At 45.6% G+C, this 144,179-nt stretch overlaps 3 protein-coding genes across 5 annotated transcripts; 1 reads left to right on the top strand and 2 right to left on the bottom strand.

The window, feature by feature from the left end:
* Positions 1–22,239: 22,239 nt before the first annotated feature.
* Positions 22,240–23,358, bottom strand: AGTR2 (angiotensin II receptor type 2). Its single transcript, XM_058032849.1, has one exon. The coding sequence runs from the start codon at positions 23,356–23,358 to the stop codon at positions 22,240–22,242; it is 1,119 nt and encodes a 372-aa protein (XP_057888832.1).
* A 9,752-nt stretch (positions 23,359–33,110) lies between these two features.
* On the top strand, positions 33,111–34,376 carry LOC131088719 (nyctalopin-like). Its single transcript, XM_058032967.1, has one exon. It carries the CDS (start codon positions 33,111–33,113, stop codon positions 34,374–34,376), a length of 1,266 nt encoding a protein of 421 aa, XP_057888950.1.
* Positions 34,377–37,650: 3,274 nt separating this feature from the next.
* Positions 37,651–87,414, bottom strand: PLS3 (plastin 3). 3 transcript variants are annotated; one of them, XM_058032502.1, is made up of 17 exons: positions 87,374–87,414; positions 57,903–57,989; positions 51,201–51,364; positions 48,798–48,927; positions 48,235–48,367; positions 46,854–46,935; positions 46,054–46,219; positions 44,832–44,974; positions 43,598–43,624; positions 43,390–43,485; positions 42,658–42,853; positions 41,953–42,031; positions 41,676–41,790; positions 41,423–41,556; positions 40,462–40,585; positions 39,774–39,898; positions 37,651–38,956 (listed from the first exon to the last, which is right to left on the bottom strand). In XM_058032502.1, exons 2-17 carry the CDS (start codon positions 57,967–57,969, stop codon positions 38,824–38,826), a joined length of 1,914 nt encoding a protein of 637 aa, XP_057888485.1. In that variant the 5' UTR covers positions 57,970–57,989; positions 87,374–87,414; the 3' UTR covers positions 37,651–38,823. The 3 variants fall into 3 exon arrangements, with proteins under 3 accessions (XP_057888485.1, XP_057888484.1, XP_057888486.1); XM_058032501.1 differs by lacking the exon at positions 87,374–87,414 and adding an exon at positions 68,551–68,629; XM_058032503.1 differs by lacking the exons at positions 43,598–43,624; positions 87,374–87,414 and adding an exon at positions 68,551–68,629.
* Between the last annotated feature and the right edge of the window lie 56,765 nt (positions 87,415–144,179).

Genomic DNA, 144,179 nt, shown 5'->3' with positions numbered 1-144,179 from the left:
CACTCAGTGAAGAAAACTTCCTTTTTAGATAAACTTTTCCCTCTTGTTTATACATGTAAGATAGAGTTTGATAGCAATGGACTCATAGTTTGCTTAAGCTAGTAGTCAAAGGGTGTTTACAGCTTTTGTAAAAGAATGTGATTATTTTATACTTGTATTTATTCAGAATGAGAAATTATCATCAATTTCCTTCTATTAGCATTTTATTTTCTTCCATTGAATTCTATTCCTTAGATTCTGTTTTGAAAAACTCAAATAATTTAATGTTTCTGTGCCTGCTATATTTTCTCTGGATTAGACTATTTAGACCATGAAAGAAATGTCAGGCTTGTTCTAATTCTTTGTTAAACTACACCATCATCTGTCAGGTGGATGCCTAACAGATGTAACAGCCATTTTCTTTTTTTATTTGCAGTATATTCAGATCACAGGACTTCTGTATGAGCAAAGGCAGTAATCATTAACCAGGCAGAAAACTGGATTCCAAAAGGTTACATAAAATTCCTTTTATTTCCCAAATGGGACACAGTAGGTTCCCATGGAAGTTGCCAGATTAGCTTAGGATAATTATATCTATTTTCACAAAGCCTGCTAAATGAACCCTATGGAGACATGTTAATTGCTTTAAATATTGCAGTAACCTCCTACCAAGCTATGCCAAATCTTGTAGGTTGCAATGTCTTTTCCTTGTTCTTCCAAACTCTGACTCTGTCAGCAAGTCCTGAACAGAGGAAGACTTAAAAGCCTCCTGTGTTGCAAGTCCATGTTGAGCTAAAGGAATCATAGAATTATAGAATATCTCAGGTTGGAAGGACTCATAAAGATGGAGTCCAGCTCCCTGCCTTTCACAGGACTATCTAAAGCTATCCCAAATTAGCAAGCATGTTCTCCAGACACTCCCTGAACCCTGACAGGCTTGGTGCCATGGCCACATGTGGAGCCTGTTACAGTGACCAGCCACTCTTGCAGTGAAGAACCTTCTCCTAATGTCTAATCAGAACTTCTCCTGACACAGCTTCATCCCATTTCCTCATACTTTGCTGGTCACCAGAGAGAGGAGATCAGCATCCCCCATCCACTGCCCTCCATGAACAACCGGCAGACTGTGGTGAGGTCCCTCAGCCTTCTCTTCTCCAAGCTGAACAAACCAGGTGACCTCAGACACTCCTCCAAGTCTTGCCCTTTTCATCATCTTGGTTGCCCTCCTTTGAACATGCTCTATAATTTGATGTTCTTCTTACAAAAAAGCAGCAAATCTGCACATGGGACTCAGGATGGGGCTGCACCAGCAGAGAACAGAGCAGGACAATCCCCTCTCTCAAATGGCTGCTGATGCTGGGGTTGATGCACCACAGGACATGGTTGACATATTCAGCTTGCCATCAACCCAAGCCCCCAGTACAGTTCTCATGAGTTAAAATATTCAGAAAGGCCTGAGGAGCACGGATGCCTGGTTAGAATTGCCCATTTCAAGATGCCACAAGGTCTATTTTGTCATGCTCACCATTCCATGAAACAAGAGGGATCACCAACAGGCAGAAGTGGTCCTAAATGCAGAAACCCCTCTTTGCCCACAGAGTCCCAGAAACACACACATGAAGTGAAACCCTGCTAGGTGTACATGCAGGAGGCTTCAATAGCTGTCATGGAGCTGTGCAAAGAGGCAACTCCCAGATACTGTCAATTGTCTGGCTCTGTTTCTCTTTTCTGGCTGGTTTGTTTCGAAGTTGTGAGGTTTATTTTTTCAAACTCTCCTTAAAGTTACTTGGTCTGGCATTGAGGAAGGTAATTTATTTACATAGAAGGGGCTGGAGTTTAAACACAAAGATGACTCAAGATAACCCTCCCTTCTCTGTTTTACCCAAAAGGAATTTACTGAAAGCCTTTATCAAACCCTCTCCTCCCCCAGACTTGGGAGCAGGAAGAGGCATAAATGGATTAGTGCCTGTTCCACCTGCAGCAGTCACCGATTACAGGCCAAAGAGTGAAAAGTTCAAGAAAGTAGGTAACATGGTCACCTCACAAAGGTCTGGGGACCAGGTCAGTTGTGAAACACACTAACAGCATGGGGCTGGCCCAGCCTTTGAAACAAAAAGCTGAAAACAAGATTTAGTCTGACACCACAAGGAGCGGAAGCACTGGAGCTCAATCAGGAGGAATGTGTTGTGTTACAAACTGCACGGATTTACTGCAATTCCCACTTCCAGTAAAATCACAACTGGGGATCAGGGGGCTGGCTCTCTCCCCATCCTTGGCACAAGAGGCAGCTCTTGGCTCTCCAGTTTTGTCTGCTTAAGCCTCCCCTGTAGCTCTGGGTGTGCTGTGGGTTAACTCCAGCCAGCAGCCAAGCACCACATGCCACCCAGGTCACTCCCTCACCAGCAGGATGGGGGAGAGAACTGAAAGGGTAAAAGGTAGGAAATCACAGGTTGAAAAAAGACAGTTTGATAGGGAAAGCAAAAGCCACACGCACAGGCAAAGCAAAACAAGAAATTAATTCACTTTTTTCCATGGGCAGGCAGGAGTTCAGCCACATCCCTGAAAGCAAGGCCCCAATACACAGAACCATGACCTGAGAAGACAAATGCCGTCACTCCAAAGTCCGTCCGTCCGTCCTTCCTTCCTTCCTTCCTTCCTTCCTTCCTTCCTTCCTTCCTTCCTTCCTTCCTTCCTTCCTTCCTTCCTTCCTTCCTTCCTTCCTTCCGCCATTTCCGTCCGCCATTTCCGTCCGCCATTTCCTTCCGCCACTTCCTTCCGCCACTTCCTTCCTTTTTATATACTGAGCACGACATCATGGGGCATCTTTCTGCAATAAAGAACAGAGTCATAACAACAACTACAACTGCAGAAGGTCACAATTTCATCTGTTCAGAGACATAACCTCACCAGGGCAAGGATAAGGTAGAAATAAATGTGGAATGCATATGTCCCTCACAGCTCATTTTGTGTGTATTTAGCACTCCAGTACAAACTTGCTGCTAGCTCTCTGTAGCTCAGTTATATTCACTGCTTGCTGAACTTTTCTTCAAAAATGGGCAGAAAGCTCATGGTTAAATATGGGTCAAAAGAGATTACAGTGGTGAGATTTAGATTCAACTTTATGTAACTGGAAGCTCATATCAGCATTTCAAATCTGAAAGCAAGACTCAAAATTCTCATTTTGGATTCTGCTCAGAAGAATCTAGGCAGACAATCTCACAAATAAATATAATTTTGACAACATTATGAGTGTCATTAACAACTTGATTATTTTTCTACAGCTGTCTCTCTGCCAACTGCCTGAAGTTAAATGTCCAGAGTCAACAGGAACATGCTGAAAAAGCTGCAAGAAATAGCAACTTTGTTTTTTCAAACAGCATCTAATTGGTATTTTCTGAAGATTGAAGACAAAGAAATATCAAATTCCCTAACTTTCCATCAGCCTAGAAAATCCTGTGCATTTATGGAAACCACACATATACAAGGTAGGATTCTGTTGACTTAGGCAATGTGGGACTTCACCTGTTGCTTGGGTATATCTTTCTTGCAATTTCCTCCTCTTCAGATAGGAGGAAGTTCCTGTATTGCTTAATACAAGGATTTATGTCCTACAGCTTGTGCTCCCTCCAGCAGCCTCCTCTTTCCACAGAGCACAGCCTTAAAGACATGCAATGTTCTTCCATAAGTGCCAGCAGCAGAGTTCAACAATTTTCTGCTTTGTTTTGGTCTCTCCATCATTTACTGCTCTTGCCATGACCTGATCTGTCCCTAGGATTTACCACAATTAAAACGTATTTGTTTTTGTAAGTAACAACATTAGCTTAACTACTGATGCTAGAAAGAGGCTCTGTATTAAAAATAACATGCCTAAAATCCAAACATGCCAAAGGATCTTGGAAGCCACATGGTTTGGAATAAACACACCACAGGGATTTTTCATTTACAGGTGCCTGGATTTGGCTGCTTTAGCAGTGAGTGCCCAGCAGCTGCTGCCTGTGAGTGCTGAGGAGCTGGCTCCTGTTAGAGGAAATTCAGCATTAAACACCCTGTTATCTTGCCCATGAAGCAGTCATCCCTCTCCCTTTATTTGCATAGATAAAAACTTTCCATGCATGTGTTTCTGCATTGTCCCAAACACTGCCCTGTAAACCTGACCCATATCAGGGTGGCAAACAGAGCCTGTGAGTGTGTAACAAATGCTGCTCACACCACACAGAGCTTCTGGCCATGGCAGGGATCCCTGGAAGGAAAGCAGCCACCAGGCCATGACTAACAGAGAAGCAAGAATTGAATGTGAATCATCATCTTCCAAAGTATCAAAACCAAAACAACGTTAGGTGACAGATACACATGGATTGATACAGACAAGCTGCACTTCCCTTGCCAGAGCAACACAAAGTTCACTTATTATTCTTTCATAAGCCACCAACACTGGTAATTCCTGGTGGGAAGTACTCACAGGGCCCTCTCCTACAGCAGCTCCCTCCCTGAGGCATCACTGCCCCATCCTGCTCTTCCCCTGTGCTGCTCCTGCCCACCACAACACCTGGGTGCTTGTACTGCTGGAAAGGATGGGCAGGAGGGGGAGATTCACACAGGAACACAGGGGCTGTAGGGATCTGCAGGAGCAGATTCACCACAGGAACACAGGGGTGTAGGGATCTGCAGGAGCAGATTCACCACAGGAACACAGGGGTGTAGGGATCTGCAGGAACACAGGGGCTGTAGGGCTGCCTGGCAGAGTTCAGTCAGCTCCTCTCTGGGAGGGGCACCCATTCCTGTACCATCTTTCATCACCATTACCTTGGCATTCAGGTCAAGGTTAGCATGCGCTTCAGTCTTCTCTTACTAAATGTAGCTGCAGGAGTTTGCTTGGGTTTTTAAAGTTCCATTTCTGCTTGTGATATTGATTTTGTTGGTGCTGTACATGCCTGAAAGAGAGATAACATTACGTGAACTCAAATGGCAATGGCAATCCAAATATAGTTTTGTTGAAACCTTATGACATCACACAAACACACTGTAGAGAGAACATGTAAACAAAAATAAATGTCTTGTATAAGCTGCTACAGAACTCTTAATCAGGAAGCTTTCATTGCTGTCAATCTTAGTCATTACCTTCATTGTTAATTATAACCCTCCCAAATTTTATTCCATATGATTCTTAAGACTGAGGCATTCTGACTGAGACAATCTTTGAGGCCAATACCACACTACAGAAACCTCTGAGACAGAAGTGCCTGTCTGTAACAAAAAGTACATGGAGGTCAGCCCAATTAGCCAGGTAAAACTCCTTGAGCATCATGACCAACTTCATGGGTAAAGGCTCCATCTGCTCCTAGTAACTTCAATTTTAATATTTTGTCCTAATACAAAGTTACTGCTTCATATTATTTGTAAAATCTATTAAATGTTGGACAGATGAAAATTCTAAAGATTTAGTAAAACTTCAGAATGATATTTCACTTTGGCTGAAGTCACAGGAACCTAAAGCAGGAAATGGGAGTGGACATTGACTCTAGACAATGAACAATTTGTTCAAGCAAGCTTTTAGAATTTGTGAAAACTCTTACATATTGTGCAAAACACTAATGAAAAGCCTTTCATCCTGTGGTGCAATATCCACACTTCTGCCTAGGTCTTATATGCACAGAGATCTTTTATTTGCAGATTACAGTGGCCTCTGCCCACACTCCAGCTCTCAGACTGAAGTGCACTTTGCCACTGAGTACTTGCTCTTCACATAGATGGTGTCATGATTTGTATGTTGTGAAGACATTTTGTACTCATTATTAATACAGCAGTATTTCTGTACTTTGAACATCATCTGAAAGACCATCTATATAATTTTCAGAATTAATTAATGCACTAAAAATAAATCCACTGATGTTTCAAAGTTTACTGAGAACAGAATTTATGATTACTTATGTACAATGCTCCCTTTTCAACTTGAGAGTACTCCAACAACCACCTAGATTCATTAGGATGGCTGTCAGGACTTTAAAACTCTTCTGGGGACTGCACATAGAGGAAACATTATAACTTCCTCATTCTCTAAAGAGATGGAATGTTTTGGAAAGGCTGGTTTACCTGAAGAACAACAAGGAGACAAGGTCAAGCTCAGAAGTGGAGGCATCAGACAAAGTCAGAGCTCTGAAGCGCAACCCAGATCTTAAGACTGAATTTCAATCTGCCATAGGTAAAATGCCATCTCCTTCCTCAGAACTGGTCAAATAGATTAGAAATCTGGTAGGGAATTATATTTGATGATGAATTTTGTAGGAAGCCAGTTTTAAGCAGAAAGCAGCTTAAACAAAACTGAAGGTCACTGCTGACTATTTACAGTGCTGCATTGATAATAACTGGTAGGGAGAATTTGGTTTGGCTTTTGGCAAGGAAATACTTCTAAAGGTTATCACAGACTATCACAGAGAGATTGTGAAGTTTGGGGAGTGAGCAAGGGGAGGGATTCTGGGAAAGGAAGAAAGAAAAGACTGGAAATAACTGCCAGGTCAGAACCACTTATTCTCTTGTGAATTGTATTTCCCCACTGTAGTAATAACCTGACTTGATTCAGTAGAAATTGTTTCGAGGCCAGGGAAAGGCAAACAAAATCACACATCAGAAAGCGGCAAACAGAACTGACACTGCAGGATCAGGATTTCATCACCTCCAGGAAAAGACAGTCTGATCATTTCCCACGGGGAATACCAAAACAATCTCCCTTGCCCTACAGGCACATGACTGGATCCAAGGCAATTGCAGAGGAGAAACCAAACTTCTTCCCTTCCAGTAAGGTGCACAGACAGCCCTCAGAGATGCCATGCCCACAGCAGTTTTCAAGGATGAAATCAGAAACTACTCAAAAAATAATTGGCAGTTGCCAAACTAAATGCTCAGAACGTTCTATTTGTTTCATAACTTTATGTTTGTTTCTATCATATTGCTATGAAAAGCTGTGGCACTTCTCATTAGATGCCTCTAATTCTAAGTTCCTATAAAAATTATTTGCCACAAAGTCTTAGGAATAATGAAAAAAACCCACTAGTCTCATTCTTTCAATTGCTGTTAGACCTAGCTGGAAATTCACTCACAGAGCCATTCTCCAAAAGAGCAGTGACTTGGTAGTGTTGTGCAAGGGTTTTTTGCAACATTAAATTTGTATCTGTTCTCTACAGAAATATTTTGTTTTGACTTTAAAGAATTCAATGTTAATCTTTCTTTTAGTCCAATAGAATTAACAATTTTGGGTTTAACACTGCTGAAAAAGTCACGAAATGCCCTGATCTAGTAAAATAAATTATCTTTATCTTGATCATTTAGAAGTAAAATGTATCAGAAAAAATTAATTGTAGTAAATAAAAAAGGTCAGCTTTTCATAACAATTCCAAAGAAAAGAATTCTTAGAACTTCTAGTCAGAAAAATTTTCAATTTTTTTATTACATTGTAAAAGCAGGTGAGATTGATGGAATTACTGGCATCATTTCGCTTTCTCATGGCTCATAGTACATTCTTACAAATTTTAAATCAGAGACCATGTAGCTTGGCAGACACAACAGGGAACTGGAAACTGCAAACATCCATCCTGAGTGTGACACAGACTCACTGCTGCTCAACTCCCATCCTCCTGCTCCCCACAGCTCTCAGGGAGCCTGTGGGAGGCTGGGATATGCCTGGAATGCAGACACGTGGCTCAAGACGGGAATTTCATCTTTCTTTTTCCTCCTATATGGGAACTGGGAGAGCTACTAAGCTACAAATCTAATGTAAGATTATCCTTGCACAGAACTTTGTAGTGCAGAGCAACTCAAGACCTGGCACATGTTTGAGTTATCAATAGGTGTAATACAGGACTAAAGATGTTAAGGATTAAAATTTAAGGATTAAAGAGTGATTATTCAAAAAGCTGTGTACAGAGGTGTGCTCCTCAGTCCTGACAGCTGATGTACCTCAGCTGAGGCAGAGCCCAGAGCTCTTGCTGCCACATCCCCTCCAGGAGCTGAGTGCAATGAAGAAAGAGGCAGAGGTTCATCATATGACCAAAATCTGTAACTCCTTCCCCTTCCTTCTTCCCTCACCCACCAGCCAGCCTGCCTTGGGATTTGGGGGCAGATCCCAGTCAGCTGTGGGGTGCTGGCCTGTGTTTGCAGAGCATTGTCTGAAAGCAAAGCCTGACCAGCTGCTGTTCCCTGATGGCTGCTGGAGGATCCCAGCAGGGCTAAAAACACCAAGAACACAATCTAGGGGAATGACAACAAAGCTGAGCTTCAGGCAGCCTCTCAGAAGCTGATAGCAGACACAGACAGACTGGGGAGGAGTACCAATAACATAAGAAACTCCTTAATCTTTTGTTAAAGTATCATACCACAGGGTGCAATTAAGTCTTAGGACAGTGTAGGCTCTAAGGGCTGTGTGTGGGTGAGGGGTGATTTTCTCCCTCCCAAAATTCATGTGCACATTCCTCAGCTCCACTGACCTCACTGAAAGGGTGGAGAGGAGTGAGGAGGACTTCACCAAAGGATACAGGTGTACCTGCAGTAATAGAAAGTAAGGGCAAGACTGAGAATTCCTCCTTCTTCCAGGCCCCTATCCCACCATATTCACCCCCTGTCAGGCTTCCCCTATGGCCCTGAATTTCAGGAAAGTTAAAACCCCACAGCCTGCCTCCACCAGGCTGGAGCCCACCCACTCAAGCTGCATTTGGAGTCCTGTGCCAGTGTTTCAGTTTGGCACAGAGAGTTCCCAGAGGGCCAAAGCAGGGGCATCTCCTCACTGCAGAGCACAGACAACTTTCCCCCTGCGTAGGAAAGTCCTTCCCTCAAAGGCTTCTCCCCTCAAACTGACCAACTGATGAACACCCCTGGGAGCTTCTTTGACTCCTACATGGATGTAGTTAGGAAGAAATGTTCCCACTCATCTGGGGCTGGTCTGGAATCTGACCAGAATGGTGCCTGATTTCCCCACACCAGCTCTCAAGTGGTGCTGGAGACCTGCTAGCTCAGCACCAAGCCCCAGCCTGGTGCAGAGGGTCACCCTCTCCAGCAGGAACAGCCCCTGGCAGATGTTTGGTTTGTAATTCCTTGCCTTGTGGTTACTCTCTGTTCCAGCTGGACCTTTCCAAGGCTGTCCTGCTTCAGAGAAGGAACAAAACTGTTGCTCAATAGGGAGAGTTTTGTGAGTGTTATGAGATAAAGCTTCCAAGAAATTGGAAGGAAATGAGGAATGTTTTGGTTGCCAGATTAAAAACAAATACTGAGCAGCCCCTCTCCCTCCCTCTATTCAAAGGCAAATACAACATCAGCCCCTACCCCTCATGTGCTCCCAGCAAGTTCCTGTCCCATCCAAAAACCTCTGACCTACTGCCTAGTGGGAGAAAGAAGAGGAAATAACATCACTGACTTTGTTGAGTGGTGTCCCAAGGCACATAACTGAGAATTAGAGAAATACCTGTTTGGAGGATTAAGACCCACAGCAAAAAGTTTAGAGGATTACACTGCAATAATACCTGGCCAGTTCTTTAGGAAGCACTACACAGATTATCCCTGCCATAATTTTTGAGGGTAGTTTTCTGTGCAGTCTATGCAGAGACCCAGAGGAACATTCACAGTTACACCTACTCAAATAGTTGCTTTTTATGACTCACAGAAGAAGTTTAGAAGGCTATTAAAAAAAAAAAAAAAAACAAACAAAAAAAAAAAAAAACTGACCTGTAGAAAGCTATTACATCCAAAATCTTGGACAAACACCACTCTGTTTCCTACATCAGGCAGTGATCAAGAAAAAAACCAAAGCACAGAAAAACAATTAGGATGAACTAAAGAAAGATCCTCTGGGGAGGTTTCTTCTTCTCCAGTAAGTACAGAGCCTGGGACAAATTTAGAAACAGGCTTAACTACTGGATGGTTTATTTCGTGTTTTCCTTGGATTTTTCTCAGTGCAGTAAAGAAATGTATTTTCTAAAAAGTAAGAAAAATCTAACTGCAAATATTTTGTTTTATAAGGCTTTTCTCTAGATGTTAAAAGCTGGAGAAAGAGGGTTTGATGCTGGAGGCCAGAGGTGCCTTGGCATCCCACCACACCCTTTCTTCTCAAAGAAGATTTACGGGCTTTACTGGTATTACCAAGCATTCCAGCCACAAGAAAATGGATTTTCTGAAGCTGAAATGGAAGAAGGAGCTGAAGGAAAGGGAGAAGCTGAAGGAAAAGAAGAAGCCACAGGTCCCCACTTTGTAAATCAAGTGGCAAATTCCAGCAACTGAAGGAGGTGATGTTTGTAATCAAGTGGCAAAGTCCAGCAACTGAAGGAGTTGATGTGTTTTTTATTTAAAGGAGTACAAGGCAGGACTCCTGTATTATACTCTGTTACAAGTACATGTGCCATCCCAGTGCTGCTCTCATCATCTCTGTGAGGTTTGAGGGAAGGAAGAGGACAAGATTAACAAATTTGGAAGAAACTCACTGTAAACAACCAGCTGTCAGGTCTGACCATATGCAGCTTAGGGCATTGAAAGTTAAAATCACCCTGTGAAACATGGTTTTTATCAGAAGGAAAACAAAAGTAAAAGTTCTATAGAAACCAAGAAAAGCCAGGAAAAAGAAAGTAACCATGCCACAGGAGACAAAAGACAAGTAAAATCAGGCAGAAAATCTAACTTCGGGCCTGAGGAATGCAGTACTAAAGCTCTGTGATTGCTGTGAATCAAGCAGGAAGATGCATGAATAGACATGGCCAGAGATTTGCCAAACGGAAAAGGTAAGCTTAAAAAAAAGAGGAGTAGAACCAACAAGGACAAACAGGTTCAGATCTGACGCACTGACCTGGCAGCTTTTGTAGGCTGCACAAAAGCAAAAGGGAGAAAAGGGAATGCAAAGAAGATTTGGCTACTTGTGTCTTCCTTCAGGAGTTATTGCAGTGGATGATACTAATGGGCAGAATTAGATTTCTCAATATTAGCTTTGTGCTGCAAATGGCAAAAAAAAAAAAAAATCTGATAGTATGGTGTTAAACAGAATCTTACAGAAGAATGTTCCCACTTGGCTGAAACATGCCATTTTTGTCTGTGTGCGTTCCCTCTACGTGCAATTTTTATCTGTATTATTTCTTCAGTTTTGGAAAGTTAAGACATTAGTACCAGGGAATTTTGAAGCTTATCAGAAAAGCTCTAGAGCATTCCTTCAGTTCTTGTATCTTAGAAGTTTATGAACGTTTCCTCAGTTGCACAAGACAGAAAACACTGGAGGATTCTGCAGGCAGAAATTAGAGCTGCTGATAAATCTGCCACATGGTATTTATTTACTCAAGTAATTACTTTGCTTCAGATAGGAAAGAGAACAGATTTTGTAAAGGTCCCAGAGAGAGACATGGCAAATTTGTTTTTGGATCCATGACCATCTTCCTCAATGGAGGACAAAACATTGCCTCCCGCCTAATTGACCTCTCCTGATACAAAATACTGGGCCCAGAAGGACTGGCCAACCTGCAACTAATAACAACCAAAGCTGCCACCACCCTCCACTCCAGCCTCATAAAATCTTACTTAGGATCATTAGGACCACAGGAAAGAGAACACCGGTGTTCAGTGGCAGCCCAGAGGGTCCCCAGAGGAGGCATTGCTCATTGCAGTGTCAAACACTCCATTTGTAAACTCTGATTGTAGTGCATTATTCCTGCACTGTGTTTTGGAAGGGGACACAAAGATAAAGACTGCTGCTCCCTTCCAAGTTGACAAACCTCCAACAAGATTTCCTGACAGATAAAGATCAGCAGGTAAACAAACTATTTGTTTACCTGAAGTATATTGACTTCCATGTAACGAATATTTTTCTTCTCCATGATCAACCCAACTGGTTTGTAAATGATACTGGTATCAGTGGCTCATGGGTGGAGGCAGTGCTGTGTAGACATGGAGGGATCAGCAGTGGTGCCTGTGACACCTTCTGACCTAAGAGAGTGTGAGTTTGCGTGTGCAGATCTTGTCACCTGCCCTTTTGTTTGCAGCCTGTTCAAATCACGTTCTACCATGAACGTCATGGTTTCCCAGTCTGATGGAAAACACAGCTCTGTGGTTTGGCACCTCTTGCCCATGATCCCTGCAGACCAGTGGACTACTTCTACAAAGAATAATTATAAAAAACAGCCATATAGTACTCTCTCAGTCTTGCACTTCCATAGAATTTCTTTTTTTGTTTTAGGAAAAAACACAACCTGGCTGAAGTAGGACTGTGCAGGAGATAAGACCAGTCAATTATAAACATTATTAATATCCTTCTTATCTTAAAATCTTGGAATTTCAGATGCTAGGCAGACACAGTGAAACCCTTAAGCTCCCACTAGCCTATGTGAACTGTCCTCTTCAAGAACAGAACACGTATCCAAGAGCACACCCAGGATAGCCTTGATGTTATGGGCCAGATAACTGGGAGGCATTAAAACCCAGCTCCAAGGACTTCTGTCCCTTTTAACTTTTGACTAACTTTGTTTTTTATTTGCTGCAATCTAACTATTTTGCTCTGGAATTTATTACCCACATAATGCCAGACTGAGTTAGAACTTCTACTGAAATATGTAAAAGAGCTGGAATTGCTGCATGAAACTGCCACACTTTCCAAACATAATAAATAATTCACTTAGGAATAAAATCATATCCATGTTTGTAGATTTTGTCACAATGAGTCCTCTAAATATAGCTTTTTCACTGAAGTTATGCAATTTTTAAAAAGCATTACTATTTTTGCTATTATACTGCTATCCCCATCTAATCTGGTACACAACAATTTGTGCCTGCAGCAAAATGCCTCAAACACAGATCAAAGCTGATTTCATCAATATGCAATCTTACATGTAATCTTACCTTATCTTCTGACTTACCCTTTACTTCTATGTAATTTTTTTTTTTGGTGAGAAGCCTTGTAGAACAGAACCCCATTCTTATTATACTACACAACAAATTAAACTGACCTGCAGGAATTCCATGGCACTGATGCCATGTGCAGTCCCATCATGGGACTGTCCCCTCTGCTTGCAGAAATTGCTAAAGCATTGATGTGCAAAGTGAATATTTGTAGGGAAGAGGTATTTTCATGATACTGCTTGCATAAACTCATACAGGCACGAGTGCACAGAAACATTGATTTGTGGGCACCTCCATTTCTGGATGTTTCAAAGAAGATACTTAGGACCTAATCTGGAAAGTACTAAACTTACAGAAGTTTCCAGCTCTCAGTGACTAATGAGTGAAACTAAGCACCAAAATATCACAAATCTAAAATTTAATAACTTTGTTTCAGCCATCTTTTTGGACAACACTGTGGCTCACAAGAGGAAATGGAAAAGGGATTTTTCTCCTCTCAAGGAAATAGCTTCATGTTGTGTAATGCCTCATGTCAGATACAAATGGGGATTTACCTTCTTACCTTGAACTCTGTACAGTAGATTCATCTTTGAAAGCAAAGAGTGACCCTGGAGCTCTGATTGAACACCAGAGCATGCAATACCAGTATTTAACAGAGATTGCTGACACATGCCTTGGGGGATTATTCATGCTATCTACCTTAGTTATTCAAGTATGATAAGCACAGTCTCCTAGGAGAACATTTCCTCCTGCAGACGATGCATGAAAAGCCAGGTATGTCCAGAAGACAACAAAGAGACTTCAGGTCAAAACTTCATCACTTTAGACCCTACTCCAAACATATCCCCATGCTCTCATAAATGTCAATACAGAAAGAAGAGCAACACCAGCAAATAATTCAGATTTATAACAAACTGTGGGGGTACCTTTTTCAACACTGAATAAATATAAAGCAATCAGAGATCCTGCAGTGCCAGTGGGATCCCTGCAGACCCCAGGGGTTTTCTGTGGTGCCCCAGCAGCTGGTCTGGCACCAGCAGTTAAGGTTCATGAATGTCTCTTTCACTGCCCTGCACACCTTGCTCAGCTGGGACAGAGTTCTGTGCTCACAAATGGGTCAGGTTAATTACCAGTTGGACTGTTTCCTGAAGGCTACAAAGGAGCTGACTCACTTTTTATGACCAGCAGTGGATCCACCTGTAAAACAGACACTCTGAATTTTTAAAGTATGGTTGAGATCTGATTCTTAATGTCTAACAATCTTGGTTTTTTTAAAAAAAACCCCTCCACAAAAAGTATTATTATTGCATTGAAGTTGTTTTCATACCTTCCAAGCAGATAGTCTTCTACAGCAGTCTGTAATTCAGCACTAGGTGGCCTCTTTCTTCTTTCAGAGAAGGTCTGATATATCATTACATCACCTAATGACTTAACCAAAAGTAAAAAACATTAGGCAAATCTAAAGAACTTTGTTCAGAAGGATTTTAAAACAAATATTCCAAAGCTGATAATTGTTTCCTAACTGGAATGCATTCAATATAGCTCAGAATATAGAACTGATTCTCTGTAACTTGGCTTGCAGCCTAAACCTTGAGCAATGCTTTATCCACACAGCTTCCTAGGAGGTACACATAGTATTTTATTCCTGAAAATAAACCCCCAAAACAAAACGTGCCCTCATCCAACTCATAGATGCAAGAGCATACAGAGGGGAAGAGGATGTGAAGATAAAATAATTACACTTTTCTACTCAGCTTAGGTTTTGCCAGGTGAGATCCAAAATACAGGCACATTTTCATCCTCCCTGCTCTGAACAAAGCTCTTGCACTCCAGCAGTGCGTGCTCTTTCTGCCAAGGGGTCTGCAAAAGCAGAAAACTCTGATAAATCACAGGGCATTTAAGAGACTCATGGGATGTGATTGAGGTTTCTAATGCAGAGACCAACATAATTGTTTAATTGGAGCATTTAGCTTTCTTGAAGAGGCTAACAAGGAAATGAGCATTGCCTAGAGCAAGAGAGCACTCTGGCAAAATGGCCTCAGGAAAGGGGTTCTTATTTGCCTTTCAGAATTTCCCAACCACAAAAAGCACAATCCCTTCATTGCAAAATCACTGTGCTTCTGCAGGATAAGCTTTGTGCTAAACAAATGCTTGTAGCAGTATGGGTGCTTAGGTGAGATCATATGAGGAAATAAAATCTGTTTTGCCATGGTGTGGCTGAGCAGTGACTTCCTCCATCAGTTGAAATGGGATAATTTGTTTACAGAGCAGGTAAACACTTCTTGCTAGGCAAAGAATGAAGACTCAAGCTGTAGCGCCAGTAAATGTGAGCCAGCAACAGGGTGATTTATGCCAGGCTGCTTCTCTGGGGAATTCTGTGGGCATCCCCATGAAAAGGAAGGTAGTGACTTCTTTTGGTCACCACATGAAGGGGAGCATGAGGCTATCTATCCCTGCTGTGCTGCTCTGCCTCTGACTCAACTCCTCTGCTCCTTTGGAGTATTTTGCTGCTTAAACAAGTAACAGGAAGGGTTTAAGACCCCAGTGAAGTTGAAGAGATTTTTCTCTACCTATTGTCATTAAATTTTTGGTCTGAGACAGAACGGAAGCAAGGCCAAAGGAAATGCTCTGTGACAGCTTTAGGTGCCAGCTGCCAGCATTGCCCTACTTTATTATGGGTTCAGCTGGTCTGAACACAACACAACAAAGATTATAGGACAGGCACAGGTGGCATCATGAACATATCAAAGACTTATGACAGGATCCACAGTAGGAGGCAGCTCTGGGATCAACCTCTCAATTCTTTGTCTGTCTCCAACCACGTCCAACTCGGCTCATGGTGTCACCAGTGTCGCAACAAGTCCTCAGCGCTGTCACCTGCCCTGCCCCCCAAGGAGAACCTGTGAACATTCCTCAGTAATTATTCAGAGGCTTTCAACAGACCCTCCTGCTGAATCCACCCTGTTCATTCCACCTGAATCTCTGACATTTTTTAAAAGGTGGAATTTTTTTTTGATGGCATGCCTTACAAGAGTCTTGCTTAACCCAACTGCTGTCTTTGCAATCAACAAGTACATCATTTCCCACCCAACTTGGGTATGGATAAAATCTGCTCCTGCCTTCAGCATGAAGATTGCTCTGGGTACTACTGCAGCTGAATTAGCTACAGGGTAGCCCAACATTAACAACTTTTGTTTTCATTACCTGTTTGTGTTCCTCATTCATCCTAAACTTACCTGCAAAGTATCAAACATCAGAATAAAAATAGCTAGAAAAGCAGCTTGTTGTGTCATAGTTCAGATTCATGTGTGACTCAGAACTGAAGGAATAAACATTCCTAACTCCTATTGGTAATTTCTTTTCCGGGTGTTCCAGTGGGTGAAAGAAAAGTCTCTCTGCATTCCTGAAGGGGAGGAAGATCAACATAAAATCAGATGAAAGACTGTCAGATCCCAGGCTGAGTGCCAGTGAAGTCCACAGGGCTTTGCCCAGTTAATACAACATATTTAGTGTCATACTATAAAATCTTTTTTCTTAGACTTGTCCTTGAAAACAACTCCCTTGGGTTGTATAATTTCCATAGTAAAAGCTCATATATACTGAGCTATAGCAGTCTATTAGCACAGATTTAAAAGAAAAATTAATCTTTTCACTATTAAACATGTCAATTACATTATGAAGTCTGTCTTGGTCTAGAAGTACATTCTTAAGCAGACTTTTGTCAAACATTTTTACTGCACACCGAATGCACTTGGAGGACTTGTCTAGCAAAGAGGCACAATCACTTTGAAGAACAAATTCTGCACACTGTACTTATCTAACAGCCTTTCAGAATCTCCCAACCACCCAAATGCTGTGCAGCATTACTAACAGCAGACAGCTAATACAGTAAACAAGGCCACTCAGCACTTTATGATAAAAAGGCATTCATAAGCACAACAGTAAAGATATGTACAGAGAGAAAAATTGCAGAGTCCTTCCCTTGGAAGAACCTGGCTGTGGTTAGTGGAGGTGTTTGCAGGGTGAGATGGAGCGCATGAGTACCATAAGATCTATTTCACTATGTGTAAAACTCCTCAAAGCATTCACCAGAGCAAGTCAAAAACCACAAAGTAATGCTGCTTAGCATCTACTGAGAAAACTCACCATGCTCCCCTGCAAGTGAAGGCCTTAAATAGTTGTATGTCACATAAACACCACCTCTTGGAGTGCTCCATTTTCTCCAGAGACTGGGTGCTTGCTACATGTTTTCCACCCTGCCATGACACATCTGCCTGCCTAGCACACGCTGTATTCATCATGTTCACTTTCCTGCCATTGCGAAAGAGCTGATGTTTGGACGCTGTCCTGGCTGCTCCTGCAGATGTGTTTTTGCTGTGCTCTGGGTATGGCACTGCATCCTGGCCAGTGGGGCATCCCAGAGTGCCTGGGGCTGGATGGCTGAGGGCACAAAGGACAAGTTTAAGGCACAGACAAGTTCTTCAGAGTTCAGTGCCGTGCCTGCAGCACAGCAAACAGCTCTACGTGCATGTGATTCCTCCACGATGAATGAACTGCAATATGTGTGGGCAGAGATTCAGAGCAGAGGCATCACCAGGGAATGCAGAACACACAGTAAAACCCAAGTTTAAACAGTAATAATTAAATGCTGGTTCTGTCTCCTCATGGATACATTATATGAACGTGACATCTTTTTATTCCATTGCACACAAGCTCTCCCACACACCTTTCAAGAGTAATTGTATCTCATATATCCATTACATCTCTGTCTAAACTCTTTTAAGGATTTTACCATTTCCCTTCCAGTTAGAAAGGTTTCTTATGGCTGTTTCAAGGAAAGTGTGATTTTTAGACACAGCCTTGTCTCTGTTCCATTTTAGCTGTCATGTAGAATTGACAGCTGTGTTGGATAAGTCCCATTTGCACTATTGCAGTTGCTGATTTTCTTATTTAAATTTACAAAAGTAGAAGCCAAAAATCACACTGGATCTTGGCTTCCCATAACTGCTTGTCTTACAGGGATGAAGCAGAGCTTTGTGATTTTATGTTTGCTTACTCCAAAGAGCTACTGGTTGTCAGAAGGGGATAGGGGGCAAGTTCAGATGTCCCTCATGAAATTAATGTCATGACGCTCATCCACTTCCCTCTGCTTTGCCCCTGTGAAGTGCTTTGAGGATTAACTGAGTTCTATCCAGAGCTTACAGTGTCAAATCCAGGCTCTGCCTCAGCTGAAGAGGAAGTGGAAAGTAAATATTTGAAAGAGGCAATGAGAGAGGTTGGCTTGCTCCCTATCCTGGGACACTCTACTCCAGGACCTGACTGTTTTCAATAAACAAATCTCAATTTTTACCCATTCTTACTATTATTTTTTCCTTCCCATTTTGGTTCTAATGAAAGCTGGCAAACAGGAGGGAGCCTCCTCTCTCACAGGTGCCTCACTGGATGCTCTGCCACAGCCACAGTAATGGGATGACCACTGCACCCAAACCAGAGGAAATGGAATGTTGAAGACAGCAGCCTGGGCTCCTTCTGTAGACAGATATCTTACAAGACAAAGCCATGGGAGACTCAAACTCTTCCTGACAGAGCCCATGGGCCACAGGAGCAGGGCCACAATGGGCCACAGGAACAAGCCCCTCTCTGTTGCACCCACTGGATCCTGCAGCAGGCAGATGTGAGCAAAGCACACCCCAGGACCTTGTGGAATGGAGCAGCCCTTCCCAATAACAGCAGTCATTTTCTTCCATGAGAAGGAGATTTCAGATGGGATCAGCCAGGCTGCCAGCTTGGAGCAAAGGCTTCCAGACCACCTCAATCCCCATGCTTCAGGTTTCCTGCATTCCTGCCAGGACCGCTCAGAATATCCAAAAGGCCTCATTTTCACAGGGAAACATGAGCAGTTCCCTTGCTCCCTGGCACCTCCTCACCCTTTAGCCAGCACAAGGGGAGGTGAGAAGGGAAGCCAAGTTGTGGCAGTCAGCTACAGAGTGGCAAGATGATATTCCTGCTCAGGATCTGGCAGGAACTGCCAGAACTCTTGTGCTAAGTGGGTGCCAGCACAAGATTCAGGCCATGTTGAGTCGTCAGGGAGAACATGCTGTACCAAATGTTTCTTATTGTATATCTTACATAAACAAAACATTTAGCTCACCACCCAGCACTAGCTCCTAATAGAAAAGCCAGTGGCTTTCTCTGCTGAGTACACTGAAGTTGCGTAGTCAAGTCAGCTCAGGGACACGCTCAAAGTGGTCTGAACAATCAACTAGAGCTAAAAAAGGAAGGCACAAAGAGGTTTTGCTGAGCAAATACATCAGAGACAGACTGACCCATGTAGGAAACCATCCCTTCATCTCTCTTTGGGGAAAGACCATCTAACAGGTCCAGAAGTGCCCCAGGACTTTTCCCTCTCCAAACCCATCAGAATTTCCATATGGTCCATCACAAAACACTCCTTCCACAGCAGGCTCTCCTCTCCACTGACACTGCTGCACCACAGCAGAGCCAAAACCCAGTGGTTGCTCACAAATTCATCTTTCTGCCCTTGCAGAGCGCACAACCCAGGGTGACCACACACTCTCCCAAAGTCCCTGCCAAAAGTGTGAGTGACTCTGGTGTCCCAAAGTCCAGGTGGGTGCTGTGGGATGGCCAGGCTGACCTGAGCAGGCCCCATGCTTGCACACCCCAGGAAGGAGCTGCAGGACTCCTGTTTTGGAGATGGGCTTGCATTTTTTAGGAGACCCTAAGGCACCACCCAAAGGACCTTGCAAATATTGGGGTCTGACTGACAGAAGTTGCAGCCCTGCACAACCATCAGAAAAATTTTCAAACAGGATCAACATTTTCTCTTGAAAGGAAAAAAGAAGCTTCTCAATTGCAAGGAAAAACCTGCTTAAATTTCCATCCTCATTCTTTTGCTGAAAATCACAAAAAAATAAACACAATATGCGGAAACTCTGAAACCCCTCCCACACACACATTTTATTTTAAAAGCCCCTCAAAAATCTCATAAGAACTTGAGTAGGGTGGAAGAAATTCTTAGAGCTCAACATTAATCAGTTTGCTCTAAAAATAAAGCAAAACCCTTGATACAGAACCTCCCCTGTTTCCCCCCTCTTGAGACAGAATTTTTGGGATGTTTGTTTAACCGCACTGCTCAAATTCATGACCTATTAGAGGTACAAGGCAGATCTAGCAAACAAAAATGTCACACTGAGGGTCACTAAGTTTGTCACTCTTGCAGAATATGACCTTCAGGGTAGACTTCTTTTGAAACTGCATTTTGAAAGAATGAATTTTCCTTCCCTCTCAGTTCACCTCACATTTAATACTCTTTTTTTGCCCCCCTGTTTGTAGGAAAGTGACACTGGGTGCAGCTGTCTCAGCCTCTGTAAGTGGTTATCAATCCCTGCACTCCAGCAGCCAACCATGAGTTTGTCCCACAACAGTGGGAGATGCTGCATTGCTGTTCTCCCCTTGGGAAAGCTTTATTCTCATTTTCTCCAGCCTCTCACAGCTGTAAATGCAACTGGATTTCAGATTGCTGTAGTATTTCCCTATCAGCATAAGTCTGCACACCAGGGAAAAGGCACAATCCTTGTTAAACACTGTTGGTTTTTAGCAGGTCCCACCTGACATGCAGAGAATGTGCAGCCTATCCTCTCAGGAGAACAGGAGCTCAGGTGGTGCAGGTCAACTTTTGATTTGAGACTCCAAAGGCATCAATTAATGTCCCACTTGTGCTCTTTACTGACCTGTATTGCAGCAAAGGTAAAAAATCTTCCACAACCTCTCATTATCCCTCTGAACTCGCTACCTTGAGCACCTGGTGATTTTCTAAGTGTGCTGGTTTGTTTTGCTGTAGCACAACTGCTTTGCTGTCCTCATTGCTAAGCAATTAACAGTTTGTCCTTCCAGAAATACCCAACGCCCCAGACACTATTAGCTCCTCGGAACATTTTCAACAAAAACATTCCAGGGGAGCTGCATGGGTAGGTCTGCCACTTTCAGGGATAAGCATCTCTCCAGCCACATACCCCACTAGAGAACACCAGAGGAGGACAGGGAGAGGGGGTTACTTATGGTCAGGCCCTGTTCTGCCAAGTTCTGCACAAACTTTTAATCTCACATCACTCTGAGACTCACACATTTCTTGTAAAATCCAGTGAAGAAACTTACCCCTACCTACCAGAGGAGTGAACCTGCACAGGTCCCCATGTTTCCATCCAGTTGGGACTTCCAGGGAGGTTGGCTTGACCCCTGATCAAAACTGTGAATTCAAGCTTCAAGAGTAACTCTGATATCAGAGACAATTCCCTGAAACTAATGATCCTTGGTCACTCACCCTGGGGAAAACCTGCAGGCAATGGTAAAAGGTGCAATAACAGACCCCTCTTTTGGACTAAGCCTATCAAAGGGTCCAAGAAGACCAGTACCTCTCCAGCAAACTAAAATTTCAAATAAACATCAAAACAGAATCAGTATTTCCCAAATACTTTTTTTCTCATTCATTCTTTTAGTTAAATAGAGTAAACTCACACCATGGTTTTGCTTCTGAGAGTCACTCAGGATTTCTGTAGGCAGTACTCCAAATTGACATTAGTAATTGACATTTAAAATGCAAAAGGGCCACACATGCAACAAGCACTTGCTACAAAGGCTGCTGGACAGTGTATGGGGCTCAGCATGCTCACATAACGTGGGACACTGCATGTTCACTTCCTGCAGCATTTTTGTCACAAGTGACCACGTTAAATCAAAGAAAGGACCATCTGACCTATGGACATGTTACCTGCTATGAGAAAGGTATAAAAATGTGCACTTTTTGGTTTTACTTTCCCACAAGAATACCCTCCTACCTTCAGCAGTCTGCAGAGCCACATCTCCACAGATTCTCAGGATTCCAGGCTGAAGCAAGCTGGAAGTGTATTTGATGCATTTTACATACATCTCTAGCCATTTATTTAAAAAAAATTAAAATATACAAAATAAATGTCAAAATATTTTCTTACAGGTAGGTACAGAAATATCTGCACTGCTTTATTTACACATTCTCTAGTGAGAATCTCTTTTAGAAAATCAGTTTAGGGTATAATACTCAGCACCTGTGCAGTTGTAGCTATGGTGTAATGGTCCTTCAGTATATTTAGGCTTCTGGTGTTACACATAATATTTGCCTGATCCCAGCCATACAAAAAGCTGATATTTATAGTGCCATCAATATAGTTATTTGTCAGAACCTTCCCTCAGTGTGAAACTTGTGAAAAGGAAGGAGGAATAAATCCCCGTGTATGACAAAACCAGGTTCTCCTTCAAACAGCTGGTGAATGAATGGGCACGAAACAAAGGGAAGAGGAGAAAGGAATGTCACAACTGCAGGGACATCCAGCTGCACTGACATCACCCCAGAGCCTAGAGGAAGGACTCGGGTTCCCCTTCTTTGCCCACGGGGGTTTCAGGCTCTCTGAAGCAGCTGCCCCTCCTGGCAGAGGAGCTCTCGCGGTGGCTGCTGAGCTGGTGCACCCTCCTCTTGAACAGGCGGTGCAGCTTCTCCTGGAACTGGTTGCCAATGAAGCAGTAGAGCAGGGGGTTGGTGCAGCTGTTGGCAAAGGCCATGCAGATGCCGAAGGGCAGCGCCGTGTCGATGAGCCCCACCACCGCACAGCTGGCAATGACCTCCATGTGAGCCAGCGCGTTCAGAAACGTCAGAACGTGGAATGGCAGCCAGGAGATCAGGAAGGCAATGACAACAGCAGCCACCAGCTTCAGGACCTTGTCCCTCTTCTGCCTGCTCTTCCCAAACTGCTGTGCTTTAAGCAAGTGCCTCCTGATCGAGATGTAGCACGTGGTGATCACTGCCAAGGGGATGAAGAAGCCCAGGGTGTTTTTCAGGAAGGCTGTTGCCACAGACCATTGAGCATAGTTCTCATAAGGAAAAGCCATAATGCAAGCATTGACCTCCAAACTTTCAACATAGTAAGTGTCTCGGAAATAAAAAGTTGGGAGGGAGGACAAGCAGGCGAGGCCCCACACCACCAATGCCACAAAATAAGCTTGCTGTGGAGTTCTCCTCTGGGAGTGAATAGGGTGGACAATGGCGTGGTACCGGTCCACGCTCATGCACGTAATGAAAAAAATACTTGCAAACATATTCAGACACAGGACAGAGCTGGAGATCTTGCACATGAGAGACCCGAAGAGCCAGTTGTATCCCTGAGCATAGTAGGTGGCCCAGAAGGGAAGGGTGGCCAGGCACAGCAGGTCTGCCATGGCCAGGTTGAAAATGTAGATATTAGCAACTGTCTTGGGGCCAGTGTGACGACAGAGCACCACAACCACCACGCTGTTACCAACCAAGCCAAGAACAAAAACTGCAGAGAAGAGGGCTGGAATCAGTGAAAACTGATAATTTGAAGAGGTAAGGGGGCAAGGAGGGGATGAGTGTGACACAGCTGATGAGTTTGTCAGTGCTGTAGACAGGACTTGGAGACTTTCCCTGGTGGTGACAACCAGGGAGTAATTGCTCTGCATGTTGGTGCTGGTGGAAGGGGAATTTTTTCAGGAAATTCATGGGCTGGCAGCACTTTCCTATCCCATTGCTCACCTGCAGATCAGAAACCATGTGTTAGACATGCACTCTGCACCTCTCTTAGCTCTGAAATCACACAGTCGCAATAAAATAAAAACCATTTGAAGCTATATCAGTAATCTGAGTGCTGAAATACCAGGCAGCCCTGCTGAACTCCTTACCTCCATCCCACTGACAGAACACAATTAGCCCTAGGGACGTCACAGCACTTTTTAATTAGCCTGGCAGAGAAGGGAGCACCTGGGGTTTATCTGTGATTACAGATGGTGCTTTCTGTGGCCAGCAGAGCCGAAAGATTATGGACTCAGGAGCTGGAGACACTTTGGGAGCTTCTGTGACCCAAAGGCCATGCTGAAGCTCCCCATGATCCTTTTCCCAGTTTCTCATGCTATTTCCAGCACTCTGAGCAGTTAAAATGTGAAAGCAGATGTGAAAGCAGCCATTAAAAAGGACTATTAGGAAAGCAAGCTGTGATTTTTATCATCCCCCCCCCCGCCCCCCGAGTTCACAGGGCTGGTCACAAAGACACTGAAGGGTCTTTGCAAAATGTCATTCACTGTCAGTGTCCTTCTGACACATATCTGCATGTCCTTACCTCATGACAGCTTTAATCAGAACAGTAAAAGAGATCATTTCAAGGTAGACACAAGCAATAAATTCAGTCCTTGCAGGCACTGAATCTAACAGTACTATGTGCCATTCATTTAGAAATATCAGAACTGGATTTCAGCAGGGGAAAATGTAGCTATAAAACAGCTAAAATAAGAGAGTTAATTGACAGGTCTGCCTTTGTTGCATTTCAACAGTGTCTGCACCCTGAGCAGGACATATTGCAAACTTGAAGACTTTCTAAGCCGATGAAGAAGATATCATACCCAAGTATTTTATTTTCCATAATTAAAAACTAATTTCCTCTTTCTAGTAAGTTTTTGTGGAACCAGACAGGCATTTAAGAATTCTCAAGGAACCCTAAAAGTAACAGAACTTTTCACCAAGACAACAGATTTGGGTAATGATCTGTCATTTAACAGAAGGCAACTGATCATTTCAAACGTATTTTTCTGTATCAACAGTTTAACGTACAGTCGTTTATCATTTGCTCAATGCAAAATACTCAATATACTACTTTGGATATGCTGACAAAAACTTAATTTGATATATATTGTCTCAACAATGAAAATTCAGCAGGGGAATTTCTGCAGAGTACTGGTATTTAAGGTCAAAAATAGTCAACCATAAGCCCATGTTCTGTATTCAAAGGGGTCCTAAACCCAATGAAAGCTTTTTTGTTTGGGAACACAGATATTCAGAGAGGGTCTTGAGTCCCATTTCACCCTTATGTCCCGAGCTCTTCACTTTAACATATAGAATCTAAAATCTCAGAATTAATCACAAAGCATTACATTCCTCCCTGACTCCTAGCAGAGGGACCACACCATAATTATCTGTACTGCATTACAGAGAACAAGGTTTCATTGACAAACCCACTCATCCCCTCTGGCCATGCACAAGTGGTGCCTGAGGATTTGCTCTGAGCTGCTCCTTCCTCCTCTCACTGCAGGCACGAGACATTCCAGCACAAATGGAATCAAATCAATGGAAATTATGTTCTAGCAGCAGATAGAAAACCTACCTCTCAAGCCTCCAGAATTCCGTGCTCCTTTTTTCCCCTTTCCTTCTGGTGAATATTGCCACCAGCAATCTGCTCTCTCATATCTTCCCTTTTCCACTGGGAGACTTTAAACTACATAACTCCAGAACTGAAATATGAATGCCTGCCAGCTTCTTTTCCTTTTGGAAGCAAAACAGTTTGAGAACCCCCCTTTCCAAGGCCACGTGAGCACATGCAGTAAATCAGGAGAGAGCAACAAGACAGCCAGAAAAAAAGGAGAAAAAAAAAGGAAATGAAGCAAGCAAGAAAAAGGAAATTCACACAAATATCCCTGTGGTTTCCTACTGCAGCTCTTGTGCCAGGAGGATACACCCACACTTTCAGCCCCTTTCTGCCCTCCTCATGCACACACAAGATGTGGGAGCCTCCATGGAAGGATTTGTGCATCTCTGAGGGCAGAGGGATTCCCGTGCAGTCCGTGGACTCCTAGCACTGGCTAACACATTTGGGGATGAAATAGGCTGTTAGTCCTGGCAGAATTGACTATAATGGGAACACAGAGAGACAGAAAGTGCGGGAACATCACTGCAGTCACACCAGCACTGCCTGGGTAAGGGGGCTGATCCCATCTCCCAGTTAGAATGGGAAAGCCACTGCCCTATTCCTGGCAAAGACATGCACGCTGCTGGGGCTGAGGAGGGCAGCAGGACATGGCTGAGAGCAGGCTTGGTTCTGAGGCTGCACTGGGGTAGGACATGACCAAAAGGAGCTCATGCCAACTCCACACACACAGAGTTTGTACATCTGCTCCTTCCTTGCATCTCATGCTGTGCCTGGCCCCAGCCTCCTCTCCATGGAAGGAGCTCCAAGGGGGCTCCTTGAGGATAAGAAAAGGGCAAGGGAAGCACCCAGAGGCTTAAACACTTTGCCCTGATGCCTGAGTGTGATCGCTGCTACAGCTGCCCATCTGCTGGGGGCACGTGTGCTGTGCTCCCCAGCAAGGCTCATGTCCCATACAGAAAGAACCACTGGAGGCCCTGGCAGTGACACTTCCCTTTGCTCCTGGCTCTCAATCACTGGCCAGCACTGAAACCAAGCTCATCCCATCCTCTGAACACCAGCACAGCCTTGGGAAGAGGTGCATCCACTTGTGGGGGCTTGGGGGAACCCCAGTGCTGCCCTTGCTCCAGGACACCAGGGACAGCAGCCATCACCAGCTCTGCTGTCACCAGAGTGACCCAGAGGAGAGATGGAAAACAGCCTTTTAACAGCATCTTCAGGGGAACTAAGGGCTGAGCAGGCTGTGGAGAACAGTCTGACCAGTTTCACCACAGCCCAGCTGTGTCTTTGACCAGAAAAAGCCTCAGAGAGTGTTGAAAAAGCTTATCAGCAAACTCATATACTCATATACACTCAATCCCTGGAGGTGAGTGCTACATTCAAGGCAGAGAGAAGTGTCCTTGGCAGCTTTTGTCTTTATCTGCCTCATAATTCAAAGTCCAGTTCTTAGCATTTTCTGTGCTAAAAGGAGACTAGGTTATTTAAAGAAAGGGAATCCCACACAGCATTTCTATTTACCACAGTGCAACGATTTACTGCTTCAAGGACATGATGACAAAGCAGTCCATGGTCAGGGGTGTCAGGCTGCAAGCACACAGAAGAAAGTCATGAGTCCTGCTGCAGAGGAGCAGAGATGCACCTTCTGCCACCAATTTCCCCTGCACAGACCGTGCCTGGGGTCTGCAGGACTGCTGGCCCACTGGTGAGTGATCTGAGATGTCAGCACTCATTCTAAGCCATATTTATTAATTTTTTTTGTAACAAGATGTGCCAGGACACTCTCAGCCAGGAGTCTTTGCTGCTAGTTGCACACAAACCAGTGGTAAAAGGTTTTGCTCCATTCCTCAGCAAACACCCAGTGAAGGAAAAATGCACAAGAATGTTTATTTTTCAAAAATAACAAGCACTAGTTGTTTAGACTTAAAGTTTTCCTTTCCACACAACTTTTGATCCTTACAGATCCCGACTGTGTTTATTCTGTTTTGCCTACAGAATGGAGACTTTAACAGACAAGAAATGGCCCTGATGCACGCAGTGTAATGGGGGTCACAGCTCAGGCTGCCCTTTGACAAATCCTGCTCCTGTTCTTTCCCCTGCCAATGCCCAGTGCATCTGATTCCTTATCTGATCCCAACTCCTCACTGCAAAGCTTCCTCTCACTAATGTACAAATCCCTCTCTCTCTCTTTCCCCCACCATTTCTTCCTCTCACTATTTCTGAGCATCTTGTACTGCTGTAAAACAGATGCCCAAGTTGTCCATGCACAAAAGAACCTCATCCATGTAGTGCTGCAGCTGAGCCAATGCCCCTGAGCTTGTGGGATGTGTTTTCCACAGCCAGGCTGGTAAATCCAGCACATGGATCTGCTGCAGCAGAGCCCAGCACACAGCTCAGCACAGGGCAGAGCTTTTTCACTGCTCATCTGGCTGCAAAGTTACAAAGGCTGAGAGTTTTCAACACAAGACCTGTTTGATTTTAAATTAGTAGAAGCTTGAGGTGTCTGGGAATTGAATTTAGGGAAGGATTATAAGTACATCTTTTACACCAACTAAAATAATTCACAGTTCAAGAGGAGCAATAAATTTGCTGCAGGCCCACATAGAGCCCTTAGGTTTGTCTTTCCATCCTCAAGCCAATGCACCTAAAGAGGTCAAAAGTCACCAGAAGTGTTTAAAAAAACACCCAACCCCAAAAAACCCCAAACCATCACCACACACAACTCAAATAGCACCTTCTGATCAGCCGTACAAATAAAAAGAAAAGGATCCATGAACTCCAAGTCCTAGGTTTTGGATTTTGCAGGGAAGTGCTGCCTCTGTCAGGGATGGAATATTCCAATAAGCAGCCTGACAGTGCCAGCAGGCTGTCACAGCCACCTCTGGAGGCTAAACCTTGCCAGCCTGCCAAAGGCTCCAAGTAATGTGAGATCCAGATGCAAACTGTATCCATGAGCTTGATTTCTTCCTTTTGGAGAAAGCAAGAGGGAAAAAAATCTTTTATAAATGTGCTCCCCAGGATGCATAACCCAACACAGATCACTGTGGCTGTGTTTGGTGTTGATTTACAGCAGGATCCCCTGACTCCCTGGTGCCAGGGCTGGGAGCAGGAGTTGGGGATCCAGCACCAGCTGCCAGGACAATGATGATTTTCATCATGCCAGACCCTGGGATTAGCTCAGTTGGATGGAGCATGGTGCTAATAATGCCAAGACTGCAGGTTTGATCCCTGCATGGGCTGGAAGAGCTGGATTGATGATCCTTCTGGGTCCCTTCCAGCCCAGAATATTCTGGAGTGTGCTGTGCCAAACATTCCAGCATTCCATAAACTTTTCTAAGCATTCCTCCTTCCTGCATTTGTTTATTTAAGAGTTTCTTTGGGGATTCATTGCTCAGTCCTGCAAGTAAGATTGGAGAATCTACATCACCCTTCTTCCCCAGCCCCAGAGCACTTCTTCAGAGAAGCTGATTGCTTGCATCCTTTCTGGGGACTCAGGGAAGGGAGCAGTTGTGAGCACTGACCTTGAAGGCTGAAGGTTGAGACAGTGAGTCCCAATCCCATCCATGGTTGTTGCTGGGTCAGTTCTGGGTCCTTGCACAGCATGATCAGGTCTGGCAGTGGCTGTCTGCAAACCCGGTGTTTTGGCCAAGAGGGAGAGCTGCCAGCATCTCAAAGGCAAGACCTTGGTCAGTGTTCCACTCTCCCTGCTGGATCCATGATTTCATGTGGAAGAACTAAGCTTTTTAAAGTGCTGCTTTTCCACTTCCCAGCAGCACAGCAGTGGCCACAAGGGCCACCCAGACAGGGCCCATCAGATACTCTGAGAGAACAGACCTTCTGTGCTGGAAGAGGTCAGTTTTGGAGCAGTTCAGTGAGAGTGACAGAGGCATTGGGGAGGGAAGAGGGATGCCCTTCTTACCTTCAGCATGCAGAAAACTTATCCAAAGCATTTATTTTATGAGAGATGTTTGTGTCCAGTCAACAGCATTGCCAAGATTGAGGTTATCCTCCATGACATTGTTTGTTCAAATTATTGGCTGTAAGCATTTTACAAGCTACTAAAAGAAGCAAAGAAAACAAGCAGATAAGTGATTTTGAAAACAAGCTGCTATTAAAGGCAGGAAGTGCACACACCCTGGCACCACTGCCTGTTCTTGGGGCAAGCCCTGCTCTTGCTGAAGGCAGCAGGACTTGGTCAAAACTCCATCCCTGAGAGCTGCACAGCTCCCAGTCATGACCCCAACACAAATAAACCACCAGATTTTGGGCTTGCCAAAAACAGGCACAGAGCCTTCATGGCCACAGCAGCATCAGTGGCAGAGCAGCATTTCAGCAGCTGAGACCACAACAGGAACCCACAGTCAGCTTTCATTTATCAGCACAGGGAATTTTCTCATTTCTCTCAAACCAGGTGCTGTGATGAGCAGCAGAAGTCAAGACACTGCCAAAGCTTGTGGGAGAGAGTTCCCTCCTGTCTAACTTCTGCTTTATTTGAGCTAATATAGTTGTATATAGCCTGGCATTCAAAGGATGTGAGAGAATGTTTCACATTTCTCTTTAGGGTCTCAAGGTGGTATTTAGGAAGATTTAGGACTCAGTGGAAAATTTTGTAGAGTTACAGAGCACCCAAAGGGTCTCTTTCCAGAGATCTTTTAAAAATAAAAATCTTCCTCTCTTTGCTATTTTGAACTATAACTACTACAAACAGCCTTCCCACTTTTTAAGTGCTTTTACTAGAAATTACTCTTATGTTCCAAGAATACTGAGATACACACGAAAGAGAGTTCACCAGCTAGATAAAGCTTTGGGGGTGCCAGATTATTCCTGACATTTGCATATTCCACATTATTTAATCAATCTTTTAACCAACAAAGCTACTAAGTGATTCTACTAATTCCATCTTTTCCCAACAAAAAAGTTTAAAGAATGCAAACCTTGCTCTTTTAACTTATTAGACCAGCAAGACCATCCCAAAGCAGAAGTTTTGACTACTGCCTCGATCTTCTAAAGAGAATTCATCTCCTCAAAATCTACAGTATTAGGCAAAGCTCTTGACATCAGCTACAAACAATTTCTGAAGGGGATGAGCTGGGCTATAAATCCCAGATGTCAGATAAATCAGTGACTGAAAAAAGGACAAAAACACAACCATGGCCATGTGGTGGGTGGAATAGAATTTAACAGAAGACCTGCAGTGGTTCAGCTTTTCCATTAAAGCCGGGTGGATGAGGCACCTCAGCCAAAACACATGATGCACTCCAGAAACCCTCCAGGCAGATGGGGAGAGACAATCAGAGTCCCTGCACGTGGAGCACAAAGAGCTGAGCCTGGAAAAGAGAACTCTGGAGCAGGATGCTAATATTTGAACACACCATAAAGGGAAAGTTTGCTAAAAAGGTAGGAGGAGAAAATACTCATGTGTCAGTTCTTCTCAAGGAGCACATCCTTACCTTGTCTCTGCAGCACTTGGTAAGGCAGTGACTGCAGTAGAGATGCTCAGGAAGCTGGGGCAGTGCTGGGCACAGGAGCCCTGGGCACTGCAGCACACACAGGACATTCCTGTGGCCACTCTCCTGGACCAGCACTCAGCCCTCAGCAAAGGTTTGGCTCTCCACAGTGCTGGGTGTTGGCATATCACTGCACTGCTTCCACCCCAAGGGCAGCTGCAGCCTGGGCTGCCATTGGTAAGTTTGGACAAAATCCTCTCAAGGCAGCTGCCACCCCACCTCCATGCTTTGTTGAATCCTTACAGGGAGAAACTGGAATTGCCAAAGCTGGGACAAAGTATAACAATCTGGTCACTTTGATATTAATGGGTTTCCTTGGCCCTAAAGGTTCTAAAGCAAGGAAACATTCTGCAGCTGCATGGTCCTGTTCCATCACAGTGTTTGAGCCCAGTTGAGCAACATCTGGCAGCAATGAGCTCCAAGAGCTGCATGCTTTTGGTCTGAAAATTTCCAATATGAAATCAAGGAGAGCTACACTACAGAGAGCACTGAGAGCTAGAACATGGTAACACTGCTGGAATTACAACCAGAAATAAACCCTGTGTAGAATAAAAGGGACACCAAAGCAAGAGATCATCTCTTTCAGCCTGAGCTACAAACTTCAGCCGAAGGCAAGAGCGTTCCCCAGCACACAGTGCAGCTCACCTGTCCTGCACAGAGATCAGCAGAAACCTGTCTCCTTTACGGGGTTGCACTGACAAATCATGGAGGGGTGGAGATTCCCAGCTGTGCTGCATCAAGAGACAAGAGAAGCCATGGAGACCAAGCAGCAGGACACCAAACCAAGGTGATGTCCTTGGAGGAGCAGCCCCAGCTGAGCCAGGAATAGAGAAAACAAAGATTCACCCAGCAAAACCTTTGGCCTGACCCCAGACACAATCAGCTGGATGAGGGGAGCAGTGCACATTTCCACCTTCCTCTGGGGCTCCCAGGACCAGCCCCAGGCATGGGGCCAGCACTGCTGCTCGTGGTAGAAACCAGATTTTGGCCCCCAGTAACACTGCACCAAAGCCTGTCTAACTAAATAAATGATGTTGTTTACAGATGGAGGATGGTCTCCATTACACAACATGATCATCCTGGCCAAGCTTCCAGGGAGAAGCTGTTCTTCAGGGGATTGCTGCTTGAAAAAATGAAGAAGAAAACAGAAGTAGCTGAAGTCAATATAGTGATTTAACAGCACAGGAAATATAATCTGCTTCTGCTGAGAAAACAACAGAGCTGCAAACTTGTCCATGTCACACTTACTGTTGGACATACGTATATTTGGGGGTTTGGCCACTGTCTGGACAGAGCTGGCAGAACAGGGGACAGAAAGAAAACCCAACCTGTAAAAAATGAAAAAAAGAAAAAAGCTGAGCCAGACCAAGGAATTAAGAGCAAGGAAATGCACTGGAAGGCAGGGAGCTGACAAAAGGTGCTTCAAGCACATCAGAACACATGAGAACTCCAGCAGAGAGAAGTGGAAAAGAATTTTAGAGTGACAAAAACAAGAGAAGCAATTGTGTCACTAATGACCCATCAGCTGCAAGCCCTGTGTCTAGTCCTCCTGCAGAATGATCAGTCTGGAAATTGCTGATCCCTGGCTGCTGAGTTCATCAATCAGGCCCCCAAATGCACTTTCCCTTTGCACCATGGATATAGGATAAAAAACAGGCAGGGCAAGGACACAGATATTTAAGGACCCAAGTCCTGCTCCAGTTTCTCAGTGGCATCTTCAGACCTGCTGGAGACAAGCAGTGCCCTAGGAAGGACAGTGTGCCCTTGGGGTGCTCCCTGTTTCAACCACAGGGTTCATTTTTCACCCCTCATAGATGGCTCAGGGCTTATCCCAAGAAGAGGCACTGCCAGGACACCGCACTTCCCTGTGCTTTCCCGGAGAAAAATGTCAGAGAAATGTCTCTCATGTCAGAGAACGTGAGGCTTGCAGAGCTCCTGGCAGTCTCCCATTTTACTGCAGGGGAGTCACAGCCATCACCAAGGGAAATCCCTGAGCCTGGGGCATCTGTCAGTGTGTGCAGCCTCTGTCAGGCTGAGAGCCCTCACCTCACACCTGGATGGCAGAGCCACCTTCCACGGCCTTTGCTGAAGCTCCAGCTGCAGAAAATCACAAAAATTTTTCCCAGAATAGTTTTTGTGAGGCAACTGCCAAGCAGACTCTGAGAATGGTGATAAGCCATGAGCAGGAGCCTGTCCCAGACAGCTGCCAGGGGCAGTATGTTACCTGTTGCTGTTTGCAGAGGGCAGGAGGTGAGAAAAGCCACTGTCAGAGCATGACCCTGGGCTGAGAAGTCTCCCTGCCTCTCAGGGTAGCACTTGATCAGCTCTGACGTGCCTAAACACTTAATCCCCACGGGGCTGCAGCAGGAGGAACCAGCTGATTTATTTTCACTGTGCACAGTCCAACCAACCCTGCCCTGCCTGTGGTTCACCTACCCAAAAGGTACATGCTCTTTTTCTTGCCTTCTCCTCTACAATCCATCAGGTATTAGATGCTGTGGCTGATGTGTGGCTGGTCATGTTCTTTCTCGTTATATTTATATTTACTTGTGCAGCAAAGGCTGGGCTGAGTCTGAATGTCTCCAATTCATGCCCAAGCATGTGCAAATGTACATCTGAAGAGACCATCCTCTGCAACAGAGCTGGACTGAAAACCCTACCTGGAGAAATAGCACCATCCACCATCTCTCTAAACCTCTCCAACAATTATTTGCGGATTCTCAACACCAACACCTTCAGAAACCTGACTTTCCTTCACAGCCTCTGGCTAGATGGGAACAATCTGACTTTCCTGACCCCAGGAACTTTCCATGCTCTCAGCAGGCTGCAAGAGCTGCACCTCAGCAGGAACTCACGCCTCACCTACCTGCATGCAAACACTTTCAGAGGACTATTAAACCTCATCAGCCTGGATTTGTCCCACTGCAACATCTTCGAAATCCACCCACTTCTATTTTCACACTTGCCTTCTTTAGAAAGGCTTGATTTAGCCTCCAATAACATGAGGTATGTCCCACAAGCCTTCAGGAACCTCTCCAGCCTCACGAGGCTGTCCCTGGAGGGCAATCACATAGAGGCCATCGGCAGAGATTCCCTGAAGGACCTGGAAACCCTGAACGATCTCAATCTCAGGAAGAATCGGATATGGATCATCCAAAACGGAGCTTTCTCAAAGCTTCTCAGACTGGGCATGTTAAATTTAGGCCACAACTTCATCACTGATTTGCCTAATCAGCTTTTTGAAGGATTGATCCAGCTCAAGACCATGCACCTTGAAGCCAACAGAATCACTGCTGTGGACTGCACCTTCAGGCAGCTGCTCAACCTGAGAAACTTGTACTTGAACAACAACCAGATCTCCTCCATCTCAGACTCTGCTTTTTTGCACCTAAACAAGCTGCACTTCCTTCACCTGAGCAGGAACAACCTCAGCTCGCTGCCTGTGGGCCTGTTCTCCTCCCTGCCCAGGCTGAGGTACGTGTTCCTGTCCCACAACCCCTGGAGCTGCGACTGCAGCACACTCTGGCTGCGGCGCTGGACGGCCGCGCTCATCCAGGGCCTGGACTGCACCTTCCCGGGCCCTGCCAACGCCACAGCAGCCCAGCAGCCTCTCCCTGGCCTCCTGGGGGACTGCCCCGTGCCCCTGGAGATGGCCACCGAGGACAGGTGCAGGGTGGCTGGCACCAGCGTGGCCCCCAGGCCTCCCGCCCTGCCAGGCCAGCTCATCCTGCTGGCACTTGCCTGCCACACATGGGGATGGGGCACCCTGCTGGCCGCCTTTTAATGGTGTTCCAGTGTAGCAGGCTCTGGGCCTGCTAGGGCTCCGTGGAGGGAAGAGGCCTAAAGATAGGATATGCCAAGTCCTGGTGAAAAAGCAAGAAGCCCCTCTCTTCTGCCTTTCAGACCCCAGTTGTAACCCCAAAGGTCACTTTCCCTTAACCCCTGCTCTTGGACAATTTTGGATCCCCCTATACCCTATATAAAGGGCTGTTTTAGCCCATTCTGGTTAGAAGAGCCATCGCTGGAACCCTTCACAGACCCCAGTAAAGCCATTGCTGTGGAACTCCAGCTGCCTTCTCCTCTCGCGTCTGCCTTTCGGTCAGCCTGCAACAGCGCCTTAGCAAGCAAAGAGCTGAAATCATATGAGAGCCGATAATCACTAAAAAGAGCTGATATCTCTTAAGCTTGCTAAGGTTGCCTGTGGCTAAGAGTGGCCTGGGCACTCGGACAGTCTGCCCCCAAAGGACTGAGCTATCCAGCCCATGCTGCCTGCTTGGGGGCAAACCTGCCCAGCACGAGGCCGGGACATTTCAGTTACAAAGTGGAGGCTGATCATTTGTTTTCTTGAAATTTGATTATGAACAATGGTTTTGATGGCATTTGGATTTTATATGCAAATAAAGAAATTTCAATATATAGGAATGTATTATTTCCTTTATGGGTAATAGTCTAATCTGAAATGCTAACATCAAAATTCAATGCAAATGGTCAAATTGGGAAGTTCAGGACTGGGGCTTGTGGCTGGTGATGTGGGGCCGGGAAGCATGTTCTCCTCTGCCCTCCCCACTTCCCAACTGACCACAGCCAGGTGTGACCTGCCTGGGAGGGGCTGCCTTCCTGTTCCCAGCCCATACTGGGAATATTGTGAGTGAGTACTGCTGAAATAGGAATAAATTGCACATGCTCCAGAACATCTGGAGTCCTGAGAAAAGGCCCAGTCCATCAGCATCACTGTGAGCACATGGTGCCTTCCCACAGCAGGCACATGGGGATCTCTGCTGCTGGAATGCGTGGGAGGTGTGGGCAAAAGCACCATCATGTAAAACATTTTATCACCCAGGTGTTCCTCACAGCACTGAACCTCAGCTAATGTGGCTCTGCATTTACCCGTGCAAGGAGGTGATTTGTCTCAGGGATGGTCTGTACAAGCTGTGTCTATCTCCCTGCATGCTGTTAAGGAGCTCTGTCCCAGCACAATTCCAGTGCCACATCCCAGGTTTGACTCCCTTCAGCTGCTGGGAGACACAGATCAGCCTTCTCTGTCCTCCCAAATGGAATTTTCCATTTGTGCAGGTACCCTTATCCAATGTTTACTAGGTGCTCACAGAAGGTAGCAAAGGAATGTGTGCCAGACACACCACACTTGTCCCTGTCCTTAGAGGAATTACCCCAAGCTGATAAGAGAGGAATAAACCCTTGTTTAGGGCTGAAAACACACAAACCTGCACAATCTGACATGGGAAACCTGCCATGGAGTGCAGAGCAGGACCAACCTTTGTTGTTACACCAGGGAAGGGACAAAGTGAGGCTTCACACAACCACACATGCTGCACCTCGTTGTATTTGTGGTTACGTTTGTGCAAAGCATTTAACGGCCAATAGAATAAATTTTTGCTTACATTGTCTGTGCTGTTTCATCATCTTCACATCCCTCAGCTTCACATACTTTGAGAAGTGGTGGAAAAATACTCCAGCTGGTTTCTTGCTTTTGAATTACTCTCTGTCAAGCTGCAATCAATAAAGGCAGAAGCAAAAAAGCAAGCAAAGTCCACCTCAGCAATTTCTTATGTCCCTAAAAGATTCAATTTTTCCATTGAATAATACAAATTGGTGAAAAATTTATATGGACAAGAACCTTGCCTTCTCTGAACACTTTGAGAAAACATTCCTTCCACTTTTACACCACCACCTCATTAAAGAGTAACAGGAACACAACTAAATTGCTTCCTCTGTGCTATGATAAAAAGTCATAGCAATATTTAACAAGTTATACACAGTGTGCTCAGGGAGAACATGTGGCCACATTTTTAATCCAAAAAAAAAGAAACTTGCAAGGAATACAAGAAGGCCAGAAAACACAGACCCTGAGGAGTCAGTCTGGGCTGGTAAAGATATTTGAAGGAGGATGTTAAGATGCAGGATAAGAACAACATGCACCCACAAGGGCAGCAACAAGTCCAACTGTTTAAAAAAAATAAATCAGTATGAACAAAGTTGACAATGTTAAAAAAAGCCTTGCAAACAAAAAAGCATGTAATTGAAAAAGCAAAACAAAGTATAAATACTAACAAATAATTTAATATTAAAAGAAGAGTTGCAGGAAGAAGGAAATGTCCTGAAGTTTACAGCTCCTTGATGAGATTTGAAAATTTAAGGTGCATTTGACAAAACAAACTACTTGAAAATCTGCTTGTTAAGAGTGGAGGGAAAGCACTGGGTTTGTCCTGATTGCACTGCACTGGACCTTCAGTGTGAGAGATCCACTTTGCTTGGACCCCAAACTTTTCTTTCTTAAATACATCCAGCCCAAGGAGATGCTTTCCCGTTCTGTAATTGTCAAATTACCCATTTCTCCCTCTTCAACCTGGTACCAGAGGCAAAAGAGGCAACAAAGCACAGATGCACATGGCCACTTCCAAAGTCCAAGAATTTTGACCTTAATCACACCACACCCCCAGCCAGTGCCATAAATCACCAGAACAGTTTCAGTGGGATGGCTGTGACTCTACTTACGGTATATCGCTCCATCTTGAGTGAAAACATGCAATTTCCTGTGGGAAGCTTTGTTAACATACTTCTCTTGTGAAAAAATTGTACCAGTGGAAAGTTTCCAGCCAGCTCTGCACGAGGCTCCATGCAGGGAATCACTGGGGTGGTTTTGTGACACCCCACAGCCAGAGCAGGGAGCACTCCCAGCTGGTGCCACCCCTGCAGCTGGCAGGGCTCCTGCCCATCTCCTCCTTTTCACCTGCCCTTTTTCCATCTCCTTCAAACAGGAAAATTAATTCCCTTTCACTAAATTAGTGATACAAATAGTCACACAAATGTTAACCTCTGAAACCCCCAAGGCACAACATCACAGAATCTGCTGCTTCAAACAAACTTTGCTTTTCAGGGACCTTTCCCAGCAGCACCAACCCCTCACCACGCTCTGAAGGACCAGTACCTGGCATCAGATTTACATCAGGCCAATAAAGATGAAGACTGTGTGTGGCACCAGTTGGAACTGAAGACAGGCTGCCATGCTGGGTCAATGCAAATAAGGAGAGAAGCATGTATTTAAATGTTTTTATTTCAACTGATGCTTTGCCACCATATTACATCACTTTGAATAGCTTGGAATAGCAATATGATCTCAAAATATAGCAAACAGCTTGCCAAAGCAAGAGATTATGAAATCCTATGGATACAGCATCTTCCTTCTTTGGCGACAATGCTTCCTTCCATTTATCTCTAAAAATAATTTTATATTCCAGCACAGTTGCTGTTCACTTTATTGAACCCTGCTGTTTATACCATTTGCCTCTTCCCTGCACCTCTCCACAATGTAGTATGGTTTTGTATCTAACAGCATTTTAAATAAAAAAGTTATAGTTTTCATGCAGATTTTTGTAAAAAATTATTTTCTAGGTGCACAGAACTGAACCAAGATGCATACAAAAATGCATTCACTTCCATTCTCAGGTGTAACCGTGCTATCAGCAACATGATCATATGTTACTGCAAGAGGTCCAAGGATGGTGGTATTATCATATGCAGTATAACCTTAAAAAACAAACAAACAAACAAAAAAATACCCCTTTTTATAAGCAGCAAGAGAAAAAACTGCCATGCTTTATTTGTAAAGTAATCAAAATAGTTAGATGTACAAAAAAGCACCATGTACAAAGAATACCAGAGGAAGTACATCTTCCTAATTACACATTTCTCATTTAGCATTGCGAGCTGGCCTGCAGGTCCCAACTTGTACTGTAGATTTATTTGCAAAATTAAGGATGTGGTCAAAACTAAAATATGCTTGGACTGTATGACAGAAATTAAAGTGGACTGCAGATAGAAATTAGATTTGTTTCCATTACAACTTATACCAACCACCTTATAGCCCTCAAGGGTATAAAACCACACATCAAGTATTTGAGAAATAATGGAGTGAAAACAGCTCCAGAGCAATATTGCAAGATGCAGGTCTGCTATGAATGCATTTCTGTGAGCTCTTGATAAGTTAAACTTTCCTTTGGGAAAAGAGCACATCTGTTGGTTATAACTCCTCCCCCTGAGAATTTTAATAAATTTGTCTTGCAAAGCAAAACAAAGTCCTTTGAACTTCAACAGTTCCAAGGCCAACAGCATTTCAACGTGGTCACAGCCCATCTGCTACTCATGCACCCAGGGTGGCAGGTTGGGTTTTTGTTGCATTTTGGTTTTTTTTTTCTTTACATGGATCATCCCTTTTATACTCGCTTCATTCCTCTGCCCATCAAGCAGGCGAACACGGTCATGACCATCTTTGGCTTCACTTCCACAAGATCCTCTGGAAGAGCATAAACTCTGGCACCAATTCTTCTTGCCATGGACACAGCATACCTATTCACCATGGAAAGATAAGGTGGTCAGCACTGAGACTGCTACCAGTAAATGGCAAGTCAAATCCTGCCCTATCCAACACAATTTCACCTATTCTTTATTAAGATTCAAGATGTGGGACAGTTTATTCACACCACATCCTTCTGTTTTACAAGTTTTTCTCATTTTTTGCTGTTTTCCTTTTCCACAGTAAAGTGTTTTTTTAATGTGCAAATTGACCTTTGAATGTCAAGTCCACTTTACTGACAGTTAAAGAATTTTAATTAATATTTGTTAGGGCTAATGGCATATATAATGAAGGATTAATCATGTAACACTTCCTTTTCTGTTTGCTCCTTATGAATAATAAAGTGAGACTATTATCTGCCAGAAATTTTGCTGTCATTCTGCCACTGCAGAACAGTCACAGAACACACATTTCAAAGACATGCTTTAATATGCATACTTTAAACTTGACAAAGTGTGATGATTCAACAAGACATAAGACATACAAGGGCTCAATTTTAAAACTCTGAGCCACCAGCTGAACACTTCAAATGCCTGAACAAACAGGTGAGAAATGGAGAGTCACTGGTAAGAACTGCTGGAGCTGCTCTGCATTTCTCTCAGTGAGCCAGAGCTCAGCCAACTGCTCCCTCCAGTGTCACGGGCAAGGACAGCAACTCCATTTCACAAAGTGCTGCCTGTGTAAAAAGTACTGTGCTAAAAGAGACTGAAAACCGCAGCAATGAACTGGTCAAAACATCTGCAGCTTGAGGCCAGCACATGGAATGTGCACCTTTTCAATGCCAAACAGCTTTTGAGAGAGCAAACTCACTTAGCGTTATTTTGCTTGTCATCTTCCGATAGCTGACCAGTCTTTACGAGGTCGTAGTTGATACAACCAGGCTGGATGGCATCAATTAAATCCACAACTGCCAAGCTTGTGCTGATGGTCTTGTCCTAGAGAATACAGGGACAGAGAAGTAAAGATGAGTGTCTGTAATTCTCACCTTAATTCAGTCGCTCTGCAACCAGAGAAGTTTTAAACGAGCCCTTTCAAAGCAGCAGTGTTAGTGACTATTCCCAGGTGGACCAGAGGGAAAAACCAAACTGCTGCCTCAGCTTTGGTGATAATACAGTACTATTACTCCAATTTACTGCAAGTGCTCTGGCAATCCAAAGAAGTAATCATTGTGCAGGCAGGAGCTCTGCCCTGCTGAGCACAGCCCAAGGCACAATGTTCACCTCCAAACACACACCAGCTCCAGCCCCTTTGCTTGCCAGCATCTCACCTCCCATCTCTGCCACAGATCCTGCTCACCCTCCCTCCTCAGGCACTACTCCCCACTATGAGCAGTCCTAAACATTCTCCTGTCTTAGAGCTTGAAGCTACTCAGTTCCCAGCACAGTCTGAATCCTGTCCTGTTTCAACTCCTTTCTAAGATGCCCCTCCTGTTCCTCCAGCCAAGGAAAAAAAATTTTGGGCACTCATCTCCTTTTGTAGGCAAGAAGGGAACCTGTACCTTGAAGTTCTGGATGGAGGTGGACTTGCCAGCTTCTTTCAGGGTCTGGTTTACCCAGCTGACTATAATGTCATCATTGGCTTTCTGACCATCACCCAGGTCCTCGAGGACATTCAGTGTGTACCTGAGAACCAGCAGAGAGAACAGATTAGGCACAGAGCCAGGACAAAGCCATGCAGCCAGGATGCAACATGAGCCATGGCAGCTTAGAAAGCCTTTACACAGTCTCAGCTCTGGGTTTGGGTTTTTTTTTTTTAACTCCTTTAGCAAAAAGAAAGAACCACGTGTCTTATCTGAAGTGTGATTGCTGTTAAAGCATTAGTCCTTCTAGCATTTCATGTCCTTTAATAGGAGCTCACAAAATTGCCTGGTCTCAGGACACTTGTTAAACTGTTTTATCATTGAGCATTTGCTCCATTACCTAAAAGGTGTGGATTACCTCAGGAGCTGGCATTAAGACCTCTAATGTCAAATAAGGAGCTACCATGCACCTTTTTTCCAGACACATATTTGCATAATCTTACAATTCTTAAGAACTAGCTAACGGGAAGATCAATTTTGTCTCTTATTAAGTTTCTTCTTTCTCAAATTCCAATGCAGAAGAGGTCTATAAAGCAGCCTCAGAATGTTTCCCTCTCAATTTCCATTTAAAAATCAGAACATAAAAGTTGTGTAATGTTACTGCTCAGGGTTTCTGCCTGTGGACCAGACATGAGCAGGTGAGAGAGGTGATCCTTGTCACAGGATGATCACAGCTCCACCAACAAGCAGTCCAGAGGTGTCTGCTCCAGTCTCATGTCGAGCTCTATCACAGTTTTGTCCAGGTGTGTCTCAGACATCCCCCAAAGGATAGAGGTTTTACAATCATTCTGAGTGACCTGTACTGCAACGCTCTCATGGAAGAAACTTCCCAAATTCTGTACTCCATTCTCAAGTTTCGCATGTTTGAGAGGGGTCCTACCTTCTCATCAACTGCCAGACCAAGGCCAGTGTCAGCGTTGGGTTTCCATCATTCAGATCTTGGCCTCCAATGCCAACCAGGGAGAATTTAGCTGGATGCTTTCCCAAGTCTACAGCGTAGTTACAGTTTTCCAGCTACACAGGACAAGAGTTTAAACAGCAAAATCACTCACAAACAGCTACACTTGATTGGAAGCCTCGAACAGGAAGTTTTAGTGTCACTGGCTTCTTTAAATTCCTTTTGTCATGTTTACCTTTTTCATATTTGCTCCAAGTTTAGGGTATGGAGGCTTGTTAACCTTATTCCAGTCAACAGGAACTTTGATCTTCTCATATAATTGTAGTATTACCAGTGCATCTTGGAGATCACTAAAGTGGAAAACACAGATTAAGTCTAATGCATCAAGATTTGAGTGCACTCTGACTTTGCCACATCATGAATAATTACTATTCTTTACAAGTGTTTGCAATTTCAACAACAACAATAAAAAGAAAAAAAAAGCTGTGTCTCCCAAAGAGCCTGAAGCTTACCCATAGAGGTGATTTACATGGGGGTTCACACCCAGGGAGTTCATCCAGTTGCGGAAGGTCCGCTCCTCACGTGTCTCTCCTACATGATGGAAAACAGGGTCAGTGCAAATTCTGCAAGTTCAAAGCTGAGCAGGGTTTTCCACCCTGCAAGGCAGGGAGCTTTGAGCAGCAGAGCTCACCAGGAGGTTTTAAGCAGAAAAAGAGTAATTTTTTTATAATTTTTTTCAAAGAAAGAGGGTGACTCTGCTATCTAGTCTTGGATGTAATTTTGATTTCCTCAGGCCTCACAAGAGCCTTTTGCACTTTCTGAAAGAAAAAGGAGCAGAAAGGTCTTTCACATGGGTGTTAGCTAACTGCTGTCACAGCCCAGTCCCAGTTGTGCCAACAATTAGCATTCCCATGGACATCTCACTGCATTTCTGAGATTTTCTTGCCCATCACAGGAAATGGCAAAACCAAATTCCCCAGCATGGTGAGTGATGGGTTGCTGGCAGAGTGCCTACAGGGTCAGAGCAGCTGAATAGGCTGCCAGGTACCCTTCTCATGTGCCCCAAATGAGTAAACACCTGCTGCAGCACTGAAGCCTCAAATCATAGGTGTTAATTCAACAGAGATATCTCTGCAGATATCACAGCCTCCAATGACACAACTGTTTACTTTAGACAGTCCCCCCCTGCTAATTTTGTGACTGATAAGGGCCATCACCTTCCAAGAGGGTCCAGTCGATGTCCTGGTTTTCAGGCTTGGTAAGTGCTGGGTACTTGTTGAACAGGTTGGCCACGAAGGCCAGGTTCAGTTTGGGGTTGCCACTGACCACGTCAGCCGGCGTGACGAACTGGCGGCAGCCCAGCCGATCCGCCTGCTGCAGCATGAACTCTGCCCTACGCAGGTCATCCTTCTCCTGCAGGGATGCAAGGGACAGCAGCTGTCATGGAACACACTGGGCTACACCACACAGGAGATGGGAAGCTCCTGACCACTGTCTGGAGCAATGTCACAAGCCCATGTTTGGCAGCAGTCACTAACCGGGCGAAGGGATGAGGCACACACACCAACCCCTGATGCTGTGCCATTGTCATGCCTTGTCTTGCTATCTTTCTTAATATTTTCTTAGCATTCTTTTCTTTCCAAGCTCACATGCCATCAAATTTTATTGCTTTTGGAACTTAGTGGTTCAATAGAAGTCAATATATATATTGACTTCCAAATGGAGCAAGCCCACAGAGGATCTCTCAATTACCTCTGTTAATTGGAGGGTAGTGACCAGGCTGGCAGCAAGCACTCATTGAACACACACCTGAGGTGTGCACATGGTCACTGACACTGTACACGCTCTAGAAATTAAGATGCCAGGTTACCCAGATGTCATGGGGCAATGACAGGGTACAGGGAGCTCAGGATCCTACAGGATGAGGACACAACAGCCTGAATACTTACATTGAAACCAGACATGTTAATATCAATCTGAGGCTCTCCTTCTTTCTGCCCTTTGGGGGCAATTTGATTGAGGAGGTGGAAATAGGCTCTGGAATCCTGAAATGAACAAAAAAGAAAATTCAGCTCTCCTGCACAGCAGTGAATACACCATAACAATTCATTTCAAGCTCATTTTTAACAAGTCACCATGCATAATTGGCTTATGTACCTTTACTGAATTGCCAAAATCTGTAAGCTTAAAAGAGAGCACAATGGTAGAAATCCAGGCAGCAGGAAAAGAAACAAAGGGAAAAGGTTAGAAATATTTAAGAAGACAATTATGTGGTTTGACTGTTTGAAAGCTGCCTTTGCTACAAGCTCTGGTGTCACGGCCACCTCTGTAGTGGCTGGAGGAGGCAATGACCCCATGTTGTTCACACTCATGGCCCCCAGATGCTCCAAGGCAGCCCTAACCTCTAGCCATTCCTACTGCTATAGCAATTATGAAAATGCATCAGTGAAGACAAATTCCAAGCAAAAAGCTGATTATGTTTGAATGTTTTCTTCTGTGCCTGCACATTAGCTAGAACAGCTTAGAGGAGAGAGGCCAGGGATGGTCACAAAGCAGGAGGAGCCAAGAGCTGCGGTGATTATTTATCAACTACATGTCCTTTCAGTCCTCAGCACTAAGGAACACCTCAACATATCATGGCAGCCTAGGGGATGCACCAGAGAAGCCAACAGCCACCAGCAAACTGTAAGTAATTTTGAAATTGGAATAAGAGTGACCATGCACACAACAGGTCAGATCTATGATCCTCACACATCTCAATTATCAATTTCTTTTTCTATCTCAATCTTCTTTCTCCTACTTGAAACCGCTGGCCATGTGAATAAAAAGCTGCTGAGACCAGTGTCCAGATGCCCCACACTGACCCAGAGTCACCATCCTCCATTTCTCACCAGTGCCCCCACTCACATGGGAAAAGCAGCTTTAGGAGTCCCCACGCCCATTCCCACTAAACCCAGCGTGAAAAATAAGAGCTCTTTTTTCCCTTCCTCTCTCCAGCCCATGACATTTTAGATTAAATGCCATCACCTGCCAAAAGTGTGTGGAACTCTCACTCTCCAGTGAAGCGTTTCCCCCATTATCTTCATCAAAATATGGATTAAGGACATTTGAAAACATATAAGCAATACCAGTTTTATAGCTGAATAAAGCACACAACAGCAGCACTGGAGGAAACAGACAGTGCCACACTGGGCTCACCCTCCTGGCAAGAGAGAACAGCACTGCAGGACCCCAAATACAACATCCAAACCCCCCCTGGTAAGAGCACACTGTGTGTTAGGGTCAAGAAAGGTCCTGCCAAGGATGAAAGGCCTCATTTGCACATGCAAACACATCCCTGTCCAGCTCCCAGCCTTTTCTGAGGCACTGCAAACCAGGAGAGCTTTGGTACCTTGATATCTGTGCTGAAGTTAGTGATTTTCTGCCAGCCTGCGTTTTCCAGGTGGTAGTTGGCCCATCTTAGGAGCAGCTCTTCTGGGGATAGCTTCATAAGGTCCTCCAGATTTTCACCATCACGAAGTAAGGCAGCCAGTGCTACAAGAAAAAGGATTGTGAGGGAAGACTCAAACCTGCAGAACAAAATTCAAGCTGCAGCAAGATTTCAGGGGGGTACAATACCAACTACTGATTATGTCAAAATATTCTGGGTATTAGCAGAGTTTTCCTGAGTTGGTTGTTACACAGAGAGGAGTATAAATGATCTAGAAATATATGTGTAAAAAAGTATTTTCCCTTTTCTTGTGTAACAAAATTCTCTGGACTTTATGTGCAGTCTTTTAAGCTGATGACAGGAAGCTAAATGCAAATGCACTTCCATGTCAATGAAAAATGCTTCCAAGCAGTTTCATAAGCACCATTAAAAAAACCCAAAGGAGCCAAGATAAGCACCCTTTCAGCTGGCCAGGGCTTCCTCTGCCATGAATTTTCAATCTAAACCAAACAATGTCAACACTTCATGATGGGGAAGCTTAAATAAAAGACACTGAATCCCTTCCATCCATCTGGATGCTCTGATAGCACATGCAGGAATATCAGAGCTCTTCAGATGATTTGAAAAAGTTTAAATTTTGGAGGCTGTCATGCAGGACCAAGTGAACACAGGGAGAGATGTGCAGCATCAGTCTCTCACCACCAAGGACAAAGTGAGGGCTCAAGCTGCTCCACTGACAGTAGCAAGGAGGATTTTAGAATCAAATAACTACCACAGAGCTGAAGCCCCCCTTTTTAATTTTTCTTTTTTTGAGAAAGCTATGCAGTTGTCTATAATCCTAAAAGGATCCAAGCAGCTTTTGCCACATCCCAAAACCACAGGAGCCTGCAGCTGGAGCAGCCTAGGGCATCACCCAGCAGTGTGTGCCCAGGCTCAAGCCAAGCTGCATCCTGACTTACAGGCTGGTGTTCAGCCAGCTCTGCAAGGCTGATACACATCACCAGGCTGGCAGAGCCCACCTGCACAACCCTGCTGCACAGCTCCCAACAGGCTGGAGAACAACACCACGATGATCCTCCTTCCAGCACAGGGGAGGGAGAGAAGAGGCAGAGGCAGGGCTGGGGCTGGCAGCACAAGCCAGGCTGTGTCCATGCTGTAGGGGAATCACTCAGGGTTTCATTACCTTCATTTCTGCTGAGCTCAATGTCAGCAAACAAGCCGATCTTGATGACCTGCCAGAGCAGCCCCAGGACCAGGTGGGGCTTCCCTTCCCTCAAGTCCTCCGCGCCAATGTTGACAACATGGCAGCCGATGGCCGACGCAGAATTCAAGGCCAGGTTCAGGTTCTCCTGCAAACAGCAGAGCCCAGTCACACACAGCCCAGGGAGATGCTGCCTTCCCTTTCATCCAGCACCAGCACAGGGCAGGTTCCCCCCTTGTCCTTGCTCAGCTCAGAGGAAACACTCCCAGCTGAAGTTTTAAGGGAGCTGTGTGGCAGCAGGCTGAATCAATGAGAACTGAACTGGGCACCAGGGTTTAATTTCAGCCTCTGGTATTTAGTTTCAGCCTCTGAGTTAGTTGCATCTAGTGGCATCGACAAGAATAAGGCTAGAGAAGTGCTAATTTGCACACACAGAGGGATCCTCACAGAAACAACCTGCCCTAGTATGAAATGATTCGTGGTTAACACCAACATCACACTGTTTAAAAAAGACAGTGCTGTACCTCATCACCACAGCAATATCACATGTGCACAGCATTTCAGCCACTTTACTCATTCTGTCATTAATTCAGCATTTTTTAACCATGCCCACAGAACTGTCAATTATGCATGGTACAAAACTGCATTTAATAATTAAACAGAAGCTATAAAATTTGCTCCTTTCCAACATTTCCCAATAATGCCTTGAGCCACCATGCAACAATCATTAATTCTATATTAATATGAATTTCAGAAAATAAAATACAGAAATGCTTTTATACCTGAATTATGAATGGTGTGAGTTTCTTCTTATTAATTGCTCTTTCATCAATTGTGTCAGGAACAGAAAGATTGATCATTTTGCTGTTAGGAGAAAAAACAGTGATATTTGAAAAACACTTAGTATTTAATCTGAACAAAACTCAATGCACTGTGACAATACCACAGCACATTTCCTTTAGCCTGCTTGTTTTTGTGTCATTTTTTTAACATAAAAATCAAGACTGCATAAATCAGAAGTTAATATTTACATCATCAAGAGTGTATTTGTAACTAATAGCTAAGCCTGAAACTTTAAACATGTTCCCAGCCACTACTGATCTCAGCTGCTGGAGCAAAAAGAGCACATGAATTATTCACAGTGTAGTTCCTGAACTAGTGAAGACTCATTGCTCTGCTGACATCCACTGCACATTCTAGTAAGACAACAAACTTCCTCCTATTGTAAAGGTTTACTACTGCTGGCAAGAAAACCTGCCCCAAAAAAGAACAAACACTTGGAGAGCTCAGTGGGGAGCATGTGAGCACAATGAATTTTTAATCAACACCAAAAATGGCAAATTTAAACTTTGTAGTATGAACTACTTCCTACTCAGTTCAGTCTTTGCCTAAAACCATGAATTGCTTGAAACTTGGGAAATAAATAAACTAAAAATATGCATCATGAGCTAAAGTTAAAAAATAAAAGCAGTATAAAGAGAAGAGGTAACTCACTTAAACTTACTTTGTGTATTGATACAGAGATCCTGAAATTCCAGGCTGATCCAGTTCTCCACTACATTAATTCACTTACAATAAAACAAATGAACCTAACCCATAAAACCAACAAAAATCTCATACACAGAAGGTTGCTGGTATTTAGCAGCCCTGGATGCCTTCTGTTCTCAGCATGTAACAGAATAAGTCACCAAACCTACTTAGTGCAGTTATTAAAAAGAACAAGAAGACTCCCAGAAAATCCATTTTTGGGTTAATGCATAATAAGGTCACTAACATTCCCATGGAGAACACTGTCTGCCTAAACATCCAAGAGAATGGGTCATTTATCACATGTGCCTCTCCTCAAGCTATTCAGCACCCAGCTGAGTTTGCACCAGGACAACTCCTGCTCCCACAGAGCACCTTCTGCCCCCTCAGCAAACTCAGTCTCAAGCCCAAACAAAAGCACTGGATGAAAATATCAGCTGGCACCAAAGCTGAGGCATCACACAATGGCAACAAAAGCCTGAGAGACTGAGCCTCTTTTATTATGTGCAAAACGTTATGCACACACACCAGTCACAAAACCAGCCTAGAACAGGATGAAAATTGCCCAAAGTGCATTTTCAGAAAGTTATTTTGCTGATTTTTAACTTCTTTAATTCAAGAGCCATCATTACTTACCATAGCACAATGCCATCTCCCACAGCTTTGAACAGGTCATCTGTATTTGGGTTCATTGGGATAACGTGCCGACAGTCAGGATCATTTTCCAGGGCTTTGTTTATCCAGTTTACAAAGGCATATTTCTCCTCCTCTAAGAAAACCAATCATAAATTTAATACAGGTTTTCTCATAACAAAGATTTTCCCAAAAGAAGCCGAGTACAATAGCCCAGGGAAATAACAGCCCGACTATCATTACCATACATTTGTTTGGTCACATGAAGTACAAAGAAAGAAGATGTACACAACTATCAGAATATTTCTGTTATTTACTTGATACTTAACAACTTTATCATACTCAAGTGTGACACAAGGACTTAATCAGCAAGCAAATAAGAACACATTTAACTTCTACACTATTAAATTTGCAGCACATAAATTCTGTCCTGCTTTCACCCTGATGCGAGATCACTCTGCTCTCAGAGAACTAGAGCACAGCACATGGCATGGTGTGGTAGAAATGGGCTGGTTTTGGCACAGGACCTCCAAAAACCCAAGAGAAGAGTGAGAGGCAGATGGTACCTGAGTAGGAGTGCTGGGTGCCCTCGCTGGAGAGCTCTGAGGTGCCCCCAATGGCACAGATTCCTTCCTTCCTGTTAATGGCTCTCCGGAACGTTTTAGCGATATCGCTGCTTTTCACCTCTTGGAAAATCTACAATTGAAAGTGCTCTGTTAGGCAAGAAAAATCCATCTTCATAAACGAAAAAGGACCACAGAAGGAGCTATTTCTTCTCAGCTTTAAAGCAAACTTCACAGTAAAATCAGCAAACGTGAAGGGCCCAGCAAGGGTGTAGTGGTATTAAATCTGACACGGACAGTGGGCAGAGTCATCCCACTTTCTCAAACACACACTGCAAGTGCCTATTGAAACAGAAGCATTAGGCATGAAGTACCTTGCACAGATTTACCTTTACAAGTAGATTTCAAGAGACCACAAGAAAAAACCATGAAACCTTTGCAGTCTGAGCACAGGTAACACATGCAGCAGGTCCTGCAGGGCCAAACTTGAGAAAGCTGTGGTGCAATTTTAACCCTTCTGTGTAAGCCAGATGCTCATGTGACTGTGGCTTTAGTTCACACAAAAGACTTCATCCACAACCCAACAACAACAACTTTCTTTAAGCATATAACAGTCAAATCTGCAATAAAGTGTAACGAGTGATCCAAGTAAAGATTCCCCCTTCCTCAACAGCAGGCTTCACCTGACTGGTGAAACACCCTCTTGTTGGAGAGCAGAAGAGATGCTTTAGCACAGAAGACTGCACATGCCATTTGCACAGGTTGGATGCTACTGTTAGTGGCCCCAAGGCCCTATAGAACTGAGCAGCTATTAGTAAAAAAACACATTTAGTGGCTGCAAGTCCACTGTAACTCTCTCAAAGCTAAACTAAACTAGTTTAAACCAAGCTGAAAATACAAATGAAATGTGTAGAGGTTCTCTAAACACTACCCAGAAAAGGACAATGAAACTACAGGGTCAGGCTGCTGGTTGTCACACCTCACCTTCCCCATCCCTTAAACACAGGGAGGTGGCAAATCAAAATGATGATACAGTGCAGCTAAATCATCCCCTGATAGCATGCAGAGGTTGATCAGGTAAAGCTGACTGAAGATATGAGAGTCCAAAAGTTGGGGATTTCTGGTTGATTGGCTTTAACCACAAGGATTTTATTTTAGATCAATTTATTTTAAAATTTACCGGGTTAGCTACTCTATTATTGAGAATAGGTGCTCTAATGCTGAGGTACCACTAAATCACTTGGTCTCAATGTAAAGACAGTTCATGCCATTCTTTGTACCATAAACTCCAGCAAAAATGCTCAGAGCAAGAGTTCAGTTTGTAAAAATCATCCAGCTAAGCATTGCTAATGTACACCTCAGCTGCCCTAAGACATTTTGTCGTTCCTCAATCATTGGTACCTTTCAAATGTGACAGAAGAGATTTATTTCTTCCTTCCTAGTGCAAAGTTAAGAGTTATAGACCAGCTCAAACCAACAGCTGAAACATGCACCCAGCATGCAAGTGTTTACAAACTGCAAACTCCAACTTACTAATCGGCTCCGAACTCAAAAAGTTCAGAGGGTCTGAAAACAATTAAGGAACAGAAAGTGAAGATAAATTAAGAACTATCAAGAAAACTAATTGACATGAAAACAGCTTCCTCAATGTACTGCACATACTTTTTAATTACTCCTTCAGCATTCAGTCATCAGAGCATCAAAAGGATGAAAAACAAACACTGAAGAAGTCTTGCATTTTTGTCAAAATTAATAAATGTTTAAATTCTGGCCTATTTCTACTAAAAAACACTGATCTTCCAGCTTGCACCCATCACCTTATTCCTGTTATTCGTTTTCCAGGCAAGAGATTTGAATTTTCCTAGATTAGCACCTAACACAAATCCAAGTGTGTCTCGAGATGCCCTTTGAACTCCTTAGCAAATACTTGCAGTCCCATTAAACCGAGAAAGGAAGTTATACTGATACACAGGGAAAACAAGCATTCATCTGTGTGCCTGGAAAAACTGAACAGCTTCCAGTAAATACTGTAAGCTTGGATCATTGCAAGTCTTTCTTTCCAGTTGTCACATCATGTGGAAACAGTATTTTGGCCTCCAATGAAGCTATCACACACTAAAACCATATGGATTCTTTTTGGTTGTTTGGTTTTTGTTCAAAAATCAACCAATATTTCTCCTCTGTCCAAATCTAAAGGCTGTCAATAACAGCACAAAAGTCTGATCATATACAGATACTTGTACAAAGAGCTGATTTTTACATGGCTAGAATGATAAGTTTGTCAAAAGAAAATTAGGATTAGGTTAAAGTGGCTGAGAAGTCAGGTTCAATCTCTTCTATGGTCTTCCTTAGCTTTGTCCAAAAGGCTCCCCACCAGGCTGCTGGCAATTCAGAAATATCACTTACATAGACAAACTCTTCAAAACTAATCTTCCCATCTTTGTTCTTGTCACCATCAATCATGAGCTTCTGGATGATCTCTCTCACTTTGTAGCCAGGGAGAGGCAGGCTGGCCTCCTTGAACAGCTCGTGCAGCTCGTAGTCACAGATGAAGCCATTGCTGTTGAGGTCTGAGGAAGAGACGAGGCAGCAGAAGGTTTTAGAAATGTCCCTGTACCTGACAGAACTGACCCCCAACAGAGGGGCAAAAATGTGACCCCCCATGTCCGAGAGCTTCATGGAGAGCAACCTGCACACTGGGGACCTGCTGATGGGCACACAGCAGGATGGCCACACCAAAAATATCAAGGAGTTTAAAGGACACCCGTAGGGACCAAAGGCACACAGTAAATACACACAGCACATCCTCAGAGAGTGCCCCAGCACAAGTCCTGGGAGCCCTCCAGCTCTGGCAACAGCAGCTTTGAAGCAGGACTGCCCACGATGACTCTGGGCACATGTGACCAGTCTGGTGTTAAAGTTTCACAACAGAACATCTGTATTTTCATAAACAATCCCCAGAATGTCTCTTTTTGTGTCTAAATACCACAGTCCTTGCATGTTAAAAATAGATGGTCTAGATGGTCATGAAACACAGCACTTCTTATATTCTGAACTAAAAACACCAAGCCAGCTCTGCAGTTGCATTTTTACCATGTTGTCAATGATATTCTCCATTTAACACTGACAGCAAATTGCAGATATTTTACTGCTGCCCAAGAATGCTCTGCCAGGACATTGGCTTTCACAGTCTATCACCAAGCCACAGCAGCACCATGTGTTTAGTGAGATAGTGTCACCTTTCGGAGGAAGAAAACAAGAATCTGGTGTGACACTGGAGCTTTGCACATCACAGATCCCAACCTCTCTGGGGACATCACCACATCGACTGACCACAAATCCAGCATCTCCAGACCTTGTTCAGGCAAGTGAGGTTTTGTGGACAGGCAGGGGTTGGTGCCTCCTTCCCCAGGATGAGCAGAGTGCTGCTCACAGCAGAGCTGGCACCCACATTTCAGCAGAGCTGGGTCCCCAAGCAGACAGAGCGTTTGAAGTGGTTGCACAGCCCAGATTCACACCTCAAGACACCAGCATGACCCTGCAGCCCCATCTTTGGGGAGGCAGGGATTCAGGGCACGTTGTGCTGTTACTGGCTCAGTAACAAAATACTAAAATCCCTTTGCTGCAGGCAAGTGCTACAGACAGCCCAGGGAAGTTAATTTAGTGCCTGAAGCGCTGCACCAGCCCCAGAATTTGGTTGTCTTCAAGAGAGAATCTCACCACAGCCACCGGGGTCAGTATTTATGCTTGAAGGTAGATACTTTCAAGAATAAAGAAAACAATCAGGACAGCTCTAAGGTCCAGGGTTATTTTTTAACCAAATGGTGGAGGTCAATTTACTTTTAATGAGGATTCTGTGGGTTTTAGGTTTTGCTTCACAGCAGTGTTTCAGCAAGCAGTACATTTGCACCACCACTCCAACCATTGCACCTCACCATTGCAGTCCTCATCTTCTAGATCCATATGGGAATATGGAATTTTAAAATTGTTTTTATCAGTCAGAAAGAAAGTGAAACTGCTCAGTGGCAAATACTGAAGTAACCAGAGCAAACCTGTACTCCTTCCTACACCCCAGTCTCTGTGTCTCAGACTAAAGAAGAGCATCAATTCCATGGAATAATAATGCACTAAACTACTTCATGAGAAGTCAGTGTTTACAATAGTGCTGAGGAAATAAAGTGGTTTGGGGCAATGATTAATGATAACAATAGGCTGCTCTCTGGCCCTCAATTTCAGAATTTTATTCTGAAATAATACAAGCTTACAAAGGCAAGATTTATTAACAGTCCAGCCTGAGATGTCATGAGCAAACTATTTCCCCTCTAGATAAATCACAGCTTCTTCTATTACAGTATTTTTATTACTGAATCTAACTTTGCAATATGCATCTTTTCCCCTCCTTACAGCCAGTGAGGAAAATAAGTCAAGAAGTGATTTCCTAATCTCCAAGGCCTATGAACCTAAAACAAAACTTTACTTTCACCCTCAGCCTGCAGCCAACCCCCTTGCTTTTGCCTGTGCCTGACTGAACCAACCAAAATTACTCAGCATGCTCCCAAATTAAGCAGGTAAATCCAAAAACATCTGTTTATCACTTCTTCCAGTCAATCCACCACCTAAGTTTTACAGCTACCCAAATGTTAAGAGTAAATGTAAACAGCAAGGAAAGGACAGAGAAAATTAAGACTTCAAAATATAAAATGAATCCTTGATGGGATATAATTTTGATTCAGATTTGGTAAAGGTTTTACTCTTCATCTGTCTGGGTTAAGCATTCAGAAGTGTTTCTGATTCAGGCTTGCATGTGCTATGTCTGAGCCTATTCAGATGCAGAAGGGATAAAACCTTACATGGTACTTAATGAGGCAGAAGCTTCTTAGGTGAGACAGCATAAAACTGAGCTCCAAAGTCTGCAACTTCAATAAGGGACACATGGATAAAAGGATGCTGAAACCTATTAAGATCTTGGTTTTACATATGAAACCCTGCAGGGCAGGCATGAGGCATTTACACCAAGCTGGGTCAACATCTGCCCAGTTTGGTTTCATTCACTCCTGCAATCAGCATCTTCCCAGTTCTCCAGGTGTGCTTAGTTCAAAGATTTACCTTTGTGCACTAAAAAGAAAAATAAACAGGAGCTCTGCCACACAAAGAGCCACTGAAATGCACAAGGGACCTCACATAGGTCAGCAGCATGGCACAAAGAAAGATTTTGCCCATCAGCAAAGGCTGCACTGGGCTCAACCAAACAGCACAAAATCAAGTGTGAAGGACACACCTTAACTCACTCATAACCTTTGATCCTCAGGACTCAGGACCTAAGCTCTTGCAACCCTTAACAATATCCCAAACACCCACTTGTACAAGCTACTCTTCCATAGTATTCTGGGAAAAAAATTAAACACTGATTTACTTCACAGAGTAAAAGGGCACCCATGTGCCAGACACTTGGGATGGGGATTACAAGTAAATCAGGTCTGTTAGTTTAACTGTAAGACCACACACCAAGGTTCTGGTTTTGCACTGAAGATGCTCTCATTTCAAGTTTTACTTCTTGGCCACAGAAGGGCAGATTTGAGTGTTAAAACTGCTGGTTTTACCATAAAGTGGTGCTGGCCTGTGCTTCTGGCTTGGTAGCAGAGTCAAGTAGTGATTGACTATGAGATGGAAAATGGACCTGTTCTTAACATGTCAACCAGCCTGACATGACAAATAGACCTGAGACCCCTATTCCATAGGGCAGCTGCTTCCCTTCCTACTGTCTCTGTTCCCCTTCTGGCATCAAATGTAGAAAGAAGCAGCATTTAAAAAAAAAATTAAACACCAAAAAACTCTACCTCTGCAGTACCAGCCAGATCCAAAACCATTTCCAACATCACTGCAGGCCCACAATGTGGTGCCTTGCTGGATGTCCTGCAACAGGCCCTGACTTCAGACAGAACTCTCTAACAAAATCTGAGCTGGTGTTGAGCAGCTGAAGAGGCTGTCAAAGTAGAAGCCATCCCAAATGAAATGGTTCGGCGGCCTGCCCAGCATTACTAATGGAAGAAAGCAAAATTGTTTTAACAGACAAGCTGCAGCCTGGATTCATTATAGTCTGCCTGATGGAAAGGAAACTACAGCACATCTGAAGTTTCCTATTTCTATTGAAAGATGCATGCATGCCAGGGTGCTAAAGCTGGGAAAGGTCATGGCAGCAGGCACGGCACCTCTGCCGTGTGCAGGTGGCGCAGCAAAGCCGCCACGAATCCCAAAAGCTGCTTCAAGCTCCAGCTCAGCTTCCTCCTGAGGACAAGCACTTAAAATAGCTTAAATAACAGGATGCTAGAGGGGGAAAGTAACCCACACGTTTCCTTTTAAGGACATATGCTCAGCAGGAGCACAGGATCACAGATCCCTACTTGCCCTAAGCATTGTTTTACCACCTTGGAGTGCTGCACAAAGTGTTCAGCCCAGTTATGATTTTTGAGTACTTCATGTTTCCAGAAAAGATGCTTATCTCTGCTTATCTTAGAAGGAGAGAGAATGAAGACAAATAAACAGAGCAAGTTTGTGGATTTTTTTCTGCCACGCCTCCCCTCTGAAGTGCCCCTGTTTGGCCAAGTACCCACACAGGCACCTGTTGCACAGAACAAATTCAGAGATCCAATGAGATCTGGAGCAACCTGTTCTTCTCCCACTAACCTGTGGGTCACTCCAAGCCCAGACAGTTCCAATGCCCCACTAATTACTGTTTTCAAACATTACAAAGCTTTTTCCCCCACTGCTCTTTACCCCTTGGAGCAGTTCCAAGACAAATAACTGCCTATAGGATGGTGGGAGCTGCTTGTCTGTGCTATAGCTGGCTTTGGTGATAACCTTCAGCAGTGGTTTCTCACCTGTGGACTGTTTTAATAAGCAATAGGATGTCTATGGGACTCATGCCTTTGGCTGGCTGTCAGAGAACAGCACATCAGTTGCATGGGAGAGAGAAAATACCTTCAAGTGGCATGGAAGGTAAGTGGTGACAGAGCACATAGTAACTAACACACTTCACTGCCTTCCAGCATCCCCAGATGTCTCAATCCAGTCAGCTGCAGACAGAAAAGCTGGTCAAACACACACTTTTAGAGCCCCATCAACCTACCCATGCAGAGCAGGAGCTTGCCCCATGCTGGAGTTAAAGCAGGTCTCCAGGAAGCCCAACCAGCTGTGCATTGGAGCAAGACACACCTTGCTGAGCACCCTGTGAAATTTTTCCTCCTCCCCACATCTCCTTCATGACATCCTAGAAGCCAACCAGCTGAGTTTTGCTATAACCATGGTTCTCAGCTGTGTTCCAAATCCTCCAGATTGCTGGGAGATGAAAAATGGGGTTCATTTTACACAGCAGCCTTAGTCCAGCTTCTGATCACATTCACTGGAGATGCTATTAGCAGTTCACAGTGAAAGGCAGTCACCAGGCAGTGACCAGCCCAATATCCCAGGGCAAACATGGCTCCTTCAGGCAAGAATAAAGGGAATGAGAGCATTAGAGACACTCTTGACAGGTGTGTCCCACATGCTTGCGGGCTCTATCATGCCTAAAGCACACAAAACAAGGCAGCTGAAAAGAACTAGCAGATCCTATCTCATTTGTGGGTATGTCCAGGATAATTAGCACATTCCTCATAAATATTAAAGTTCTGACACTGTCTTTATAATTTAAAACCAAACAGGGACCCACATCCTGAGCAGGGTGAGCTGGTTTCCTACAACAAACCAAGATCTGACTTGTGTTGCTCCATGTTTCCAACCTAATCTTGATCATTTCCTCCACACCAATGACAAAAAGCCACCACATTCCAGAGAGGTTAATAATTTTAAATGTATCCAAGGACAGAACAGGCTGCCTACATCTCAGCCTTAATGAGACTGCACTAAGAGGCACATTAGACAGAGACAAACACCATGCTTCCTCCCAAGGAACATCTCCCTCTGCTGCAAAAGTCTTGAGAAGGGCAAGAGAGGAGAGGGAACTCCTTAAAATGCAACTTCCTTCAGGTTCCAACAGGGGTTACTGCTCCATGAGAATCAGTTGCCTCTGAAATTCACATTTCTCTTTGCAGATGGGAAATTCTGAACAAGTGAGAGTTTTCACAGCCACCCTGCCCCAGGAAGGTGGTACCACCCAATACAGATAAGAGGCAACTATGATTTTATATATATAACCAGTGCTCAAGTGATGCCCATGTCCAGCTAAGAAAAACAAAATGCTGGCTCTCAGTGCTTGTGCAACTTGATCCTGGCCAGTGCCAGTCCCGGGTGTGGCTCCCCAGCTGAACACACTGACCTCAGTCCCCCAGGGCTGTGCTCCAGCGCCCATCCCACCCCTCCCTGCTGGTGCTCTGACCCTTCAGTAAGCCATTGCAAGAAACTAAACCAACAGAAAAACATGTTTTCCATTATGTCAGTTCTCTGCCCATTTCAGCTTCCTGAAGCAGCTTGCCAGAGATTCTGTGATGCCAGGGCAGGGGGAAAGCTGGGAGGCAGGAGGAGCAGCCCCTGGAGGAAGCTCAGCAGGCTGAGGGAGATCAGCAGAGATGGAGCCAGCAGAGGGCAATGGAGGTGTGCTCAGCACAGGGCATTGATCATCACAAGCTGCTCCACTGAGGCCAGGTAAACAAATTCAGTTTTGACTACAAACCCCCAAATGCACTCTGTGCAAGCCAAAAATGCAGCACCTACACTGACCATGCACACAGCTCAGCCAATCTGCCAAACCAACACCACCAGAACCGAGCACCCTGCAAGCCCTGAAGTGCAGCCAAGGCCAAAGCAATGCAAAACCTGTCTGGATATTTCTTCTGCCATCAGGAAGCAACAAAGCCCACCCTGGAGCAAGAGTGCAGGGCTGTCTGCCAGTGCTCCCTGATAGCCAGACTGCCTTGTTCCTGCCTTTGTGCTCCTTGGCCAAAGGGACAAGCCAGAAGCAGCAAAGCTGCCAAGGGACTCCTTGGCACAGAGACAATCATGAGACCAGCAGAATGCCCACATCCTGCTGGCACTGCTGCTCATCACAGGGGTGGGATAAATCCAATTCAAATGTGCAGCAGACAGGAGCAAGGTGCCCTCCTCTGTGTGACTTACCAACTTTAGCAAAGGCCTCCTTGAGTTCCTCCAGCTCATCTTTGGAGATTTGCATGGTGTTGGCCATCTCATGAATTTAGGGAGTATCTAAAGAGAGAAAAAGAACACTGTATGAAACCAGGCTGCATTCAACAACACAGTTTCCAACAGCAGCATAGCAACAATCAGTACCAGTGTCACCACACTTCCTGGGACCATGTTTATCTTTCCACTAAGAAAACAGATGTGTCAAACTCGAGATGGGAAATACACTCTTTAACAAGTCAAAAAGCCCATTAGCCTTGTCAATATTTAGCTCTGTATGTTATTTTATGATTATGGTGTTCTGAACATATTAAGGTACCTGCTGTCAGTGTATTCTGTAGGTCAGAACTCACATCTCCAGAGATTTTCCACAACTTTGAACAAAATCAGAATCCAGTGTCAAAATATTAATGGAGAGCACACAGCTACCAAACCCAAATAAAAGATTCTGAACAGTATATGGAGAGGGTATTTTGGCACAAAGTAGTGTACCTGGTACTGTTTGCAAAAAGGAAATAGTTTGTTCTTCTGCAAGAAAACTGTTTGAATCAACACCTACTTGCTTCCCCAGAGTCAGACTCCCAAAAAGCTGCAAGGAACAGGCTGTTTGCATGGCCCCTGTTTCCCTGAATGGCAGAAGCACCATGAGCAAGCACAGAAGAGCTTGAGAAACAGCAAGACCTCGAGTTCACAGAAACTCTGCTTCGACCAGATCTGCTTGGTGTCTAACAGAGGATGGAGCACAGAGTTCCTCCACCCATCTGCCATCATGCTCCTTTCCAAGCACTGATGAAGTGCCTGGACAGGAGGTATCACCACAGGGATGGGAGCAAGTCAGACACCTACACACATCCCATCCCAGACGCTCGTCACAGGGCATCGGGTGCCCTGGTGGCACTCTGACCATGAGAGAGCATGATTGATGCAACAAGGAACAGAAACACTGGTAAGCACATTCTAACACCTCTGCCAGCTCTAGCTCAGGGTCTGTAATGGGGATTTAGGCAGGCTTGGTGCGACTTCAAATGAGATTTGCATCCCGAGATTTTCCAGCTCCTACATTGTTCACCACAATCCTGAAGCTGAGAAATAAAATGTTCCTCCTCTGCCTATGGGAACAGACACAGCTGCCTCCTGCTTTGTAAGTAAAGGGTGGATTGAGGTTTACAGACTGTCAGAAGCAGGATCCTGAACAGGCTGGCTCTGGCTCAAGGCTCAAGCAACAAGAGGCTCAGTTTAACAAATGCCTGTGCTCTGATTAGCAACTTTCTTTTGTCTGAGACTCCCAGCTGCCTTCACAAGCACTCACACAAGCTTGCCTGTAGCTGTAAATATTCATTTTCTGTAACACTTCACTCAGTCTGGAAAGAATGAAGCTGTTGGAGATGAGAGCAATGGGCAGGTGTGGCAGCCTGGGAAAGCAGCTCAGACAGGTGCTCGCAACAGAGAAACTCAACAAGAGTTGCATCACTGCAGAGACACGAAGGAAAGCACTTCAGACCCCACCTCCCAGTAGTAGCAGCACAACAAGATGTTGAACAGTCAGCAAGACAACAAATTTCATTGGGCTCAAGTAGAAAAAAATGGGACAGAGGGAGGAATCGCAGCAAAGGTACATCAGACTGACAGAGATAAAAAATAAATCTTTATAAAAGTATTTTTTTTACTGTTTCACAGTAAAAAGGCTAATTCACCAAGGCAATGGTACCATGCAGGTCCCTGCAAGATGCAGGAATGCTGTGTGCAGCACTGATTTTCTTGCTTGATCTCCAGTGTGGGATCTGTCTCCATTCCTGGAGCAGCCCCTTCCCTGTAGCACTCCCATGGGTGCCTCAGCCAAGCCTCAGTGCCACCAAAACCTGGCTATTTCCAGGGGATAAAGGAGTTGCTTAGCAAGAAAATCAGCTCTGAGCAAGCTTGTTGCATGATACAAGAGATGGATTTCACAACTGGCAGAAACACTTGGAGAATGCTACCAAGAACAGGGCCAGATTTGGCTATGCAGGCAGGTGGCACGAGCTGCCAGGCAGGAGAGGCTGAGCTACAGATGAAAATTGAGCCAAAGCTCCTCCACAAGTTCTTCCTTCTTCCTAATTCTCATTTGCACCAATTCATTTTCAAACCATGAGGATTTCCCTTAAAAAGAGATTTCCCAAAGCATCATTACCTAACCACTTAATTGGAATTTAATTTGCTGCTGACTATCTCTAACATCTTTAACACCAAAAGAAGCAGCAAACACCACCATAAACCGAGAGCTTTAAAAAATGCTGCTCTGTTTGACTTTATCAGGTAAATATTATGCTCTGGATATGCCCTAGGGTTGTTTGTATGGGTCTTGACTTAAAAAAAAAAATCTTCCTTCCAATCCCTAGACTGTTCAGCTCAGTCCATAAAACAGATTTCACTCTCAGTTTTTGTAATATCACTTCTTCCTTCTATTTCTCTGCTTGAAAGGGAGGGAGAATTCAAAATAGCAGAGAAAAAGCAGACACCTGACCTTGTCAGGGCTATCTGTGGAGGGAAAGGTGTTATAACAAAACAGACCATGGAAAGGTTAATGGGCCACAAAGTTACAGTTCCCAAAGCAATTGTACAGAGCTTTTCTGCAATGCAGAGGTGTTACACCATCACTGGGACACTGGGCTGGGGGCAGGGGAGCTTTTCTCTTTCTTGTTGTGTGGGGGGTTTTATGTTTGTTTGTTTTTAATAGCTGAGTCTAGGGCATTCAGAATCGTGTTTTTCATTCAGTTGCATTTTTAAACAAGAGGCTTTGTCTTGTGGGACATAAAAGGCCCTTTTATCACCCTGGCACAGGGATCACACATCAGCTGCCTCCCTGGAAGCCCTGTGGGGACTCTCCACGCTGCTCACGCCTGGCCAGGTCACACTCACACTGCAACAAAGCCTCCACCAGGGTAGGACAGGCAGAGACACTGAAACACCCATCTCAGAACAAGAGAAAAGTTTTACTCTGGTGGCTGACAGCCCATGGGGTCAATGCACAGATAAACAAAGTGTTCAAGGAAGCAATCCCTGCTCCAGATCCCTCATCCTGCCTTCATCCCTCACCCCACAGAGGAAAAGCAAGGGCAGCTCTGTCACACACAGATGCACAAAGGCACCTGCCCAGCAGAGCATGGCTGGCAGACACTGCAGCCTCTTTCTGTCCTCTCAAGACTACCTGGGACACAGATCAGAGCTGCCTAAGTACAAGGTTGTGGAATATCAACTCCTTCCCTGAGACTGGCTGTATAAAGTTCCTGTGCAAATAAATTTTACAGGTTCTAAGCACACTGCAGTCACCGAACTGGGGTTAGTTTATTTGCAGAACTGCAATAGGGGCAGGTCAGGGAAAGCTGTCCCAGCGTGTGTTTTGACAGCTGTGAGCCACCTGGGGACAGCCACTGCAGGGCTGTCACTGGAGGGATGCCTCTGCTGAGGCACTCAGCACTTGCAGCACTAGTGCCAGAAGGTAACCAGGATATTCGGGTGGATTAACTGCTCAGACAGCAACTTAAAAGCACTCACAAGCACAGAGAAAAATGTTCTCAAGACTCTTCCCCAAGAGGGGAAGCCCTGGAAGCTGCATCCTGGAAGCTCCATTACACAGAGCACTGGTAGAAAACTGATGAAGGGGGGATATTCAGACATTTGTACATCTTGAAAGTTGGCAGATTAATTCAAATTTGAAAGCACATGACAACCAAATATTTCCTGAGAGCCACTTGAACACTTCCAACAGAAACAGAGCTGGAATTTGCTGCTGATCCAAATGGAAGAATTTACTTTCTTAGCAGCTCTGTGTTACTCTGAAAACTGAGTGCTTCATCTCTTCCAGGCCTGCCTTCCTTTAATATCTCTACAATGACTGATTAACAATATCAACTTGTTTACTCAAACAGGCCAGTGCAGAGACACAATCAGGAGTCAACAAAAAGGTATTAGTATGTGCTATTTCCACCCAATCTAAAAAAAAAAAAAAAAATCCAACACAACGAGTGAGCTAGACCTGGTCTGGAGCAGTGACTCAGTTTCTGAGGAACCTGTGGTTTTGCTCCCTTTTCATGACAAAAGCTCCTGACATCAGAAGACAAGTCAGTTAGCAGTAGCTAATTAAGAATACTCCAACCCCACACACCTGTGACCACTAAGCCAGCACACATCTTTTGGAATAAGCAGTGGGACAGCCAGGCACTCGGTCCCCTCACAACCACAGCAAGTGCCAGAGCCCTGGGGCTGCCTGGCCAGTCTGGAGGAAATTCAGTGATTCAGCTGCCACAGGATCCAGCCCCCAGGCCTCCTGTGGCTCACCTAATCCTCCTCTTCCTCCCTGTTCTGCAGGCAGGGCTGCTCCCTGCCAAGAAAGAGCAGCACAGCAGAGTGGGGTGGCCGTGTGCTCTCCCCTCTTCACCCTCCCCAGCCCCTCTGAAAGCAGCCAGCAGCACTGTACCCATCCCAAAGGGCTCTGCAACTCCAGAGCTGCCAGGACAGTCCAGAGCAGCCCCTCAGGGCAGTGAGGGAAGAGTCACCGGCAAGGGATCCAGGCCTGAGTTTTCTTTGCCTCCCTTCCCAGGTGAGTGGAAGCTGCAGAGGATGCTGAGATTGTCAGAGCAATCTCCTGACGCTGCAGGAACCCTCCTGCACAGGCACAGGCCTGGGCCCATGCTGCTTTTGGAAATGTTTGCAGGGAGGAGAAGGCACAGACACATCCACTATCATCTCCACCATCATCTCTGATGGCTGCTTTTAGTGGTCCAGTCCAAGCAAAGCCTTTGGGGTTTTACAGACAACAGTCCCAAACTGACATTGACAGGAGGACATGATGGTGTACAGACTTGCTCTGATGAGTCGTCTGAGGTAAACAGTTTCCAATGCTTGGGAGGGAGACAGGAAGGCCGAGGGATTGATGGCCTGTAAATGAAAACCTATCATAAAATCCATCCTCTCCAGCTCATCATCAGTTTGTGTGCTCGTCAAATGCTCACCACAGTGTTTTGCTCATCAAATTCCTACAAGACAGCACCCACACCCTGGATGTGGTTGTTAGCAAACACCAAGCTGATGGAAGCACATAAACTTTTAATTGGCAATTACCTTCCAGACAGCCACTGGTCAGAGGCACTGGCTGAAACCAGACCTTCCCCTTCACCCTTTGGTGAGAGATGTCATCCTGGTAGGAGCAGTGATCAGGAGATGCTGCCCATCCAGAGAGGCTCCACCATGGTGGTGCCTAACCCCTTACCATCAGCATGATGATGCAGATTCTGAAATCAGTTTGGTGCTGCTCTGTGCACAATTGTGGTTCTTGTGCTCACAAACACTGAGGTGTTCCTATGCACTCAGGGAGCTGATTTCCCTGCCTCAGGAAGAAAGGGGCACACAATGCTTTGAGCAGGCATTGCTTTGTGGTGCCACATTTGGCTGAGTGGCTGCATCTCTCATCTGTGGATCTCCCCTTCAGTGAAATTTTCCCAGCCCCAAACACATCAGGCTCAACAGCAGTGAATCTACAGCTCTGCTGTCAGGTCTGCAGTGCTTAAACTGTTGAACACCACTGTACCCTAAACCCTGCAATGCCATTACCCAAATCTAGCTTTATTTTTTTAGTTCAGCTTTTCTTGGCCATGCAAAGCACCAAAAAACTCACCTCAACAGCCAAGACCAACTACATAAATTCAGCTTTAATTATGAATTACTTTAAGCTTGCCTGGCCATTTGAATGGACCACCTTACACCACTCAGCTCTCCAGCTCCCTTTACACACAGAACACCTCCTGGCTGGCTGTGTAGCCCACTAGCTGCATCACAGGGAAAGGACACAGGGCTGCAGATAGAGATTCCCACTGCACAGGCACCCTCCAGGTCACTCCATCCCAATTCCACATTGAGATTACCTCCAGCTGCTGTTTCTGAAGCACCTCTAAAGCAGAAGAAGTCCCACCAGCAGGTTTTGCTTTATATCCTTTCAGACTCCTGAAACTGTCATGCTGGGAGAGGCAAGCTCCTTGCTATGCTTATGATCACCTGGGAGTGGACTGTGAAACTTTGCTCCAGTTGTTGCACAACCCACCACTGCTGCAGGGGAAAAATCTGCCAAATCCATCAGGAGCAGACACACATGTTGGAATTAGTCACTGCTCTCGGCTTGCCAGAGCTTCTCTCCAGATCTGGAGGCATGTCTCAATGGGGTAGCCACCTCTGGACAAGTATGTTCCTCCAGCAAGTCCAGGTTACAAGCTCAGTTTCTCCCAGCTAGACCTGCAGAGAGTGATGCCAGGTATTTTTCTGAGCAGCACTTGGGCAGATGCCAGCAGAGATCTGGGCTGCAGAGAGGCAGGGCCACTCCAACAGTATGGAAACAAATGCAGCAAATCACTTTTCCTATCCACAGACTTTATCCACCACCCCAACATCCACTGGCAGCCTGGACAACCTGATCCTTCCCCTTTTGCATGCTGGTCCAAGTGTTTTCTCTCCCTTCATGACAGAACCAGATTCACGAGCTTCAATCATCTTAAATCCTTAGTAAAAGCAATTGCTGAGCCATCAGCCAATTTACATGCCTTTGACAGCCCTGCACAGCCAAGGAAGCTCTCTGGGGTGTGGTCAGGCCTGGATAATGATCAGCATGATCGGAACTGAACTGCAGCCAGCACCCAGAGAAAACCCAAAATCAGCATCAAACTTGCTCACAGCATCAAACAGGAATCAGCCCCTTGATAAAAGCCCAGGAGAGCCATGTCCTGCACAGCAGCATCCAAATTACTGAAAGCTGGGGATATGAACAGAAATTCACAGGGATTCAAGTACAGCAATCCCCCTGTCTCACAGATATGAGAAAACAGACAGAGAGCAAACAGCTGAGGATGCTTGGTCACATGGCACCAAATTGCCCAGAGGCTGGAAGGAAGCACAAGTCAGAAGAACACAAATGCTTCCACTCCAATTGCCCATGGAAAGGAAAAAATAAAGCTTCCCCAGCCCTCAATGAAATTTCCCCCAGCACATCCCTGTCCCCTGAGCCAGAGCTGCCTCTGATGCACACCAAGGGTAAGATGCAGTCCTGGAGCAGCGTGGATGGATGCTTGGTCACTCTCATCTACCAGAAGGAGGCTGAACAGGAACACAAAACTGCTTTGGGACTCAAATGGAAGGGAGCAGCACTAAAAGCTTTCTGCAGACCTTACACTCTTTGAAGGCTCCTGTCATGGAAGACCAGGGCCAAGTGGATTGGATGGATGGATGGATGGATGGATGGATGGATGGATGGATGGATGGATGGATGGATGGATGGTCACAGAGGATTGACCAAGTGCACTCACACCCCCATCATGCTGCAGGCTCACAGCTCCAGCCCACAGACCTTGCTCAAAATGTATTACACATCTCTACAGAGCATTCATAATCTACAGGGCACAGTAGAAAACAGATAAAATACTGCTCAAGGCACTGATGAATCAATCCTTAAAAGCCTCTTCAACAAATACTCCTACTAAGTGTTGCATTTTGACACACCTCCAGTTTTAGTAGAGCAGCTGCTCCAGGGTTAGAGAACATTTGAAATCATAACCCACTAGGTTGGTTTAACTAACTTTTGAAATAGTTTGTTCATGTCAGAGGAAACAGAAGAGCAATACTCTCATTACCTAGCTAGCACAACATGGAACAGGTGATCCTTTCAAGAGGTCTCAGGAAAGGAAGAGCTGAACACTCATCTACCTGGAACTTGCAAAAGCAAACAGAGATTATTTAAACTTAAGTGCAAGAAGGTAAAAGAGAAGGGGGCTGAGGTCAGGTGTCGCTAATGGACTGAAACGCAGAAGGCTTCATTTAAATTCCTGGCTCAAACACAGAAAAGTCATGCAAGCCTCTCAGGAAATTCTTATGTTGATAGTAATTCTTATTCTTGTGTAGTTCCCAAAAAAAAGAGCAGCATTAACACTTCCTTCTGCTTATTCTGTACCTTAACCATAAATGCCTTAAAGAAAGGACCCATCTCTTACCCTCCATTGCAAAAACTCAGCATCCCTCATTTTATGAGGGGACTCTCAGAGCAACAGTGTAAAAGACAGCGAGTTCCCTGCCAGCATAAACAAGGAGGAATGAGGTTCACAAGGCTGAATCTGTGTAAATTTTCTTCCCCAGAAGCGCTTGGCACCTGCTTGCTGAGGCCTGCAGGTTTACCCTCAACGTGCTTTAAGCATATGTCCCTCAACTTCCCAATTTTCAGCCCCAAAGGAGCCCAGTTCCTTACAAGAGCTGAGCCTGCAGCCTGGTTCAGGAGCTGGGCAAAGCCCTGCAAATCCCAGAACACTCTCCATCCCCCCAGCAGCTCCAGCCCTGCTCCCAGGCAGCACCTTTGGCAGGTAAAGGAACTGATATCCAGGGTGCCACGATAAAGCAGCAAGGAGCATTACTCAGTCTGTTACACTTCCTCTCCACCCAGGTGGGGGAATCAACCAGATCCCTAAATTAAATCACAGTACAGTCACTGCTTATTCAACAGCAAAAACAAGCTCCTGCAAGCCAAACACCCAGCATGACGGTGCTGATGCCTGGCAAGCTGGACAAAAGGAGTTTCAGCTGTTCATTTTGGGAAGGTGGGTTCTGTGCAACCTTTTGGAAGGTACAGCTGTGGGCAAGCAGTTTGCAAACCGTTCTATCAGCTGAAGGTAAATAGAGCTGTCCAGAAAGAGACAGCCAAGGCTGAAATTCTGGCTGCCCAGATGATAAACATGCAGAGAAATGTGTCAATTAATGTTTTCTTAAATAAGAAACAAAACACTAGAAACTACAAACCGTACCCTTAGTGTTGTAATTATGTTTCAAAAGTGTCTTAAACCCTAGGAATTTCAGTAACAGATCTCTCACTAGAAAAAGCTACTGAAAAAAGAAAAACCATTTTCCATCCTTCCCCTGTTGTCTGTGATCTTGTTTAGAAAGCACTTGGGAAAAAGGGAAAGAAGTCAGATTAATTTGTTTCAGAGCAAGAAAGCAACATCAGACTGCAATAAATCAGTGTCACTACATAGCTGTCCTAGTGGCTTATGAAGTAGGAAAAATCTCTGTAAATTCACCACTCATTTACTGCAGAATAGATGGTGTAGATCCTATCCACTCTTCACAAAATCAGAAACATTAATCTCAAAAATTAATGCAAAATGGCCAAAAGTGAAGGAAAGGTGCTGGCTTTGCCTCCCAGGAGGTTGCAATGACAGTGAAATCACATTTAGTCTAACTGCAGGGTGTTCCCCACACTTCTCTATAATTTAACTTAATATGGGGAGGAGTGATAGAGAGCCAAAGACAGCAGCCACCAGTTCAGGATCAGGCAAGCTCTGGTTCGTGACTCTTGGACTTTGGAGAAGCATTAAAAACCTCCACAAAATGCACTCTCATTAGCAGGTTTCAAGGTTAGGTAAATGCATCCAGCATCAAGGCTGGGAAAATGCATCAGGCACTCCTGGAGATGAGCACTAACTTCTCCTTAGGTCCCTTCAAGCTGCTTTGCTTCCTCCTCCTCCTTCTTCACCCTCCGTTTCCCAGCTCAGCCAGTGCCCAATACCCCTAGGACAGATGTTGTGGTTAGAGAGATGTATGCCCTGTAAACAGCATGCAACCTCACCACTAGTTTGAATTTCTCGAGGGTGTGAGAGTCCTCCAGCTGTGGAAATCATTCTTTAGAGACAGATGCTTTGCAGAATAAATGCAGAGTGAAATATCTCTTCTTAGCCTTTTGGCTAAGAGATAATACAGTATCAGTTTAATAAAACATAACTTAGCAAAACCTCAGAGCAATACATTCAGTACAAACAAAATTAGGATGTGAAAAAGCTATACCAGAAGTGTTTTACAGGTTTGCAGACAAATGAAGTTTCCAGAACAAAAAAATTCAGCATTTCAGTACTGGTATACAAGTGTTTTAAGCTAGTAGTGACTACTAAAATGTTTAGAGAGGGTCTGCCTTGGCTTCCAGCATCAGGTATAGCCAGAAACCACAGCAAGCCAGATAAACTCCTCTGTTAGGAGATGAAATCCTGCCAGCCTGTAATGCCTCATGCCATTCCAGCTGCAATGGCAGGGCAGCATTCAGAGCCCAACCTCTCCAGGTGAGAGACCCCAAAAAGTTCAGCAGCCACACAGCCAGCAGCCTACAGCCACTTCCCAAAAGCACTCAGAGCTCCTCACACTTTCTGCAAGGCACAGGTTTAAATATTTAACACTTTAACATGCAAGTTTGAGCAGCTCTGCTTTGTAAAAGCCCGCAGCAGACAGAGATGGAACAAACCCAGAGCTGGGAGGACACACCCTGAGCCCTAAACACGAATCCCTCGCTGATGCCCAGCCGGGGCAGCCCTCCCTGCTGCTGCTTGCACGCGTTTATCAGGCGCGCCGATAAATTCCAAACTCAGACACACCAAAACCTGAAACTCGCTCTGCCCTCAGCTGTTTTCCTCCATCCACTACAGCAGGAGGAATCACAAGACTTTGAGCAGGGAAAAGCACAGCAGCAGGACAAGTTATCGCAGGACGATCTCCGGCGCGGCCCGCACCCGCACGGCCAGCCCGGCCCAGCCCGGCACGGCACGGCACACCGGGCCGCCCTCCCGGCTCTCCTTACCCGGCTCTCTCCTCCCGGGGCGCCGAATCGCAGCCTCGGCCGGCCCGCAGCGTCTCCCCCGCCCCCGGCCCGGAGCAGGGCAGCCAGCATTCCTCCCTCCCTTCCCTTCCGCCCGCTCCCCGCCCAGCGAGGGGAGGTTCGCTCCCAGGGATGCGGCCACGCCGCGACAGCGCCCCGAGCATCCCCCGAGAGCGGGGATTCTCCCAAAAAACAGCTCCTGGTCCTTTATGGCTCGGCACTTGGGATAGGAAGCAGTAAGATACACAGCTTTTAGGTAAGCAAACTATTTTTTTTAATTAATAAAGAACAAAACACAAACTCCCCCCCAAAAAAACTGAACAAAAAAATCCCTCTACTGCCTTTACTCTTTAGAACAAATGGATTTTGATTTGCTCGTTCTCAGCGTGTCCAGTCAAACAGCAACACAGAGCTTGTATTTGGCTTTATGTAAGTAAGCAAACTATTTTTTTTAATTATTAAGAAACAAAACACAAACTCCGCCCCAAAAAGAACTGAACAAAAAATCCATCTTCCACTCTTTACTCTTTAGAACAAATGGATTTTGATTTGCTCGTTCTCAGCGTGTCCAAACAGCAACACAGAGCTGGTATTTGGCTTTATGTACTTATTTTATGGATGCCTTTGAAACAACCAGCAGCTCACAGAATACTCAGGATCCAGACCTATCTGGCCTTAATCTGCACTGAAGGAGGATGCTGCCTGCTAGCTCACCTCATAGTTCCTCAAAAACAAAAACTAACAAAAAAATTAAAAATTGTCTGAATAGATTAGATTAAATGAAATACAGAGTTCAGAGCTGGCCCATACTGTAATATATTGCATTACCTCAGCAATTAATCCTTGTCTGCTCTAGATGAAACAGGAACAGACATCTGCTGCGAGCCAGGAAGACACAAGCAACAGAAACATCATGTACTGTGTGCTGCTGATGCAATGAACAGGAGCAGAATCAATCACCAGAAAGGTTAAGTTGGCTTTCCAAACTATAATCATATATTTCAGAGATTTCTGCTCCTGTTAAGTCCATAATGTTTGAGCATTTCCATAGCTTAAAGGAAAATATGTCATTTACTAATAAACACAATATTTGAATTAGTAAAAAATCTGAAGAACTCCTGACTGTTCTAAAAATTATGGTCACTGGGTGGTTTTTTTGTTGTTTCTCTTTAAAAATTACATCAGCCAGGAAAGTGAGTCACTGCCTGGTACCATTTCTTGGGTACCACCTGAAAATTTAGCTTCCAGCTGTAAAGTTTCAAAGGAGGTATAAAACACACCCCAAAAAACAAAACAAAACAAAAAACCTAACCCCAAACCCACAGCCTGCCAGCTTCCTCAGGATGGTAAACATCACGGAAACAAAAATAGAGGGTTTTATGCCCAGAACTGCAGCTGTAACTTAAAAAGAAAGAAGTTGGTTGGAAAAACACTTCTGCAGTCCACGAAGACCAGGCTGAGTGCACATCAGGCAGGGTTTAGGGAAGAGTAATTTCAGCTCTGCTGATTTGCACCAGCAGCCAGCTTCAGCATCACAGCACATCTGGGTGCAGAGAGCCCAGCTGGCTGCTCTGACCAAAACCAGGGACTGCATCCAGCCTCTGAAGTCTAGGGGCAATCATGCAACAAAAGTGAAAAAACTCATCTCGTGAAGTTTAGCATCTCCACTTTCCATCCTACACTGCACAGCACAAATCCATCCTGCAGGGGTTAGTGAGGCTTTGGGGCTTGACAGCTCTGGGGGAGAGCACACCAGAGCCCAGCTCCCAAGCCAGGCTGTGACTTTCTGTCAGTGGCAGAGCCATTGCACAAGCAATGTCTGCTCAGTGTCTGTCACCTGTGTTGCTGGAACAGCAGGGCAGCACCTGCAGGTGTGCAGGTGGCAGACTGGCACTGCAGAGGAAAATGCCTAAAAGCCACCAGCCCGTGGTTCTTTACACCTCTGCTTACCCACTTTTCTTTTTTCAGGTAAGGGGAAAGCATCCTACAGGCTATCAGGTATAATCATTCCCTCTGACTGAGAGGGAGAGGACATCCCTGCCCCATCACCAGCCAGCACAGGTCCCCAGTGGCTCCACCACAAGGAGTTCAATTCACGCACAGCGCACGTGAAATCCCCATCTCCCACATTTGCAAAGGACCAGAGATAGCCAGTTTTTCCTGAGCTTTAAGAGCCCTCTGCTCTGTGAATACTCCAAATCCAGTCCTGGCGGTCCAACCTGCAATTAAAGTCAAACCTAAAATAGCAGCTCGGTGGTGCCAGCACCACTCATCCCCACGTCATGTCCCGAGACTCAGCACACCCGGGTGTGGCGTGGCAGGCAGCGAACGCTCAGTTCCCCGGGCACTCCACTCCCAGCAGACTTCCTCACACGCCTGGTCTCACACCACTCCCCACACTCTTCCAAAATAGGAATTTTTTTTTGGTAGAGCCAGTATAGCAGTGTATTTTCCTCTTCTTCCTGCTTTAAAAAAGAGCCTTTTAGGGAAGAAGAAGGTGCTTGAGGTGCTCAGGTGACACATCCACTCCCCTGCATGGAACATTGTGATGTAGGTTTATGCACAGAGAGAACTTCCAGCACTGGCAGGATTCCCCCAGCACATCATTGCACAAGGGGATACATCTCCTCCAGAGCTCCAGCTGCCAAGTTTCACTGGGAGGCCACTAATACGTATTTGCCCTCCAGAAGGTACTCAGTGATGGCTGTGGGAGTGGCAGCTGCTGCCTGCCAGGTGACAGGGGAGCAGAAAGGGTAAATTCAGGAGTCATCTTTCACCACAAACCCTCGAGAACAGACCCTGTGGTGAAGTTCTGGGGAAGGGAGGGAGCTCAGACCCTTTGGTGAAGTTCTGGGGGAGGAAGGGAGCTCATCCAGTGTGCTGCCTTTTGGCTACAGTGGGCTGTGCAGCCCCACTGCTCTCCCCAGTGGGTCCAGAAGAGGACAACCATCTGCTTGTGGACTCCAAGTTCTCCTGCCACTCCAGAAGTGCTGTTTTTCTCACTAACACGAAGACACACCATGCTGATGTTGGAAGCTGTTCAACATAACTGGTGATGACATCCATGGTGACGAACAAGTTCCTGGGCATGCCACATCTGTCCCAGTGATTTTTGGGATGGGTTTAACTGCTGGCACTTCTAGCTTCTGCCTAAAATATCTATTTAACAGGACACAGCCAGCTTCACTGTCAACTTGGGAGTATAAGACATGCTGAACCACTTCAGCATCCCCATGCTAGAAACCTCCATGGGCAGAGGGCCACAGCAGCCTCAGGAGATCCCAGAGCCAACAGAGCATCAGGAAACCTTGGCAAGCCTTCAAGGAGCTGCAAAGGTGGCTCAGTCTCCTGCCTCTGCCTGGGCTGGTGCTGCAAATCAAGGATTTTCAGGAACATCCCCTCTCCTTACAAAAACTAATTAAAAATTAAAGAGAGAGAGAGAGAGAGAGAAGGGGGAGAAGTTCAAAAGAGTACCTAACTGAAAGAGAAAACCAGTTAACTTAAATAGCCTGCTTCACCAGAGAAAACACACCATGCTCTGTGAGCCATGGCTTTAGACAGCAAAGCTGAGGGGCCACCCACCAGCCTGTTTTGGACTGACATCAGTGACCATTTACCATGCGCAACATGTTCCCCTCCTCCAATTCTGTCCACAATCTCTTTTAAATGTAAGGATTTTAATGAAATTATGGACAGATAGAAAGACTCTCACCTGTGCTTTTTGACACAAATTGAGGATTTATGCACTTTTTGCTTTCTCCCTCAGTGCCAACCAATGGCAATGTATATCCCATCAATGTAAACGGCTATGGAAAGAAAGATGTGACAACTGAGGAGCAAGCATTTGACCCTAATTCCTCAGTTTATCAGTAAGAAAAAACAGGTCCATATTTCCTAGCTTTCCCCCTTAAAAGCTTCCTGAGCTGCTCTGTCAGCGAGCCTGTCATCTGGAAGAAAGCAAGACATTAGTCAGGCTCATGCTTATTTAATAAAAACCTTGCATATGCAGGAGGGACTGAAAGTTGGTCTTTATTTTAAAAATCGCCTGCAAACTTGAGTAAAATTTTGCAGTGCAAAACAGGTCTGAGGACTTGCCCCATTTACCCTGTGCTCCACCAGTGCTCAGCTTAGCAATTAACCAGCTAATTATTCACAGCTTAGATCAGGGAGCCAAGCAGCCACCACAGAAGTCCACAAGGATGCCCAGATCACCACGCAAAGGACATTTCATGTCCTGCTATTTCATAAGGAAATCGGGAGCTTCAACTGATGTCAGCTCCAGGAAATGAGCCCCAGGCAGATGATGCCGGAAGCAGGAGGCTTTATATTTAGTACTGAGTCACCCACTTTATTAAATACAAAATACAAAAAAGGTGGGTGTGGAGAGGGGAGAAGTGGAAAAAAAGTGAACAAGTTATTCTCTGGAGATCACGGGCCATGGGGAGTCTGGCAGTGAATGAGTTTTTTGTAAAGGGAGAAAGAAATTAAGAGATTACCTGGAAACCCCTTCTGCACACCCACTGGAAAAGCAGTTGACAGATGAGCTGCATTCCCAGGGCAGAAGCCAGCACTGAAACCACTGCAGGAGTCTGCAGTGCCTTTGGGATCTCTCCAGCCAGTCCTGCAGGCCTGAGCAGAGCATCACCAGTTCTGAGGCACTTTCCCATCCTGTCTGCTACATCTATGAGCCAAATGACAAGCCACCAGAAGGAACTTGGAGCAGAGAATATTTTTAGGCCAGTTTTGCATCTCCACCTAACCAATCACAAAGGGCACCTTGCAACAATCACAAAGAAAGCACTTTGGGTGATTACAGCAGCATCAGATGAATGGCTAATGGCTGTTACTGAGGCATGAGAAGAGAAACTGCCCTGGCACACTAAAACTGCACCCAGGCAGGGCTGACATCAACCAAAGGCCATCCTGTCCCTTTCCTTCTCCTCAGCATTTCAGTCTGCCCACCCTGGCTGGCTGTGGACACCAGCACAAGGAAGATGAGGCAGTGGGCAGAGGGCCCTCTGTTAGCACAGCATCCCAGTTAGAGCCAGCTCAGGCACACACAGACCAGGCCACTGGAGAAAGAGTGGCACTGCCTCTGGTTGGAGGGTCTTGGAGACACAAATTTACTTTTTCATCTTTCATCTCAGCTGCCAGCTCTGCCCATCACCCAAGTCTGTCCTTGACATGACTTAGGCAATCCTCTGCTCTCCAGGAGAACGTGCTCTAGATAACTATCCACCCTCAGTCACTACTCAAGGAAATAGAATTTTACACTAGAGCTGCACTACTGCAGAACACAAGTGACTGTTTACAGAATATTTCTGAAGAGGAAAACCATTCGGATCCATTTTTAGCAACATTCAATTTAGACACATCTACAATTGAGATGTATACAGCATTCATGTGGACTGCATCCTCATGGAATGTATTAATATGGGAAAGCTGCCATTTAATAGGAATGTAGTTCTTTGAACTAAGGTCTTTTAACACACACTAAAGAAAGCTTTAAGAAGCACCAAAAAACCAATCCTAATGCAAATGGTGGCACAATGCAAATTACAGGAGTACAGATTTGTTTAGAAGAGGTTCATATTTTCATACAAGTCTGTCACAGGCCTTTTAACTTTCTATCAACAATAAATACTCTGCAGCCTGAGCAGGAGCAACATCTTTGCAAAGTTTCCAGCTACTTGAGCCAGATTTTGCCCCTGAGAAGATTAACTTTCTAAATACTAAAACATAAATGCTACTACCAAAGCCAAGCACTACACCTCATTTCATCTTAAAAAAAGTCAACTGGAAACAAGCTCTCTCTAAAGCCAAACACCAACAGGGACTTGCCTATAGGAGCACCCTATTAGATTACTAATAAAATAGGTGTAATCTTCAAAATAAAACCACAACAGTTAAAAAGATGTGGTTTGAAACATAGATCCATGGGCTGTAGCAAGGCTGGCAATTATGCAGAACCAGAGGTCGGAAGTGCTTAATACCTTCCACCTTTATGCAAGAAGAGATTTCACCTCTGCAGTCACAGCCAGCTCTGGCCACCAAATGGACATTTGGCCAACTGCTAGCCACTGCACAGACCAGTTTGCTGCACCACTCCTGGCCAGTGGGAGGCTGTGGGAGATTGCCACTGGGTGGCTCCTCAGTCCCACACAACCCATCAATATCTGCAGGTGAGCTCCCACTGTCAGAGAGGTTCCAGGCACTGCCCAGCCTGGGCAGCAGCACACACGCCCAGCCCAGGCAGGCAGGATCTCCAGGGAGGGATTGTATCTCATCAGGACATCACCCTGCCAGGAGCACTGGCTCATCATATCGTACAAATTCATCTGTGCTGAACTAGTCCAAACTCTCATCTCAAGGGGCATTGAAGCTTTTTCTGGTATTTAGCTCATGCACTTGTTGGCTTCCCTCCAGCTGCTCTTTTCATCTCAGACCCCCACAGAAAGTCTCCTGTAGGATGGACCCACTGAACAGGGTAACTCCAGGGGCTCCCACAACTACTGCACTCTTTTCAAATATGTAGAAAGGTGGGGTAGAGCTGGATTACCGCTCACACACGCACTGTAAATTGTCACCCATAGCTTCAGGCCCCTAGAGCACAATCTTCACCACACAGCTCATTACACTGTTAATTAGGAAGCCATCTCCCATTTTCCAGATCATAAAAAACAGCTACTAGTAGCAGACTGATCTCTGTGCTGTGAAGCCAGTCTTTGCTTTGACAGCAGATTTCTTCTATTCTCTAGTCTGTTGTTGCTGTTGACTTTAATGCTTAGTATGAAACATTTAATGCTTAGTATTAAAATATTTTAGTATTAGTATTAAAGAAACTCTCATCCTAAAAGTTAACAAAACAAAAGCAAAAACCAGACATCTACAGATCCTAAATAAAGCCAAACAAGGCATGGTATTTGGTAGAAGGCATGAAGCAAATTTGGAGCTTAGGCAGAAGAAGCAGATGTATGGCTGGGAGCAATGACACCACAAGGTTCAACGTGGATCACACCAGAGAGGTCCAAATGCTGAGCAAGATCAGCTGTGAGTGTTACACGTGAAAGGGCAATGCACCAAAGAAAGTGCAATGCCTTGCTTTGTGCCAGGGTGATATCAAACCCAGGCACAGAGCTTTAATTGCTGAAGTGAATCATTGACTGGTCCTGGTTGTAAAGGCTCTTGCATAACAGAGTTTCAAGGACTGTGCAGGGCAGAATCTTACTCCATTTAATGCCTTTCAAAACTCTTTTTATACAGACCTTCAGAACACAGGGAGCAAAGGGATCAACTAAAACCACCCTGTATAACCCTGAAAAAGTTATACTACTTAGAGAAAGGGAAGGAAGGAATAAAAGTTGTTGCCATTAGTGATGGATCTAACTAATGTAGGCTGGACACTGCCATTACCATCCATCCAGCACAGCTACAGCAACTTCTGGGAGCTTCTCAGCCGGGCAGAAGCAATGTCAATTTTTCAAGTTTTCAGCAAGAAGTCTGACTATGCTGCCTTTGCTTGAGCATTTGGTTTACATAATGCAGTGGCAAGAGCCCAGCTGGAAATCAGATCAACGAGAACATTGCAAAGGGGTGGGCAAAAGAAGGGCAGGAGCAGGATTGCACAGGAACCTCCCATCCATGTCCCCAAGGAAAGCTCAGTCCCAGCCTCAGCCAAAAACAGTGCAGAAAGGAACAGGCTAAAGTTTAGGTCAGACATTAAGGCTGCTTATTCAAAGTATTTTCAGTCTTCAGAAGGCCTGGTTTCCCCTCCCTCTGTATGAAAAGGTGAATTTTGCCTAAGTGAGGATTCAGAAACTTGCTTGTTATTACCAGGAGCACTGAGAAACATGAATGTTTTTGTAAATGTATTTCCATTTGTTCTCTACTGACCTTCAGAATGTTGCTATCTCAGAAACAGTTCTTAAAAGCAAGGGCCAACTTTCTCCCTGAATGCCTGCCCAACACCAATCACAACAGGGTAACTTTATACACACCCACAACACCCTATGTATTCCCTAAAATAAAACTCCTCACAATCCATTCCTGGAGGCAAAACATTTTGTGCAAAATTCAGGAAAAAACAGCTTAATTGCAATATTGTTTTAGAACTCACTTCCTTTATTTCTGTAACCAGCTGGAGACAAGCACCTTGTTGTGTGCTGGGTCAAGGCAATGTTTAACTACAGGATTTATAGCACAATATAGATGTGTATATATCACCACAGCACTGCAGCTGCTCAACAGTTATAACAGAAGGCAAACACTGGTTCAGCCCAAGGAAAACAGGGATGGGCTGCAATATCAGCCTGCTCACTAAGGCTCCAAGGCAGGAGAGCATCCAAGCCAGTCCCTGGGACAAGACTCAGCATCCTGGAATCTCAAACCACAGCCCTGTTCCAAACCCAAACAAAACTCCACAAACCCCTCCGGGCTGATTAGCAAGAAGGAGCACAAGGTTGCAATGGCAGCACAAACAAGGAGCCAGGATAGATGATCTTTCAGACCCAGCTGAAGCACTGCTTCACAAAATACGAATGCCAATTACAGGGATGGGTAGCTTGAATTCAAGTTTCCACTTGGTTGGTGCTGCACTGGACAGACTGAGAGCTTTGGTGCTTGCCCAGCAGTTTCACCTGCACCAAGATCTTCCATGAAAACAGAGACTGTGAAACCCACAGGACCTCCTCCAGCTCCTGACCTTCCCAGCAGGGCAGAGTCAAAGGCAACAAGTTCAGTCCTAGTGCTTGTGAAAGTAGAGCAAGACATTTTCTACCTTGTAGTGCAGAAGGGAGGGGAAGAGGCAGATCAGCACCTCCCCTTCCCTGTTATTTTGAGCAGAATCCATGGAGCAGAGGTCCTGGTGCCTGGGCTTCTGCTGCCAGGGCTGGGACAGCACCACATGCACCAGCAGCATCACTGAGGCACAGATCCATACAAGCATCAAAAAACCCCAAATCTGATAAAAAAAGAGAACTTTGAGGGAATGAGCACATAGAAAAAAGGATTTCAGCTATAGTTTTCAGATAACACAATAGGCAAGGAAGAACATTGAAATGGCACACAGGTGACTGTGAAAATTCATTTCAGGAACAACCCACTGCACATCACCTTCCATCTAACCCAGACAGGATACAAGCTTCTTTTATCCAAGGTCTTCAATCTGAATTTCAAACATCTTGTGTGTTCAGCTCTGGAGAGCCCCTAATTTAATCACTAATATACTGGAAAAAATAATCCACACAGATATAATGCAGAATCACATGCCTTCCTATTTGCTTTCAAGTATAGAAATGCTTTTCATATGTCAACTATCAGGAGAAAAAAGATAAAACAAAGGGGATTTTTCTATAGCTTCCTTTCCCACCACCTCAAAGAGACAACAAGTTCAGGAGCAATCCAAGAGGATGTCCCCAGACTTCTGCAATCAATTATTTCTGTTTTCCCCCTATCAAGACAGTCTCCCCATCATTTGGGCACAAGAGAAGCAGCTCTAGCACACAAAACTCCAGCAGAAGCACAAAACTAACAGGACATAGGCCAGAGGCAGGATTACCCACAGCATCTGAGCCACAGCCCCATTCTGCAGCTGGTATGGCAAACTCTGATAGAAGCCAGCAGCATTTCTGATGTTACTCAGCCTGTCTCATCTACCAGATAATCAGATCTTCTTTATGCTTTTCCCCAAGTTGGAGTTTTGCAGGTTTTTCCTTGTCTTGACCTGACCCTGCAGTGGGCAGCAACTCACTTTGCCTTGTGTAAGTTCCTGTATTTATACAATTTTTTTAAAAAGCCTGGCCAGCATATTTTCAGGAAAAAATTTGGTTTCCTCTAGCAAGAAAAAAAAGAAAAAAAATCTGCAGTAAAGACCTAACTGTAGGAGTCAGTTTTTTCACTTTTAAAATTTGAGATACAAATAAATAGCCCCTTGACTCTCAAAGTAAAAGGCATGTAACTGAGCTAGACAAAGGCTGAAAGCTCATCCCTAGGCTTTGGGAGAAATAAAATCCTTCTAGTGTCCTTCCATAGACAGTTTCACGACTGTTTACAAAGATTTTGAGACAATACAATATTTCACATTTTTAAGTTTTTTTTACAGTCTACTCTAGAGTGGAATTACCAGAAACAGAACAGGCCAAGGCAGAGTCTACAAAAACTGAAGAGAAGGCAGCATTTTCTCTGATTACAGAGAGACCTTTGATCACCAAGGTCACGTAAAGCCGGCACACAGAGCACGCCAGTGTTAACAGCCATGGAACAGGCACTGGGCAGAGCCTCCCTGCCCTCCTCCCATCCCTCCCCTGCTCATTTATTCCCAGCCCTGCCCTAAACAGCCATAAAGCTGGGTCTGAGCTGCGGGAATTGCCAGGCAGCACTGCCTGCTTCCAGATCCCGGCTCAGCTGCATCCTGCCTTTCCCCACCGAGCAGCCCTGGGCCTGCCAGCAGCATTGCCTGGCACCCTGCAAAAGCACTCACTGCCCACCAGGCATGGCCAAGGACAGTGGGAAACACGTGGAACAACACAAGGAGTCAACACTCGAGGTTCATGAGGCAGAGGACAGATGCCCAGGGCAAGGAGACGCTCAGATCATCCCTCTGGTGTGCCATGGCCAAGCACCCAGACCTGCCTAAGCTTGGGTTTGAGGCCTGGCTTTGCCAAGAGGCAGTGGGGAATGAGATCACCACACCAGATACTGCTCAGCCTCTTGCCCTCAATGCTTTTTCTTTTTTATACAAAGAGGGAGGCGTGTGCAGCTCAGGTCTGGGCAGACAGGACTGAGCTGGAGGCTGTGCGCAGTGTCCTGGCCACTGGACATCCCTGCAGCACCTGAGCTGAGACATTCCTGAAGGGGCAGACTAATGCATAGGCTGTGGGCAAGAGTTTTCAATTGTTTCAGGTCCTTCAAGAGGCACAGCTAAACTCTGATCAACACGTATGATAACTACATGGCTGGCAGTGAGACATCTGGCTCTACACCTTTCCAACACTGGTCACCTTAGCATTTCTGCATTAATTAGCAGCAAACAGATTTTCTGAGGTATTTTATAGCTGAAGGGCTTCCTGTGGCTGCCAATACCCCAGAAACCAAGACATAAATGTGTTGTGCACAGACTGATGAAAAGGAAGACTATTTTTAATCCAAGCCTACGTAGGGTGGGGCTCAGTCTCCAACCAGGCCAAAAAGCCACTATAATCCACAAGACCAGTGCCTGGCAATCTTTGCTTGCAGGCTGATGTCTGTTCTATTTTGGGGATGGGAGGAATTTAGAATAAAAAGATATATAAATTAAAAACAAAGGAGGCTATGAAAAGTGAATAGAGGGAAGGGCTAGACTTATCCTGTGTATTTTGGTCTAAAGAACAAGGCTCTAAAAGAACACAAATCAGAATTACTCTATTTTCCATTTCCCACAGCAGTTTATAATTTATAACAAGGGCTGAGGAGAGTACAGCCCCAGTATATTTTTTACAGGAGGAAAAGCCAATCCATGGCTCCTTGCACAGCACTGAGACCCTTGGGAAGACAAGGCAGGAAAACAATCACCAGCCACAGACATCTCACAGGATCCCATCCAGGGTTTCCCATCTCAGACACCAGGACAACAGCTGCTGGGACACCTCACTGTTCTGTGCAGTTGGGACTGCAAAAAAGGCAAAGCAGAGGATTGGAATCTGGCAAGTTTTGCTTATTTAGGGCTTCTGGCCACCAGGCAACCAACCCACTTAAAGCAGAGATTTTTTGTACTCTCAGCACCTAAACTTCAGACATAACATCCCACTAGGTTTTATTTGCTACAGACCCTGTCTTAGTTTGGCATTCAAGCCAATTCAACACAGCCATGTACTTTGCCACATCAGCCCCACACTCCTTGCAGTGCACAGGTCATTTGTCTAAAAGCAGATACAGACAGCCTCTCTCACTGTCTTCAGGTGCCCCTTTAGCACCCAGCCATAAACTGTGAAACTCTTGCACAGGCATCAGCATCTCTTCACCTGGCCAGGCCTGGATCATTAACCCAAGCACAGAAGTCTGCAATTAATTCTCTTGGCAGAATTATTGGCAGAATTCCCCCTGCAGGAAGGGCAGGACAAAGAGATGAACACAGGGATAAGTGGAGGACCAACAATGATGAACCTCAAGCACTGCTTCCATCACTTTGGTCACAGACTTCTTTAGGAAAAAAGCCAACATCTAAGCAACATTGTGAAGTTTAACCCCCAACATTATAAGCATAGCGGCAAAACTGGATGTTGAACACCTCAACACATGATTATGGACAACTTCCCTTCATCCTTCCTTGTTCTACACATAAGGAACCTCATCAACTCCCTCCTCTCTCACGGACAGCACTAAGGTCAGTATGTGATGAGGAAACAGTGAATGAGACAGTTAAGTCTATTGTCAACTTTAAAAAGAAAAAACAAAAAAGCTTACTTAAAACACCAGTAATTAGGCCTCCTGCAGGGACACTACACTTTATCTTCTCTTGAAGATCACAGTAATATTCTCTCTTCCCAGCTATTCAGTGGGGACTCCCAGCAGCATCTGTGAGCTGTCACTCTTTTTACAGGAACAAAAAACCTACTGAAGCGGCAGGAAAAACAGCTGTAAGCATTTCAGAGAAGGAAATGAGACAAGGAGACTGGTTAGAAGCATATGGCCCATATGGATTGACATGGGCAATCTGCAGCAGCCCTAACCAGAGCTCACCATTTCAGACAGTGATCCTGCTCCCCACATCCTCAGACACATGTCAAATCAATCATTATTTTATTTCCTCCATACTAACTCCCAAATGTTACTGGTGCACAGGCCACCACAGCACATGGGGACAGCCTGGATGCTGCAGGAGGAATCAGTTTGCCCCCAGGGATGTGCACATTGCCCAGCAGCACAGGGGACACAAGGATGGGACCTAAGGCAAGCAGCCCACTGGCCAAGGATGCTGTGGTCACCCTCATGGCCCAGCTGCTGAAAGGTAGAGACAAACTAACAGGAATCAGCTGGCAAAACAAACAAAAGGGAAGGAATGACTGTGGGTAGCTCCATCTCTGCTGATAGCAGCTCTCCTGAGGGCATGGAAGCCCCCTTTTCATCATGATTCCACTCACAAACCCAGTGCAAAACTAGCTTTAAGTAGCCAAGGCATGAACCCACACACCCAGACAGGAAACCCTGGCTGTTAGAGGAGCACACATGATATAATTCTTCAAGCAGGCCAGACAGGACCTGATTATTGTCCTTGGCATTTCTAATCTATTACCAAAAAAAGCCAACAGATCTTAGATTCCCAGCAGGCCAGTGGATGCCACAGTAGCTGAGTGGACTGGCTGGCCACCACGCCTCAGCACCCTGCCCAAGGAAGTCCACACCCCTGATGGGAACAGAACTGCAGAGCAGCCAAGCAAACAGTCCTGGAGACAGGGCAGCTGCTGGCCAGCACTGATGTCAGTGTGGTCAGCACTGATGTCACATGTGCCCACCCCAAGGAAAAGCTCTGTCATCTCCAAATCAAAGTGTGGCACTAGCAGAGTACAGATGTGCACATCTTCTCCTCCCACCCCATTCTCCAGGCCTATCAGGTGGAGACTTCTGTGTTCAGCTCCACCAATTAACCACATCTGCTTGTTTAGCTGGTACAGTTGTTCTTTACATGGCTGGCAAGGTCTCACAGGAACACACCAAACACCTGAAATCCCAAACACAGCTCCTGCTGCCCCAGTTGGGCTCTACAGCCACAAACACATAAGTCCCATCTTTTGGCTACAAACAAATCATCTCTTCAATCAACAGTTAAAAGGGTGAGCCTCCATCACCCTCCCTGGGCAGGATGTCCCCATGTCACAGCACAGCCACCCCAGGGGTGCCATCTGCCCGTGGAGATGGGCTGGACTGGGGCTGCAGCACAGGGAGATGAGGAAGGAGGATTTCTGACCCCCTGTCCCCATGCTGATGGCACAGCCTGGCAATGCCACCCAGGTAAAGCAGAGGAAATCTACACCTTCAGCCCTGCACTTGGGAAGTACTTGCACAAACCAGAAGACTTTTCCCAGAGCATTCTGCAGGGCTCCAAGAGGATCTCACAACACGTGGAAAGGTGCTATCCAAGCCTCCCCTTCAGAGACACTTGACCTAGAAGCAGGAAGGATATCCAGGGCAGGAAACACTGGCAAGGACAGGACAGGCTTGACCCATCACCTACAACTTCAGCACTGAAGAGCACAAAGTAGGCAGCTGCTAAGACTGAAGCTGAAATAATGCTGCTGTGTCCAAACTCCACCAACCCATCCTTACTCCCTGCACACTGGAGATGCCCATTTTTAATTCAATAAATCTCAGAGAGACAGCACACCCACAGGCACACCCCAACCCCTGTGCACAAAGCAGGGGACACAACAGTGGCTATTCCTGAGCAGCAATCACACAGTTAAAAGTGATTACAGCAGCCCAGTCCCTGTCAGCTGAGCTGCTGCTGCTCTGGGGACCTCCAGGCTGCTCCCTGAGCATCATCTCTCCCAGCCACAGCACCCAGGGCCCAGATGTTGGACCATCACACAACTGCCTTCAGCTTTCACACTTCCCACCTACTCACCACCAGCAGCAAGAGCAGCAGGCACCTCTGGGGTAGAAAAGAGTGCAAATGGTGCAAGCAGGGACAGCTGATTCTGCACAGAAGTCCGAGCAGCTCTCTGGGATGGTCACAGGGTAATCAGTCCGTTCATGCCCTCCCCTGCCAGCAGTGGAGGGCAGAGCTCTGCCAAGACATCACCCACCACAAACACAACCACTGCTGCTTGTGCAATAATGCAATTCCCAAGTGCCAACAGGAATGTACGTGCAACAATGTCAACAGATGCCTATCAAGGGGCTTGGGGGCCAGGGATAGGTGATGTTGTGACATTTGTTACAGTAACCCAACAAATTAATTCAAGGTTTAATTCAACCTTGCATCACCCTCATTACAAGAGCTGGTCTCAGTTTTGCAACATGCTTGGAAAAAAAAAAAAAGGCATTCAGGAATGTTTTGCTTTGTGTATGCATTAAGGCTATTTAGTAAACTTTTAAAATTTAATATCCACCTTTCACCCATCTGCTGGTAGGGGTTTCTGGATTCATGTTTGGCTTTTTTGATATAATTAGCTATTTTAATTACGTCATGAGCTCAATGTCCAAAAAGATACACAGATCACTAAATGCACAGTAGTATTTAGTCCAAAAAGTGCTGACCATCCAAATACCAGCAATTGCTTGATAAATATTAACATAAAATGTTGCGGCTATTCCCAATTTGACAAGTTAAAAATTAATATCTTATTGCAGCAGGCAGGTTGATAGCTTGTCAGTCACATGTTTAAACAGCTGGCCTGAAGAGATGAGAATCTGCTTTTTTCATGCTGAACTACTGCTCTAATATAGGTGGAAGCAGAGCAATATTCAAAGCCTGAACAAAACACCAACTTTAAACCATGTTTCTTTTGCTGCTTAGCGCTACTTGGCGGTACACAGATAAAAACCAAGTAGCAGCAGGATAAATTCCACCTGTCCAAGCCTCCGCAAACTGCACAGCAACACTGTAGCAGCTGGCAGCTCCCTCCTTCCTTTCACTCTCTGTGATCAGAAGCACCTCCATGTCCCTGCACAGGGTTAAAGTGCCTCCCCCAACGAGGCAGGTCAAGAGCTGCCCTTGCGAGCGCCATCAGGAGAGCCAGGACTGTGCTTAGATGGATCTGTACAAATCCTGTGCTGGAATAATGCAGGCAGGCTTGATGCTGCTTTTCCATCACCTCCCTGCCACAGGCAATTCAAGAAAATCAGGCCTGTATCTAAAAAGGGACAAATGTCCTCAGAGAATTCCAATCCACAGCTCTCAGTTTTATGAAGCACAGAGATGCAAAACATTGTAGCTTAAAAAAACAAACAAACCCCAACCACAAACAAGAAATATCCCATACTGATATAAAGCAGAACTTGGTCTTTGGCTCTGCTGAAAACACAGCCCCTTTGTGTTTCACCACCTATTATTTAAAGCTGTGTAAAATAAGATTACCAAGAACATTATCTGTGTGTTGGGACGCGTCACCAAATAAATTAGCACTACTTAAAATATCACCACCAAGACAACCTCAGGTGTGAAATGAGCTGCTGATCACATCATCTACTTAGATAAGGAAGCACATTACAGTATCTATGATGGGCACACCCTCCCTAAACACACTGCCAATCACGTAAAAGAAAAGTATTTATCTTCTCCCAATGCACTATGTTATATGTTATCAATAATGGAACTGCCGTACTGGAGCTCCAAGAGGAGCACTTGCAGTTTTAGCACACAAAAAGTGCACATAAAGTGGCTCACAAGGCACACAGACCACTCAGATCACCAGCAGCTGCTTAAGCACAGCTACTGATTTAACTGTCCCCAGCATCCCTTCCAGTCAATCACTGAGCAGTGCTCTCCTTTGCTTCCCTAGAGCCAGAAATGTTGTGTTTCCTTTTCTCCAAAGCCACCTAAGTCACTGCACTAGAAAGCCAAGTAAACACAGGAAAGAGTTACTGGAGTTACTAGAAGATCCCGCATGAGTGGATTCAGCACAAGCTCATTTAACCAGACTGCAATTCCTTCACTCACCATCTTAATCTCACAACAATTGAAACCCGGAGCAGAGGAGTCAGCAAGGGAGCCCCAGGGGAAGGGCTTCCTCTGCGTTTATCCAAATACCTAATGAAGGCACCAGTCCCCAGAGCCCTGTCCACTGTAAAGCTCATCTAGCCAAAAGTGGTAAATAGGTTTCTGGAGTTTGGGGCGTTCTTAACCTGGGGAGATATTTACGTATTTTACAGGAGGGGAAACTTCATCAGATTAACTTTGATAAGAGAACAAAGACCCTGATGAAACACAATTCTTTACATCTAGCACTGAATAACTGAGTTTAATAATCACATTATGATCTCTTAGCTCAGACAAAGAATGAGTAATTCATCTTTCACAAGCAGAAAATTCCTTCAAAGGAGCTTGGTTACAACCAAGCAACATCCTCAAATTGTTAAACTGTTGGCAAGATTAACAGGCTATGATAACAACGTTTGGAAAAGGTTTTCATTTAACAAATTATTTTATTAATTTTATTTTAATTAATATTAATTAAAATTAATATTATTTTATTAATTTCTTTTTTTAAGAGTTATTTAGAAGCAAACAAACAGATCTGGAATTTTAAGTCTCCGTGTGTGCACACTCTCCACATAAGGCCATGAAACACCCCCAGGGCAGAATCAGCTGCAGAATATTGCACCCAGGGGACTGGCCTTGTGTCCACTAATCCCCCTGAATCACTGCTCTCCACTCACAAACTACCAGCAGCTCCTCTTTGCACAAGATTTCTTTTCAAAACAGATCGAATTTCTATACATCATTATGCACAGCACTAGCACATGCTGATCTCGGTAACTATTCCCTCTTTATATCCAGGTTCCAGCTGTTGTCTTTAAAGTTACTCTGAGCGAGTCTCCCAGCATTAAAGAGTTTTGCTTCTCAGGTTACCAGGCTCCCTGGAGAAGTCACAAGTGCTACTGGCTGAACAATGGCTCCAAGCTGTCATGCAAAAGCAATTTACTTGAGATATCTATTATCTTTTATAGTCGCTTCTACAGATTGACCAAAAACAGGAAGCCCAGCTCTCACATTCCACTGGAATTGTGTAACAGCAACAACAACCTCAAAGGCTGATTCAATGGCATTTGCTCAGATCTCTACCAGCAGCTCTCCTAAGAAATCAGCGAGTCCAAGGGATGCCCTGCTTGAAGGCACGGATGCTCTTACAGAGCAGGCACATGCAGCCTGTCCCAAGGCAGCATTAACTGGAGCTCGGTTCCCATGCACGTTTCACCACTGTTTCTACTCAGAAACTTACAACTGGAGCACAGTCACGCCTGCAGAGCTGTTACCTCTGTGAGCACTGGGACTTGATGTTACCCATTACACTATTTCCAGACAGCATCAGGGTGCCCCAGCAAAGGAAAGTTTGAAGCTTTAAGTCCTGAAAAATTCTCTGCTCTTCCTTTTCCCTTCCCAGGCTCCCAACAAGAAGCCATTGTTAGGGGGAGTAGGGTGACACTTCCTCTCCCAGTACAAATTAGAGATGTATAAAAATAAACCCACACAGCTGTCCCACGACTTCTCATCTAATTGAAGCGGGGTGAAATAAAGTGAAGTCGTTCCCATTTCCTCACGCTCTCTGCTTTGGGAATACTACCCTGCGCAAAAGATAAAAGTGCAATACAAACCGAACCCCTTTTCAGTGCCGCTCTGCGGGAACCCACAGCGGGAAGCGGCACCTCCCCTTCCCTCGGCCGGGTTCTGCTCCCACCAACTCGCACAAAGCCCGAGTCTGCCGCACCGGGGCTCCATCCCAGCGCATCCCCCGGGCCGGCCCGCCCCGGCTCAGCCCGGGGCTGAACTTTTCCATGGGGATGAATCAGACAAGTGCTGCCTTTTCATCGCCGCGGGGAGCTGGGAGCGGCGGCAGCAGCGCGCCTGGCGGACACGTCCCCGCGTCCCGCGGCTCCGAGCGCTCCGGGCTCCGCGCCCGCCCCACGGCCCCGGCAGCCCCGGGACACGCCTGCTCGGCAGCCAGAGCAGGGCCGGGCCCCGCGGAGCGGCCGGGGCCGGTCGGTGTTCCCCGCTCCCCGCCGCCGCGGGCGGGATGCTGCTCCGCGCGGGCTGGCTCCCGTCCAGCGGCGGGGCGAGCGCCGCAAGTTTGCCCGAGTTGGAGGCGCGCTGGAGCAGCCCCGGAGCACTCACCGTCCGCGCCGTGCCGTGCCGTGCCGTGCCGTGCCGTGCCGCTCCGAGCCGTCCCGCCGCCGCGGCCCCGCCCGCTGCCCGCGCTCGGCGCGCCCCGGCCCCGCCGCCCCGGCCCCATTGGGCCGCCCGGCCGCACATCACGGGCCCCGCGCTGCCAGTGGGCGGCTGCGGAGTCACTCAGGCTCCGCCGAGGGCACGCCCCGTGCTCGTCCTGCCGCCGTAGGGCGGCTCTGCCGCGTCTGCCCCCCGCCGTTCCCTGCCTTCATCCCCCTTGCGTGCATCCATCCTCACCCCCTGCCTGTGTCCCCAGCCCCGCGCACGCCTCACCTCCTTTCATTCTTCTCCTGTGCGCAACTCTCCCCCGAGCAGTCCTTTCTTCCCTACAGGCATCCCCTCCTCCCGCGCTGTCCCTCCTCCCTGTGTCCTGTCTCCCATGCACACGCAGCCCCGGCTGCCTCAGCCCTGCCACGCAGACAGAGCAGCTCTGCGCTTCTCCTGCAAATTCCCCTTGTCCCCCCAGGGATAACCCTGCGGGCTGATGCTGAGGATGTCCAGGGAAGGCTGGCGCTGGTGGGCACATCGGGCACGGAGCTTGGCACAGAGCAGAGCCAGGGCTCGGTGGAGTGCAGGTGCCCGTCCCTTGCACCCTGCTATTCTGCGCTCCTGGACCAGACAGCGTTGCCATGGCCTTTCCCCACGCAGCTTCCAGCTGTCCGATTTGGGATAGCTGACCTCATAACTGTCCTAATTTCTACATTTGCTACACAGATATTCACACTGAACATTGCTAGAAGGGTTCAGGAAATCAAGGGCCTTGGGGACGCTTTTGCGTAAAAGTGGCGGAGAACAGAAGTTAATCCAAATAGGCCTTGAAAAGAGAAAGAAAAAGCAAACACCTGCTGTGGGAAGAGGGACGGGAGCAGGGAGAAGGAGATGGGGCCAGACCTGCACTTCGGACCTGGGCCAAAAAAAGGGGAAATTGTTTCTCCAAACTGAAAACTTCACACTTTTGGCTGACACTGGCACATCCAGCATGACCAGGAGAAAACAGGAGTTAGGATATTAATGTCTTCTTCTGGTTTTAGGAGAAAAGCAAATATCCATTCAGGCACAAAAAGCCCTTTCCAGGCCAGAAGGATGAGGCATTCCAGTGCCTGGATGTGAGAACAGCACAAAGTAATAAATTCTATAACAACCAGGGACACTAATGGAAGATGTCAGTTTTTGTATAATGTAAAAGCACATCTCATATTTTGCAGTTTAACTATTTCCACCAGTGTCAGAAAAATTAAGCTTGCCGAAAGATGACAGTTACCTAACAGACTATTAATAGATAAGGCACACACCAGCATTAGATCATTCTTTCTCTTCTCTTTCAAACTTAAATAAATGTAGGACATATTTAACTGGAGCTGCCCAGTGAAACTGATTGCAGTGAGTACTTAGTTCTCTGTGTTGGCAATGTTACAGGTGAACATTTCTGGATCTGTATTGCATAGTCCTATGTTATGAATTTTTATATGAATTATTTACAGAAAGGCTGTCAGTCTGATCATTATAACATAAGGCAAAACACATTTTGTTGTCAAAACTGCCAGGAAAATTCATTTTGCAGTGTTTTTTCCAAAGCTGCAGAGTGACACGGTCTCATAAAGTTGTCCCACATGATGGAAGCTACATGGCTCACAGTGGGAGTTTCCTCATCACATTAGCAGGAGCAGCTTCCTGAGAAAAATCAGACTCTCTTCCCATCATTCTTTTATTCTTTTTATACAGTTGGATTTCTCATTGGATATCAGAAACTCTTACATATTCATCAGTTTGTTAGGCTTGGTCTTGGAGATAGGAGTGGTAATTTTAGACTGATTTAAAAGATTAGTTCAATTTTACGCTCTGTGGTGGTAGTCCTGTTTAGATTAGACCAGTGCTTCACACTGCATTACAAACACAACAGAGCTGGGAATATTTCTGATTCTGATTCTGGATTTTAGCAAAAAAAAGTTATACATTGGTTTTCTTCTTGTCCCCTTCTGCCAGTATGCCAACATAAAACAAGGGGAGACATGAAATCATCTTTGTGAATCTTGACTATTCAGAAAATGCAGATTACACATTTCCATGCCCTGCTTTTGTCCAAACCAGTAGTGTGAAACAAGCAACTCTTTGTTCTCTAAATGAGTGAGTAAAGTATTAAACATATTGAACATTTACCAGTTGCCTCTCTTAGGATTTCCCCATGTCTCTTTGCACAAAGAAAGTTGAGCTATAGTAGACACATCCATCCATTCAGCTACCACTGCTTAGTACCTTGATAAAGTCATCAAGCTTAGTTTAATATTTTTATTATGTACTCAATGTAAATACCATAATCTGAGTGAGATGTCAAAATGTGGAGTTTCATTTACACATAATTAGTGAACATCTTCTTTGCCAAAGCACACAACTGCACGTTCTTGGGTGATTATTTCTGGTTAAAAACACCCTAACACAGATATTGGTTTCCCTTTCTCAGGGCTTTGTGAAAGAGTGGACAGACTTTTTCAAGATCACCTGACAGCAGGCAGTTGGATTCTTATTTCACTGTATCCACAGGTGATGTAACTGGTGAAAGGTGAAATTTTGGCAAAGGTCACAGGGGAAAACCAGTCCCCTTAGGAAATGTCCCATGGAGATTTTAAACAGAGACTGAAGCACAGGGTGGATCTGGAATATTTGTGTTGGCCAATTCCTGAAATTGTATTTGGGACATTTTTAAAAATTTAAAAGTTAGAAATTTAAAATAGAAATTAAATATTTAGACAATGACAAAGAGCACTGTTTGCACAGAGGGACTTTCCACACAGTGCCATGAGAACAGAGAACTTGGGGCCAGACAGGAGGCAGATATTTACATCCTGACTTACAACAGGACTAGTGTTATTTGATATGACTTTTAAATGAAGTTATAGTGAAATATTCTTGTAGAAAATATGTAGACAGAGGATTCTGACTTCACCAACTACTAGCACATGGGAACTTAAGAGGAAGGAAATAGGCCATACTTTTTGAGGACTTGTTTAAACTGTTTAAACAGTTCAACAGTTTAACATTAATTCTCTTCTTCAGCAGAGTACAGTGAATTTAACAGGTGTTAGAAAATGTCCTGGCTACAGAGCCACAATGGAAGGAGACTTCCTGTTTGATTTTTTTAATTTGTAAGGAAATAGATTTCTATAAATGCAATTTATTGCCATAATAATCAGCAGGCAGATGGAGGGTTAGCCCTGAGTCCAGTGTGACTTTGTTGCTGATTCCAGTGGAAGCTGGATGGGCCCTTAAGAGACTTTGCCACTGCCAGGTTAATGTTAGTGTGACTCCGTGCTTGGGGAACTGAAATGAATTTTTACTATCTCTGTTGAAATGTAAGCTTCTTATCTGGCAGCTTAGCAATGCTTCTCCTGTACTGCTTTTCCATTGTATGAAAGTTAATTCATTGCTCTTGCCTGGTTATTGAACAATGCTGATACCCATGGCTGAGATAGCTGTCCTGAGATAAAGATCATCACAGGCTGTGAGTGAGGGTGGTGGCAATCAGGAGGGGGAAAGGAAGCCTGGCAGGGCAACTAAAAACTTGTGTTGTGATGCACAGAATGCCAGGGAGAGAGAGAAACAGAGAGAAACTGCACAACACATTGTAGGAGTTCATGTGGGTTCAGAGGAGGCCTTTAAGGAGTTGGTGTGAAATTCTTCCATTAGAATTAGGGCATCTGTTCTCAACTAGACTTTTGTTTTGTTTTCTACAAATACTTACCCACAACATTAACAGAATATAAGAACTAGGATATTAATGTCAAAAACACTTGTCATCAAGCAAAGAGAACAACTGAGTGGTACTGTGAGTAGATTAATAATCTGGAACTATTTTTTTCCATTGCAAGAAAGCAGATGGGAATCTGCATAATATTTTGAACTACAGAAAATTGAATTTAACTCCCACTAGAAACATTTACTCAAATAATTCTGGGCACTTCTTTCCTTATAAACAACTTTTGTGAGATAAGTATCAGTAAGTTTATCCCTTAAGTTTGTCCAGCACAGGGGACCCATATTCAAAATCTGCAGAAGTCTCTGAGAGTCCTCACATGAGTGCAGATTACCCACCAAAGGTAACAGCCTGCCAGGCTGTGGGCAGGCTGCCTTGCTCTCACTGTCCTGGCTGCCAGACAACGTATCACCTCATGGATTCTGGATTGTGTTTGAAACCACCAGTGCCTCGTATTTAATCTGCTCTTGCTTTGGCAAAGGAGCTCTCCAGGCTCTTGTGTTGTCTCTATCCAGCAGTGCATGTTTTATTTGTTTAAAATTGTATTCTTTCTTGTCAAGGAGGGTTTTTCAGGGATTGCCCATGAAGCATTACAAGAGCTCCTCAGTTCCAACTCATCAGTGGCAAGCCAGTTACACATGTGATGCCTTTGTACAGCCCTCAATTACAGGGTTTTTTTGTGGGCTGAGCTTATAGAGGACTCACTGACCTTCAAAGCACATGGGAGAATGTGTGACTTAAGATTTTATTTGCAGTTCATATCAACAGGGTGAACACCCCTCCTTCACCACTGTGGACCAAAAACCAAGAAAACATGACAATGAAAAAGTGGTGTTGTCTCTTCTCTTTACTTGATTTATCAACCCATCAAGATCAGATCCCTAGGAGTTACTGAATCCACATTTCTTTCCTTGTAGCTAGGGTACAAGCAGCTGCTTACAAAGAAAATCATGTTTCCAGAGAACATGAGATGCAGGAGGTCAGATGCAGGTAGTTTAGGGCAGAAGAACCAAGCGGAGTTAGCTGCAAATTTCAGAAAATACAGTCTCTGCCATGTAGCTGGCAATTGGTCATTTTTTATCTCGGGTGACAATCTACTGTGCAGTAACCTGGTTATTACCTAGGCCTGATGTTCTGCATTCAGCTTCTTTTTATTAAATCCTGGCAATGTGCTCAGAGCTGGACAATTTTACCCTGGAATGAAGTTTTCAAGAGGGGCTTGAAAGGGGGAAAAGCCTGGTGGTTTGGCAAGATAGGCCAACACTGGGGGTCAAACCTTCATGCAGTATTTTTTTGGTTTTGCACTGGCGCAAGACTGGAGGCAGGAAGCACAACACTGCTTATGCAGGCAATTCTGCATGGTGTAAAGAGCTTGGGAGGGATGAACAGGGACATGGACAGGGCCTCCAAGGAGGAGTCTTGAGAGCACAGTGCTGACCTTCGTGCTGGTCAGACTTGCAGCAACGGTCTTGCTTTCATTTTTCTCTCCACTCTGCCTTCCTTTGGCTTAACTCAGGTTAAAATGAGGTACACAGATATTGCATGGCAGCTGATGGATTATATTCACCTGCAGGCTGAGAGCTGGAGGCTGTTCTTGATAAGTGAGGAAGGGTTCTTGCTGCTCAAGGACACTTTTTCTTATGTTCCTAATACTTACTGATTTGTCCATATATTTACCAGGAGAGTTGTCAAACACTCAAACAGGCTGCCCAGGGAAATGGTTGAGTCACTATCCCTGAAGAGATTTAAAAGTCTTGTAGATGTAGCACTGAGGGACATGGTTTAGTTGTGGGCTTGGCAGTGCTGGGTTAACACTGATGATTTTAAAAGTCTTTTACAACCTAAATTATTCTGTGATTTTTAATTTGGGCTTTTTAGTCCTTCTAGTCTGTAACATATGTGAATGAATATTTTGTTCTCATTTTCTCTGGACTTTCTCCTTGATTTTTCTTACTGTTTTGCCACTTTAACTTTTGCCTCCTCCTTCCTTTTCCTCATGCTAGCACTGAGTTCCTTCAGCTCCTACAAAACTCAGTCATCCCACAGCTTCCGAAATCTATGGTGAGCGGAAGGGAAGCAGGGCTGTCTACATTCCTGCAAGCCCAGGGCCTGGGAGATGGTGTGGATGTGTGCCAGTGCTAATAAATAGGGAGCTATTAGTGACTGTGCAAGGCAGGAAAATTGCAGAACAAGATAAGACTCACAGAATTCTCTTACGCTGGTTTTGGATAAGGATATTTACCCAGGGGAAAAAATAATATAAAGTTTTCCTTAAAAGCAATGCTCTACGTCCAGCTGTATGTGTGTTTGTGCAGGAGCAGGACCCTGTGTGCAGGTGTGGCTGTGACACACTCACTCCTCTCACCCCAGAAGTTCCTCTGCAGTCTCACAGCCCAGGCTGTGGCTGTTCCCAGCTCTGAGGCCAGGCTGCACCACACCTGCCAAACCAAACACCCCATGGAGCTCCACTCGGGCCCAGTGCAGTGGCTGGGACAAACTCAGTGGAGCAGCTTCTTTAACAGGTCCAGCAGCTGCAAGGCTTTGTTGGCTCCTCCTGTGCTCTGCAGAGCAGAGATCAGGCCAGGTGCCCTGATCTGAGCAGATCCAAGGAAGCTGCTCTGCCCTGAGCTGCATCTCGAGGTCCTGCTGACCAAAACCAGAAGGCTCTGGATGGTACCAGCTTCCTCAGGATATGTGGGTGCATGGACTGGTGCTCACATTTATATATCCGTGCTCTGCATTCCCTAAACTTTATTGCCAAAGACACAGCAGGAAAGAGAGAACTGCTGGAAAGCAATGTGACTTCTGTGCTAATTGTGTGTGGGATGGGGCAGAAAGCAAAGGAACTCCTTGTGATAGAAAAGAAGAACATAAGGAATTGCAGAGACAGGGCAAACAAAAGTCAGCCTGGGGTGGGTCAGGTTCCTGTCTACTGCTCTAGGATATGGCTAGTTACCCTCCCCAGGGCACTTCCAGCCTTATCTCTTGCTATTGCCACTCCTGTTTGTTGCAGGAAAACAAATTTCAGTGCTAGTCACACTGGGATTTCTTTCCTTTCCCATCCATCTGTGCAGGATCCCAGGCAGCAGAGAGGGTGCAGCCACAGAGCATGGAGCAGCTGCAGGCTGGGTGTCCAATGGAGTTAACCTCATTTCCAGCCCCTAAGTGGTGCTCAGCTCCATCCCCCTGGCACAGGAGCACGGATCATTCCTGCAGGCAGCAGCATGGGGAGTGTTACATCCAGCTGGCAGCAATGCTTTCACCTTCCTGACCCCACCACTGTACTCCCTGTGCTTAGCTCTTGCTGTTCTAGTTTTTGCTGATCTAGACGTGTTAAAATTAATTTTTCTCTTGGTGCCTGACTCTAGGCAAGGTTATTAGACAGCTGGGTCACTGCAGTCTGTGACTGTCAGCTGCTGAAATCATTTGCTTTGGGCTGTGGGCTGGTAACCCACTAAATACCCACCTTTGGTGACTAACCAGCATCAAAACTCCTGCAAGCTTCATTTTAAAAACAAGGAGTGTTTTAATCAAAGAGAACAAGAAAATGCAATTCCATGTTGTAAAATGATTGGCCTCCATGTGTCAAGAGCCCAGCTCAATTTCCCTCTGCTCTGCATTCTGGAATCGTTGCCACGTTTATTTCCAGTAGTGCAGAAAGCCTTTTCCATATGCCTCCACTTCAGCCAGTAGTCTGTAGCTTGTGTTTAGTGTCTCCTAGGCAGGAGGAGATGAGGACAAACCAACAGCTCTACTGTGGTGACAACAACTGTGGAAAACACAAAACCTTTCTCCAAAAGCAGTCCCCACCTCTGAAAGCAAGCCCAGCCCTGCAGGGAGTGCTTCAGCCCCTCTGAGGAGTGTGCAGCTTGGGACAGTCTGTAAAAGGAGCTCACAGAAACCTTCTGTGTCCCAAAAAATCCTCTTTGGCCAGAGCAGCATTGTACCTCATCCTGGCTGAGGGGAGAGGGCTCAGCAATGAAGAAGATGCATAAAGTTAAAAATTCACTTGGATGTAATTTTTTCTGAAGTCACAACAAAATGTGTTTTGCATGGATATTTGCTTTCACAGCATTGAAGGACATTTGTGCCAAATGAGATGGGTGAGAACACACTTCTTTTTCTGCATTCACATAATTTGCATCACAGGACTTTTACGTGGACACTGTCCTGGCATTTCACATTCCAGCCCAACAACAGTCCCCAGGTTTTGACCAACGTGCTCTATAAAAAAAAGTAATTTACTGGAAAAGGACAGTAAACAGCTTATAAAAAGAGTTTCTCAGCATCAGCTGCAGACAGGAATTCCTCCCAGGAGCCTCTCCTGCTCACTTTGTTAGAGCTGATAGGGACGTGCTGGATCAAAGGGAATTCAGAGCTGCGAGGTGGCTTAAAAACAGAAGAAAATAATACTCTGGTGGGGAAAAAAAGGCTCTCTAGTGGGCTGGGAACAGGCAGAATTAGAAAACAGGCTGTGTTGTCCTCAGGCAAGGGCATTCCATGTCCTCCTGCTTCTGCAGCAGGTACTGACAGTCTTTTCAAGAACAGTGAGAGGCTCTCAACGCCCGTGTGTGGAGGGTACCTGAAATGAGCAGGCCCTGGCCACACTGACCTGTACAGGAAGGACAGACTGGTTCTTAGAAGGGCGCTGTGCCCTGCTCTCAGCCACACCAAGCCAAGGATATTCCCCAGACCCTCTGCCCCAGGCATTTTATCCCCTCAGTGTTTAAGGGGAGCACTTTGGCTCCCTGCCCCAGCAGCCACTCCAGCAGAAGAGCCCAAAGCTCTGTTTCTTTAGGAATGCAGCTTTTTGACATGTGGTCCAAGCCTTCTCCAAGGGTCACATTGCAGGAGAGGTGGCCATGAGCAGCCCAGCTCCACCCTCAGCACCTCCTGTGCTGCACATGGAGACAAACCAGGGTTGGGAGCTGCCAGCACCAGGTGCCCAGAGAGAGCAGGGCACTCCTCTGATGGACGCAGCAATATGTGCCTGTCCCACAGAGATCCCATTTCATTTTTGGCTTGGCAATGGGAAGAGTTTTGATTTCTTCCTGCTTTTTGTTGTTGTTGTTTTAGCATTATCTGTCTTCACTTTTCATATTTTTGATGTTCCACCCAGACCAACATCAACTGCTGTGACAGCTATGAGTAAAAAGCTTTCTTCTAGAAGTAGGGCAAGCAACATTTGGCTTTAGTTTTGATTTTATCCCAAACATTTTTACAATTGACTTAGTTTTTGTGTTCACACATGTATCTCATAAGAAACTTGAGAATGAAGCACTGCCAAATGCATTAACACACAAAAGCATTTTCCAGCCACTAAATATCCCCTCCTGATCTGTGAAAAGAGTTTTTTCCAATCATTATATGCTGATGGTCCATCAAATTGGTACTGGAAGAAAATCTGAGGTAGCTTTTTCTGTCACATAGCTGCTAAGTGGCTGATATTTGCTTTATCTTTTGAAACACACCATTTTTGGTGGTGATGACATCAGCACTGTCTGATGGCTTTGTCAGGCCACAAAGGCAGCTCAAAAAACCTGACCTTGTTTACAAGTGATTGTAAAGATCTGTGTTCCCTGTGGATTTAATTCTGTATTAATGCAACTACTTATGGATTGTCTTGAAAGAAAAAGAGGTGGAAATCGCACATTATGAGAGGTCCTGATGGATTACAGCTCATCAAAACCTGCTCCATGATGGGTCCCTTCCATGGGGTCAGTCCTTCAGGAAGAGGCTGCTCCAGGTGAATGACAGAAAGTGTGGAGTCAGGTCAAGCTCAGCAAATCACCCCAAATCCTGGGGAATACAAATTCCAACCACAGAGCCAAGTGCAATATCTCAAAACACAATCTTTTTTTTTTTTTTTTAATGTGAGGTTAAACACTTAAAGGAGGCCACAGGTGTTGAAAACCTTCAAGTTCATGCAAGATGAGTTCTTTATTTTCACTCCAGCTACAACCTATCCTTCTCCTGTTTTAGTTTTTCTTGTTATTTTTTGGTGGGGGTTTTTTTGGGTGTTTGGGGGTTTTTTGTTTGGTTTTTTGGTTTTTTGGGGTTTTTTTTGTTTGTTTTGGTTTTTGTTTTTTTGTGGTTTTTGCCAGCCAAGCTGTGATTTTCACATTTTGTAACTGGGAAAAAAAATCTAACTTCCCCACTGGGGACCAGCCTCACAGTCCTGGGAACTGGAAGATGTGCTGTGTAGCACACACTAAATAAAACCTTTGCCCTGCAGTTCAAACAAGCCTGTAATGGTTTTACATCCCCAGCTGTGAGGAAGGTTTTTCCACATCCATGCAGCTTTCTGGTGCATTCACAGTTCCTCAGGTTTAAATGCCAGCTTGAGACCCCGGCATCTTCTTCTCGTCATGATAGTAATCACCAAGTGAGCAAAACAGAATTATTAATTCTTCCCTTATCAAGTCCCACCCTAGCTAAAGCCACCCAGCTTCTTAGTCCTTACAACCTCTGGGTTGGGTATCCTTCTTGGCACAGCCCAACATTTTTTGTTAAGACTTGCAATATTTTCCACGATTTTTAAAAATTTGAACTCTTCTTGAAGAGTGCCACCTCCTTGAATCCACCACTGTGTGTCTGCCTGCCTTTCATTCTTTATTCAGAGTATTTAGATGATTTGGGATAATGATGATCCTGTCCCCTGGTCCCTGGCCATCCAGCAGGGTGGGTGCTGATCCACAATGAGGATGCTCAGAACCTGAATATGGAGGCAGTGGTGGCATCACAGGAGGGTGATGGGCTGTGAAGGGCCATGGCAACACAAATCCATGTTTTCTGCAGACACCCAAGCCCCTGGGTGACAGGTTTGCTGTGATCTGGGTGCCTTTAATGGCAGCTTTTCCTTCTGGCCATGGATTTGCCAGGGGCTGACAGTGCCTCTGTCCCAAAGTGCCCTTTGAGATTTGCCCTTGGCATCACCTGCAGCTCTGGTTTGTTGTGTGGCCACTGCCCCCAGCCCAGGGCAGACCACTCAGTTCCCAGCTGAGCCCTCCTCCACAGTGGGAACTGCTGTGAAACGCTGGAGAGGAGAACTTTGATCTTTATCAGCATGAAAATCAAGATTTCTTGGAGACCGCCCTTCCCCAGCTGCTGTGGCCAAGCAGAGCTGCAGCCATGGCTGGCAGTTGTGGGCATGCCAAGGGAATGCTGACACCTGGTAGGGGATTAGGGTGGCACAACTGCTGGGACAGCAGCTGGCTGGGCTGGCCCTGGGTAAAGCAGCTGCCTGTGCTGTGGCCAGCCAGGGTGGCTTGCAGGATCACCTGTTGTATGGGGGGCTGCTCCTCTCAGCCCTCTTGCACACCCACATGTATGCAAAACTGATTTTTCATTTATTATTAGAAGCAGAATTTATTCATGCAGGAGTGTGGTACTTCCTCACTTGCTGTATGAAAATCATGATTCAGTCCATAACACCGCTTGTCTTCTGTCCCCTTTTCCTCACACAGTGTGGAAGAAAACAGGCAGTGGGAGAAGTCCCACGTGGTCAGACCACAGCCTGTTATAGCAGGATGGTTGAGACCAGAGCCTGCAGCTCTCTGTAAGGGACCACAAACACAAACACAGATCAACCCAGCTGTCAACAGACCCTCCCCAGGATCTCCTTTACTGCTTCTCTGGCCTTGACCATGAATTAGTTGATCTGAGCTGCTCCCTGCTTCCTCCAGCAGCCTGCTGTGGGTCCACAGGCTGCTAGGCAAACATCTCTGTTTACTTTTTATTGCCTGTGCTATCTCTGTCCTGGCAGCACAGTTATCTGCTGAATGTGCCATACACCAGCTCTCCTGTAAAACTGCCCGTGTTTATGCCCACGTGTTTTTGTCAATGAGGACTCTTCCAGGACATTGCAGGAGGATCAGGGATGGCAGGAGGATCAGGGATGTCAGTACTCCATGATGAGAGATTGAGAAGAAGAATTACACAAGCCACTGATGGAGATGTTAAAATTTCCACACATCATTGTTTCTAATTAATGGCCAATCACAGTCCAGCTGTCCGGACTGTCTCAGTCAGTCACAAGCCTTTGTTATCATTCCTTTTCTATTCTTAGCCAACCTTCTGATAAAATCCTTTCTTCTATTCTTTTAGTATAGTTTTAATATAATATATATAAAAAAAATAAATCAAGCCTTCTGAAACATGGAGTCAACATTCTCATCTCTTCCCTCATCCTCAGACCCCTGTGAACACCATCACAGCTGCCCACCCAGTCAGGCTGACAGAATAGATTCTCTGACCTTGCAAATTGGTAGGTGATATAAAACTCATGATAAGTGAGGACTGTGACCCCATCTGCCGTGCGGGTACTTACAAGAAAGGTATAAAGGGTAATGCAGGTCCATGGCCTTGGCTCTGCCCAAGGTGCAAGAAGACCTGCTAAGGTCAAGTTGGCTCTTTTACAAAGAAAAAAAAAATCCATGAAGGGAAACTATGAGGAGTGTGCTCCTTTTCTCCTAACAGAAACCTCAGTGCTGGCACTCAGGGAGACCAAGGGTTTCCACAGCTCCATCAGCCTGCTCTGCCACAGCCCAGCTTGCCCACAAGGCCCAGCGTGGCTGGCTCCACCATCTCAGTGCTGAGCATGCCTTTTCTCAGCGGGCAGGGGAGAAAATGTGCTGGAAAGCAGAGATAAAGGTTGTAAATTCAAAGAGCTCAAGGCAAACGAGAACGCCGGGGGAAAAACAAGAATCTCACTCAAGGTGCACCTACTGTACCCTCAAGCAGGCACAGGGGAGGGAGCATTTGTCAGCTCAGAGGTCAAAACAGACCAGAAAGAGAACATGTCTGGGTTAGCAAGACAGGGAGGAGAAAAATATTTAATCTTGAGCAATCAGAAGCATTTCGTTGAACCTGAACATTCCTGTGTTTCCTAACTCTATATTTAACTCCCCTTATACTTAAGGTTACTTGTAATGGAAAAAATGCATTTTAAAATCTTTCATTGGAAATTCAAATAGTTACAGAGGTCCTCAGGTGAAACAAAGGGGAAAACAGAAGATGTTGAATCAAACATGTTTTTCAGCTCTAGTTGTATTCAAAATCTTGAGTGCTTTTTGTTCTCCCCAAATGCCTTTGTGCACTCATTTTGTGAAGGGGAGATGGGAGAACTTCCCATGGGCAGCAGCTCCGAGACTATCCAGGAGAAAAAAAAAATCACTAAAGATTTTAAAAGGAAGGAGGCAGCTCAAGCCTGTGCCTGTGCCTGAGTGTGCACACAGTGAAACTGGTTCCTGACTGCCCTGAACTAATGGCATATTTATTATGAACATATAATCACCCACCTGCAAATAGCAGTGGGTGCCAGAGTTCATTAACCCTTGCATCTGGCAAGGGCTCATACCCAATAACCCTCTCTGGCTCAGCTTTTGGGCTATCCAGGGATAGCAGGGATGAGAAAGCAGAGCCTCTGCCATGGAGCAAGATAGGCTCAGCAGCGCAGGGGCTCTTGGTACCAGGAGGAGCCAAGGATCTGCCAAGCAAGGGAGCCTGGGGGTTTTGGTTTCTGTGTTTTTTAGGGTAGAATGGTGCCAGACACACCTGGGGGCAAATCTCCCTGTGGGTGTTTAGGTGGGACTTGCCCTTTAGCACTTGCAAAGTGAGGGGCAGCTCAGCCTGAGGGAGCTGGTGAGGGACAAAGGGTGTGACATGGGGCACCTTTCCTTCCCTTCTCCCTGCCAAGACACCCCCCAGCCTGCAGACTTTGTAGAAATGTTTTTCAGATCCCTTGTTGGGAGCACTTGGAACTCATTGTATAGGACTTTGCCCTCTGTTCTGAAAAAAGACATAATTTTTTCAACAACTAAAGCATGAAGCAAACCGAATTAAGAGGGACCTTTGGTAATTAAGAGTTTTGGAGAGCAGTTTTAGGTTCATGAGTTGATTACGTGGAGTATGGATGAGAAGGACAAGCATGAGTGTGTACAGGGCTCCAGCACAGCAGATCCTGGTACAAACAGGATTTTTCTCCTTCCCTTCCCAAGGACATCACCCCTGAGAGCCATTCATCCTAAGGATGGTGGTGCCTGGTGGGGAGCACTCAGGAAAGTCCCACCCTGCACTGGCAGCATTCAGAGATAGCATCTACCCCCACAGCAAACCTTCAGGTATGTCAGAAAAGCAGTGTCAGCACTAGGAAAAATGTGTCCCTCAACTAGCCTCAGTTTGGACTTTACCTTGGACTGTATCTCCTGCAGGGCAAAGGAAATCAAACCTTAAAAACAACTTTGTAATGGCTTTTTATATCAGAGGCATTTTGATCCTGATAAGATTTTAAGTTACCGTGTGCTAAATGCCTGAAGTTCCTTGAACCATTATCCTTCAGTTTCAACAACACCATCCCATGGGAGGGCAAACTCCTGCACACCAGAGGTGACAGAGAGGAGAAATCACCTCTGTCCATCCTCTCTGTCAGACACAGCAATCCTGGAGCACAACCCACAGGCCAGCTCCCATGCACTGGGGGACTCCCACAGCCCTGTGCTGCTGCAGGACAGCTGGCCCCAACACCCAGAACATGCTCAAACCTGTGTCACAGCCCAGGCACGGCCACCCAGCCTCCCCCAGGGCAGCCTGAGAGGCTTTTCCTGCCGTGTCCCTCCCTCACTCTGCAGAAGGCACCCTGTGATCACCATGGCTTCTCATTTAACCAAAGCATCTGATCCCCAAACAATATGCATCTGCAGATAAATAACATCTGTGCTGTTTAAGGTGGATCTTCCTGGTAATGCAGGTTGGGTTTTGGACTAGAAATAGAGGAGAGCATCACCCCTCATAGCACCAGAACAGATGAGCTCTTTGCTGTGTCACAGCCCTGATGCTGCCAGACAGTAAGTGTAGATATCACATTCAAGGGAATTGTAGCCTGATGCTATTGTGTTCTTTGGACATGGGCCACAGTACCAAGAACCTGCACAGAGCCTACTCAGAGCATCACCAGCAGCCAGCATCAGTCTTATAGCCCAACAGGGACCACCCTGGGCTGGGGGTGAGAGCTGCTGAGTGCTGCCTTCTCCTCTCTAACCCTGCAAAGGTCTCGCACAGCACCACAGAGAAAGCTGGAGGTCCAGCAGCGCTGCTTGGCCCAATACTCTGCAGAAAGGCCACACAAGCTTCATGCTGCCAATGCTGAAGGTCTCACAGCAGTAAAGTCTTTCTTTTCTTTACTTTGTACTTACTGTTTCCATTTAAATAATAACCTTCCCATTACTCAGCACAGCCAGAAAAATCAAACTCCTGTACCCAAGAAGCAAAGGCCTGATTCATCTGTAGGATTTTGGACATCAATCACAGTAAATCAGTGACATTCTTTAAAAATGAGCTGCAGAACAAGGACTAAGCAGCAGCCTGTTTCAGCTGTGTCTGTGATTCCTTTGTTATGATTCACCTTATACAAATATCCAAACAAACAAGTTTGCTGCCAGGAATATTCTGGTGAGAGGCAAAATGTTGAAAGCAGTCAGTGAACTCTTGCTCCGAATGGAGAAATCTCTTCCCGACAATTTGATCACTGAAGGTGCCCTGGCTTGCCAGGACTCTCTGTGCCCGAGGCAGGTACCCACACCACGTGCTTGGCACACTCACACCAGGAATTTGCACAGTGTTTTCTTGGCACATCTCAAGGAAATGCATATTTTTCCACTGTGCTGTCTTTTTGAATCCTTAAATAGAAAAGTATCATTAAATGCTGTTCCAATATTCTCTTCAGTTTTGCTGATCGTGGTATCTGGATGCAGATGAATCTTCTAACCAGGACTTTGCCTCTATAACAAGGGTTTCTTCTTTATCAGAGACTTCCACAGTCTCTTCTATTTTTTGATGGATCCTATCTTTCTAAAAACAAATAGCTGATTTCCCACCTACAGTATCCAATGTATCAGCAGCTCTGTTGGTTTCAGTAGATCAATGAATATCTAATATTGCTCTTGCTTATGTGAACAAAACCCTTCAGTGTGTGCCCCAGTGCCAGTGTGGTTCCAGTGTGTCCTCTTGACCCAGAGTGAAGCCACCACAGTGGTGTCTGCAAGAATTTAGTGCTGTTGCCTGGGCTAGCAGCTTGCAAAATATTTGAAATGCTGAAATATATCCCGAAGACAAAGACGACAACTGCTTCGGACAGGCTGACAAATGAGCCTGTTACCCTCTGTCCCTCAGCAGATCTTGTGCCATTTATTAACTCCTGTCAGAAATGGCTCAGGGCTGATCCCCTGGGTTTAATGTTCCCATTTCTAGGGGTAATGCATATGGGGCACGCAGGAGGCCAGGGCCTGGAGCACACACAGTCTGGCTCTGCAGACGCTGCAGCCATCTACAGCCACTGCCCAGGGAAGGGGGTCCATGGAGGGGGAAAAAGAGCAGAAAGTGAACCCTCCCCCAGATTCACAGCCATAGATCGTCTCCTTTTTCTCCCACTTAAAGAATTCACTGAGCCTTTCTGAGCTTGGGCTGTTTGTCTGTTTGCATTAACACAGGGTTAAGTTGTTACTAAGCAGGTATTCCAGGAAAAGAAAAGAAAATACCTACAATGTATTTTTAAATGTATTTAACTGTCTAAATTTTTTAACTGTCATCCTTTTGCTAGATGTAACCTCAAAACCAAAACTATTCTTTCTCATTTTCTTCAGACAGTGCACACTCCCGGGATACAGAAATAGCCCAGCATCCCTTTTCAATAGTTTATGAGCTGTCAATCCATGCTCTTTGTGTCCTGTGTTTAGAAACCATCTAGAGCAGCAGGATGTATGTACCAGGCCCAAGAAGTCTGTTTTATTTCGTACACGTCACTATTTAGAGCAGCTGTGCTGGTGAGATTTCCTCACATTACTGCTATTGTGAGAAGAGCAAAAGACAATGAAATGCTCTATTTCAGAAGGCTGCTAAATGGCAATGTTTGAAGTCTTGATTGCAGAGCAAAGTGTCTCTAATTCAGAATTATGGAACTTTCCCTGGAGCCTCGTGGATGCTTCAGGAAGTCATTCAAAGGAGCAGTTTTTGAGAAGGGAGGAGGTTCACAGGAGGATCTCAAACACATCTTGAGTTTTTATGAAGAGAGACCAGTGTGTTATAAGAATTGTCTGCTGACTATTTCTGTACTACTTCATGAGATATGAGCCACAAGGACACCAGGGAAGGGTTTGCAGGAGCCCACACACGGTCCCACCCAGCAGGGAAACCTTTCCTGCTGACAAATGGCACAGGCAGATAACTCACAGAAATAACGACCAGGGAAGAAGCTGGGGAAGGGGCAGGGGCAGATAAATGTGCAGAGGCACTAGACACCACCATCCTTTCTCCAACAGAAGAGAAATTTTCATTTATATGTCAGCATTGCTGACTGCAAAAGAGAAAAATGTACAATGAAAACATTAGAATAGCCATCATATACTAATGCAGAAATAATTATTCATTGGTTATGGATCTGCTGTTGAGCCAAGAAGCTCCATGCACCCCTGGCTGTGGAGTTCAGCTGTCCTAAAGGAACTGTGCAGTTCAGCTTCTGCTCTGGCTGCAGCTCCCCAGCCATGAGTCACACTCACTTGCTGCTGTGAAGGGCAAAGGAATTTGTCTCTTTCATAGCTCTTGGAACTAAAAAGTCATCTTCCACAGCGACTTGAAATATTCCAGGAAAGTTATTCTTTCGTACATAATATTTTTTTAATTTTTAAAAATGTGATGAAAATGGTAATTATTTTTCAAAATCAGAAGCGAAATTGCAAATGATGTTGAAAATGTCTGTCTATTTTCTCTAAATCCTCAGATTCGCTCAAACACAACCATTCTCATTTTGCCAGACATCAAAATATTTCCCTAATCCTGCATTTCTTGTGAATTTTTTCTGTTTAAACCACAAAATTTTTTTTTTCTTATTCTCTGCCAGACAAATGAGGGATAAGCTGAGAGGCAGACTGTGCTCCTGTGTCCTGCCTGTGCCAGGCAGCAGGCTGTAGATGACCTGCTAAATTGGGAGCAGAGGGATGCAGGTATATGTGGAAGGGAATCAGGACAGCCCTGGGAATGCTGTCACTATATGAGCTGTGTGTCACTTTGTGAGCCCAAAAGCAGCTCTGGCTGCTGCATTCAGGCACCTAACTGCAAAGGGAACAGGGCATTTCCATGCAGGTATCTCCAGACATCTCCCAGGCTGTTCCCTGGTGCGTGGCTGTGGTGATGTTGTGTAGCCTGGAGCAGAAAGCAGCTGCCTGGAGGAAGGATGCTCCCTGGGGCATTGCCTTTCACATCCAGTGCTGCTGCAAATAATAACCTCCAGGCAGGCAGGAACTTTCCAAGTCAGGCAGAGTTTGCCTGGAAATGCCCTGATAGGAAACATTTGACAACAACTCCCAGACCCAGGGTGCAGGCTCAGGGTCCAACTGTGGAGCCTTGCTTAGGGATGGAGTCATCACAGCCCTCCTGGGACTTCCTCTGGAAAGCCTTTCATACCCCAGAAGCAAATAGGATCCTCATTTTCAGGCCTCTGTGAGGCACAACGTGAGCTTTCCTTCCTCACCAAATATATATATTTAGGAGACCAAAGCCTGTCCAGTCTGGGGTGGAACACAAGCCAAGCTGCCCATGAGGCAATGCCCTGTGTCTTTCATGATGTGTTGTGATTACAGGTTACTAAACTGAGCTCAACTGACTAAACTAGGCTTGACCAACAGTTCCCCAGATGCCTTTGCTTCCCCCATCCCTGCCCAGCCTTTCCCTCCACACTGCCAGAGGTGTTCAAGGTGGAGAGCAGGAGGCAGGCGGCCCCAGCTCTCACAGCTGACCCACCCTGCTGGGTGCCATCTCATGTCTTTCCTCCCCACCTCTTTCTCCACTTGTAAAATTTGCAAATCTTGCAAAATCTGCAAATCAGTGCTCCCTCAGCAGAGCTGTTTCCTCTCTGGTGCCTTTATGGGCAGGGGTAGATGGGTGCATGTGAGACACAGCAATAGAGGCTGAAGTTATGGAAAGGCAGAGCTCAAACCCAGGAGGGGCAAAGGAAAATTTCTTTTGTTGTTTTTGGATTAGCTCACCCAGAGTTTCTCTTTGTTTTTCTGCCAGGGCTGCTCTTAAACGTCTGACTGTACACTTTTCAATGCTTATTGAAAGATCATTGCTTCCCACAGCTCAACATTTTTTCCATGCAGCTCATAAGCCCTCCGGTGCCATGCACTCCCCCAAAGGGCTCTGTCCCTCCGCAGCCCGGGCCAGGGCAGCTCCTGGGGATGAGGCAATGGGGGCATCTCTGCAAAATGCATCCTGTTCAGATTTGATCAGCTACAAAGCTGTGAAGGCTCAGACGGAAAAAAAATCAGGTGCTAATGGCCCTGAACTCGGTGATAACTTTATCAGGACTGGTTGTGAGGGAGCTGCTTCCAGCTGGGAAATTGCCGTGGGGTCAGTTGAAGGAAATAGCGGAGCAGAGGTGGTGTCTTGGAACACGGTGTCCTTGCAGGCAGAGCTGGCCCAGCGTGGCTGTGTCAGGCTTACCCTGTCACAGCCTGCCCCTGCCCGAGGGATATCAGCCCCTCAGCCCTCCCTGCCCACAGGAGCACTGCCCTGGGTGTGGGGGAGCTGCACTGGGTCGCTGGTTCCTGGGGCAAAGCAAGGAACACAGCAGCCTCACCCTCAGGCTTAGCTTGGGGAACAGGCTCAGGCCAGCAGCTTCTGAAATATCAGTTTAGGGCAATTTTTCGCACTTAGAAGTGTTTCCTTCCTTGGGCTCTCCCAAAAGCGAGGAGAGATAACTTGCAGGCATGGAGGCAATATGTGGCTGTCCTGGCACAGCTTTCTCCCATAGCCCTAAATGCTGAATGATCTCTTCTTTGCTGTCACCCTCAGAGGTCCTTTAATTTTAATGGCTACAGAGACAACAGAGGCCAAGCCGGGAGCATGCTGGGCACGTAAATCCTGACTGGGAACAAGTGCACACCGTAATAAGGTTTGAAATCTTACTCTGGCAGATCACCCTGACCCCCATCTGTCTGCAAGGAGCAGCAGCAGTGCAGAAAAGCAGCTGGGGAAATGGGGTGCCAGGGGTGGAGGGAGCTGGGCAGCCCAGTCCTGTGGGCTGGGTACCATGTCCTGTACAGCAAGGTGACCCCAAATGGGGCTGATGGAAGCATCAGGAGCCAGGAGCTGCTCCCCTGTCCTGGGGGCAGCTGAACTGACAGCCTTGCGTAGCACACAGGGTCGACGTCCCTTTCCTTGCCCCTGACTGCAATTCCATTTCAAAAGTGGTTTTTTATCTCTGATTCTCACAGGAGCAACCTGTATTCAGTCATCGAGTGAGCTGGCCTCCTTTAGTTGCTTTTAAGTGCTTTCAATCTGTGTGCCTTGCTAGGAAAACCAGTGTCTCCCGTAAGAAAGAAACACATCCGGTAAATTCAGAAGCATTTTAGGTGTCCCAGCAGTGCACTAAGACGTTTAAGATGCATTTGAGGAAAGCTGCCCTTTGCTGAACTGTTTCATCACGCTCTGTTTAATGCAATTGCTGTCTCCTTGCCTTGAATAATGTATGTAATGGCCAGGGTTAGTTGTGGTCTCTGGTGTGTGAATAACAAACAGCAGTCATGGTCAGACTGGCTCTGGTGAGGAGGCACACTGCTTCCACTCTCATCTCCTCCACAGAGGAAGTCAGCAAACACTGGCAGCTCTCATAAAATAAAGAATTAATGCACCCTGATGTGCACACAGTGAATATTGCAAACATATTACATCCTCAGTAGTCAATATTAGCACCCAGCTGAGGTCACACCAGGAGCTGCAGCCCTGGGGAGTGGGGCACTGAGAACTCAGCAAAGGATTGCTCCCCTGGGGAAGGCTCCTACCATTGCAGGCATCAGGATGAGAACTGCAGGAGATGAAGTCTTTTCCTAAGCAATATTTAGTTCTGGTGGCCCCAGGAGCAAGGATCATCTAGGAAAAATGATCCCTATGGTTAGGTGAACCACGGATTGTGTAGATAACAGTGAACTGTGGTGCTGGGCTACAGAAGGAGGCTGGAGCATGAGGGACAGTGTTAAAGCAAGGACACAGGGCTGCAGTACAGCAGCTAAGAGAAGAAAAAGGTATTAATAAATATTTTTTTTCCCACTACATTGACAAAGCAAGCACTGAAAACAGTCTGTGAAAACTGGAGGAATTTAAAATGTTTTAATAACAACCTCTCATCTTATCAAGGGGATTTCCCCAGTGTGTCTCAAACACTTTACCAATGAGTTTAATACCTCTTATGCTCAAAAAACAGATAAGAACACTGAGGCTCAGCTGGGCAAAACCATCCAGCTATCAGCCACAGAGAGCTCCTGTCCCACACCAAGTTCTGCCCTCACACTCCCCCGTGCAGAGCTGTGTGTGGCAAAATCCTCCTTCTCAACACACATGACCCAAAGTGTGATGGAAATGGCAACATTCCTCAGGTCCATGTTCCTGATGCTCCCACAGCCTGGCTGCCGCCACCCCATGCACCATGAGCTGTGACACCAGGAAGGTGACAGTGCAGCACATTGAATGCACAGAGATTATTCTTCCCAGCTTTTGAGATTGAGATGCATCATGCACCCAGAAATGTCTCTTATGATTTATGATTTATCTGAAACATCCCCTGAGTCATGTGATCATCCTAAATTCTACAGCTCAAGTGAAAGGGGAAGAGGGAAAAGAAAAGCCTGGAATTTTTTCTGTAAAACTGTTGGCTCTTCACTCTGTCTTCTTCACAGGCCAGGCATGCTGTCCTGCAGATGCTCAGCCAGTTTTGCTAATATTTCATTTCCAAATGGAAGCAACATTTCCAAATGGAAGCACCATCTTGACCTGCACAAAAACCTGCAGCATCCCTGATGGCCAGTTCAGCTGGTGGGCAGCGTGCTGCATCCAGCTGATCATGTCACACAGAGCAGCAAGAAACCTGTTGTGATAATTCCATCCCCTTAATCACCAGCTGCTCCTGAATTTCTCTGTGGCAGGTTTGAAAATTAGCTACTGTTTGCACAGCCCTGCTGCTTGGCAGCTGCAGAGAGGACAGGGCTCACCAGTTGCTACTGGGCTCAGCTGTCATGGTCACTGGTCACCCTCAGCCCCCTGAGGGGAGAAATGCTGCTCAGCCCCACTGGAGCCTCTGGGCAGCATCTCAGTGGAAATGTACAAACAGAAATGATGTGTTTGTGCACACTCCAGAAGCCCAAGGAAGGAACCCTGTGACACAGTGCCCTCTCTTTTATTTCTGGATTTCCTGCTGGAGTGCAAAGCTCTCAGGCTTTCCAAGGGTCTAAACTTCCTTGAGTACTAATGCAGGGGAGAGAGGGAAGGCAGCAAAGTGCCCTATTTCTTGCTTTCATTTTCATCCTGCCTTGACAACACATTGCTGCCCCTAGCACATCTCCTCTCCCCTTCTCTTTTATTAGCAAATGCATTTTGACTGCTTGAATGATTCATGCAAATAATTTACCAGGCCACATAAAGGAAGCTTTTCTCTTCCTGTGTTATCCTCAAATGAACAGGTGCATTTTAGGGATGTATTTGCTGTCTGTAGCTGCTCAGTGAAGAGGCTGTGAGTGCTTGGGATGGAGAGCTGTTTGTGAGCTGCTGTGGGGCTGGGCTGAGCTGCCTCTGGGTGAGAGAAGGGAGCAGACAGGCATGGAGCAGTCTGACCCCATTTACACGGGAAGCTGTGGAGTAACCATGGTCCCTTCTGTCTCACAAGTGCCCTGATTTGTCAGAGCAGCAGCCACTGTGAATATTATCACAGGCAAAGCCCTGCACCCACCCAGGTTTGCACAAATGGGACAAGAAAAGGTGACACATAGTTGAACATATCGTCTCAAGTGAACATTTTGCAGCACTAGGTCAGGTCAATTGCTCATCCACCATCAATTTATGCTGTAGGAGAGATTTCTGTCAAATGAAAATCCCAGATTCATTGTACAATATACACAGTCATTCTGTGAAGGCAGAGCTAAGACCTTGCATGAGTTTGAACAGTCCTTTCCTTACCAAATAATCTAGATTTTCTCAAAGAGTCACATTTTTCTAGCAGTTTACCCATCTAGTGGGGCATTTTTTATTTTTAACATGAGTTTCAGTGCTGGTTGGGCAAAATTTAACCATGTCATTGGGTCTGGAGCTTGGTATTATAGAAGTACAAGCAATTCTGTATTTGTCCATTTTAAAAGAAAAGAACTTTGTTTGAAGCAGTGAAGCAGCACCAGTTTACACCAGGGAAACATTTCCAGTATATATCACAACATCATCCAGCTTCTTTTATCTTTCTTTTATGGACCCATCATAAGTCTTGGTTGCTGGAATATGGTCTACTGTAAAGAGCATTTCCCATCAAAGAGGTTATTGTGCTCCAGGAGATAAAGAAAATGCAGCCTGGTGGCTGCCAGATCCACCTGTATCACTGGAAACAACCAGAAACCATCAAGGGTGCCTCTGTGACCTATGTCATGCTGTTGAATAAAAAAAAAAGAATGTATTAAAAGAGGTGCTATTTGCAATACAAACATTCTGTTTTGGTTTAGCTTACTGTCATGAACGTGTTCCAGTTCTTCCTATTCTTACCAGATTTTTGAAATCACACAGTTTTTAACCTTGCAGAAGTCTTTGTACACTTTTCACTTATAAAAAAATTTGACGCAGAGAGAGAAGGAGGTACAAGGTTCCATTGCCTACACTTCAGACTTTGCAACCTTCCTAATTCTGCTCTGGGGCTGTAAATTCAGCCAGACATTAATTTATTTTTTTTCCCCCACAAATCCAGCTTGTATTCAAAAATTAATTAAATTTCTGCAGGTGGGGGGCAAAAAAATCATTGTTGTGCAGCAAGGTGAGTGTGAGCTTTGAATGTACATTCACTCATAGCTCTGTCCATCACTGCACGCTCACAGTTTCCTGCCCACACACAGACTTTCTCTGAAGAAAAATCTCCTCATTTACTCCGTGAACAGGTCTGACAAGGGTTGAAATTAGACTGCTGAATTCCTGAAGTTTCATCTCTGTTACCTCAACAGTGCAAAGGAAGAAATGCTGTCATACTGGAATTCATCCTGAAATCAAAATGAAGTATACTCAAAAATGGAGATTACTGTGAAAATGCCATAGGAAAGAAATGTAATAATACCACTGCAAGTAATTTTCATGGTTTTTTTATTAAAAGTATAATGAAATGAGATTTTAAAGTAATGGAAGATCAGTATTAACTAATCCTGCATATGCCAGTGCAGTCATCTTCTCACCAATAAGATAGAAAGCTTTAAAATAGCTTGTCAAGTAGCTAAGTTTTGGCAGTTTTTTAATTGTCTAAGTGAAGCCCCTTTTCTGAAAACTTATCAAATTCTTGTCTAGTTTCACTCTCCCTCAAAAGTATGGGCTGCTGGAAACACCCAGAGCTGTCTGTAGTTTACCCTCTACATCTGCCTGTGCTAGGCAGCAATGCAAAAAAAACAGTACAAGGAGAGAAACAAACTACTCCATCAGCATTTCTAACTCCTGAAATTTGGGAATGTAATAACAGAGGGCATGGACTCATCAGCCCTGTGCAGCTTGGGGCAATTTCCCTCTGTTCTGGCCACCAGGTGTGCTGAGACTGGAGCAGCTGAGCTCTCCCCATCCCTGAGCATCCATCACATGCATGGCTGAGAACAGATTATTAGTAAAGCAGGAAAATGACAGAGGAGCTGACAAATTATGCTCAAGGCAGGTGATTTGTTAGACCTGGTTAATTTTCATTGTTGCAAATTTTTTTTCTTGGATAATGGGACCAAAAATAAAAAATAAAAATAAAAAATAAGAAAAAAAACAACCAAAACCCAGTCACATTGTTGGCTGCTGGTGAGTTGCTCTGGTTTGAGGGCACTGGTACTTCCCAGCCACCCTTGCAAGATGTGGTGGCCACTGTCTAGACTAATGCAAACTCAGACCTTGTGCTGGCACAGCTTGAAACCTCACTGTGAGCCTCAGGTCCTGCTTTAAAACGCTCTTCCCCTTTTTCAGTGGAAATTCCTTAGAATACATAATGGTTCCCTGCTAGGCAGCTTTTCTCACAGAAATAATTCATGGTACCTTGAACCTGAGATCCATGCAGGACTGGTACTTCTGCATATGAAGCAGAAGTTGGCTCTACTGGCCAAGGGAGTGGAAGAGGGGGAAAGAGGCAAACAAAACTCAGCACCTTCCATTCTGATGTAGATATATCCCAGGATGCTCAATGCTTAGAAGAAGCTCAAGAGAGAGCACAAAAATTGCTTGCAATCCAGAAACATGCCTTCAGCATGAGAGCATGGAGCTGAGCAGTCTGTCCAGAAAGGAGGGTGGCTCCATCACAGCCTGCCTACATGAGGATGCATTTTTAACAAAAAGCACTTTTAAAATTGACCTAAAAGGGTAACATTGAAATTAAGGTGCAAATAGCTAGTAATGAAGCTGAGTAATTATTAAGATAGAAAGAAGGTAAATTTTCCCATCACATTAATAGCAACAGAGGGGCTGTTCACCTTGTACAAAATATATTGCAGTACAACCAGCAGTGACAGGCTGAATGCAGGAGATGCTCAATGAGAATGTAAAGCCCAAAAGTCTGTCTTCCAACAGATGTCATCCCATATCTTTTATTTTTGCTTGGAATGTAGCCACATGTAGAATTCCCAGATGTGAGTGATGCCATCTATTTGGTTTTAAATAGCAGCAAGTCTTGAATCATTTATTACTATTAACAGTAATGAGACTTTTGTTCATATGCCTCAAAGAGCAATGAAGATCTCCTGTGCTTGTCTGGTTTCTGCAGCACTGATGACAGATTTTTCTCTACAGGACTTCTTAGGAGCCAGGTCATCACAGGGAGGTTGGTAGTGATAGGCTATTAGAGAAAGAGTTTTTATTCCAGCAATCTTTCCAAGATGGTTGTCAGCTGCATTTTTCTTTATCCTCAGAATTCCTAGGGCCTGGAACCTGTGTGGTAGTGACACAGCAATTCTGTGATGAAATTATACAAGCAGGAGAAAGAAGTTCATGTTCTCTTGCAAAATGATGCAGCACCTCTGTCAATGCTGCCCTGTGCTCTTGCCATGCAGCCCAGAGCTGCTTCTCCACCCCACATTATCTGAAAAATCTCTCTATTAAAACATATTAGTTTGTGGTGACATTATTTGCAGGATCCGCTCTGTCTTGGCAAAGATGGAGCACAAGTCAGGAATTGGTGACTATCTCAGATTTTGCTAATGTGATTCTCCTTTATTGAACCCAGCTTCTTTGAACTGGGTTTTCTGAAGCAGCACGTGGGATGGGTGATGGTGCCCCAAGGAATACAGGACAGCACTCTGCTGTCTGGCTGGCCTCTGTGAGGCATTTGTGGCACCAGGAGAAGGCAGCCAGGGTACAGATCCCCCTTTATCCCAGCACCCAGAGGAGCCTGGGCAGCACCAGGGCTGGGATGAGGCACAGGGAGCTCTGGGTGGGATCCCTTGTGGGATTCCTCATCCCCACTGTGGATATCCACAGCAGCACTGCCAGGTCAGCGCCAGGCAGGCTCAGCCCTGCTCCCCCGGGCTCCTCGAGCTGAAGGTGCTCTGGATATGGCTCCAGGTGTATTCAGCTGTGTGTCACAGCCATGGCCATCCCTGAGAGCCACCACCCTGAGCTGCAGGCTCAGCAGCACCTCCTGGCTCTGCTCTTCCTCCACAGCACAGCTTTTCCTCTCAGAGCTGCCACTGCTGATGTGGCAGTCCAGGCTCCAAACTCCAAGTGCCAGTCCAAAGGCACTGGCTTCTCTGCCAGCCAGCTCATTCCCACTCACTGATCCCTGAGACACCTTCCCAGAGCACTGAGGGACCGCTCCTGAAAAAATCCAGAAGGATTTTAACATTTTCAGTCTTGGTATGTGCAATGGCCAGGGCACAAAGAGGATATTAGTATTATGCATTACAGAGACTTAAAATAACCAAATTATAGAAGTTAACCCTGAACCAGTAGGACACAGTGTCTCCACCATGAAAAAGACAGTTTAGATATAAAATTTTTGGTTAGTTTTAAAATAGGAAAAAAAGATCTTAGCTTGCAGTTTGTAGCCACATGAAAAGGTTTTTTTCTGCTCTTTTTAAAAAGAAAAAAGAGTCTAAGATGCAAATAACATTTCCTGATATGGAAAGCAGAAAACACTCCTAACATATTTTCCAAGGTCAGCTCAGAAAAGGAAGCTGTTTCCAGCCTGTAGCTACAAAAATTAGCAAGCCAAAAGTTAGAATTCTCTTCTATAGTTAGTCTGTTCATAAAAAAAGACTGAGCACCTTGGTCCTCTCCTCACTCCAGAAACATCCTGCCTTACATCATTGGGACATTCTGGGTGTTGGGTACTCCCAGAACTCGAGTAAATATCCAAATACAGACTCAGGAGCCTACATTTGAATCTGCTTGAAATGCAGGTCAATTTTAAAAGGGCTTGTTGTTAAAAATGGATCCTCACTCATGTAAAAAAACCCAAAGTCTCTCATTTCAAGCAGAGAGACAGCAGAATAGTAATCTATACTTTCCATGTCTTCACCAAGTCTAAAGCTACTCTCTTTCTTTGTTTACTGTGCAAACTGCTTCCCCAGAAATTGAAATTATCTCCCCAGTCCAAATCTCATTTTATTTAGAGCACTGGGCAAGGATTCTGCCCTGGGAGGTGGAGAGCTCTCAGCAGGGCTCACTGCCCTCCCCAAGGCTCCTGAGCAAACAGAACCCAAAGTGCTGATGGTGCCAGTGTAGCCAAGGAAGGGCTCAGTACCAAGTTGTGAATGCTCAAATCAGCAGCCAAGCAAAGCACCACCATGAGCTTTCACTTGCGTTTGCTGAGGGCTGCACACAGTTCCTTGCTGTAACTCCACAGATCTGCAGAATCTCAAGGAGTCACAGATGTGTCCAAGTATTTTCATCTGGATGGATAAAGGGCATGTGCCCATAAACATTTCAGTTCCCCTAACAGGAGCCCACCTCAGTCAGGATGGGTCAAACCCTCTGGTTATTTCCCCTTGGTGCTGAGGGCAGCTCTAGGGACAGGCTCCGAACAAGATCAGCCGCTGTTCCATCATCCTTGTCAGCAGAGATGCACCCAGCAGCTGCTGTGGAGAAGAAGGGACAGGGATCTGTCTGTGGCTGGCCCAGGCAAAAACAACAATCTTTTCCCTGGCAAAAGCTCTGAGAGTCTCTGTGGATCTTCCACTCAGAGCAAGGAGGAGACATGAAGAGGCAACACAACATATCAGGCAAGGATGCATTAAAAATACAAAAAAAAAAAAATACAAAAGTGTGACTTCTTTGTGTCTTTTTGTTCTGCAATCATCCTGAAATAGCATCTGTGATTCAGAAGCAGCCACTGCCACCTCCCTCCCACCTGCTGACAGCAGCCACCAGACCCCCCTGCCCAGGGGCTGCTGTTCTTCTGCCCTGGCTCCAAGTTTAAACAGTCCTGGGCTGTACTTGCTGTAATGAGTATGATCAAGACGAAGCACATGGGACATAAATAATCCAAATGCAAGTTGTACTCACAGCCAAATCCAGTTACAGCTCTAATTTGCACATTTCCTCTTTGAAAGCAGTTCTTTCATCTTCTGTATAGAGCTGAACCTCTCCCAGGTGCCATTTGCAAGCCAGGAGAGGTGCTTTGCATCAGAGCCCAGGCAGCACAGAGACCTGCAGGGCATTCCTGACCCACCCACCGTGTGAGGGGCAGGGCAGAGCCCTCCAGCCAGCTCTCCTCATCTGCCTCCCCAGCTCTGCAGGGAGCTCTGGGTCCAGATGGGAGAGCTCCAGAGCACCAGAGCAGCCCTTGGCTGAGCTGCCCACTCTGTCCCTCACTGCAGGCAGTGGCACAAAGCAGGAGGAGCCACAAAGAGCTGCCTGGCACTGGAGCTGTACCTGTGGCCCTCAGTTCCAGAACCTGCTCCTGGTTTGCATCCCCAGACACTTCATTATAAAGCAGAACAGGCTAGTGTTGACTCTCTTTTTCTTGTTCCTCCCTCAATTCTCTGCTCCCTTCCAGGCTGTTGATGTTATGGGTTATTCTCCTGTATTTATTCATCCCAGCAGGCACGGGCACCCAGCCCAGCTGCTGGGGCTGGGACAGCCCAGGCTCTTGCTCCTCAGATTTTGCCTTTGCTTGCAGATCTTTGGCTACACCTGCCAGACAACAAAGTGTCACAGAGGCTGTTAAGAGACCTGGTAGGTGAGGGGTGTAGTCAATGACAGAGGGAGAACACAACACACAGCCAGTTTTATGAAAATAGTTATTGTTTACCATTCCAGCATTTCCTGCACTTTTGGGATGTTATGGCTCAGAGGTTTCATTAACAACTCTTTGATGAGACTATTCTCTGAGAAATCTCATGTGTATAAGAACAAAAAATCATGAGGAATATCTTGGCCTTGGAAACATCTAAACCTAGTTCCAGAGCAGAGCTGTGTTTGTACAATCTTAAGCAGATAAACAGCTCTGGGAGCAGCTGAGCTCTGTCCTTGCAGCTGCTGCCCATGCACACATCCCTGGAAATGCCCCAGGCCAGGCTGGACAGGACTTGGAGCAACCTGGGACAGTGGAAGTTGTCCCCACCCATGGAAGGGGCACTGCAACCAGAGGAGCTTTAAGGCCTCTTCCAACATAAACCATTATATTAATCTATCTTTCCTGATGGCAGAATTGGAAAATACTGTTACACACAGAAAAAACTTTTTTTTACCAGCTAGGGAAAAGCTTGTATTTTCCTGTGCAGATAAGTGGAAGAATTTCATATTCACAAGTGGAAAAAAAGCAAAACAAAAATCTAGAAGTGACAGTTTTGTTCCAGAATAGTAAGCCTGGCTTGGCCAGAAAGTTCAGCAACAAAATTTGAAGCTCAAACTCCTATACTAAGATTACGTTTAACAAGTCTATTGTTTAGAATAATTATTTTGGCTTCTTTTTGAAAACAAATGCCAGCCAAGTCTGGGTAAAAAGATTTTGTAAGAAAAGTAACAGGATAATTCAGTTAAAAAAGCATGGGTTTTTTTGTTTGTTCAATAGAAGCAAATAATGTTTTGGATCAATATTTGGACTTTGTCCAATTATTCACTGTTTAGCCAAGAAAGTGACAAATCCACTAAGAATTATTATTTATTTGGAAATTGGTAGTATATATGATAAACCAGCTTCAACTGTCCCTGACCCAGCATAACATACAGCCTCTGTGATTTCTTATTTATTACCCTGAATTCCTTAAACTCATTCAGTTCCAGCAATTTGCTTCCAAGGCCTGACCATGTGTACCTTTCTGCACCAGGTGAGTGGGGCTGGATGGCAGATGCAGGTCTTGGAGGAGCAGGGGGTCAGGAAGCTTGGGCACTAATGGTGGTAGGGTCTGTTGCTATGAGACACTTTGATTTCCCTGAGGAAAATATTCTGAGCAACTCAGTTCCCATCATTAAAGTCCCTCAAAATATTATTTCAGATAATTCTCGAGGATGCTGGCATAAATCTCTGATTAGAAGTAATTGCCACAGGAAATTTACCCTTTCCTGTTTGGCTTCTGCAGCACATGGCAGCTAAAATTTATTCTGTAGTTTGCTGCAGCAGAAAAATGATAAGTGGATCTGAGCACATAGAGACACACAGGGCACAGCCAAAATCTTCAAGGCGCTGACATAGATGGAGCTGCTCGTGTAGAGTTTAAGCAGTGGTCTTTGTTTGGTGTTGCCCAGAAGCCCCTGTCTGATCCCAAGTGATTGGATGCCTGGGTTTAATGGGAAGCCATCCTTAATAAGCTTGACCCACGATTTCAGCAGGAACACAGTGTCTGCAGCACTGCACTGAGCCTGCTGTATTCTGTGTTGATCACAAGGCAGAGCAGAAAGCCCAAATTGCTCTGGCCCTGCAACCTCAAACACCACGATCCACGTGTTGGGAACACAAAGCTTTGCATGGTGCCACTCACACAGAGATAACAGCAGAGTCAGAAAGGTTACAGCTTCTCTCCCACAGGAATTGGCTTTTCAGCCTTCTCAGTCTTCCTGTTTAGAGGAAGACTTGCTGGCTTTAAGCAGAGTTTCCACACTAATGATGCAGTTAATGCTGTGCATCTCCACTCAGGCAGAGTTTCCTTGCTGTTCATGCCACCTTAGGCTCTTCCAAGGCTCTCTCTGCCTCATCACCTTCCTGTGGCCAGGGACCAGCCCTGCCTGGCACTTCCCATGCCATAAGCTGTAGCTCCATGGATCCCAAATGCCTTTGGCAAGCCACAGAAATTATTTGTACACAGGGACCTGCAGCTTGGGCATTATTTTCTGTCCTGGATGCTACAGGGGCAGTAAAACACCTCAGGGCAGACCTGGCTGCTGCCCAAGTGCCTCCCATGGATTAGATGAAACAAATAAACCCAAGCAACTGCTGTAATGAGGTATGTGAAGGCAAACAGGGCTGCCAAGCAATTAGTGTCCAAACAATGCCTAATTAGTCCCTTGGGTGCCTCCTGTTACAGAGCAGAGCAGAGGATGTCTGGCTGGGTGTTACAGTGTGGGATGCTGATCCGTCTGGGGCTGGGGCTGGTGCAGGGCAGCAGGGGCAGGGCTGCTGGGGGGCATTGCCAGGACACACCTGGGGAGAGACCTGTTCTCGCTCTCACAGCCCTGGACACAGCTCTGTCAGGGAGGTTTGTGCTGCAGGGGACTGTGATGGTGTTCACAGGGGTCTGAGGATGAGGGAAGAGGCGAGGATCTGACTCCATGTTTCAGAAGGCTTGGTTTATTATTTTATGATATATATTATATTAAAACTATACTAAAAGAATAGAAGAAAGGATTTAATCTATTCTTTTTTGCTATTCTTAGCTAGCCTTCTTCATCTAGAAGGCTAGCTAAAAACAGCAAAAAAGGAAGAACGAATAACAAAGGTTTGTGGCTCGGATACAGAGTCCCAGCCAGCTGACTGTGATTGGCCATTAATTAGAAACAACCACATGAGACAATCCCAGATCCACCTGTTGCATTCCACAGCAGCAGATAATCAATGTTTACATTTTGTTCCTGAGGCCTCTCAGCTTCTCAGGAGGAAAAATCCTAAGGAAAGGATTGCTCATAAAAGATGTCAGTGACAGGGGAGGGCAGGAGAAGAGCTCTCAGTCTGCAATCAGTGCAATACTGAGAGCTGCAGGTTTTATTCGAATTAGCTGTGGTAGCTCAGATGTAGATATAAAGTAGACCAGATCAGATACAGATATAAAGGCAGTTTTGTGTATCTGTTAGAGATACAGTGTAGAACTTAAAACTTTGATACACAGTAAATTATACAATGTGAATAATGTACAACGTGTTGGTTTGGGGAGGTAGCCACGAGAAATGAAGCTTCTAATTGACAACACAAGGAATTTCTTAGCTAAAATCAGGCATTCAAAGCTGACCAAATGTTACCGCGAAATTCTAGAGCCAGAAATAGACAGAATTTGAATGGGGACCGAAATCCTGCTCAGTAACTGTTTGTAAATCCCAGCAAACCACACTTCTGTGTCAAAAAGAAAACACAGGCATGCACTGGTTGGCTTTGGAAGAGAAAAAACAAATTTGCTTTCCCAAATCTGCTGACATGTTAATCAGGATATCATGAATGAATGCATTGCATTTGCCAATAGAGCTCACAGTGGCAGCTGAAGGTAGAAAATTATTTCAAAAGGAATTACAAATTATTTGGCTGCACACAGGGGGGTTTATCTGCCCTGCCTGGACAGTGAATTGCACTCCTGAGCAAGACGAGACTGAGCAGCAAAGCTGACTGCTGAATGTGGCTCTGGGTGGCTCTGGGGACAAACAGGTCACCCAAGCACCCAGTGATCCCCTCCTGCTGTCTCCATGCCCTGGACCTCTGCAGAAGCTACGAGGTCTCTGCCCTTAATGGGTATTTCTGTTTTAAAAGCCTGAACAAATATTTTCAACCCATTTGCTTTAATTCTTCTGTGGAGTTTTCACTCTGCACTGCAGAGAACATGCAACACAAAGGCCAGGAGCTAATGATGAAAAATACCCTTTGCTTTCAGCTTTTTGTGTTTGCTGGAAAATAACAGATTTTCTTGGCAAATATCAAGAGGATATTTGTGACTGAGCTTGCTCTAATGAACACGAGCTGTGCTGTGCCTCCAAGGCCTGTTGCACTTTCAGATGATTTCACCACTTTACAATCCAGCTCTTGTGATAACATTTAGCACACACTTGTTGAGCCATTCAGTGCTAAGGCAGCACAAAGCCCAGCAAAGGGCAGCACTGGGCACAATCAGTTTCGAGGTGGAGCCCATGTTGCAGAAAAAGCTCAAGTGAACAACACAAAGGCTGAGGTGTTGTAACTTTTTAGGGCAGGGAGTAGAATTCATTGACAATGCTAATGTGCTTGAAGTAAATTGAGCAAAATAACACATGGAACTGTCTTTTAGTGCTCTTGCATTGTGTGGGTTTTACTTCGTCAGTTGTTTTAAAAAGCAACCAGCAATTTCTGGGAATGCTGAGTTTAAAAAAAATGGAGGGGGAGGGGAAAGGGGACAGAAAAAACTTATCAAGCATTTCTGTAGCTTAGTAAAGATGATTAATCTGACTCAGCAAGACTGAACCAAAGAGCTTTCATTGACCAGTTGATATTCAGAAACATCTTTGTTTACATATGGTTTAAAACGACACGAAAATTAGATCTATTCCTGAAACCCTGACACATGCAAAGTTCTTGTTGTCTGTACATCTGGGCTTATGGTCAGATCTATTTTAATGTCTTTAAAAAAAAACAACACTGGTGCTAATAGGCAACCAGAGAGTCATCACAGCTTTTGCAGGGCTTAAAGGAATGCAGAGCAAGAACCAGTCTGAAATTAAAGTCTCTAAAATATGTTCTGCAGGTGCCCTTTTGCCTGCTCATCTGTGTAATGGCACAGTCCCTGGCAGATCTGCTGCTGGCAGGATGAAGGACAGATCCCCCCAGGTGTCACTTCACCTGCCACGAGAGACAGGAGCTGTGTGCTCCTCATCCATCAGCAAGGGGTGCAAGTGACCCTGGGGAGCAGCAGGCACAGGGACAGGCGGCTGTGCTGCTGTAAATGTGATGTGTCACTCACTTTCTACCTTAAGTTGTGCCCCCAATCCTCCCCCTGCTCAGGGCAGCCCCTCACTGCTGCAGTGTGGCCATGCAGCAGCTCAGCCCAGGTGCAGGTTTGGGGCTGGAGGGTGGAAAAGGCAAAGCTCACATGGCTGGGGGCAGAAACAGCAGCCATGCTTGGGCTTCTCAAGATGGTCACCCAAGCTTGGGCAGGATGGAATTTGTGGCTGCTGCAAAATGATGCAGCACCTCTGAGCAGGGCCTCTCTCAGCCCATCTGACCCTGACAAACAGGTCATATTAACTCTATAATTTGTTGACTATTCTTCGAAAACCTTTTAAAGATTTTCTTTCACTGTGTCTGGAGTTGCAGCTTACAGTTCCCAGGAGCTGTTGGGAAGGAGAGGACAGATGGATGCAGACAACAGCAGCTCTTGCAAGAGAGACCTGTTATAATGGCACCTGCAGAGACTGATAGGATGTGGAAAGGAACCATAAATTGTGGAATGAGTCTGAGTCTTGATTTAATGTATACAAAAAAATCTGAAAAAAGACTAAATATCCTCTATCTTGCCAGAACACTTCTTTGCAATAAATAACCCCCATAGAAATGTTTATTTCCTTAATTCCCAGCAGCGTCCCTTTTCCCTTCAAAAGTGCTGTAGGGTTCATCTGCATTATAGGTCCATGACCAGGCACACAAGCAGGATGGATCAAAGTGCTTCTAAATGCAATGTTAGATCCATTGTAAAATCCAGAGCATCTCCAGGAGCAGCCCAGGTGTAGCTGTACCTGGGCCTGTTGGTTTCTGGATTGCTGTAGAAACACAACCCAAAATGCTCCTTTTTCCCCCACTGGGGTTGCCTAGCAGGGCTTGCAGGCACAAACTGCAGCCAGCAGGGTCATCCAAGCACCTGGGCAGGGCTGGGGATCCATCCCCTGCCTGGAGAGACCCTGGGGACAAGGCTGTCTCTGGTGCTTGCTAACACTCAGATGCACCCTCCAGCATCTCATGGCCATGGAGGGGTGCCAAGTGCCTCTGTCTCACCAGCTTCCCTTCTGCTGCCAGGGTTTCCTGGCCTGGGAGGAGGTGATCAGGGAGCACAGATACAAAACACAGGCAAGCTTTGTGCCTTGAGCAAAAGAAAAAAAAAAAAAAAAACCCTCTGCAGCTCCAACAGGGTTTTGTCTCTTTTTCCCTTCCTCTTGCAGTCTCTCCACCTTCCCCAGCCCTTTTCAGCTGTTTGGTGCCAATATCCAAGCAGGGCACATTCCCTATGATCCTTCCCCTTTTCATCACTATCAGCAAAATAAACAAATGTGTGTTTTTTCCTGTGGTGTAGAGCTGGTGAACTCTTAAAAGCCTGTTTTCTTCTCTAAGAACTGAGATCCCTGAGGAATCTGCCTCCCTTGCTCTTTCTTGTGTTGAGGTGGAATTAGTCACATTTTTTGCAAATGACAGCAGTTTCTCAGAAAAAAACAGAGCAAGTTCTGGACAATTTATAGGCTTATGCAAAAAAAGAGTAAATCAGTCTCTAGCTGTTTGGACTGTGCTCTCTTTTCATTGCACACAAGCAACTTCCATCACCAGTAATATGCCAATAAAGATATTTGGCCTCAATCTTTCCTACAGGGAGAAAACCCTCAGCAATGCCATGTGTCCTACAGCCAAGGCTGGCCTCATGTCAGACCATATTTTCTTCCCTAGCCTCAGTCCATGCAGGCTAAGAAACCCACAGGATCCCACATATCCATAGACCAGACCTCTGAAGATGTTTCAGCTCAGCCCTGCCTCAGGTGAGGTTTTTCACAAGTTATCTTTCATATCACAGAAGTGTTGTAACTACACAACTGTAGGGATGGAAGCTGAGCCTCAGCTGTGAGAGCTGTTTAGTCTGTTGTTAATATACAGCAGGCAGCCCACAGACACTGAAAATGCAGCTCAGATCCCTGTCCTTGCCCAGGCATTTTCTGCATACCAAAATTAACTGTGGTCAACAAAGAAACCTCGGATTGGTCGACACTGAAATCCTTTAAGCAAATGCACAGATGAATCATTGTGCCAGGTCTGGGGAAGGGAGAAATCTGTGTTTAGGATGCATGCTCTCTGCAGGCCCAGAGGACTTGTGAAATCCATGAGCTCCTGCAGATTCCCCCTTGGCAAGGCTGACTTAGGGAGGTGCAGAAGAGGCTGGTGTTAAATATTGCTGCTTTGGCTGGTGGCACTGTGTGCTTGTGCTCCCAGCAGAGCACTCTCCTTGTGGCTCAGCCTATCCCTGCTCCAGAGGGAAGGAACTGCAGTGCCTGAGATGCTGTTTGGGTCTCAGGTTTCTGTTTAATACATGCCTGTGGTTTGTGGCTGTCTGAATGCCTCCAAGGACCCCTAAAAACCAAAAACTCCTGCTGCTGCCAGCAGGCTCCACGGACACTTTGCACCTTTGAGCTGGGCCATGAGCTCCTGCCCTGCCTGACTCTGCTTTGCAGCCAGCCTGACAGACACCAGCACCCGGGAACAGAATTCCAGCCCCTGGGAGGGATTCCCTGGTCCCTGCTCTGGTTCCAGGCTGGAGTTCACCGATGGGTCTGCTCCAAACCATACCTGTTATTCTTGAGGCCCCTCCTGCCACCCTGATCCTCCAAGGACACCATTTGGGATCCTGCCCTGTGCTATTCTGGCAATGGAAGTGCCCCAAAATTCTGGGAAGTAATGCACTTCTTTCACTGGTTATATGACACTAAAATCATCCAGAATTGACAAACAGAGAAATTTGGAGGGAGCACCGGCATTATTTCCCATCTGTGAAGCTCATTAAAGGTGGCTTTCAGCATCAAACCAGACATCCCATGAAAAGCAAAGAAAACACCAAATGTCATCTTAGCTGGGGAAGCAGACCCTTGGGCACATCCCTTGCAGCCAGCCCTCCTAGGAGTCCTCTCTCCCACCAATAGTGGCCTCCTGCAGAAAATGTTCCCTGGAAACTTGTTGCATGAAACCAATAGAACTGTGCCTTTCCATTTCCTACTCCAGGCAGCTATTCTGGGTTATAAAGCAACTGGAATGTTAGGAATTGTTAGGAGAGGAACAGAAAACAAAGCAGAGCCTCCCTATAAATCTGTCCCAATTATCGTGTCTGCTGCAGCCCTGCTGTCTCAGGCAGAGCTGCAGAGGTGATGAGAGGGCTGGATCAGCTTCCAGGCAGTGGACAAAGAGATAACAGAGGCTCTTCCAGAACAGAGGTGAGCAAAGGACAGCACAGCACGCGTCTGTAAATTGCCAGGGGCTTAAAGGAAATAACATAACACTGCGTTTTGGAGGCACAGAGAGTCAGAAGCAGCCTTGGTCCGCAGCTGGTGGGTGACAGGGGTTCCCCCGGGAGGCTGATGGCTCTGTCATCAGCGATTTGTGTTGGCTGAGGGCTGAGCAGAGCCTCTCTAGCAGGGACAGACTGACACGGGCACCATTTCTAGTCAGGGCTGCTTTTGCATCAGTCCCTCCATTGCCCTGGTGGAGAGCCAGAACAGGGAGCTGAGCTCAGCTCTCCCTGCAGAGATGATCTCCCCAGGGTGCAGGAGAACCGGGCTGCAGAGCTTGGTGATCTACCAGAGACTGCTCTGGCAAGCAGGCAGGAGACAGGGGCAGGCCCGGCATGCTGGCTGAAGGGAGCAAGACAGGGAAAAAGCAACTTAAGGGGACAGACGTAGGAATAAAAAACAAAGTGCCATTAAACACAGTGAGACCATAAAAAGAAACAATTTGCCAAATGCAGTGTTTGTCAAGAGAGGAACATTTGCACAACCGCACTTCTGCAGCGAAGGGACGTGGTTTGCAAGGAAAACAACTGCTGTCCCACAGAGCCTGTGAGCTGCATTGCATTTCTGTGCATTTCCCAGGCAGCATTTCCAGGTGCAAGGAGTGAAGCACCCCAAGGTGCTGCTTGGGAGCTGCTTCATGCAGGAATGCCCTGTGCCCTCTTCAGTATAGGCAGTGAGTTAGGATATGTCAAACTAAAAATGAATTAGTGAACAAATAAATAAATTAAAATGATGGTCCAGTCCTTGCTTGCCAAGTGCTAGAATGTGGACACTTAGAGTTGTTCCAGGTTGCTGCGGGGTTGGCTTACAGATGTTTGAGTCATTTGCGTGTCTGTATCAAAAGGCTTCTCCCATTTCACAGTCAATTCACAGCAATGTGAGCTCAGATTGACAGGTTTCCTGATGGGAGTGTTCCTGTCTTTGTAAAGAATCACGCTGGTGGAAGGCTTTTCTTTTCTATATTATTTCAAAGCAAATAATGTGTTTGTCAATCTTACACAGAATAAGAATGCTAGTGAGACATTGGGAAGATAAATCATTTAGTATTATGAAAAAAATAATTTCCTTTTCTGGAAAAAATTAATGTGATTCTTGTGTCACTATGTATATAAATATTCTTATATTTAGTTAACCTTGTAATCAACTTACAATACTGTAATCATAAGTCAAGTTTTGAAGAATGCTAAAATAGAGGTTTATTTTTGTAGGACATAACTGTTTTAATGAAGGTTTGGAAAACAACAATAAATTTGGAAACAATTCAGGAATACTGTTCCTGGTTGTAAGAGAGGAGCAGCTGCCACATTTGGTGGAGTGAGCCCAGGTATCAGCTCAAGAGGTGGAGGGATAAGGAAGGCACAGATGTTCCCAAATGTCATATAGAATTCTGCTGAATTTTATGATCTTTGATCACCTCAAAGAACCATCTACATAAAAATTGTACAAACACCATCCTTTGTATGCCTTTGCACAGGATTTGTATGCACAGGTGAGTACTGGCACACATACATATGGAATAGCATTTTCCCAGTTGCTTTTATAAGCTTCAGATTTGGCATAGTTTTACTGAATTGGCTCCTGTGGGGTTTTACAAAAAAATATCTTTATGAAATGTGTTAATAAAAGATTTTAAACTATTTCCTTAAAAACAAATTCCATGTCATCTCACCTTACTATTACCATTTAGAGGAGGCATGTTAAAACTCACCACTATTTGTCCTTCACCCAGAGCATTTCCCAAGGTTCAGTGAAGTAAAAAAAAAGACTTTTGGTGACTTGTCAGAGGGCTGTGGCTTAGAGACACACTTTTCAGTAGCAAGTGGATACCTCACACCAGAGACACTGATTCCCAGTATTGTGACAGCCATGTGGCAGATTGTTCTTGCTCTTCAGTGTAAAATGCCTTTTCTTTTTCATTCATGGCTTTCCCTTTTTCAAGTTCAAATGCTTAGGTCGTGTCTCTGCTCAGTAACACATTAAAAATAAAAGTTTGAAATATTTTCCTTTGAAAATAACTTCTTGAGTTATGTTTAAGTGGGGAGAGATGGGAAGGGATGTATGTGTTCACTATTAAAGTAATTCTTAGGGCTTTGCTCCAAGTGTTGCTAATATTAGACTGGCTTGGTGTAGAAGGTGGAAATCCAGCGGGTAGATGGGCCTCTGTGAGAGGTGGTTATTATTTTCTGCACTGATGAAAATCTATTCAATTAGCAGGTCACGTGTGCTCTGTAAGCTTTAAAAAACCCCATCAAAGTGGTGAGCATGATGGCACATTCAGTGGCTCTGTCCTGGAGGCACAAATAAGAGAGCTCTGAACTGATCACGCATGGGCATGGAGTGTGGTTATTCCTGAAAATAAAGACTGGCATGACTCAGGTATTGAGTGTGGCTGGGTATTAAGGGAGTAATAAGCAGTTGCTGGGAGGCATAATTCTACAGTAGCTCCCACTCAATAAACCAAGGGGTTGAACATGGGGCACAGCTCAGTTAGTGGGTAGCAAGTGATGGTGGCTGTCCCAGAGAAACAAACAGGCTGGAGCCTGCAGCACCTTGTGCAAGGAACTGCAGGAGGACAGACACTGCTGAGGGCTGCTCTGGTGTGCTTCATGCTTCAGGGCTTGGACAGCAAAAAGAAACCTGAGCAAAGCTGTAATATCAGGTTTTTTTCCTTCCTGGAACTGGCACCTTCATGCCCAGGGATCGATGCACACACACTGATTGCTAACAGCAGTGTAAGCTAAGCCAAGTGCTGAGATTACAGCAGGATTGCTTGGTGGAAACACCCCAGCTGTAGATAAAAAAGTCCATGGAAGGGACCAGGTTTTAATAGATTTAGTGAGGGATCAGTTTCCCAACAAGAAAATACAGAGAGAAAGGGAGAGGGAGAGGGAGAGGGAGAGGGAGAGGGAGAGGAAGAGGAAGAGGAAGAGGAAGAGGAAGAGGAAGAGGAAGAGGAAGAGGAAGAGGAAGAGGAAGAGGAAGAGGAAGAGGAAGAGGAAGAGGAAGAGGAAGAGGAAGAGGGACCCAAATGGCCCTTGCAGAGTTCTGCTGCAGAGCTGCAGAAGTTGCAAAAGCAAAACAGTTGGGAATGAGAATATAGGGAGTGCAGAGCACACAGCCCTGCTCATGTTGCTGTATAAGTTACAAGGTTAATTTTTATCACCTGCCCAGATTTTAATTTACTTACTTGCCATTAAAATTGGCCTGTCCTGCAAATACTTCCCTAGCAATATATAGACTGTTCAAGTCATTAATTTCTCCCAGCTACCTTTGGAAGCAAAGATAGAAGTGGGGAAAGGCTGGTAAAACTGAAGGTTTGTCACCACCAGCAGGTTGCAGAAAAAATGTCTCAGTACTGACCCCTCTCAGAGCTCCTTTGGAGAACCAGTACAGCACCTGCTTCCCAGGGCTCAACCCAAACAGCTAGAAACCACGTCCTGACTCATGGGAAGCAACAGCAACAATAAATAATTCATTATTTTTAAACAGTTTTCCTCATTTCTTGCATCAAATAAATGAAGACTAGTAACTTACCATCTGGCAGCATGTGGAGATTATTTCTTCTTATGCTTAATTCTCTAAATGACTGCAATTGTTCTATTTGCTGGGGAAGAACATGAAGTTCACTGCAAATAATATCCTAATAAATACATAATTAATAAAGGAACCTAGTATCTTAAATTAAACAAAGGAAAACTGTTATCAAAACTACTATAAAGTATAAAATTAAAGAAAGAAGAAATCCCATCTTTCTGGGGTGTTTCACAAAAAGAAATTGTACCATGACAAATCTCATTGTTTCTTCAGTACTTAGTGTATCAAGTTTCAAAGACTCAGTTCAAGAAGTTAAATTATGATGAAAGACTGGTTCAGAGATTAAAACTGTAGCCTAGGAACGAGGAGTTCCTGGTTTCGATCAGTTAAAAATTTCTTATGCTACTGCTGGCAAATGACTTGCCAGAAATCAGCTTCTTTTCTAAAAATTATTCCTCTTTAAAAAACACTGAACCAGTCTATACAGCTAAAAATGTATTGGGAGTAACAGCAGCCTCACCAACTTCTTGGATACGGGCACTAGAGGGTGACAAAGCTGCACCAAACAAACACAGACTACAGCAATTTCTGGCACTAACATTAACATTTATCTATGTAGTCCGGACTGATTCGACAATCACAAGGATAATGACCATTCCTAGCATTTTCTTATTCTAATTTGATAAATTTTACTTCAAAAGTTAGTGTATCTACTGCAGGTTCTTCTCTGTTCATGTAACCAAAGTTAAGTTGGGATTCCCTCCCTGAAAGCATCTTTCTAGCACAAGGCTTCAATGTCAACTTTCTTTTTAAATGTGTGTTTATATATATATTACTTGTGTTCAAGACAGGTATATCACAGGCACTGGAACGAAACCCTCTCTAGAATGTCCTTAATCTGTGTCATCAGGCATGCACTCAAAGTCAGCTCTGTAAAAGAAGCCAAAATTACTACAACTGCAATCCCAAAAACATTCACTTCCTGTAAACAGTTGCAGTGATCCCACCTTGAAATGCCATGACACTGAAGTGAGCATAGAGAATTTCTCACTAAATAGTAAAGACATTAGAAAATACTCATAGACATGCAGAATATAATTACAGTACTTGTAAATTAAAAGAGAATGTTGATTTATAGCTCAGAAATTAGGCAATGTGGAAAGAATTTCCAGGGCATACACAACTACTGTGGAAATGGGATAATGATGCCTTGCACTAACCACAGAAATCATGAATGCTGTAAAAAAAATCAAAAATCCCTGGTCCAAGTGCCAGGTCAGTGAATAACTGGACATAGTGATTTGTGTTTAACCCCCATTTTTGAAAGTCTACAATACACGACACCTGTAATTTCAGCTGAAACACAAAGAAGAAACAACACCTTGTTGCAATCCCCCCTGCTGTGGGCAGCGACACCTTCCGCTAGACCGGACTGCTCAGAGGCACATCCACCCTGCCCTTGAACCATTCCAGGGATGGAGCTTGCCCCGCTTCTCCGGGGATCCTGTGTCTGCCCCATCGCCCTGAGCAGACCTTGCCCCGCTTCTCCGGGGGTGCTGTGTGTCCCCCATCGCCCTGTGCCCAGAGCAGAGCTTGCCCCGCCTCTCCGGGGATGCTGTGTGTCCCCCATCGCCCAGAGCAGACCTTGTCCCGCCTCTCCGGGGGTGCTGTGTGTCCCCCATCGCCCTGAGCCCCGTGCCCGGAGCGGAGCGGCCGCTGCTGCCCCTGGGCCGCGCGCGGGCGAAGGAGCAAACGGACAGACAGAAAAAGGGATGTCAGCAAAATTAATCCACAAACTCCAAAGGCTTATGTCCGAAAAGGAGACAGAGGAGTCCTACAGCTTTATTAGATAAAAGGAGAGCGCCCACTGAAGCCACACGCCCGCAAGATCTTTCTTCCCCAGGTTTCGGAGGGCGCAGCCTCCTTCTATCCTGAACTCCCGGCCCTCCTCGCCCCGTTCCTTTCCCCATTGGCCGAGGTACCAGGAAGGCACAGCCTTCCCGATCCGCCTACCGCGTATTCCCCCTCGAACCTGCTCAGAAACTCGAGCTCGTACAGACTCGTGGCTGTGTCAGGAGCCAGACTGTCTGGGCTCTGCGATAAATCCGCTGCCCAAAAGCAGTAGAGCCATTAAGAGCCATTTCAAAGCTGTTAACATCCATATCTTCACCCATCGAATTGTTTGTAAAGACATCCCTCTCGAGGACAAAGGGACAGAGGGCGGCAGCAGCAGCGGCTCTACCGACCCGTTACCTCTTTGCTCGTCCTCCTCCTCTCCCGTTCCCGTCTCTCGCGCTCCTGTGTCCCGCCCTGTCCCCGCTCCTCCCGGAGCCGCTTCCCCCCGGCTCGGGGCGGTCCCCGCGGTCTCTCCCCGCCCGGCTCTCGCCGTTCCGGCGGTGGCTCCGCCTGGCCCGGCCCCGGCCGAGCTCCGCCGTTCGGTGCCCGCTCCAGATGGGAAAGCCCGGCCCGGACCCCGGGAAGGGGAAGGCACCGGGTGGGGCAGCTGCTGGGGACGTGACCAGGTCAGCCGAAAGTGGCTGGAATGTCCAAAGTTACTCTGGAGCGGAGGGAAAACACTCGGCCCTCTGCCCATCCATCAAACCAGCTGTGCACAAGGGGAAATGTCACATTGGAATGCGCAGGTGACCAATGACCTGAGAGCGACCGGACAGGCCTGGGGGTGGCACTGGCATCAGCCCTGAGACAGCATGGCCAGGGTGGGGAACTTGGTCGTGTCCTGCACACCTTCGGGACGCTTCTGTGTCCGTGGGTTTGTTCGGGTTTTGAGGGGGTTTGGAAGAAGAGTGTGTCTTGAGGACTTGTTTGATTTTCTGGCGTTTTTCTAATGTTGAATGTTGATCTGGGTTTGCTTTTGTTGAACAGATGCTTGAAAAGCCGCAGAACCCCCGCTAGCCCCGGAGAGCGGCGCTGGCTGGAGCCGACGCTGGGTGGCAGGAGGCTCCCGCAAACGGCTTCGTCCGGCTCGTTCATCCCTTCCCAGCCCATCACCGCCAGCACAGGCTGCTCTGTGCACTCCCTGGGCTAATCCAGGACCTCCTTGTGCCCGTCTGGCCCCCAAGTGCACACAGCCCCCCACCCCACTGATACCCGGGCACCCTGCGGCCCCACCGCACAGCCAGGGCTGGGTGTGCCGGTGTGCTCACGGGTGTGCAAGGTGTGCTCACGGGTGTGCAAGGTGTGCTCCGAGGAGTGCATGCACATTCCAGGGTCACTCGGATCAATGCTCGGGCCCGGCTTAGCGGATGAGCAGAGGGAGCGCGTCCCTCCCGCTGTTCGTATAAACTGGGGGATGTCTGCCCATGGGGGATTAACAGCTCTCAGAGTACAGGAACCTTGCATGTGAGAATGTCCCTGAAGTGCAGCCTCCCACCAAACCTCCTGCTGTTGTGTGAGTCTTCCTGCTCTTCCTGCTTCTCCACTGTGGATGCACAATCCTTGACCCAAGGAGCACCCGGAGGGACAATAAGGGGCTTTGGTCGAGGTGTCAAATGTAGCCCAAGGGTGGGAAGGGAGTGGTTTGGGCCCTAGTGACATGAACCTACAGGCAGCTGCCTACACATCCACATCCTGAAATTTAATTTTTTTTAAAGCAAATTCAGTGGATGAGAGCTGCCCATGTCTGTATTGCCCAATAGTCACCCAGTGTCAGCAGCAAATCTCATGTTCCCTTTTGCAGAGAGGGCACTTGCAGTCACTTTTGACCCCTACTCCCTGGGAACAGCCACTCTCTGATACTTCCACAAAATCTGGGTTTTTTGCTTTAACTGACACTGTTTTCTAGGAAGGAGAAGCAAGCACCCTGTGACCTGTGACCAGCCACTCTGGGATGTTTGACACACTCTGCTTTAGGGGTCCCAGTAGCAGAAGATGGGTGCTGTGGTCAGCAGGTTACCTCTACACCACTGCCTTCCCATGGCATTGTGGACATCCAGTGCTGATGCCTGGAGGACCATTTGTCAACACAATACAAACATGCTTTATGCTCTTGCCAGATCAAGAGGAACAAATAAATGTTCAACGGGACAAATAAATAGGAAGGGACTCAGGGCTGCTCTGCCAGGATAGCCTGAAGTAGTAAAGCTCATGAGAAGAGTCCCTCAGGGCAGAGGGCAGAGTGGAGTGCCCAGGCCCTGCTTGAGAGCCTCAGATGACCAGGGAAGGGTGACATTCTATTAGCAAACCACTAATGACCACCTCTTTGGCATTTCCTGAAAACTACCATAGGTTGGCTGGTTCCTGGAGGAGCGCTGTGATGTCAGCAGCCAGAAATCCCGTGGAACCGGCCAGACTGGCAAATGCATGAAAGTCAGCTAATCTGCTGCTTTATCACTCCTCCTCCACCCCCAAATCCCCTTCCACTTCAGGCATCAAGCTAATTGACTTGAGCTTCCTTTTTGTGCTCAAACACCTTGGCTGCCTTGGTTATTTTCTCTCATTTTTGTTTCATACAAACAGAGCAGCTTCAAAGGCGGTGCTGGCCCAGGTGTTATGTGATACATATCTACCAAATAACTGGGGAGAGGCCTTGCTTCACCAGGTGCTCTCTGCCTCTGGCTGATCTGGTCAGTTTTGCTGCCTCTCCCCACTCACTGGGGTGAGATTCACTGCTGGGAAAGGACACCAGTTGTTGCTCACCTTCCCTCTTTTCCTTTATCCCCCAAAGCAGAGGAAAGTGGGGACTTTTGGGCAGCAAGGGCCAATGTGGAATGGCCTTCCAGGGAATAGGACCTCAGCAGGGACATGGCACCATTCCTCAGAGTGGTTTTTGTAGTGAGAAGGGCAGGTGTCCATGGAAGTGGCTTCCTGGATGGGGGCTGACCCAGAGGCTGAGGCTCCCATCTTCACCTTACCTGACCCAGTAAGTTTGACTCTGATCCTCACCCTCCTCCACCCTGCAGATTGCTGGATGGGCACGCTGCCAGGCTGTATTTTCCCTCACCACGTTGGAGACACAGTATAAACTTGGAGGCAGGTGGGAGGTGCTGAGCTCTTGCCTTGGCAGCAACTGGGACAATCCACCTCCTCATCCCTGCCATCTCGCTGGTGTGAGAAAATAGGAGCAGGTTGAATAGAGCTCCTCACAAAGGCCCCCACTCTTAAACACCCAGAGAGTTTCAGGGATCTGTGCAGGGAAGGAAGCTGTTGTCTTCCTCACTGGATGTGCCAGGGCATGCACTGAGCCAAGGACCAGCTGGGTGTCACCTCTGCCCCTGGCAAGGAGACGTGCATCCAGGTTTGCACCAAACAGCCATTGAGGCTGCTCTCAAAAACCAGTCCAGGACAAAGGGCCACCTATGTTGGACCCCAGAAAAACCACATGGGGTCTTTCTGTGCTGTGGCCTGCTCTTCAGAGCCCTCCTGTGGAAAAACTCCAGGCTGGGGGAGTGACTGGGACAAAACCAAAAGGCTGAGGAAGCTGTGCTGTAGGACACAACAGGGTGTTTATCGTGGTAATGTAAAGAAGGGTCTGCAGGCCATGCACACAAATATTTGTATATGTGTGAGAGAGCATCGTTGTTTCATTTTGATGTAGAACCACAGCAGTGATATCCAGCTGGAATAAATTGCTCCAAAATTCAGGTACTTGCATGCCACAGGAGTACCAGCATGGGCAGGTGGAGAGAGCAAAAGCATGTGGGTTAAATGAGATCTATTTATACAGGCACCTCTGGAGCACAGCAAAGCACCTACAGAAACCACCTGCAGAACCCCTGGGGAAATCCAGGGAAAGCACTGCAGCTGCAGGTGAGGTTCTGCACCAACCCTGCTGCAACATGCCAGCACAGCATGGTCAGGGCTGTGCAGAGCCATGGTGGGAACAGGGAGGTGGGTGGGAAGCAGGATGCACTGCCAGGGCCTTACCTGCTCACCCGAACATGCTGTGCCAGGTGGGGAGGCACCAGGGGAGGCTTCCCCAGCTATAATTAGCCAGGAGGTAATGCAGCCATACAAACAAGGCTGCAGGGGCTCTGTGTAACCTGGATGTGACGAGGTCCTGGTGACACTGGCTGTGCCAGGAACAGAAAGGCTGAGAGGGATATGGGCACAGGGGCCACTGGGACTTGGCATGAGGGAGCCCAGTGCTCCGGCAAGTGCAAACCCTGCAGTTCCTGCAGGACAATGTCATGGTGGGCATCTCTGCCAGGGGCCATCCACTGCTGCTGGCTGTGTCCCTGCTCCCTCCACAGCCATCCATCAGAGTAAAGCAGGTTCCCACTGCCCTTGCCATCACATCAGGGAGAAGTGGAAGGAAACCACTGCAGCTCAAAACAGCCATGGTGGTTGTCCATCCCTGAGGCAGTATGACCTGCCAACAGCAGGAAGTTCAAAATCTGCTCATTGGGTGGGACAAGGCAGCCAGCAGCCAGCAATACATCCCTCTGAGCAGCCATAAATCACCAAACTGCATGGCTGGAAGACATGCCAGAGAAGGCATGTAGGGTAATAAACTGGTCAGGTGGGACCTACCTAATCCATAGGGGCATGAGGCCAAGTATCTGGTGGCTGGGCTTGTTTCTCAGGGCTTGGTGCTGCCTCTGAGCAGCTCATGGGCTCTGGGAATCAGCTGAAGCACAAACCTCTGCAGACTGGCACCGCCTTGGGCCAGTCTGGGTGTGTTACTTGCCCTTCTGACCTTACATTTTCAGATTTGTGACCCATCTTGCCTCAGGAGCTGGCAGAGGAGGAAGAGCACTTTGCAGGGTTTTCTCTCCTTGGTGGCTGGATGTGGGGCAGAGGGGACATTTGAGGGTGCTGACTCACCCTGCCAGGCAGCACCCCCTTGTCAGATGCACAGGGGCAGGCAGCATGGGCACACAGCAGTGACAGAGCTGACACGGCTTACACCTTGCTCCACTCACAGGACCCTCTTGCCCAGGCTTGTACCTCCTGGCACTGCAGCATTTCTCCTCTTATTCAGCCTGTTTGTGCAAAATCACTTCACTTGTTTGTTTGCTCTTGCTACAAGAGCCTATCTGGCCTAGCCAAACAGTTCATCCTTTTGGCTTGTGCAAGCCCTTTCAGGAGCTTATTCCTCTTATCTGTGAGTTGATGTTTAACCAAGTCAAGCATTATTTTGTTACAATCTTTCAGCATTGGCACTGTTGCCCTTGAGCCTTCCCTCTCCTCCTGATGTTTTTGAAAAGTCTGTCATCATCCTCCTGAACTTTCCCTGCCACGAGCACAGGCATTTTATGGTGATGCTATGCTTTGTGTCCTGTTTGACTTGCACAAACTTCTAGATCACCTCTGGTCTTCTGTCCATGTTGCAGTATGGGTTGAAAGTGGAAAGTTCTATTAAAGAACACTCCTGTGCATTCTCTGCTTTTTACATATAATCCATAAGTTGTCACTGAAGCTGTAGAAACACAAAGTATTGCTTTTCTTTGAGTGCAAAGAGGAGAGGGCAGGTACAGGAGAGAGGAAATGGAAAGAGATGCCCTGTTGTCTGCTCAGGAGCAATCAGACCAGCACAGTGCAAAACTACAGCATGTCAAATTTGCTCTCTCTGAATTGCAAAAAGAACAGTTCTTTTTGCAAGAATACCCAGCTTTGCTGCGGTTTTTTTCCTCACTAGGGTTACAAAATCTGCTCCCGGGCCTCCAGGCAAAAGTCTCTGCTGCAAAGGCAAAGCCTTGCTCTGGTGGGATGCTCTCACGGCAGGAGAGGTTTCAGAGTGCTGTAACCCTCCAAAGGAAGGGTGAGCCCACCTTTTCACAGCTTGGTTATGCATTTTATCCTGCCTCCTACAAATATAACTTTAGTTCATAAAATCGGTGTGTGAAATAAGGTTAGTCACAGGACTTCCTGGCAGAGCTCATAAACAAGCTTTCCTCACTTCCCTCTTATGAAAGGTCATCTCTCCCCTGCTGCTCTGACTTCTTTGTTTCCCTCTTCTCCCATTTATCCCATCAGTATCTCAGTCACTCTGGTAAATGTTTTGCCCCGTGGCAGCCTCGTCAAACCCAGCAGGAGGATCAGGCTCTGGAGCACACTCTTGACACATCTCCCGGGGATGGATCCTTTTGCACTTTCTGGTAGGTTATTTCGCTATCGTTCCTCATTCACACATTGAGCAAGGGGGAACCAAGGGCCCAAGCATTCAGCAGCTCGTTAGCAGTGAAAGGTAAAAGGGTCTGTGAGCTTCCTCTTCCCTTCATCCCCTTCTCACTCATATCCTCCCTCTACTTTTACCTTTGTAGTGGCAGTTTCCTGGGCTGAGTATGCGGATCAACGTCTGGTAGCAGAGGGTGGTATTTAACTAGGTCTCACGATTATTTGTGTTTCTATGAAAAACACACCCACTTTCCTGGGTGCAAAGGTGGCCAAGCACTAGCACACATGAAGGAGTCACCACCTATTGAGTGTTTTATAGATGCAGCCTTTTAGCACACAAGTCACATTGTCACCATCCAGGCATTTACAGTGTCACCAGTAGCCTTGCTGGCCTTGATCCACATATTTACATCTGACTTCCTCATCAGCACACGGGATAAGTGTACGTAGCAGTTGGACCAGATAGAGGAGAGTTCCAAAAGCAGCCAGGGGAGATGTGTCCTCATGAGTCATCAGCTCTTTGGTTGCTCTTAGCTGGCAGAAAAGTGACTCTGTTGTGGAAATTTCCCTTCCGTGCTGCAGCCTCTGTCATTGAACACACTGCACTTAGATCCACACACTCACCATGCTGGTGCCCTGATCTCACCCATTCAGGCAGAGAAACCCTGGCCCTTGCCTGGGGTTTTATTTTACCTACCAGGCTCTGCCTGTACTGGTCTGACTACAGGTTTGGGACTAAGAACTGTCACCCTATCGTCACCCCATTTGCCCCCTGGCTAGTCGCAGCTGTGATGGCAGCTGGGTTGGTTTGCAGCATTGCTTGAGGGTTGATTTCCTGGAAACAAGAATTGTGAAGCCAGGAAAATTTTCAGATCACCCTATTTACATATTCAAACAGAGATTAAAACCTAGCTGGGTTTCCTGCTAGCCCTGTGCTTCTTTTTCCTCTCTGTCATCCTTTTACCCTGTCTTGCTGTAAAACTGATGAAGCTCTCAAGCCCTCATCTCAGCCTCAGACCGCTCCCCTTCTCCTTACTGTCCTTGCTGAAATCTTGAGCATCTCCTGATTTTTTTCACCCAAAAGCCACCATCTGTGACATCTAGCAGTTCACACAAAGCTGTGTGCTTGCTGTTCATGAGTGACAGCCCAACTGGGACACAGATGTTGAGTCTCATTTCCCACAATCCAGTGGCTTTTGGACATTTTTCCAAGATATTTGTTCCATTCTCTCCTCATGTTCAAGCTCCCTTTTAATAACCAACTCAACTGAATATGTTTTTTATGCAAACAGCAATTTCCTTTTGAAGCTCTCAGTGAAGGCCATGTCACTTAGTGCTCTGAGGGGAATTTGGGTAAATTGGACTGGAGACAAAAATACCTCTGTTGCCTCTCCCAGGAACATATCAGATTCCTTCATTTCATGTGCATTTCTGCTCTAAGAAACTCAGTAAAGTGGTATTATCAAACTCTTCACATTGTGGTATTATCATGTCTCTTCACATTGATTCCTGGCTCAACCACACACAATTCACTCATTAAAAAGACCTCTTGCCATCATTACTAAGTTCCAACTGGAGGTTCAGGTGAGTCTCCATGACCCAAGCTGTGGTCTTTCCCCTGCTAAGACACCATCTTAGAAAATAAATACATGACAAATGCAGCACTTGGGTGCACTGGCTGTGACTGTCACTGCCTCGTTTGGACTCAGCTCAATGTTCTGTCATAGTCCTGTCTCTGCAGGGATATGGGAATGGAAAGCAAAAAAGAGAGGATTGCATCTAATGTCCCAGTTTGTCCAAGAACTTGTGGGTAGAGGCAAAGGCAATGTGTCTCTGCCTATTCTGACCACTCCTCAGGGAACTGAATGTAAAGTGAGAACCATCAAACACATTTCTCCCTGAGTGGTTTCCAGCGACAAATGTTTTTCCACAGCCACGTCCCACTGCTTTCTTCCTCTGCCTGCACTGGGCCAACTGGGAACAAACTGTGGGCTGAGGTGATGAGCACACGTCTCAACCACATGGAAGGGACTGTGGTGCCATCGCTTCTTCCTACTGCCAGCATCACTGCAGGGGCAGTGGATTTCTGAGCTCTATTCCTCCAAGGGAACCATGAAGTTATTTCTAGCTTTGACCAAAGTTTTCTCTTCTGAGTGTCCCCGTCTGTGCTCCCCACTGTGCTGTGACTGCTCCATCAGCCTGTTTTCAGCAGGTACTGATAGCTGTGATGTGCCAGGAGCCCTTGGAGGGCTGCCCGTGCATTTTGTGAGCCCTGTTGCCACGATACTGAACGCAGAGCAGATGTTTATTTCAATAGAGATGGCTTTGAATCCTTTTCAACTTTTCGCTCGAGCTGCCATCGTGTGTGAATACTTCTTCCCAGGAGCCAAGCGTGCTGTCAGGGCCCAACGGGCAGGCCTTGGGGCTGCAGCCAGTGAGGAGGGGACAAGGCTGAGAGGGAAGTGCCAGAGCAGCACAAAGCAAGCTGATGGCCCTGGCCTCTCCGGAAGGATGGCTGAAGCTCTGGGGACAGGGACTTAGGATGTGTGTGTGTCTGCATCCATGTGTTTGTGCACACGTGTGTGTGTTTATGCACACCTCTGTGTGTTTCTGTGGCTCTGTTTTGGTGCTGGCAGCCTGGCAAGGCTGGGAAAAAGCAGTCTCCTTCTCACAGCTAGTGCTTCCTAGCACTTCATTGTCCTCATTTCCCCTGCCCAGTTGCCTCCATCAGGTCATCGCTGCCTTGCTGCACACATGGACCAGCTTAGCTGGAGGCTGAGGTGAAGAGAACATCATCTTGAGAACAACAGAAACCAGGCACCAAAAATATTGAAGATATGGTAGGAAAGGTAAGGAGATCCTTTAGTACAGTAATTCCATGTGAGAATTATCAAGACAAGATAATGACTTCTTTCTGATTTTTTTTCCGTCTCCTTTACCCTTTCTGTTCCTTCTTTTTCGGTTGGTATGTTTAAAAAAATACCTCTTTTTTTTCCTCTTTCCTCTCTCTTCTTTAACTCATCTTGTTTGTCTTTCTCTCCACCCTTTTCTTGGTGCTGGCAGAGCAACATGCCCTCACAAATACCCAGCCCAGAGTTCTGCCCAGGGCTATCAGCCTCTTTGGAAGGGGTGCTTTGCTAGTGTAAGAATTCCACTAGAACCAGCTTCTTGCTGTTCCCTTATATAGAAATGTTTTTAATTCTATAAATACTGTATGCATTTTACTAAAAAAAAATTAGGAAAAAAAAAGGTTGGACTAGCTATGTAAAGACACTGTGCTGTTGGGGCTGGAGTTTTGTTTGCCCACTGGCAGGGCCTCTCACTTCCTTCACCCTTTCCACTGCTGTGAGCAAACTATTTTTGGTATTCCAAGAGCGCAAGCTTTGCTGAAATTCTGGTTTCCTGCTTTAGAGCAGGGAAGAGTTATTTAAAATTACAAAATATATTTGCAAACAGGGGGAAGAATAGATGAGAACAATAATTTGAGAACAATGTTCTGTGATTTTAAACTACTGAATTGGATACAATTACCTGTAAATACATACATGTGTGTCTCCATGTGTGTATTTAGAGATGTGTGGATTATTTTAGAGATGGAAGTGTAAATAGAGTATATTTGTAATAAAGAGGTCAGAAACAAAACAGTAATTTCATCTCAATTATGTTGCAATCTTGGAAGAACAGAACTATCCTACAGAAGATCATCTTCTTTAAGCCAAATAATGCATTGAAATAAAAAGTTAACTGGCTCAAGGATCTTTTGTGTTGAAGGTGGAAATATTGACCTTGAACTTGTGAACAGTCCATTCAATTTATCATAATCCTTAGGAACACAGTGACTCACCATTCACCAGACTGGTACAATACATGTGCACTATCAGCTTAGTACCCTCATAAAGACAACTCACTGATTTTTTTTTCCATGTTATGGAAAATTAAAGATTGGGTCAGCACAAAATTCCTGTGCTACAGACTCGTCTAGTACCATGGGCACCGTGTCTCCTGGTCCTGTTAACAAGTAGCTCTGCCTACCATTGCAGGGCAGTTCCTCCCATCTCAGCTGAGTACTTTGGCAAAATTTTAACCCTTCAGGCTGAAACTTCTGCATGGAACAGGCCAATCATGCAAGGACAAAGCCCATCCACCACAGCACCTCATCTCTGACTGGAGCCAGTGGCAGGGAAGTGGGTGAGAATGAAGTGAGCAGGGACAGTGCCTGCACTCCCCTGACAGGATTTGCAGCTCACCTGATTCCTCAGTCAAAGGTGCCAGTTTTATAAACAGTATTTCCCAGTGTTAAGTTTTTTTTTTTCCTTCCATGAAATTGTCCAGTCACTTTTGGCCTGTAGCAAATAGTTCACCAGCTTAACTATACCCTGTGTGAAGAAGTGCCTTCTTTTGTTTGTTTTTAACTTGGCATCTGCTTGTTTGATTTAATGATCTTCAGTCTTTACACTGAAGGAGATGGTGAACCAGCATCCTTCACCCACCTCTTCCATCCTAGGCATTTACCTCAGCCTGATTATTTTCCTTAAAAGTACAGGAAGTGTCAATTAAAAAATAGTTCAGGCATTTCTAAGAGGAAGATTGCAAGAAGATGTATCATTTTGCCCTGCTAAGAAATATCATTTTGTTCCCTTTGCTTCTGAGGGAGGATGTGGAGCATCATCCCTGTGTCAAGCATGTGCCATTGTTGTCTCCGGGGGAAAATGCATGGTTTTGCTATGTTACATGAATGCCTCAATTTTTAAACACTCAGTTGGCAGTGGCAGACTTTGGCAGCTGAATTATTTAAATAATCCATTTGTGCTGGAGAAGCTCCATGCACCTGGTGTCCTACAGAACAACTGAGCTGCCTCCTCTGGAGGAACTGAGAGCTGCAGAGGCCACAAGGAAGGTGGGATACTGAGAATACTGGAGAATGAAACAAGATGTGTCCTGGGCATGGGAATGAAGGTGGTGAGCAGAAGTGAATATACCATGGTCAGGGTTCTAGTCCAGCTGCAAGGCTCTAAAATTTTAAATTATTTATTGGATACAGAGATGTCAAAGTTGTACTATGGGATTGCAAGGTCTACATTTGTCCCCCATGAGTTTAGTGAGTATCAGCAGCTTCTAGTGCTGGAAATTCTGAATGTCTAAATAAGTTGCCTTGAAGACAAAGTGATTTCCCTAATGCCTGTGAATCAGAGACTGATTTATGTCAAAGGATTGAAAAATTATGTTCTTACAAAAACATTTTAATTCTTCCTTTGACATCCCTGATGTTCTCATTAATAAAATAAATATGTGGTTCTTTTCCCCCCAATTCCAATCAACTTTTAACTCCCACAACATCTTTGGCAAGGTGTTTCAGACTTAAAATCATGAAAGGCATTTGAAGCTCCTTGTTTGGAATGCTGAATTCCACTTTTATGGGACAACCCTTTAGCTGTGCTGGTTGTTTTAATAGAAGGGTGCCAGGCAGGAGAATTGTGGGTGCCTCTAAATGCATTGCATGGGATTGTCACCACAAGCCCAGGTCACTGCAGCACCAGCCAGATGAGCTTGGCAAAGGCACCGAAGGGTTTGCAACACCCAGATCCATCCTGATACATAGAAATTGGGCATCATATTTTTAGAGAGATGTATGAGTTTGCATCAGCTCTGCTAGAATCAGATCAGATACCTGTTCCCTCCCTCCCCCCAGCATACCACTGTGAGGAGTCTTTGGAGTCTGTAAAATACAGTATTTTTCTGCTTAGCACTCTAATTAATATAATTTTATTCGTTTACGTTTGAAAGTTTAAGAGACATTTCTACCACATTTTGTGGTAGGTCTAAAGCAACTAACATGGTGCAGGCACTCTCCAAAAGTTCTGTGGTTTTGATAGCTCCCTGCAGTCTTCTGATGTAAAAATAATTATATTTTCACACCAGCAACACAAAAATAGTAGTTAAAAAACATGAAACAGTTGAAGGTCTGACTTGGGTCACATCGCTACTGTGAGGCCCTGGGAGCTGTCCTAAGTGAATTATAGACACATTTTAAGTCTTGGAAAACAGCAGCACCAGGTATTTAAAGGGCAGGCTGGGAGGGAGCAGGGAAGGTCTTTCATAGAGCAATATCAGCAACTGACCACCTGTCTTTCTTAATGCACAAACTAGAATTTGCTAATTACAGAGGGGAATACAATATTACAGCCCTTTTCTTAGATGTTATGGTGCCAGTCTACCTCACTTCACAGCCTGGCTCAATGATTCAGTCATTGCATGAGCAGCTGATTACTTAAGATTCCCTGGCAGGTTTTCCTCCCTGGCTTTGCTCACCATGTCATTCCTGGGCTTTCTGTCCTGCCTTTTCACAGGATGTTTTTCTTTTGTGTTTTTGTCACTTTGCAGTTCCTTTGGTCAACCTGCCATGCACAGGAGACAGCTACAGATATAATTGCTGGGGAGAGTACCTTATCACATGCTTCACAGTTGTCCTGCAAGCGCAGAAGTAGAACTCTCTTAAATATATCTGCTACAGTCCCTTTCATGTTATAGTAAGCTGCATGCAAGTCAGAAATATGTAAAAGGCCAAAAGTCTCAGTATATGGCCCCAAAATAGGAAGAGTGGATTGGCAATTAATATTCTCTGGAATAAAGTAAACAGAGAGAAAATATGTATAACATCAAGACAAGGCTGATATAAACAGTTAGCCGAAATGTGGAGAGAAAAGGTAATATATGGATAGAAAGAGAAAAGCAAAGCCTCAGAACCAGAAGAGGAGCAGCAGGTCTGCAATGCAGCAGCAGCATGAAATAAAAATCATCCTATTTCATTTGTCAGGATTTTTTCAGGGCTTATGTTCTAAAGATTATTAAAAGGTAGCAGGAGAAATGATTTAAGTATATTTGAGTAGAATGAATCAGGCAGGATTCAGAAGTACCATGAGTGAATAGTCATTCATTTATTTGCTGAACCACTGTACATAATTAAGAAAGATTTTTGTCAGTAGAAATCCCCATTTCTTTCCAGAGGTTTATTAATGGAAAACATTATTGAATTTAAGTATATGGTATCAACTTTCAGCAAATACTTACCTTAAACATTCCACGCATTAAAATGAACTCCAGGTAGGTTCATAAGTATCTTAGATGTATAACTATCACACAGAAGCCTTTTTAAGTCATGCTATTTTTTTAAAAAGGCGCAGAAGAAAGTAAATATTTTAGTAACAGTAATGGCTTAACAAACTGGCAAGTTGGAAAAAAATATTTCACCATGATCCACAAGCCCGTGTTTAACAAACATTACTGTTTGTTTTTTGGTTCAAACCACAGTGAGTTAAGGATGGAAAGACTGCCTAACTTTTGAAATTCTTGTCTTCAGCCTGTTTTAACACAACCTTACCTTAAACAGAGGTGTTTTGTGTTCCTTGCCCAGTGCAACATTCCTCTGAGTCCTAAGGGAGGGAGACTGCCTGCTGTCACATCCTTTCTGAAGGGACCCACCCTCTCAGCAGGACAGCTCTGCTACAGCCAGCAATCCAACACCTCCAGCTTACCTTACTTTTTCTTGGCTTTTAGACCTAGAAACCTATGAATTTGAGGGAAGCCCTCACATACCCATGAGGATATTATCACATGGATCTATGTGATTTCTATACTCTTGCTCAGAGGGCTGCTGGGGAAGACCAGTGCCATAAAAGGTGTCAGTTTGAGCTTTGCTTCAGTATCTGGCAAAACTTACATGTGTAGGAACGTGAATCAGACACACTAATGTGTGACTCATGCATGAATGGGAAAAAAGTCACTTCAAAAACACTGTTATTTTCCCCTCTCCAGGCCCTGGTAGAATGTTGGGGCAGCCCACCTCACCAGGAAAGCAGGTGGTGGTGAGGGACAGGAAAGCAGGTGAAGGACAGAGGTATGTGCTGGGACAGCCCTGCAGCAGCCGGTGCAGGGTGGGGAGAGCTGGCCAAGGAAGGGGGAACCCCCCTGGTGAGCCAAGAAAGAGCCAACCACCCTGAACTGGGAGCTGAA

This window comes from Melospiza georgiana, chromosome 12 (assembly GCF_028018845.1).
Source record: "Melospiza georgiana isolate bMelGeo1 chromosome 12, bMelGeo1.pri, whole genome shotgun sequence".
Classification (NCBI taxonomy): domain Eukaryota; kingdom Metazoa; phylum Chordata; class Aves; order Passeriformes; family Passerellidae; genus Melospiza; species Melospiza georgiana.
The sequence above is the reverse complement of the archived record's forward strand: the minus strand, read 5'-3'. Positions and strand labels throughout refer to the sequence as shown.

Bases quoted from the DNA above. Each gene is read 5' to 3' on its own strand.
- AGTR2 (XM_058032849.1), bottom strand. From the start codon at position 23,358: ATGCAGAGCAATTACTCCCTGGTTGTCACCACCAGGGAAAGTCTCCAA.
- LOC131088719 (XM_058032967.1), top strand. From the start codon at position 33,111: ATGTTCTTTCTCGTTATATTTATATTTACTTGTGCAGCAAAGGCTGGG.
- PLS3 (XM_058032502.1), bottom strand. From the start codon at position 57,969: ATGGCCAACACCATGCAAATCTCCAAAGATGAGCTGGAGGAACTCAAG. The intron at 44,975-46,053 runs GTAATGAAACCC...TTTTTCTTGTAG, and splicing joins TGAGCTCAGCAGAAATGAAG to CACTGGCTGCCTTACTTCGT. The intron at 43,625-44,831 runs GTACCAAAGCTC...CTCTCTTTTAAG, and splicing joins ACTTCAGCACAGATATCAAG to CTTACAGATTTTGGCAATTC.